The 118,960-nt window shown below is 38.7% G+C and overlaps 2 protein-coding genes and 1 long non-coding RNA gene across 5 annotated transcripts in view; 2 read left to right on the top strand and 1 right to left on the bottom strand.

The window, feature by feature from the left end:
• The first annotated feature begins 13,191 nt into the window (after positions 1-13,191).
• ADCY7 (adenylate cyclase 7) lies at positions 13,192-74,381 on the top strand. Of its 2 annotated transcripts, XM_064459414.1 has the most exons (28): positions 22,999-23,524; positions 25,420-25,585; positions 40,176-40,706; positions 41,948-42,145; positions 44,175-44,339; positions 45,141-45,290; positions 47,577-47,725; positions 48,043-48,154; positions 50,738-50,865; positions 51,084-51,242; positions 54,789-54,921; positions 56,222-56,407; positions 57,331-57,374; positions 58,203-58,283; positions 59,311-59,383; positions 60,185-60,282; positions 61,008-61,092; positions 62,704-62,841; positions 64,027-64,089; positions 64,689-64,727; positions 66,137-66,300; positions 67,535-67,616; positions 68,154-68,309; positions 69,028-69,174; positions 69,620-69,727; positions 70,547-70,661; positions 71,278-71,402; positions 71,518-74,381. In XM_064459414.1, exons 3-28 carry the CDS (start codon positions 40,536-40,538, stop codon positions 71,662-71,664), a joined length of 3,216 nt encoding a protein of 1,071 aa, XP_064315484.1. In that variant the 5' UTR covers positions 22,999-23,524; positions 25,420-25,585; positions 40,176-40,535; the 3' UTR covers positions 71,665-74,381. The 2 variants fall into 2 exon arrangements, with proteins under 2 accessions (XP_064315485.1, XP_064315484.1); XM_064459415.1 differs by lacking the exons at positions 22,999-23,524; positions 25,420-25,585 and adding an exon at positions 13,192-13,230.
• Positions 74,382-75,931: 1,550 nt separating this feature from the next.
• BRD7 (bromodomain containing 7) lies at positions 75,932-93,559 on the bottom strand. Of its 2 annotated transcripts, XM_064459417.1 has the most exons (17): positions 93,399-93,559; positions 92,785-92,993; positions 91,885-92,014; positions 91,444-91,501; positions 89,672-89,816; positions 85,828-85,938; positions 85,296-85,480; positions 84,297-84,420; positions 83,577-83,652; positions 82,565-82,672; positions 81,876-82,008; positions 80,864-80,975; positions 79,618-79,674; positions 78,640-78,751; positions 78,353-78,496; positions 77,104-77,247; positions 75,932-76,131 (listed from the first exon to the last, which is right to left on the bottom strand). In XM_064459417.1, exons 1-17 carry the CDS (start codon positions 93,445-93,447, stop codon positions 76,067-76,069), a joined length of 1,962 nt encoding a protein of 653 aa, XP_064315487.1. In that variant the 5' UTR covers positions 93,448-93,559; the 3' UTR covers positions 75,932-76,066. The 2 variants fall into 2 exon arrangements, with proteins under 2 accessions (XP_064315487.1, XP_064315488.1); XM_064459418.1 differs by lacking the exon at positions 79,618-79,674.
• Positions 93,560-113,622: 20,063 nt separating this feature from the next.
• LOC135314584 (uncharacterized) overlaps positions 113,623-118,960 on the top strand; it is a 97,746-nt gene continuing 92,408 nt past the window's right edge. The window contains exon 1 of the long non-coding RNA XR_010374094.1: positions 113,623-113,766. This is a non-coding gene — a long non-coding RNA (uncharacterized LOC135314584). The remainder of the gene's footprint in view (positions 113,767-118,960) is intronic.

Genomic DNA, 118,960 nt, shown 5'->3' with positions numbered 1-118,960 from the left:
TACATTTAGATTACATTTAGATTAATCTACATTTAGATTACATTTTAGATTTAGATGTAGATTAATTTTGAACAGCTTTTATTTTAACTCTTAGTGTATTTAGTGATTTCCCCATCATGACCATTTTATTGATCTGTGGACTGCAAAAACTTCTAACAGAAGTGTGGTGCCTTTGTTGGACCCCTTGACTGTAGACTTGCTTGGGGTACAGTTCAATAGGCGTCTCTCTTGGCAGCAGCTAGCTTAAAAATGGTCTGTTCCCATTTGCTCCTTTCTATAGCAGTGCAACCAGTGGTGAACTTGGGTATTTATGAAGCTTGGAAAAAACAAAGGAACATGAATCTTTAGTTTGCTGTAAATTAACTGAAAATCACTTATGTACACTAATAATTAAGGGAAGACAAAGAAGAGATCGTGGAGATCCTCCACATAAATGCCCTTTGGAGGAGTGCCATCTTTCTGCCTTCCAAACTGCATGAGCAATGAGGTGCTGTGAGTCCTCTGGTGAGTCACTTTGCTCAGACACTACTGTTTGTCAGATACTGAATGACCTGAGCAGTGAATCTGCTCACCATCGAAGTATGTTGAAGGTTTCTATATTCTGCATCAGGTTTAAATAGCTGTAAAGGTGTTTATTGGCACTTCAGCTGATACTGGTATGTCCTGGTTCTGCTCTCTCCTGCTAGGAGACCTTCAAAAGATGTCTTTTTAATCCTGGATGGCTTTTGATATTTTAAACTTGCTGAATTGAGTCTCCTAATCCCTTTCTAACCCTGAGTCCGCCATTTATTTTTTGTAGCCCAGAGATTTAGTGGTGAATATGGCATTTATCAAATCCTGTCCAACAGGCTATAGTGAAGCAGGAAGGGGATGGAGATTGATAGTGCTTTAAAAAGAGTATTTCCTGCTGCTACAGCTGCTTTTTAAAGAAAAACTAAAAAGCCACAAACTTCATTAACTGAGCAGGCTGAAGTAGGAATGTGTCCCCTAGCCTTCATACACCCATATTTGAAGCTGTTTTCTGTGCAAATCACTCAACAGTCTAATGTTTTGATGCTAGGCTGATTTGATTTTTTTTTTTTCTTCCATATAATGAAGTCCTAATTTCCTATAGTACAAACACCTGAGGAAGAAACGACTTGGCTGTATGCAAGAGCTGGCTTGTAAAGAATGCATTTGTGTGGTGCTGAAAGAAGTCTGAGGAACCATGCGTACAGATTTGGTGAGTATTTTGCGTGTTTAAAGTAAAAAAAATGCTCTTGTACAGGTATAGAAAACTGCGTTTGATTATGTATGAAGCAGTGTTTGACTCTTGAGCTGAAAGATCCTTAAGGAATCGAATGCTTCTGAATAGGTATTAGAGAAAGTAATCTGTGCTCTCAGCTGCATTTTGCCAGGTCTGAAGTTCATATACTGTACCAGATTGGTGACAGTGAAATCTGAAAATAACCCTGGTTCAAATTTCTTGTTTGTGCTGCCTGGCAACGTAATGCAATGATATCTTTCCAGAACTTAAAGCTCCTATAGTTAAAAAAAAACACAAACCAAACAAACCAAACCACCATACAACTCCACCTTGCTGGTCTGTATGCAATAGATGGTTGCACCAGGAGTATGAATAAATATTTTTTTTACAACAGTAACATTATGTGGTTTAGGTGAAATGTGCATTAATGGTTGCTGTTTGCATTTCCCTCCTTCTGTGGCCTATTTCCAAACAAGACTATTGCTTGTTCTTATAGTAAGTAGGGGACTGATTAAGGCTGGATTGGGGTTTTTTGCCTCTTCACTAAAGTGGATTTTGAATCAAACTAATTCATGGTTGCCTGGTAATCACTAACTATGAAAAGACCATTCTCGGTTAGAAAAACCAATGGCTAGCCCAACAGCAGGTAGAAATCTTTCATATTGTCTTCCTTTAATGCTGGCTTGTTTGTTTTTTCTTTTCAAAATTTTTGACAGTGCAAGGGAGGAATAATTTATAAAAGAATGTAATCTTTTCTGTAAGATTTCTATTCATCCCAAAGCATGTCTTATATACCTATGTTATGATTTCAGCTTTCATCCATCAAGAAAACACAACAAAGCAATCTAATTGCTGAAAACATCAAGTATCTCTGAGCTGGAGTGTGTGCCACCTAGTGAATCAATTCCATGCAGTGTCTAAGCAAAATACTCTGATGACAAAAGGTAGTTTGAAGGATTCTGTTTTATAACATTGTTTCTATGCAGGCACCCGCACCTTCAGGTAGTAGTAACTTACCTGGTGTTGCTGAGCTGCTGCCTGCACTTGTGCATCCTCAGTCCCACAGAATTCCACTACTCTAAGGGTATAGCTGACAAAACTGAATTTTATTGCCTAAAAAAAAAATTTTGAACAATGCTAGTAGGGTCAAAAGCCAATTAAGAGTGGTACCTGCTACTAGAAAGAGGAGCCGATGCAGTGGTTTGCCCTGTCACCTCTGGCTGTGCAGACAGGCAGCCTTTGCCTCTCCCAGCAAAATGGGCCAGAGACCGCCATGGCCAGTTCTTGCTGCCCCGGACCCGCTTTGCTACATAAAGTGCTTTATATAAGTACATTTAACAGCTAAGTACATCTAAATTCTTCAGAACAAAGTCACATGATGGTCTATCAAAACCAGAACAGACTTCTCGGAGAGTATAGGCAAATACAGAAGCTGGTAATCTGGAAGCTGAAGCATTAACATAAAAGGGAAGGAATTCAACCTTTGCAGTTACAGAGAGCACACTGGTCTGGTAACTTCACCACTCATGGATAGTGTGATTTTAAAAAAAAAACAAACAAACCAAAACAACCCCTAAATCTTCAAATGGCATTACTGCACTTTATTTCTATTGAATGAAGTAATATTTTAGACTACAGTGGTGATTTTAGAGGAGTATTTTTGAAGTAAAAGCAATAGAAAACAATAACAAGTCATGAAATAATGGTAGTTCTATAGTTTCTGTATTATGTACTTTTTTTTCAATTTATCACCACTTAGATGTAAAATCTGTCCACAAAAACAGGAGTTGTAAACTGTAGTTACTGTGTTTTTATGTTTGGGAGGGTCTGAATGTTCTGTTGCTGCTTAGTAAGGCAAAACTACAATTAACAGTTGTGACGAGCTGGTACGGTACTAAACGGACATAAATTAGAACTGACATTTACTTTTCTGATGTCATTATTAGAAAGTTACTTATTTTCATGTCTCGTTTCATGTTCTCATCAATGGCTCAATTTTTGTATGCTTACCTTTGTGCCTCATCTGGCCTGCACAGGACATCACAGCTGTATTCTAGGTGGCTGCTGGCATCCATTAATACTTAATTTTACAATCTGGATGGATCACTGTTCAAGAACATCAAGTATCCATTTTTGATACAACCGTGTTAGAAGCTAGCTACACTTCTCCCATGTTCAGTAGGCTATCCACATGGAAAAATTTTATCATAACAATACCAGTACAACCTGCTACCATGTGAACTTCCTGAAGCACTAGATAATCGTTATGCTGAAATGAATCACCTCCCAGCTGATTTTGGTTAATAGTGCATTGTACTGGAATAGCGAAGACACGGTATGAACACAGTTTTAATATTACTATATCAATAAAAATGTTTAGATTTTGTTGCAAAGGAGGGAAGCCTTTGCTGTTGCAAATTTGAGGTAATTGATTTGCCTTACTCTAAGAATCTCCACTAAGAGCCTGGTTCTGTTGAATTCAAGGGAAGTTTTCCTACTGATTTCAGTGAGATCAGTTTTATCCTGTGTTTTTTCTCTGATTTTTTTCAATCTCTTGATTTCAGAGCTTCAAAGACTTGTAACATTTTTTAGGCAGATGCAAACATACAGACATCAGTATGCATACATCTCGCTCAGTTCTAGACCACCTTTAACACTTAGTGACTTGTCTTCAGTTAAAGCTTGTTTAGAAGACAACAGCGAAATGCCAGAATCTGTGTAACTGTGCACAGGTTGTGTCCTTCTAGAGGGGGATGGGTGAAGGAGAAGGTGGCAAGAAGCTTCTGGCAAGAAGCCCTTCCTCCAGCTCCCGGTGAAGGACCTCCAGTACCATAGAGTCCACCAGGGATGGGGTCCTAGGGCCGAGCCCACACTTGCCTTCACAAGCTAGATCCACCAGTTGCCCGCTGTTTGATCTGCTGAGGTGAGAGAGACTCTTAAAACCTCGTTGCCCCATGTTTAAGACCATCATGATGGCTGGTGGTACGAGAATGGTTTTTGATGTTGGTCTTGTGTGCAAAAATGACACCATCCATCACAGCTGCAGCAGAACTCTGTGATTTCAGGACAGTAAGAAACCAAAGCATTTCCCATCTTAGCCCCTCTCAGCTTTGGGGTAGTTATTATATTGGTTTGTTTGAAAATTCCAACTACTTGGAGGAAAACACCATCCATTCTCAGCATAAAGGGAGGGGTATATACTTGCTCTGTATTGTCTCTTGCCATCTAAATAATCTAATCTTCAAGAAGTCAGCTTCTCCCTTAAGTAAGTTAATATAAAAGACTAGATCCTTGGATAATATAATTTTTATCCCAATAGCTTCACCATAATAGGGCTGTGTTGATTTAGCCAGATGAAGTTTGTCCACACATTTTTAAAATTGTCTTGTAACAGACCTTTTTTTTTTTTTTTTTTAGTAAAGCCATGTTTCCTAGTGGATTCTGTAGGAACCTCCTTCTGTTCTAGAATTGGATTCCAATTTACATAAAAGGGCTTTTCCCAAATATACGTGGTCCATTTGTTCCTTACTGATTTTTTACAAAGTATTATTTTCTTTCCAATATGTCCTCCTAGCTACTAACGCAAAGATATCAGAAGTGCAAATTTAAAACAGTTAGCTGAATAGTTTCATCATTCACTGTGAAAATAAAACAATCTTTACTGTGTTCTTTAAATCAGTAATATCTCCATTTTGTTATAAACTCCACCAGCAGCATTATGGTATCTAACAGAGAAATGGCCTTCCTGCCATTTATTTTCTTCCCTTGTGTAACTTACCAATTAACAAAAGGAAAGAGTGACTCCTCAATAACACCATCTAACAGTTTTCTAGGAAGTCACGGACCAGATCTTCTGTCATTCAACATTGTTGAGAGTAATGCAATTTTTAGAAGAAAATGTTCTATTTTAACACAGGTCAACTTGAGTATACAGAAAGATTTTAAAGCAAGTCTGATCTCTAGCCCTTAGTGCAGTCCAAATCACACCCACAAGTACAGGTAATTAGCCAGGCACTGATTTTTCAAGGCACAATACATGTTCTTGCTCTGGAGAAAGAACTGTAAGCATGAGCAGGAGAGGAGATGTTTTGCCGATTCTTGATCCAAGAAGTCAAACAAAACCTCCTACCCCAGTCTCCGGAGCTGTAGGCAGTGGGACTTGAATTCCTAAGTCCTTCAGTTCCTCTAGAAAACAGCATATTAACTCCTCAGTCCCATACTTTTTTTGACTGTTGGTACTTTTCCTAATTTATTCTATCATTTCACAGTGCTGTGAGTTTGCATTGAGCTTGAAGTTTTCTTGGGAGCAATTACTGTTGTAAATTAAGTCCCACTGACCTCCACGGAATGTGGAATGCTAGAAAATATGATCATCATTCCAAGTCAGTTAGACTCTTGGACAACTTTAAAAGAAATAGGACAAGAGACCTGAACATATTTTCATTTCTCTAAATAAACATGTGTGGCATTTATTGGTTTATCTACAGAAAAGCAGCAAATTATTCCCAAAAGTTTGTTCAGTTGATCCAAGGGCCTTAGAAATGCAAACTATGTAACAGCAGTGAAACTCTACCTTCCCTTTAGCCTGGCTGATGCAGTAAGATACTTATGCATTTAATAGCGTAAACTTAATGGTCTTCAGCAGTTGATTCTAATATTCCCTGTAAATGAGGGTGATTGCAATGTAGCAGCTCAAAATAATTTCTCATTACATCCTTCCTAATCATGTACTGCCTAGCATTTTGGGGTTGCTCTATTATTAAAGATATTCAAGCTCATAAGTTTACAGGAAATAGGAAATAATTTACTCAAGTTATTTGTCTCATTCTCTAAATCGATCAGTGGCCATAGAGAGTATTGTGTGCAAATGCACACTGGTAAATAGATGCTAAATCTCATCCAAACCAAACAAAATTGTTCTAATAAATATTCCTACTGTAGCGTTCATTAAAGACAACATTTTACTCCTGACTTTCTGAATCAGAATCAGGAAACTAGTAAAGAAAAGCAGATGTTAAGGTTGTCTTGGTCGCTGTTCCTGGATATTTGAGGAACTGCAAAAAGGCAGCATGATAAAGTGTGCTTTCCTAAATGCTAGCTGCTGTGGTACTGCAGTATGTCAAAAGAATATTTAAAAGAAATGAATATATTTAAAAGTCTACCTGCTAATTTTAAAAGTACTACTTAACATGTTGTGCTACTTCAGATTATACGACATCTAACCCACAAAATAGTCTACTGTACATTAATTTTCAAATTATTTCTACAGTTTTAAAATAACATCTTCTGAGGCTATAACTACATTTCTGATTTGCTTTTGTCACATACTTATTTGGCAAGCAACCATCCTCTGAGCCCTAGCTAACTCATTTATGGGAAACCCTGAAAACCTGAATGTTGAAACATTATGCCAGTGAAATGATTTAGAAGTAACTTGCTGGGACCAAATGCTGTCACCTCCTTTACTACTGTGCACAGTAAAAGCATGTATATACTGAAGGCAGATTCAACCCACAATGACTTACCAAGAGGAAAATGTAACCCTCATGAGTTATACTTGAAGATTACTATGTTTTTCTATTTCTTCTTCTTTTGACAGAATTTTTCTTTCCCTATTTCATAATGCTTCATGGCACTGGGTACTATGGCAATTGACATTGAAGCACACATCTGAATTGTACAAAACAGACTTCTGTAGTGCTCTATAACTCGGTTTGGAAATGGCACTGCAAGTAGGTTTGGTATGAACACCTTATCTCCAAATAATTTAAATAATAAAATTCAACATATTTTTCAATTTTCTGTATTAGATTTTATCAGCTGATGTGTTGCATTTTATTTTAACTAAAAGTCTAAAATTATTTATTATAGATTATGGTTATCCAGTTTGATCTTTGGAAAGATTAGATTTGTGTGTTCAATACTCTGATTTTATACATTCAGTATGTATGCATCATTGTAGAGTTGCTGGACTTTTTCCTAAGCAAGAGCTTGAAAATCATCTTGCTTAACACTCTGAGAAGCAAGTAAAACCCTAGGGATTGCTTTATTCTAATTCAGACCACATAATTTTCAGATGGATCTTCAATTAAGGGCTACATTTTCACAATATCAAACATTTGCAGTTATCACATACACATCAGAAAATTATTTTAGATCAATCTGTAGGTGCAAAAAGATAAACCATTAAAATGACAGGTTTGATGTCATCATTTTTTCTCACGCAGGACAGACCCTTACGCTTAGGGAGTGGCATTGAGAGGGTTCCCAGCAATGTCAGGTGCTTTCCAGGAAGGGGTGGTGATAGCATCTGTGTTGTGAAAAATTAGCCCTGACAGTACTTCAGCTCCACAGCACTCGAGAGAAAAATTAGCAGCAGAAAAAGGGGAAACCTATACGTAGCATGTACAGCAGCTAATTAACTGGGTATTAATTTCCATATGTTACTCTTTTCCTTTTACATCCATTTTGCTAGAAATGTGTTATAGTAATTAGTGATAGCTTAAGAATAATCTGCACAACAGTGTACATACAACATGTATTTAGAGTGTTTTGGAACTGCTGCCATTAAAAAAAAGTTACGATATCAGTCACATTGAATCATGCAGGAATTTTAGATCTTACTCTCGGGTAGCAAACATGTGTGGGTATAAAGAAATGATGTTAAGCAATCTGTGTACTCAGAAGGTCCACAAAATTTTGATGAAGTGGTAAATGGAGTCCATCTGTTCTGAAACAATTCCATTTATGATCTCAGCACAACAATGTATTTTCCATTTCCTGCAGTTTTTAAATCTTATCTAATCCAACTTTCAGTGAAGACAAGGACTTATTTTTAACAATTGTTTTACTGGAAGATCGTTCTTCTCTCCCCTAAGAAATGGTCTGAATACCATATGCACTGCTTCCATCTGAATGTTCCAGTAACTTCCTAGTGCTTTTCAAACACATGATGTCCAAAACAGGAATGGGAAGACCTAGGTAAGATTAAGTAACTTGCTCAAGACAGCACATAGAAGTGCCACAGGGCAGGGAAGAGCAGCAGAATCCATCCCACTTGCTGCCCAGTCCTGTGCCTCAGGTATGTAACTGCTTCTTCTCCAGCTGTATTCCTCATATACTTGTCTCAAATTGCTAAAACTGGATTTAAATTCCTTTGCAAGATTCCCCGTCCTAACAGCCCAGGAGCAACCTAACGGCGGGGCAGTCTCAGCAAATGTGTTTCCTGTTTGCCCTCCAACATGTTAACAGGAGCTTAGAGAGTCAAATGAAGTTGTCATGCTTGTGGTGTGTGCAATGAAGTGCTGCTCCCTCTGAGGTGGTCAGTTCAAGCACAGAGCTCGTGCTTACAGAGTGTAGAAAATACCAGCTGGCTAGCAGTACACAAATATAAATTGTTGTATTTAGTTACTAACATATTATCGCAGTAAAGGTTTGACCATGGATGACTAACACGTGGTTGTAGCTGTAGGTAGCCAGGCATGTCTGCCTGTCATGGGCTACATGCAGTCACCTGTGACTAACACCTCCCCAGATAAACTTAATCCAAAAATCCATGGAAATCAGTATTTCTTTCTATTGCCTGCAATGAGCTTTGGATCAGACTTCTGTGCGGTGGACCCAGGCTTGGTAAGAATTAGTAGCCAGATGTTCAAGTCTTGATACGCTGAGGAATCATTGCCAGCCCTGTGAAACTCGCCCAAAACACACCAAGAGGACTAAAGCAGCAAGTAAATGGAGGAATGGGAAACTGGTGCTGCGGGATGGCCCGAGCGATGTCCCGTGAGGGACAGGTCCCTCGTCCCTGGGTGCAGCATGGCTGCCGGGACGTTTGGAGTCCTGCCAAAAGCATCCCAACAGCGGCCAGATTTTAAAAAGCTGGCTGTAAACATTTTTTTTACGGTCCTGGGCAGAAGTTTGTTTGCACACCTCTGTGGCGTGGATGCTAATGGATGTTCTCTCTCCCTGTGTGAATCGGGTTGCGGGGACACGGGCACACCCCAAACCCTCGTGAGCTCTGAGGGACGGGATGCTGCAGAGCCTGCCCGGACCCCTCCGGCCTCAGGGGCAGGACAGCCGCGGAGCTCCCCTTTATGCCGGGGATGTTAAAGGCCAGTTGCCGAGGCTGAGTCGATCCCGCCCGGCAGCGGCGACCGCGAGGTGCGTGGGGCAATCCCCCATCCCTCACAGCCGCCTCTGAGGGGGCGGCGGCCGCCCCGCCACCCGCCAGGGGGCAGGCGGGGCGCTGCTACCGCCACCTCCGCGTCCCGCCCTCACCGCGCCGGGGAGGTTCCGCGGGCCCCAGAGACACCTTAGGCGGAGGCGGAGGCGGAGGCGGAGCGCCCGGTCCAGACCAGCCCGCCGCTGCCGGCTCTTCTTGCGCCGGCTGCAGGTGAGAGACGGCGGCGGGAGGGGAGCTACCCCAGGAGGGCGAGGGACGGGGGTCGCAGCCCGCTGGGGCGGGGTGGGGCCGCGGGGGCCCAGTCGGCGGAGCGCGAAACTAAACGCGTCGAAGTTTCCTAGCTAATGGCCATTTGCTACCCGGTATTACACCCCTCGATACACATGGGAACAGCGGACTAATTTTCAGGCACGTAAACTTTTTTCCAAGTTTATTTTGCTTAGAAAAGGCAGATTTGGTGAGCTGCGAGGCCTGATAATTTATTTATGTGTGTTCCCACGCACTGGATGAATGGAGAAGTTATTTGTTGGGTTTGTCTTTTGTGTAGTAATGTCCTCGAAAGCCAAAAGCCAACTCTTCTGTTACAGAGCGTTTTAGGTCCTTTTTTGCTTGTACTTTTTTTAGCATAATAGGAGTTTAAATTGCTGAAAGAGGTACTTTAATATCCAGGGAAAACTTGAAATATCTGCAGAAGTTTGGTTTGTACCTTTATTTACTGCTGAATAGGGAAGTCGCTTCTAATCGTGGTAGGCCGTGTTATGGCGTTTCTAGAGTGCCCTGTGTTAATAAAGGGATTAAAATATTTTAATACATATAGTACAACATTTGATATTGCTAGGCTTCTCTCTCTGAGGGTGGCAAAGTGTATCATTTAGCAGGGGCATATCATCATTGACTGCCCAGGACGATACTAAAGTCTGTTGAACCTGAGACTTCTTTTATGGATGTGGTCAGCAGAAGTGCTGAAGACTGGCAAAGACACTTGGAAAGCGTTTTTGGACACGCAAAGTAAATACATGGTGTAATATTTTAATTAGGTTCAGCATAGAAGTCTGCTTTTCCCGTGTCAGATGTGTTAGGTTTTATTTGCATTGCTGTGTGCCTGAAACACTTGGTCGTAGACCAAGACCATGCTGTGCTAACTGTTGTGCAAATATAAGGTGGGGAAAATCCATGCAAGTGCATGTGAAAACTGTGGGTTTGATTCTGAGGTGGTTGTGATTTATTATAGGAAATAAAGTACCCTGTGCTGGATGCTGCAATATGAAGATATCTTAATAGTGGGAAGTAGGATGTAACTGTACCTGCATTAGTGACCTTACTGCTTTGTGCTAAGATGCATGACGTGGGGGTCTCTTTCAAAAAAAAAAAAAAAGCTAGGAATTTTGAAAGGAACTCTTCAAAAAAACAACAGCAAAAAAACCCACCCAAAACTTGTTTACTTTATGTCTAAAAAGGAAAAGTACTAGAAAGAAATTCTAAAGCTATTACATATTTTCAGGATAAATAAGAGTCATGTGGTAGGGTAATTTTTTTTTTTAAATATCCTTTTTAAGCAACCAGGATTCCTGGAGAGAAAGACAAATTTTCTAGGAGAGTTTAATGATTGTGTTTAGGTCAGAAATAAATAAACAAACAGTGTGGTTGTGTGTGTGTTGGGGCGGTTTGTTTAGGTATCCTGACCTTTCAAATGTTGAAGTCCTGATCTGGAAGTTTTTTTATGATCCCCTATAGGTGGAAGATGAATGTGTTGCAGGCCTATGTCAAGGCCTGGGATACAGTGTACTCACGGTATGTCTCTGTGTATAGTGGACTAAGGACTTTTGGAAAAAAAAAATCCTCATTGCAATGGCTGACATTAAAACCACTATTTGCCAAAGACACATTGACAGTTTCCCCTCTCCAGAAACGTAGAATGGAAAATGAGGAGTATGTGGAATACAGCTCTGAGAACAGTAAGCCAATACTGGTTTGTAATGGCCATTATAGCATGTTATTTATGCTTCCAGCAGCCATTACTAACAGCAATTAGAGTCATTGGGGGTTCTTGTAAAGCAGCCATTAAACTTCTTAATATTTTTCTTAATGAAGCTAATGTCAGCACCATTAAGAGTAAGCAAGGAAGAGACTTCATTCCCTAATATATGTGAATATTTATGTTCTCATGGTTTGTGCTAAGTGAAAGAGCAGGTGCTGGTTGAGAACTAATTAGTTTAGGTGTTAGTCTGGAGACAGATGATCATTGTCTTCTGTTAATGTGGGTGTTTGGTCAATTGCCAGTGCTCTTAGACTAAAAAAAGAAAAAGACAATATCCCCCATGGAATTACAAAAGAAATATATCTCTCTAAATTGTATTCTTAGATTTATTCTTAGGTTACAGCTTTGACTTGGGTTTAACATTAAAGAATTTATCAACGTGACTCATTCTGATTTTAATTTATTATGAAGGCTGTAAAACATAGGCTGAAGTACTTCACCCAGCAGTTCCTCCCTTAGTCTCATGGTTTGTGTTGAAGCTACATTTTATCTTTCTGGGAAAAGATCCAGTTTACCTAGACTTGTCTGGTGGTTTGGATTAACAAAATGTGAGAGTCAAACTGCACTAAGCACCTGCAGGGCTTCTGTATTGAAAGTGTCATTTGGGACTTTTTCCTATATAGATATATATTTTTTTTTGTGTAAATCAAAGATTGTTTTCTTAAGAAATCAACCTGGGAATTGAGGTGTGTAAGAGCAGATGGCCAATGGAATTGGTGGTGTTCTTGATGTTACACAGAGTTGTCTGCTTCAGGGCTGCTTTGACTTACCAAGGTGTGAAGATCTGTATTCACCAGCAGCAAGGGCGGGTTGGCTGCTGTCTGTGCTGCTCGCTTGTTTCCGCTGCTCTTTTGTGCTGCATTTGATGCTCTGTGTGAGAAGCATGAATGTTCACAAATGGTTCCAAAGATTCAGGCATATGGTTAAAGTGGAGTCTCAGACCTTACTTAAACCAAAAAAAATTTTCAGACGAAGACTGGGACCTGGCTGAGCCAGGGATCACTCTTTTCTTCTCACATTAAAGCCCAGTCAGTATTCAAATTTTTACATGCAGTCTCTGTAAAGCACCGTTTGAGGTGGCGGTTCTTTCAAAGACCCAATACTGCATAAATAGGAAGATAATCTATTAAACTAGCATCTGCAAAGTTTCAAGATGATTATTTGCCAAGCTGACAGGATGTTACAATGTGAAATAGTTGGTAACCACTGTGCAGTTAGATCATCTTGTATTGAAATAAGGAAGTGCAACTTCTGCCTTAAGTATTTATGGTATACTTCACAAATAGTCAATGTCTTGTGTTTGCTGGAAAACATATTTTATATTTACATTTTGAAAACAGTAAAGACTGGTTTTTAAAATAAGAATATGAGGAAATCTGGGATTTTCACCTGGAAAAAATGCTGTCTTTAAAAAAAAGGAGTTTTATAACACTTTTGTCTTGTAATTAATATCACTGTCATTGCTATTCCAGAGACTTGCAAATCGTTTCAGATTTGCTGTTGCTTGCCTTTTGCCTCTTATACCATCCTATCTTCCTGAGTTGCTTTGGGTACAATCCAGGCTCTGTCTTGCGGCGCCAAGCAGCAGGGTAGTCCATATATGCAGGCAGAGGAGCTAGCAATGTATTTGATCTTTCCTTTGGAAGTGTTTTTCTTTGCTTAATAAGCATAATGTACAATAATGTAAATATGCTGTAATAATATTTCCTGTACGTCTTTTGTAGGTTCCTACTCCTGACTGTTATGTCTTCAGAGTTAGTAAAGGTAAGGTGTAAAATGTGAAATAATTTTGTCCAGGGGCTGCTGTTCCTTTTCTAATCAAGGCATTGCTTTACCTCCATAGCTTGGAGATAAGACATGAGTTTGTGTCAAAATGTATGCTTCAAACGTACTCGCTTTGTGTAGCCTGTTTCCAGTAGCATTTTTATAAAAATCAAATAAACCTTCTCCTCTGTGGCAACCAGGCTGCTCTTGTGATTTTTACAGCACAGGCCCTGCAGTTTGGAGGCTTCAGGTCTGTTGGTGCTTTAAAGATGAAACAAAGTCAAAGCTGGCTCTCATATGACATGGGGCTGCATATACTACTTTCCCTAAGAGCTTCCTTCACAGCTAATGGCCAAAATGTTCCTCTCTTTAATGGCTGTTCTGCAATCCTGATTTCAGCATTAAAAGTAGCTTCTGGTCTGTAATTAGAGAGAAGGAACAAACAGGGTGTGTTTGACCTCTGTTTCTGGGCATAAAACGAAGTGAATAATGCATTCTAGTTAAAAAACAGAAATAACAAAGATTGCTAAGGCTATAACTAATGGTGTAAGTCAGAGAAAGGTGACAAGTTTCGTTGAATAGGGCTGGCTGTTTCTGGCAACTTCTCTCTGAAGTGCCCCAGTGCTATGCATATGTCTGTGTTTGCTGTAGTTTGCTCTGCTCAGGTAGCTTGCCAGGCCTTCTGAGGTAATTTTCAGTCTCATTCTCTTCGATCCTGCATTGCAGGTTGCTTACGAGTAGCGGTAGGGCTTTCTACCATCTTCTGTTCTTTGTGATGCAGAAACAAGTACTGTTTGACATGCAAGTTGTCATTCAGCCCACAACAAAAGGAATGTGTTTTTCTGAGATGCTCAGCAAGTATAGCAATAAATTCTTTTATCTGCCTTGTAAATGGATGGTTGTAAAGCCGCAAGCATACTCTTGCAATATAATCAATGTGAAAATGTTTTAAAAGAACTTTAAGTTGTAAGGTCTAAGGAGCGCATGCTCTATATTTCAAGGAAGGAAACAATATAGGAAGCATTTTATAGGTAGACAAATGTAGAAATAGTTTACATATGATTGTATAACTTTGTTTTTTATTTGTTACTTGTCTCTATGAAGTCTTGTTATGATTAATAATGGTGAGTGAGCATTTCAATGAGTTGAATGAAATATTTCAGTAAGATGCTCTCAATTTGTAATACAGCCTGGGTTTTAGTCATTATTTACTTTACATCCAGTCTGCAACATTAAGTTTTCTGCTTAATTTTATATAAAATTATAATATTTTTATGCTAGGGGCTTCTTTTAAAGAACTAGTTGATGATCAAACTACCTAGCAGTGACTAATTCTTGCTCAGATACTGTTTTCCATCCAAGTAACCAAAATGGTGAGGAAACAGGAACGCCAATAGAGTGACAAAGCACATGGAAGGGCTGGGCATGAGAGCAGCAGGGAAGGAGCTGTCAAAGGTGGATTCAAGCAGGCTGAGCTCACTGACATTTATTCAAAGTCAGCTGAAATTAATGGAAATGAGCAATAAAACTGATCGTTTAAATACCAGATATTCTTAGCACCTGGCTCATGTCAGCCTGAGTCCATCTGTTATGATATTTCAGGCAGGGCCTGCTTGCTGAAGCAAACTCAGACTTAGGCTGAAGGGAAGAAACAGGCTGGGTCAAGTTGAGAGGATGAAATTTGTACTGGGGCTTTTCTGTCTGTCTGTATCTTTGTTGTTGGTACTGACTTTATGTGGGACTAAATAAAAAATAAATTTCCAATAGCAAAACAGAATTTCAGTTTCAATTTCCTCATTTGAAAGGAAGCTGGGGTACGGCTATCAAAACTTTTGCACTTCCTGACACTTTCTGCCTGATCTGTGCCTCCTTTGCTGGTGACTTCAGCCTGCTGCCATGTAGGTGGCTGTTTCAACACCAGGGAAACAAACATTTATATATTTGTGAGATACACATTTATTGGAATAAACTAAAATAAATGACAGAAGACATGAGAAACATATGTAGTCATTGCTAGTATGTTGTAATCAGGAACTGGATTTTGAGGTGAAAGTGCTTTAAAAATTCTTATCATGGGTAAAGCCAATGAATCAATTCTGATACTTCGTTTGTGCAAGTTCTTACTGTCCTGCTTACTCTATGTGTAGTACATATACTAGTGTGTGCAGGCCATGTGTGGTTTATTAGAAGACAGGAGAAAAATAGAAGCAAAGAATACTTCTGTGGATTTATAACTTGTAGGTCATTGGCCTGATTTATTTCAGTCTGCCATCAGAAGGGAGGGTAGGTATTGCGGGTGTGTGAGCCATTTCTTTCAAGTTGGGTCAGATGAGCATCTGTATTCTGCTCGCGAGGGGGAAAAACAAGCTATAGCTGTGATCCTGAGCTGTGTAGCTATATCTGCCCTTGGCAGTGATCAGCAGCAAGCAGGTGGGGAGGAGCGTGCCCCTGTGGTTTGACTGACCAGACAGCCCTACAGCTGAGGCTCTGATGGAGCCTGGCTGGGAGTGAGAGGAGCCTGGAAGGTCTCTCTCCCATATGAGCCTTCCAGCCGTGGACTTTTAACCTCAAAAAATCTTTTTTCTTCCTCTAGAATTGCCATAATCTGGCAGTTACTTCACAGTCTTCTGAGCAGGTTAAGGTTTGGGTTTTTGGGGTCCAATTTTGCTCTGCTATGAAGTATTTATGTAGTTCATTAACTTAATGATTCCCGCCCCCCCCCCCCCCCCCCCCCCCAGCAGAGGCTTGGGTATTATGTACAGGAGGGCACAGCTGCTTTCAGGAATGACCTGGGAACTTCAAATTCCTTTCTGCTCACTAGTTATGTAAAAATGACTAATGATGGCTGTCTATAATACTGGTTTTTTTCTAGAAATAATCTTATATGACTTTGAATATAAATGCAGGAGTAAATGCAATGAAGGGTGTGATTTTTATGGTGTAGCTAAGCTGGCTCAACAAGCAGCTGTCATTAAAAGCGGGCAGCGCTGCTTGCTTCCTGCCCCTGTGCTCCCACTCTCGAAGTCAGCACTGGAGCTCATCTGACCTGCTGGTGAGCTGATTCATGAAATTAAATGGGCAAAAGCTGTTTTTTTAACAGGATAAGCATTTTTATACTCTGATTTCCCCACCCCCACCCCCACTCTGTAGGAACAGAACACCCAGGCTAGAGGAAGTGGCAAGAATGTACCGTTGAACTTCTGGAGAGGCAGGCGCGGAAGGTTCCCTCCTTTGGCGGTGGCTGTACTGTAAAACTGTGCTCCTAATCATCTAAGTAGAAAGTTATGCTTCTGCAGACATGCTGGAAAAGTGACCTGAGCTGTGTTTGAATTTGAGGTATTGCCAAATGAATTGTTAGTCCAATTTCAGTACTTATTAAGAGCTCTGCTCCTCTGCTTTACTTGTGCAGCAGGAAATGAATTTGAAAAATATTTCGCTGTAGTACTTTTTAAAAATCACCTGTAGTTTTTTGTAAGTTCATTAGGAGTATCCTGTTTTGTATTTAGTAGTTTTTACTTTTTTGTCTGCTAATTGTAATACAGTAACTGTTACAAAGCCCTGACTCCCTTTTTCCTCAGGATGCTGCACTTTTAAAATATGGCAGAGGATACGTTGCAGTGCTATAGTGACAGTTGTGTTGGCATATATTGTGATTTGCTTAAAGTGCAGTGTTGTTGCTCGTAACATAATACAATGTTCATAGCTGTTGGAAGGTAGTCAAAGCTAGGAGTTGCTATGAGAAAGTAAAAATTTAATTTGATAACAGTATAAACACCATGTTTAGCTTTCAACACTGTGTTTAGCTTTTGAAGAAATAGGAAAAAGCCCAGTATAGTTACTGTAATAAAAACATTTGATGCAGTTCTTACAGTGCCACAATAGGCAAAATTCCCCACAGGCAGTTTTATTTTCCCTGGCAAGCTGACATGTTGATTACTTGCATGTTCAGAACTCACTTGCAGAGTTGTGGAATATGATCTAGTGACACAGGTTGTCAGTGTGAGCAGAGCTGTGTGTGGGTGTTAATTGCTTCTGGTCAGGTGCAGACCAATAAATTAACAATGTTGCTAGATAAAGGAGATTAATTTAGAATTTAGGAATAATTTATTGAAAGAATGAAGGGGAAAGTTTTGTTTTTCAAGATTCTGGACAGATTTAGGCAGGAATTAAGAGTTGTTCTTTTTCTGTGTTGGTTGTGTGTTCCATAACTGTTTATCAAGCATGTACTTGTAGCTAACCTGGTTTACCAGAGAAGCATTAATCACTTGTTTTGCATGTTGAATTAATTTTTGTCCTACATATTTGTGCAGGCTGTTGTATTTAGAAATGTGTTCTGCTGCACTTGTTTTGAACTGCATTGAAATACGGATCCTTAATCAGTGATGGTTAGGCTTTTCTTGGAGTTGTCTCTGCTGCCAATGAAATACGTATATATAAGATACATATACGTGTATATGTATAAATAAAACTAAGGTGTCATTTCTGGAGGCTATGGAATCCAAGAGATACTTGTGCTTGTTTCTTTTTATCTTTCTGGATGGCTTCTCATCACATTCTGTGTATCAGTATCCCAGGCGTCATTCTTTGGGCTTGTCCATTTACAAATGGATAACCAATATTTTAAGAGGCACTTGCCAAAAAGAAGAAAAAACCAAACAAAACTTATTACTTGCTGGTACGTCTGAGGAGTGCTGGCTGTAGGAAGCGTGGGAAAGCTGGGGATCAGCTAAGTTGCTTTTTTATTTAAATGAAAGCAGGGAGTGAGGCGGCACATCTCCAGTGCAGTGTATTCAGTGTGCTGAAAGCTGTGCTGAGTAACGTAGTGTTTAGTTGGAAAGAAGGTGAGGTGTTGCAGTTCTTTCGTGCTATAAAAATGTTTCCACTAGAAATAGAGGGGCTTTCGTGAGGGGGGGGAAAGCAGGGTCGGGGGGGTGGACAAAGGTTTTCTTTAACTGTGGCACTGCACTTATAGAAATGAGATAACTGTAGGTTGCAGGCAGCGCAGACCTAATTATATCATATAATGATACTATAGTGGACCTTGGAAAAAGTTGCCCAATCCAGAGTCAGGCTAGGTTAGGGATAACATTGAGATGGGGACTCTGGACATACCAAAAGGGAGAAGGCAGCATACGTCTTCTGGAAACCGGGTGTGTTTTAAAAGCACTTTTGCATGCAGCTACCTAATGTGTTGGAGATCAAATTGTCCACAAATATTTTTATGAGTTGCTGCGACATGAGCTCTGCTCTCAGAGCCATGGCCTAGCAGTGGGCAGGGGGAGCATGTCCACTCCAAGTGGGGAACAACTCCTTCCCTCTTTTCAGTGTCATGGTTGAATTTTAATAAGTTATCTTCCTGTATGTTAGCTTGTGGTGTCACCATGATTTGTTCCTTCTCTAAAAGACACCAGCTAGCTGTGTTTGTGTCCACCCTGTATGTGACTGCTTTAAGCACCTTGGGGTTCTGGTCTCTGGGCTTGCTCACTGAGCCTGGACCTTGGGAACAGCTGCCCAACAGTTGTGGGGAGAATTTTTAAAGCAGTTTTCCAGGTGATGCTGGTGATTGCTGGTCAGTGCAAAATAAACCATACTGCATGCTATTCCCTGGATCTCCCTTCTTTGGAGTGTTCTTTGGCTCTCCAGGGTTCCCATATCCACGTTCCTGTCCTTGATGCCCCCAGCGCAGGCTTTTCTTTGCTCTGTGAGAAGGATCCAAGCAGACTTTGATTCTGTTGCCATTTCTTCTGCTGCTTTGTGACCCTGTGTTCAGTCACAAGCCCTTGGGTGGTCTGTTGCGTTGTTACTGCACAGTTTGAGTTCAGACCTGAAAAACTGTTTTTTACAGGCGCTAACCACCTGTTCTGCTAGAGAATGGCCCAGGTAATTGCAGATGGTCTTTAATGATGTCTTGATCAGCAACGGAAACTGAGTGCTGCTCCTCCCTCTGTGCAATGCCATACAATCAGTCCACCCCAACTGTGTTTCCCTTCTTGAACAAAAAGCTTTAGTAATGTCCAGCTGAACTTCAGATTATGTATGTAGGTTCTTGTGATGGTCATAAGGAATTTGTGATTATGGAGCAGAGCTGCTTATGATAGCATTGTTTCCTCACCCTCTCCAGAATTCTATGCAGTCAGGCTGTGTGTCTATCTTCTAACATAAACATATATTCTTACATCAGGGGAGCAACTTGGTAATTATGGCCATGCTAGTTTTTAGACAATAATTGAGCAGGTAACAGGTTTGCAGTTCTAACCTGAGAGGATCACTGCACAAAATGTTGCCAGGGAACAAGCTAAAATGCCTTAGTTATTACCTGTGTTTGATGTTATCCTACAGAAGGTGAATGTGAGACAGGTTATTCTACCTTCCCTTACAGAAGGCTGTGAGTTTGTACATTGGCAGTTACTATGGGAGATTTAAAGTGCTATTAATCCTCATGTTTTAATCGATCTACTAATAATTATTTTGTGTAACTAGGTACCTTTACCATGGTAGCCTTTTAAAAAAAAAATCTTTAAAATCTGGATAATTTGATAATTTGGATAGAACATAAACTGCATTGTACCTGTGTCAGAATGATCCCAAGATGTAGTTGTATGTAGTTCTAAGCTGCTTGGGATGTTTGCATGTATTCCCATGAACTGTCCATTACTGTTAATTCCTTTCTATGTTGATATATAGCTATCAGGATAGAATGGTAGGCAACAGGGATTTTTGCCCACCTGCCCTTTCTCTGTTTATAAAAAGCCCAGGCTTTTTTTACAAGGTAGTAACGTGGCAGGGGAGCCCCCTCCTTGCAATAGTGCCAAACATAGCTTTTGGTTATGTGTCATTCAAAAAAGAAAACAAACAACCCAAAAACCCATGCCCAACAAAAAACCAAAAGGCATTTCAAAACTGTAAGGCTCATCTTTCACTTGCCTTAAGAATTTTGATCTATTTTTGGCCTAAGTTGAGTTTTTCTGTGGTCTAGTGCTAAAAGCTTTGTTTAAACACAGTTTTGTGACTTAGCAGACATTTTTAGTGGATACTATCATTAATACTCTGATAAAGGACTAACCTTGTGAGCCAGCAGGCTAAATCACTCTTATAGCTTCCTTTCTGTCCTAATGGAGAAGTCAGCAAACTTTTAAGCACTTTACTTGGGCCTGTGACTTGCATTTTTACATCTATTCCCCTATAATACTAATTTTAGATTTCAAACATGCTAAATGAAGGAATATATGGCTAAGATTATATTATATGCTTCCGGAATATGCCATATGGTTTCGTATTGATGCAGCTACCTTGGTTTTGTATTTCACTATAGCTTGTTTGTGCAAGAGACTAATTTCTGTGAACAACAACTAGAGGTACAGCCTTCTCAGAGTAGGAGTACTGACACAAACATATACTTGTATTGATGAGCTTCCTGGCTTTTCTTTTGTTTGACTTCTGCCCGAGTGAAAATCTACTGTTACTTATGTGGAAGTTCTTGACTTGGATTTACCATGCACTCTGAGTTCCTTGATGCATCATTCACTGGATAGTCCCTATTCCTTAGACTGACCTCCTGCTAATCGTTTCTGTAGGGTCATGAAAGAAGGGCAAACTGGGAAAGTCACTCAAGTGCTTGGAGGTGAGCAGTCATCAGGCCAAGTGCTGCTCCCTGTCTGTAAAGGGGGAGGATCAGAACTCTGGTCCTGTCTGTATCTGCTCTGGGGAGGTCACACATGGCAGTGATCGCAGTTCCTCGGGAGTGGGGAGGGCTCCACACTGGTGCTGCAGTATGCCTTCACAGTATAAACTGCAGGAAGAAACATGAGATATGTAGCGGTACTTAATTCAACATTTTTTTCTCACATTTATGACTTTTATGTATTGCTTTTTGTTTAAATGATAGGCTTCTAAACACATTTTTGTGCCAGCTTCCTGGCTTCATCTCAGCCAAGGGAGGATACTTTAGAGATATTTTATAATCAAACAATACCTGAAAGAATTGATGTATTCCTTATTGCATTTGCTATCATTAACATAATTTTCTGGAAGTCTTTAATATTTGTTTGTTGTGGGTTACTTAAGTCCTTGGTTTATGTTCACAGGACAAGTTTCTTTTCAGCTGTGGCATTGACAAAGCAGACATCTAGTATTCTAGTACATGTAAAATATTCCTTGTACTTGGGATGCTTGATTACAGCTTTGATTTTACTTTGTGCATCATCCTAAGAATTCAGGATTTCATAAATCAGTGTTTTGGGCGGAGAGTTCAGTGAATGTTAGTTTCTCTGTTCATTGTCCCTAGCTATTGTCCTAATATAAAGAGCTTTTCTTAATGCTATCTGAATTTGTGCTTGATACTTGCTACTGACTGTACAATTTGTTTCTCAGTGGGACACTTTTTTCTTTACCCTATTGATTTTTTTTTTTTTTTTGGAACATCACTTGACCCTTTAGTACCTTTCTTGCAACTCTGCTGTGTCTCCCACACACACTTAATTTAAACTCCATCTAAAGCTGAGAGTTTGTGTAAAAGACAGTCTTTTTCTGTGCTTGTCACTGAGCATATTCAAGCAGTTGGGTCTTTTTGTAAAAACACTGTGGAGCAACTATAATGTTGTGAAACTTATGTTTTGACTGTTTGCTTGTATTTAATTGCAACTTATTTTCTCATCTGGTTTTTGTGCTTGAATATGCTTGTATGTGTACTTAACAAAGAGATGGTAATGAAAATATTGGTCTAGTCCAACATATATGTGCCTGAATACATGTATCATCAGATGGTAACTACTTAGTTATTTTAAGGAGTTGATTAGATTTTTTTAAACAAAAATACATACATTCTCATTTATATTTTGTCCTTTCCCTTCCTCATTTCTGACTTGCTGTGGTGTCTGTATGCCTAGACTTAACCTGGTGATAAAGTAGTAAAAGTCTAGGTGTAAACCAGTGTTTTATGATTTAAATAAGTGTTACGGCATTTTTATGTCTGTGTGTAATATGTAGAGTAGCTAAAAATGTAGACATGCCTGTTCTGCGCATGGTTTAGGTCACAGAAGGGTTACATAAGGCTTATGTTTTTCCTCACCCTGAAACATTTGGCTGTTAGCTCTTGGACGAAGTGGGCTGACTCAGTGCTAGATACAAATACAGGATTTGTCATATTGTATGTTATATTGTATTTCAGTGGTTTCTGTTAATTTGTTAAATTTTTGCCATTGAGATACTTTCAAGCATCATGGTATTTCATAGTGAAACTTTGTGAAAATCAATTAAATGGCAATTTAAAACCGACAGAAATGTCTGAGGGAAGTGTTCTTGGATTTGTAAGTATTTGGGGATTGTGTTATTTCAGAAATATTCTACACATAAATGTTTGGCTTTTTTTTTCTTTCTCATTGGGAGCTCATATGTCTTTCTAGACTGGTAATGAAATGCAAAAATACTTGGTTTTGAGATATGCCTAGGGAAGGTGTGTAAGATACATAAAATGTGTATTACAAGCTGCAAAATGGTCACAGAATATTATTTCAGTTTGTGTGCTTAACTCTTTTGACTAAAAGCGTGAACTAAGCCTTTTAAATAGTTCTTTTTATCTTGAAACTACTTCGATTAATACTAACCCCTTTCCTGCACTTGTCTACAGATACTTTTGGTGTACATCTTGCCATCCAACTGTTTTAAGTTGGAAGTAAAGAGCGCTTTTTTTTTTCTCCCCACATGAAATTACCGTGTTTTTAGGCAGCAAACTTGAAGAGTGATTTAGTGGTGGAAGCATAACCCTGGCCGTCAAAAGATGTGAATATTGTTTTTAGGGTGATTTTAGCAAGTCAGACTTTTCTTCTGGCTTTGTCTTTCTGCAAAATATTGATAGAAGTAAGAGTATGTGATGTTTTATTTACTTATCTTGGAGGCCCCCAGACAGAAGTGGAAAACGTTCTGGACATTAACAGTAATTTGGCTGCTGGAAGTTGCCCAAAGTACTGGCAGTATGTTCTTGCTCTTACTGAAAAATAAAGTAGCAGTTCTCTCTTTTTTTTTTCTTTTTTTTTTTTTTTCTTTAAAATACGTGTAAGTCAGCTTGTATCCTGCTCGGCAATCTGTTGTGAAAATCATCACTTCTAATAGCACAGTGCCCCAGGGACCACTGCAGGGCATTGACTGGCTCGGTTCTGACTCAGAGCCTAAATCACTGACACTGCTCATCTAGAAAAATGTTGCAATTATGACTCTCCTCCCTAGTCTGGGAAAGCATCTTGGATCTCCTTGTTCACAGCTCCAGTTTTCAGAGATGGCGTGAGGCAGCCTGACTGGGGTGAGTCTTCCCTGCTTGTGTGTGATTTGTTGGTCCCTGTTCTTTAAATTCTTGAATATTTCCTGGAAATTATGGACTGGGTATAATGAAACTGTTAATGGCTTTTGTCAGACATTAAAATAGAGAATTACAGACCACCCTGACTACTTGTTTAGCAAAGGCATTGAGGTGTCTGTTTTGCCCCGAGAAGTTGACCTTTTCTGTTGCTGGCTCTTGCCTAGCATCAATCTGGGCTGTCCCTCATCTTGGGGCACACACGGGAGCCCAGTTTCTTCCCGTGATGGCTGCAGGAGCATTTGTGTGTTAAGGAGCTCCTTCCTGCCCTCACCTCTGTGTCCTGCCTCTGCTCTGCAGCTGCCCACCCTCAGCTGCGCTGCCCACCCTCACTGATCCCTCTGCATTGTAGGCAAAAAGAAGCAAAACCTAGGAGACACAAGTGGTTATTTTTGAGCTGATCTGGCTGCATGTGGGCCTGGAAACCGCAACCTGCAACAAAGTAATGGCATGGTGTGATAACAAGATAGGAATGAGTGGTGGAGAGGGGAAGAGGAGAAACTCGTTGAGTGAATATTACTGGAGAAGCCCCTGTTGCAGATCCATAGCCAAGACCTGTGGGTTTTGTTGTTTAAAATGAGCAGCAGAAGTTTCCTCTCTAGATTTCTGTTCATTAAACTAATTTAAAATGTGTGTAGGGAGGGTGGTAATTTATTGATCTACTACAGCATTTGCTGTAGTAGATATGTGTTTGAACACATTCCTGGTAGCGATACCTCTCACTTCACTCATAGGACCTTCCCCCGTTATATTAGATTTGTCTGCTTGAGTAATGAGTTGTACTTCAGAAATAAGGAAGTAGGGGTAATGCTGCATGTGTTAGCTTAAAGCATACATAAAAAGGTAGTGGTTGTGTTACAATCATATGAAAGGAATGAAAAAGGCACTTCATTATTTCATCCACTGCTCTGTCTTGCTATTGCTCAGAGATACTGATTTCATTTGCTACTGAAAAAACTGGCATTATTTCTCAGATCGTCAAAACATAAATTAAAGAATCCCCCCTTCCGTAACCAAATCTACAGCGCTGATTCACAGTGGTGTCTTTGTAACCACAATGTCTGTCAGTAGGAGCTGAAGGACTGATGTTCTGCTGTCCTTAACATCATGCATTCTTATTTAATTATATATTTATTTAATATAATAATATTACACAATAACTTAATTATTATTTTGTGCTATTTAAAGCCCAGCATTGTGCTTCCTGCCACAGCTGAACAGACATTCTCCTCCAGGGATTTTATCAGTTTCTGGAAGTATGAGAAGAAAGTTCAAAAAAAGATTTAAGTGCCAATGAAGATGCTTACTGTAATATGTTGTTATAGTCCAAAATTATTTGTTTTATAAGCTTGGGACTACTGTATTCCTAAAATGTCTTGTGAGTATTCATGATTTTGCTGGCACTTTTTGTGGCTGGATGATGGTATTAGGTCAGCTCCTTTGCGAGAGAAAAAGGGATACCACACACACAGAGCCAGCCAGCTGGAAATCCTGTGGGAGAGGTGAAGTTAGAAAATGGGTTTTGAGTTCTTTGCTTTAACCACAGTGGTCATCCTTCTCATACAAGGGCTAAGGGCTTCAAGAAGGTCTTGAGAATTTGTATGCACACAGGATGGAAAGACAGGATTACAGGCGAGAAAAATACATCTGGGAGTTTATTATGCTTTAACCAGAGGATGTGGCTGTTGAAATACATTTTTGGGGTTTTGGCAATATTTGGATTTCAGGCCTGCTCTTAAACTGAACCGGACAACTTCAGTGAAAGTTAAAAGTAATCAGAATTTTGAAATGCAGGGAAATGGCTGTGACGCTAGGTAAATGAGTGATTTGTGCTTCCACAGGAGCTCCCTGATCTACCAGATAAGATTTGACCAGTGACCTACCAAGCCTCAGTTCTCTTCCCAGATCTGCATTTGAGGTGCTTCATGCCATGAGTTTTGGTTGAGCACTTTCCCTATGTGTACATGTGTTTCTGTGTAGAATGTGAAGTCTTTGAATAACCAGCAGGTAAGATCTTAGGGCTGTAGCTTAAGTCCATTATTATTTTGAATTTTGTTGGTGTGTAGTGTTCACAAAAACTGTTTCCTCCCCCAACCTTAAAAGACAAACTCAGGGACTTTATGGAATTTAGTTGTATAGTTTAATTACATTTTCATTAAAGTATATTGCTTTTTCTCAATTTTGAATGGTTACTTCCCAGACTGTAGTTTCTGAAATTTTGTCACCTTTACTTTTTTATCTCATTATGCCATTTGATCTGCTTATAAGGTGAATAGCTGAAGTCCACTGCTGCATGATGGGTTTGCAACATTTCCTGTCTCCTTTGGTTGATCCTATAGGGTTTCAACTCTATAGTGCTTTTCACTTAGGCTAGTTTTGGATTCAATCCCTGTCACCACCAGCCGTGCCAACGTACACTTGTAAACCAGACGGTAGTATGAACGTGCTGAGAGAAAGCGAGCTTCAGACAGACTAGCGCTGAGTTTTGCCAATAGCTTCCACTGAACTGGAGAGCTGCAGCTGCAAGAGTGGAAGCCATGTATTCTTTGAAAAAGTCTTGTAGAAATGATATTTCTGTTGTTGCGTTTGCTTATTAAATAAGCTGCAATTTGAGATGTGAAATAGTTTAAATATGAACTAGTGTTTCCTAAGTTCTTAACTAACTTATTGTACTGGCTACAAAAACCCTAATCACTGATGTTGAAGACCACTCCAGCAGTGCTACATAACCTCTCAACCTGTCAGAGCAAGAAAGATTGAACCAGAAACACTTGGAGACCATCTTACCAGTACTTTTAAGATTGGCTCTGCATGTGTGTGTCCTTACTTCCCATATTCAGGAAGCAGTTCATGCATTCAGGAAGCAGTTCATGCATGAATTAAATATTACTCTCAAGAGACCAGAAATCAATCTTTGTGTGGAAATCCAGTTTTCTAAGGGTAACTAATTTCATGTGAGTTTATAAGACAGTGGTAGCCAAGTTCAAATGCAACAAGAGGTAAAATGAAGAAGGGAACTGAAGACTGTTCAGTGAGTTGTAACACGTACAGTCAGCATACTCCTTCATAGTGTAGTTTTAAAATTCTTAAATCAGTTTCTGGGAGAAACTGGTACGCTTTTTTCAATGTAATTTTTAAGGTGGTCTTGGAGAGGAAGCAGTGCCAGTTCTATCTAATATTGTTGTTTTGTTTTAACTTTCTTTTTGTTCCTGAGCTTGTGTATTGTTTCTAAAATAAATTGTGCTGGACGTTTCTGAATAAAGTAAACTTTAAGCTAAGCAGCAGTTCAATTTCTATTTCATTATACTATCATTTGGAAGTGATTTTTAGATCTGTTTTAGCCAGGCAGTAAAGTAGAAAGAAACATCATAGTATTTGTAATAATTTTAGTTTGATTTGTAAGTTATTGTTTATTTAAAAAAAAAAAGACAATATGAAAGATATATTTTAAACATTTCTGAAAAAATAGAGGTCTTAAATATGGACTATCTGTAGCTGAGGGGGAAATAACTTCAGCATATAACACCTCAGTGTTATAGAAGGGTGTCTGAAGGATCTGCCTGTTAAGATATCGTTGAAGTATAGCATGGTATTTTAATAATACAAATTAAATTTTTGTTTTAAAATACTTCAGTTAAAATTATTGTAATGATATGTATTTTTTACCGATTTGATGTAAAATACTTCCAAACCTGTACCAGCTACACATGGTGCTACTATATTTTGGCCAAAAAGACTTCAAATCAGCATTAGTATTTCAGTTCAGAATATTTCTTAGTAAAGTCATTAAAAAATGATACAAGAGATTTCCTGTAAAATATTTCACTTCTCAGTGTAAATGTGATTAATTTGAACTGAATTAAGATATTTCTGCAATTGTGGATATTCAGGATAGGCATTCAAATTAGAGCTTCAGCAGTATTGGTGTTGCTGTTATGCCTACTAGCAGGGTAAACTCTTGAGACTCATGGTAACTTTATACTTTTAATATTTCAGTTAATAAATAAACAAAACAGATAACCAGAAGCCCTTGGTACACTGCAGCGTTTCTCCACAGAGGTTTGTGGAGGTGTCCACTGAACCAGTCAGAAAGTCTGAGTAAGGGTAGTGTGAACACTTCTGAAAATAGTAGTCAAAGCTGTTGTTATAAATAATTTCGACTAATGTATAAAAAAATGAAGCTGCTGGTCAGAATGCAAAGTAAATCTCATAACTGGATCAAAAGAAAAAAAGTGAAGGGGGCTGCTTTTTTTGAAAAAGAAAAAGGAGTCAAACAAAATTGATGTTTTGTTAACTTCTTTATTATTTCCATAACCACAGTGAAATCTGGATTTCCACCGTTCATTTAATATGCTGGTGAATGATCTGGTGAACAACTGCATAAAATAAAACTGGAAAGAATCGAAACAGTTTTGGAAGTCTTTGCTCTAAACAAGTGTTACATTTGGCAAAGTATGATAAATCTGGGATTTCATAATACAAAATCTATCCTTCTGTTCTGGAGTTTCTGTTATATGAAATTCGTTTTATCTTGAAGTTAATGAAGTTTCCCTAAAATTAATCAAGAACTATTGTCATGTCCTCTTCTTCTTTATGCTCTAATAGTCCAAACCTAAAACAAAGGAAAAGTCTTGAAAATAGTAATAGACAGATGTGTTACTAAGGGAAAAAAAAGGAAGATGTTTTTTTAATACTGTAGGGGTTTTTTCCTACCTTTTAACACTTTTAGCTTGATTAAGTTTTTAGATACTTTCTAAAAAAACCACAATAAAGCAGACCTCTGCTGCAGGTGTGGCATTGATCCACCAGCTCAATACTACACAAATAACAATTTGGTAGGCGTGAAAAGCAACTGCTGTTATAACAGCAAGGTGCAGTGCTCATAATGTCACTGGTTAAATGTTCTTCAGTCAAAATGAAAATGGCCTGCAAGCTGTTGCTAGGGTAATAGGCGCCTGTGGTTAGTGTTGAATGCAGAGAGGTTTGTCTTGCAGACAAAAAATGGCTTAAAGTACTTAGTCTATGTATCACTTTACTTCCGGAAACTTGCTGGTTAGCAGCAGACTGGTGTGTCTGCCTCTGAGGAGCTTCAGTTACAAATATAGAAAGGATCGTTTTTTTCCTCTCTCCCCTTCCCCCCCTCCCCCCCCCATTTTGGTATACAGTATTTCTCTCACTGTTATCTTTGTTTATAATGCCTGTGTTTGATAGGAAGTACACTGTCCTCAGGACCTGATCCTGAGAACACTTCTGGGGGAGCAGCAGCTTGATCCCTCTGCAACTACAGTGAATCTTGCATATAACTGCATATATCAGGGGCTCTGACAAAAGTTATGTTTTCAGACAGATCTTTATAAAATAAAAAAATTTAAAAGAATCAGTGAAACTTTGTGAATTTGGCAAAGTCCTTCATTTAATCCTCTAAAAGTTAACTAGCTACAGTGCACATACGAATTAATACAAATATGGCCTTTCATAAACATTGAGAGCAACAATTCTAGGTCCTTTAGCTCCTCTTCTAAAAGCTCTGAAAAATGTTGTTTCTGGGATGCTGTTTAAAAACTGTCAAGTATATTTTTCTAAAAGGCGTTATGAAATTTTGGGACACCCTAACTATTTGGGCATCCTCCTCACTTTCCCAACTGAATACCAGCAACTTGCTGCCCCGTATTGCTCTCCAGACAGCACCGGACTGTTTCAAAGGAACATGAGGCATGCTCTGCTGATTACCAGGGACTCGTCCTTAATACTAGATACCTAGAAATGTGAAAGTAAAGGCACATCTTATTTGGGCATTCCATATTGAACATGCAACAGAGGTTAAAACGGGTTTTTTGTTTGTTTTTGGTTGGTGGGGTTTTTTTTGGCTTTTACACAGGCACAAACACAGCAGATTTGTATCTGCCTTTTCAGATAAATTCTGCAAGATGTCTTACTGTTTTTTCCTTTCTCTTATCTATCTCTTAGTCTGCCAGGGGCTTTGTCAGGAACTTATCTTTTTCTTAAGAACCATCTCCAGTTTCCACCTAACTTTTATAAATACTGATGCCTGTTGGCCTTGGCTAGGTGGAGCTAACTCCTGGCCCAAAAGTAATGGGATTTGAACACAAGTGTCCCAGGGCTTAGGTACAAACTGGACATTTAACCCACAGTGACAGAATGGAGTGCCTATTTGGAGTAATGATTAAAGTAGTTTGTATTTCTGAGCAAAAATTTTTAACTGAAAGTTACTATAGTTTATGATAATTCTTTTTGCAATAAAATACTTTTAATCCACTCTGATTTTGTGCCAGATTATTTGGCAGTTTCACTTGCCTTTCTGTTTCCAAAGTGGGTCTCTAGTGACGGAGCTTTGGGGTGAACAACAAAGTAGGTGTTGATATGTTCCCTTCCCAGCAGAGCTATTTAACTTGTATCAAGTTTCCCACTGACATCTAATTTCCAATTTCCTGGTCTGGGCCTCTTCTTCTCTGGGCCATCGTTTCAACACTGCTGTATAACCATTTGCTCTCTTTGGTTCCTGTCCCTGGTGAGCGTGTGCTGGATTCCAACAACAAATAGTGAGCAACCATGCTTCCTACTGGTGCCTGGCACATTGCTTGAGGTATTGAACTTCTCTGGCATCTTGTCACATCTAAACAGTTGTTCCCATAATACATGTGAAGATGTTTTCCTTTCCTCCTACTTCAAAGGCAAGAGCTGTTATGTGTGATATGGATTCCCCTACTAGATGGCTGGTGCACTAAGTTCAACCTGACCATGTTTGCTCATAGTCTGCGTACCTGGAGATACCCATTCATGACATCCTAGGAATGTGCCTTTCTGCCCTTTTCGTGCTCTAAGACAAGGAAACCTAGTGAGCAGAATCTCTTCATTTCCACACTAGCAGTAGATAAGCCTTTATCCAAAGCTGCAAGGTGCAGGGTGGTAATGCTTGGTTTTGGATTTTTCTGGGGGACTTTTGTGTTTGTTTTTTTTTGTTTGTTTAGCTGGTTTTCCTGCCATATTGTCATATTTGCTGATCTGTGATCCAAAACCTCAAACAATATTTTATGCTGATTTGAATTATACGTTGTTCAAATTTTTCTTCTTGGGGTGTTTTTTTTAATTGCTGTTATTTGATCTTGTGTGTAATAAAACATACAGAAAAACTTAGGGCTTTCTTTATCAAGAATGCTGTAAAAGTTAGTAAAACATTCTTTTGTTTTTAGCAGAGTATCCTTTGCTGTCACACAGACCTTGCCTGAAAAGCATTGGGATCAGTTAGCATAAAGATGATACCTCTCACCAGTCTTCAACCTTCTCAGACATTTCCATCTATCATTATTTCAATCAAGTTACATTCATGCTGCAACTTGCCACAGTATAGTTAAGTAATTTTTCTTCTGTTGATTGTGTAGGTAAAACATTCATAATATGTGGAGATGGAGACTGAGTAGTTTTTTCTCCCTTAAACTATGAGGGGAAGAAATAGAAGCATGATTAATGCTTACAGTGGTCCTTGGAGTAAAGTTTCCCTGTCTTGTTGCAGGTTGGTGTGTGTGATACGTCAAAAGAGGTAGTGTCAAGGATCATACTTGAGTGGGCTGCACTCATTCTACTGCAGAAATTTCAAAATGATCGAACAGACCGTAGCAGAGTGGAGAAATACAACTTTTGATGGTGAATCTATGGCCTGTAACAGTAAGCAAACAACAAGCATGTGGTTTTTGTCAGTAATCTCAGTAAGATTTAGGACCATAAAACCCCAGAGTAATCTGTTACGCACAGTTCAGCATTACAGCCCAGGGAAAATGTGCTTTCTCAATGGCTGCACACAGCCCTGGGGATTGCTTAGGTACTGATCAGCAATAACCTTCACTGGGGTAGTGGCTGCATAGTTCGATATTTTGGAAAGTTCTTCTGTGGACTTCATGTTGCTCTGAGGCAGTAGCTGCATAGCTTTTTAGAAAAGTGACTTCTGTCATATTCTGATGTTTTGCTGCAACTATCATATTATTTCAAGTTTTTGGTGTTAACTAGTTCTGTTTTAATACTAGTTAACTGGACTTAGTATCAGCGATCCAAAGGATAAAGCTGCTTAAGGAGAATCTAATTTAAAAGTCTCCACTTCATTTTGGCTGTTGCCAGGTGAGATACAAATGTTTCCCATGGCGAGTAGATGCTTTACATGGTGCAGGTTTCCAGTAGCCTCTTGCTGTTGGGAACAGTAGGGCTGGCTGTCAAGCAAAGCTCTGAAAATGGTAAGGTGAAAGATAAGATGAAACGAGAATAATTATAGTGATTAGATCTATGTTCAGACATTCCATTATCTTAATAGACAATCAAAATTTAGCATGGAGAAAAAAGTCCCATGGGACACGTGAAAAGCTCTCACTGCTTCTTTATAGTTCATCCTGTGATCCAAGAGAGCTTACCAAGGCACTCATGAATGCTTAGCTCATGTGGCATGTCATCTGGGTTAGTGAAAAATATGTATACAGCTCTGAACAATTTTGAAGGGTACACTACTCTCAAGTGGAACTTAAAATACAAGATTTCAGAGGTTTGCATCCCATTATCATTGTTTTATTTCAGAATGAGTCAGCAAAGGACCTTTCCTAAACCTAATGTTACATTTTGGAAACTTTAAAAAAAAAATTGTGTGTGTTTGACTGCTGTTGTGTCCTGAGGTAGGGTATGACTGCAGAAACAACGCTTCTCTTGGAAGTGTAGGTATGTCTCCTTGGTGGTGTTTTTAATACTTAACCTCCAAGGGAGGGAACTTCCTTATTGCAAGTGTTAGTTTTAGTTTTAGTTTTTTTGGCTGTGAAGTGGTAGCGTAACAAATGTTGCATGTTTGACATGTGAAGAAGTTTGGGGAACGTTAAATTTCCCTGTAATAAATAGTATATAGAAATAAGATTTTTAAGACATGTGGTTGATAGGATTTACTCTTGAAGTATTAGTTGTTAAGCTAAGTGGGGATTGGATTTAATCTGTCTCTTTCCCTCCCCCCTTGCTTCATAACTAGTATGAAGGCTTTGCTTTCTTAAAGAGCATTTTATACCTTAACAAAAATATTTGTACTGTAATATCAGCCTGTTATACACTGCTCCAGGTACTGATGCGCAATTGTGTTCTTTGCATTGTCCAGCTCTTGGCCTTGGGCTGAGGTTTATTCCCAAAGTGAAATTATCAGTGGGTCTGATTGCTTCAGGAGGAATACTAATCTGAAGAATGACACAGATGATACTCTTGAATAAGCAGAAATTCAGATAGAGACAATCATTTGGCCTTTGGCAGCAGACACAAGTGACGGTGTTCTCATATATGGTTTACTCTTGCATTTTTGTTATGAAGTTTGGCAAAATTGCTTTAGAAATACTTGATTCTGTGATAGAACTCTGTACTGATAACAGAGTACAGGAGGAATATAGTGCTGATTTATGCTTTGAGCTGCCTTAAAGGTCCATTACTTGCTATTCAGTGACACATTTTCATTCTACATGTCAATGTTAGTTCATCTGAAAAATTAGAGACTGGGAGGGGGGAAAAAGCCAAAGAAACTGAAGTTGTTGATGTCAGTGCATTAGCTGAATTTCAGCTGCCCATATGTATTTCTACTCCCTGCAGTAGTATGAAAGTACTGTAGATATGAGAGTGGTTTTTATCTTTGAGCCTCCTTCTCTGTTTTACTGGTTTTAATTGGACTGAACCTAAGCAAATGATTTCTTATCTTGCTCAGGACAGGTTTATCTTCTTCCTGCCCCTGGTGTGGCCCTTATCCCTTGCCATATTATGATTGCACCTGTTCTGTGCAAATATACTATTTACCCTAGAGGTGGGAAAGTTGCATTTCTATGTTGTGCTGTAACACACCTCCTAAATAACTGAGACGGGAAAAACAAGAGTAATGTGTGATGCCCATTACGCTTCTGTTCAGTGATTATTTTTTCTTTTTGAACATCTGTTGGCATATCTAGCCATAGTTACAAGGGTCAAGTTGCATCCCTATACTCTGGCTCTGTCACATCAGCAGTCTAAGCTTCTTGATTGCTCTCGTGAGATAGAAAAGTTGAGGCATATTTAAAATATTGGTATACAAACGAGAGGGATTTCTTTCTAGATGTAATTAAGTAATTGAGCTTAGTAAATTTGTCAGTCTGAGAACTTTCGTTTGCCATATGCTTATAACTCTGCATCCTAAATTATAATGTCTGAAAAAAACCTCTTGACAGTTTAAACATACCTTTCTTGAAGTTATTTTTTTTTTACTTATCGCTAATTTCAATATAGCCTGAGTATTACCTAGCATAATACATATTTTTTTTTTGTTAAAAAAATCTTAGGAAAATATCAGGGATTTTAATTTCTTTAAAAATCGGGTGTTCTAGTAGAAATTATTGAGGCTTACGTGTACTCCATCCCTATTCATATCTCAGTTGAAAAGTCTGTTTATCCCCATAGTGTTCAAGTTAAATATTCTGTGTTTCAGGGTTTTCTTTTCTGTAGTTTCTATGGCTTAATATTGCAGGGTTTTTTTTGCAATAAATAACTGTACAAGCATTCTGCTTTTGAAATAATTAAACCAAAATTACACAATGAAAGCTGTCCTGACTTCTGAGGCTGTTGTGTTCAAAGACATGAATTTTAAATAGGTCACTGAAAATTTAGTGTAAGTGGAATATTTACTTTTATAGTGGTAAGTTCAATTTTAAACTGGCTAAAGTCAGGAAATCTATCTGTAAGATGTGACAGGGAGTCTGGGAATCATGAAATAATCACACACCTTGGACTTTGAAAGATGCAAAGCAGAGCTTAATTTTGTTCTGGTATGATATATCTTTTTACACCCTGGAGTTCGCTGATTATGAAAACCAGTATTACGAAAGGACTTTTTTTCCCCCCTTCTGAGCCAAACCCAGCAGTTAGTTATGAGGCTTAATGATTTGTTGTTTGAACCATCATGTGTTTGCACAACAAACTGCCTTAGAACAGTAGCAAACCCTCCCATGTAACTCAGTTGCACTAATCTGGTTATATGGATTCTTCTTTCTTTTTTACTAACTTAGCTTGTGAGATAGTCTTAAATTATAAATCTTCAGTTTCCTGAGCTGCTTTCTGTCACCATTTCTCTGTCCTACCTGGATCAGTAGCATAGAGGTTTCTTTATGACTGTAATCTCTTTCCCCAAAGCACATCCTGTAGTAATAGTGGTATTTCAAAATGAGCAACAAACCCCCCCCAACCCTAGAAGTGAGATCTTGGTATTCTTTTCCTTTAGGCTATGGACCTGTGAGAAGTGATGAGTTAGTTTAATGACTCACTGCTACCCTTGCTTTCCTACTTTTGGTTTGCCTTTCCTTTCCAAACACTGGACCAGCTCCAGAGCTCACCTATACTTCTGCCGGCTGTTGCACTCCACCACCCTGACAGAGAACTTACCTGCCAAAAATAGCTTTCTGTTGTTGTATTTGGTGAATGGGCTCCAAACAGAGCCCTGTGGGTGCAGGAGCTTGGTGCCGGGCAGGCAGGCCATGCAGCCGGCACAGGATGCAGTGTCTGAGAGGGTGCAACTTCCTCTTTTGGGTGGTCTGAGCTGGCTATTGGGCTCTGGTGGTTGTGAAAGCACAGCCTCTCTTATTTCACATCTTCTATTTCTGCTAGTGACTGAAAAACTGCTTTCAAATTACACACCTTGTTATTCCTATATTAAAGGCTATTGTGGAACAAATGTCACAAGAAGCAGCAATCTACTGAAATAAGAATATGAGTAAAAAAAGTTCAGTTTCAACACTTTCTTTACAGTATATTTATTACTATCATTGCCATGGCTTTCAATGTTGAAGGGCACAGCCTAGGTGATGTAGTGTCATAATTTGCCCTGATTGTTCTGACGTGGTGGGATTTCTTCTGCCTCCTGTTTTTTTTTTTCCAAATGACAGACTGGTTTTTTGTATTGATTTGGCTTTTTAATGTAAATATAGTTTTGAGTGATGATGTGTTGGAAGTGGGTATGCTCACTTCTTGTAAGAAAATAGAAGGTAAACATAAGTAAGATTTTTCTGTATAGCAGAAATTACGTGTCATTAAGGAAGGCGAAATGTCACATGTTTACCACTGCTAGCAGATAGATCATTAAAAATGCATATGTTCATCATTTAATATTTTTGTACAAGTAGAAGAAGCTAAGGCAACTGCAGACTAGCATTTGAAAGCAAATTCTAAAAGGAAGAAGTGTTGTCTTTAATATGAGTGGTATTTCCTATGGTGACTGCTATGAAATACATTTGGATTGCTGACATTCATTTCCTAGAAGCTGTGGAATCCACCAGACAGGAGATTATTTTTGCCTGAGACTCATAATTTATCTACTGTTCTCCTTCAGTTATTCAGTTATGCTAAAGTTATTTCAGAAACAGTTGTCATTTGTGTGAAATGAAAGGTGGAATGGAAATCAAAACTATACCCTCTGTCTTTGGTACTGTAGTAGCTAAAGAAGGAAAAACTGGTTCTGCTTGCTTTTGTGCAGCAGTTGAGAGGAATAAGGCAACGTGTATCACTTCACTTGGTTCTTGCTGTTAGGGTTTGTATTAATATTTCATGGGTGAGACTGCTTTTTAGTAAACAGACAGCATTAGGTGAGCAAGACTTGAGTCCTTGGCAAATGAGCAGCTAAGTGAAAAAATAGTTTAAAAATTGTCCAGGTGGTTACTGTGGTTGTGTTTGTGACTACATCAGTACTTTTGAAATGAAGAACAGAACTGCAGCATACTTGGATCCCATTCAGAAATGCATTAAATTGGTCAGTAGCTGCTGTGAATAATTCTCCCAAGAGAGGGGAGAAAGGATGTGATTGCTGCCCGTCTGCGCATCCTGTTGCATGACTGAGCGGGCAGGAGGGTGCAGGTTTACCAGAACCACTCCCCAGCCTGCAACTGAGCTAGCACCTGAAAACTATGCTCTGCAAATACAGAGAATAAAGGAGGGCTATCCCAAGAACTGCTTTGTTTTGTCAGTCTGATTTTTGTGTCAGGTAGGACATCATTCTTTCCATTGTTCCACCTTGCCTTGCCAGGGGGGAGAATGCTCTTTGTGCAACAGTTCAAGAGAGAAGACACTGTGACGAGTGGCTTTCTGCTTTGCTCTCTCAATGCCTTCAATGTTTTCCCATTTCTCCGTCTTCTGCCTGCCCGTGCATCGCTCCTTGCAGACAATTGCTGGGGAGGAAGGTGCTGAAGGTACCCCATGCATCAATACCCTTGGGCTGATGTATGACCTGCAGTGCTTTAAAGAGGGGAGAAAAAAAAAAAAAGCCCAACGCAGTGTGCATGAAACAAATGCACCTGCATGATGTGGGGAAAAATTGATGGGCCTCTGCTACGTACGTGAGCTCTAGGTGGAAAGTAGGTGACGAAGCCATAATTGGGATGGATGCGCATAGAAAAGCGACTCCTACCTTTGGCTCCAAGCAGGCAGTGGGAACTAGGGTCTTTCTGGAGGCAAGGCAGTTGTCCAGGCAGCAGGAAAGGTTGCTGAAACTGAAACGAAGAGCTGCTGGATAGTGTTCACTAACTACTGCTGGTCGAAGGAGCTGGGGCGTAGGGGTAAGACCTTGTAGTTATTACCAGGACAAAGACTCAAGCCAAACTTCTAATCTCAATATACTTTGAGAGGCATCTTGAGAAGCCTGGAGCTTCACAGCATTTGCCCGTTCAGTATTGTTTCAGAGGAATAAAACCTTTGCAGCCAGAAGATTCAAGGGGCTTACAAAATGCAAAAATTTGGTGTGATTCTATTTCCAGTTGATAGAAAAATCAACTTGATTTTTCTTGGCTATTCAGTTCTTGCTTCATCTATGCTGGTTGGAGTATGCACAAGTAGGGCCAAACAAGTTGCTGGGAGGCAAAAATCACCTCCATCTTGCAAAGATTTACATTATTTTACAGATGGTCACCTGACCAGAGAATGAAATTTGAGGTGCTAACAAAATTATTTGGGTGACTGTTGGCTATTAGAATGGAAAATACAGTGCTGATGCGCCTTGGAAAGTAGTAGTAGCCTATTTAGAAAATAAGATGGGAGGCAGAATGCTCTGTTTAGAAATTAGTCATAGTATGAAAATAAATTATGAAAATGTGCCTGCAGTGCGTGGGGGGAAGGCTGTTACCTAGTGATACACTGCATGTTCTTTATGACAAGGCTGGAGATGGGAAATGAGGGAAGTCCTTGCTACTTTAGAGGCACAAGGACTTGTGTTCTCACCCCATCAGCTGATTTGCTTCGTCTGCCCTGAACTTTCTGCTTCGCCTCAGTAAAGGGTTGGTTTGTGTGATGCATGTCCCCAGACCAGTTTTTCTTGTGAAGAGACTTGCTTTTGCAGTTAGTTATCTTGAGCAATGTGCAAAAGAAAGAGGCTTCTCTGACTGATGTAATATAACTTGTTAGTGTAGCCCATGCTATCATGTTTCAGTTAGTTTTCTTTAAAACATTTGGTCTCTATAGGCTCTGTAGTATGGTCATGTCTGTTCTGCAGCTGTTGAGTCCAGGCCAAATCTTAAGAAAATGTTCTGTATTGACACAAAGCACTGTGGACAGTTTTAACTAGCCCGGGAGAACAAAAAGGCTTCAGTGCAAGTTTAGTAGCCTAATGAAATGTTTGCTTTCATATTTTTGTAACAAAATCCTATGGCTTTGTCAGTAGGAGACTGGAGAGTTTAGCAATGCTTGAGAAATCCTATCTATGGGTAGGAAAGCATAGAGCAGTCAGAAATACCCAGATTTGTGGAAGATAGAAATGTTGTGTGTTTTGCTTGCAAGTGAAAGGTGGCTATGCATGTGCCCAGTACTTGCCTAGATAAGTTTCTATTGCTGAATCTGAACACAACCTTGTTCCCAGTAGCTTGAAACAGAGTAGATTTGGTTGGCTGTAGCTGTTCCCATTCATGTTCTGGAAGGAATCCTATTGTCCAATTTTTTATGCCTATCACATGTCCAGTGTTCTTAGATAGTCATTGGGCAAATTTCTTTATCTGATCAAACGCTTTTCATGTTAATTGGCACACAGATGGCAGTGGAGCTCACCCAGATCTGACTAAATTGTATTAGTTTGTTTGATAGACGCTCCTGTAGGTTTTCAGTGCAGTTTCTAACCCATACTGCTGGGGTTGTTTCTTAGGTATACTAATCTTGTTTACAATTTGTTCCTTCTAATTCTTTGAACACAGTGAAGGCTTCTAAAGAAATGAGGCCTTTTCTTGATAAACTGATGATCAGAGCTCCATGGTTTTATAGCAGCAGCCCAGACACTGTCCCCATTTAGCTTTGTGTATTTGCTACTGGTGGTTCTGGGAGTGCTCTTTGGTTTTTGTGGCCTGTTTCTGGTTGAGGGTTACACCTCTCCTGTGGTGTCAGAACAGCAAATCTCCAAGAAACAATGACCAAAAAAAGTAAAAGTAATGCTGTGGTGCACAGTGCTCATGTGTTCCTTAAATATATAAACAGGAGTGTGTTAAATTGATGATTTTACTAGTGTGATGCCACCCAGAAGACAGAATCTCTTTCTCTCTTTCAAGTCTGTCTTCTACATTTTCAGAAGGTTGCTGAAAAAAATTCAGAGAAAGGGGAAGGGCACAAAAATGGTGAATTTCAGCTATGTCTATTGAAGTTTCTTAAAAAATCATTGTCTTTTATGTTAATGGAAAGAGGTAATGCCAGTAATGTTAAAAAAGGGGGAAAAAAAAGGGGTGGGTGGGTTCTGGGTTCTTTCTCCCCAGAGCAATAGCCTGGGTACCATGGTGACAGCAGTCAAGTGGTAAAGAAGCTGTTGTCCTGGTATCAAGTTTTAATAAGACTTCTTCTGAAATCCTGTTTTTCATGCTTCCCTCTAGCCCATCCCCCTGCTTTTTTGTTTTATGTCTCTTGGCATTGAGTGAATTATATTAATGGATCTATTTGAAAAACATTGGTCACTAGTAATTAACAATACAGTTCATTCCTTAATGTTCATTGTTAACAAAACACACCCATTGCCTTGGAAACACTATTAATTAGAGTTGAATTAAATATATAGAACTAAATGTTAAGTATTTTTAAAAAAATGAATTTTGGCTTTGGCAGCTGTATCCTTTTCTCAATTTCTGTGCCTTTTAATTAGTGTGAAAGGAATAAAAAAAATTATTAATTTTTAAGATCCATTGTTTGAAAAAGAATACAAAGTGTATTGTGATTAGGGATTTTATATATATATACACACACAGGCATGCATATCACTTCAAAAGAGTTGTTAGTAGTCAATTATACAACATGCTCATAGAAACTGTCATTTGCTCAAAAGGAAACAAAATTAATTTAGTACATTTTTCGTATGAAAATGTTTCAGTTGCTAGAGAAAGGTGTTGTGGCTTGTGCAGAGCAGCAATTGGCGAGCGCTGCCTGAGCCCTGCCTCTGTGGCTGCTGGGGCTCTTGGGCTTCCACCCCGACAGCAAGAAATAGCTTTTGCTCCCTGGTTAGACCATGCAGCTGGGAAGTTTAAGGAATGTATTTTTTCCCCCTTGGGGAACACTGTGTGCACCTAAGTGAATACATGAATTTAATAATACTGTCTCTCTACAGAGTTCATCCCAGGAAGTGAGAGTCAAGCTTATGAAAAGGAGTTAGAGACTTGCAAACAAATAAATAAAGAAACAAGCCAAGAACTCCTATCTGCACAAACACAAGTTGATCTAGAGATTAATGCATAAAACTGATGATGAATTGCCTGTGGTTTTGGGGAGGCTAACTCTTGCTTTTGATTGCATTGGAAATTTGAAGTTAATGCTCGTGAGAAGTAAAATCAGAGAACGTGGGTTACTTGGTGTGCCTAAAGATCACAGAGGCAGCAGTGAAAAGAAAAACCTTCTCTTCGAAGCAGTAGCTTCAGCTGTGTCTGTGTACACCGGGAACTAAGAGAAATAGCAGCCAACCTGGGAGAAAATGCCAGCTAAAGGTAAATACTTCTTCAACGAAAATGACGACTGCAGGATATCAGACCCGCTCTATGAGAAGTACTGCTATACAAGCCAGCAGCACCCACTTCTGCTATTGTTGCTCTTCATTGCAATAATCTTCTGGACTACTCTAATTATAATCTCTTTTGTCGCTGATGTAAGTATACTTTTTTCCTTTGTGTTCTGTGTTCTCAAAGATGATGAGGAATCACTATAACAGCACACAAAACATTTCTGGCTAAATTATTCTTTGAGCTACATGGTGTCAAAGTTGCAGTGCTGAAAGAAATCAAGTAATTGTGTATGTAATGCTGTGTATGTTTTTGAAGGGACAGGGAAAAGAGGAGACACTGTTGTCAGACACATAATGATTGTTCTTTCCTTCCTATATGCTATGAACAAATCATAATCTAGGCTAAATGGTGGCTATGATAATAAGTAAGCAATAAAGGGGCCAAGGAAGGGACAAGAATGTAAGTTAAAATGCCCTGCATTTCTTATATTTTCTTTTTAGGGTCGTTGAAGAAATGTAAAATAATAGGTTCATTGGTTATGAATTCCTGAAGGTGATTTTTTTAGGGATTTGTAAATATTAATTCCTTTTTTTTCCGCTAAGAAAAAACACAACAGCAGTCTCCCAGTACAACGGGTGATCTGTTGAATCAATAGTTAGTTAGCAAAGAGCAGGGATTCTATAGGCATAGGAAAGATGCAGCTTAAAGAATTTTTTGTTGTGTAGTGTAATATGATTTTCTGTAAAGAGATTAGGTGTTCTTCAAGCCAGCCCAGTTGACAGCTTGTAAAATGGGGAGTTGATTTGAAGATAATGTTGTAAAAATGTAATAAAGAGCTGTTATAATTCTTCATTGCCTTATAACACTGCTTTCCAAATATTGTGTTTCGTGATGAAGTGTCTTTTAGTCTTTTCAGCAATAAATCTAATCTTACCAATTGCACTTATGTCCCTTTTAGCTTTTATTTCTTAAAAAAGAAAAGAAGTAGCAACAGTATTTGCATGTTACAAGTCATCTCCTGTAAAACTTAGGAAAAGAGTTGTTACGCTCCCTTTTCGCAAAGCTTGAACTCCTTAAATGCATTTCTTTGGGTACATCTGCATTGTACAATATAGCGTAGTTAAACCTCCGTTTAAAAGACAAAACCAAACCCACTAATTTCGGAAATAATGGTGGAGCTGGGGTAGACTGGGTATCTATAACAGTATTTATATTACCTCTGTATGTGTGAATGTCAGGAAGTGTTCATGCTGCCACAGGTAGGAACTCAGGTTAGCATATTTTAAAGCTAGCTAATCTGTTTCCAGGACAGTATAGGTGCATTTTCCACTTTTTCTAATGGGGATATTTAAACCCAATATAACACACTGTTTTTCTTTTGCAGGAACCACATTATCATCTTGCCTTCATTATTGCAGTATGTGCTGCTTTTGTCATATTTGCAGTCATGTACTTACTTTTATGTATTGGATCCCTATTTCGGAGGTGGCTAACATTATTTGGAGTTACGATTTGGATTTGCTTCTTAATTGTAGGATATGTGTCTCTTTTTGAAAAAAAAAATTATCAACTGTGGGAACAGGTATGTATATCTTGTTCATGCCAGTACTCTCACGGAACTGGTAATCAGTATATATGAATGTGTGTATGCGCTTTATTTTTTCTGACTCTTATAACTGCATACTAACTTTTCCTTGAGATTTAGGTTCACTTTCCTAAATTGGTTTTATTGGTTTCTTATAGTCAATTTTAGTTTGTATTCGTTATTATAGTGAAAATACAGCTCAGCTGACAATGTTGGATAACCGCTTAAATCTATGCGGGAATTGCATCTTTAAGTTGTCATTTAATTGTATTTTTAAGATTTTTACTAAAGCTTAATTACTATGAATAGTTCTGTAAGATAATTTCTTGTAAATAATACTTGCTTTGTTAATTTATGTGCGTCGAAATGGTGTTTAAGAAATGTATAAAGGACTTTAGAGCTGGGTGTGCCCTAGGGAGCATGTTTTCAAATTAATGGGAGAGGTGAAGTGAACAATAAGAATTAGTGATAACATCCTGGCATAGCTGGGTGTGGCTAAGGTTCATTGCTGAGTATCTCTGATCGGAAGACTGGCGATTTCATGATGCCAAAAATATCATAATCTGTAGGAAACTCCTCCTAAGCTCTCATAATGTAAACAGTAAGAGTTTTTAATTACATAAAAATGACTTTTTATCTTGTTTTACTAACTGTTCCCCTTCCCCTCTTTATTTCAAATGAAGAAAGGTATAAATTATCAGTTAAACAACCAAATCTGATTTTTATTATGGCCTGGATCCAGCATCATGTATTTACAGTTGCTATTAGTATTTTTTAACTTAAGGAAGAAGCTATTACCTTAGGAAAAAACAAAATTTACTGTTCTTAAGTACAAACATGTAACGAAGCAGGATTTGGTTTTGCTGCTTTCAGTGCTGCAAGCCAATGTCTTGTGTCATTGTCATGTGGTAATAATTCATTAATATTGATTTGAAGTCTAAAATATAAGGAGACCCTAGATTAGAAAGCCAAAGTGAATAAATTCATTTCAGACTTTATCTCCAGTTATGAATTTACCACTAATTAAAGCTACTATTTCAGTGCAGGTATGACCTTTGGTTGTCCATGCTTATAAAATTATTACACAATGTTAAGAACATGGTCTGATAAGGGTTGTATGCATGGCAGAAAATTTTTTTTTTTTTTTTTTTAGTCCAGCTAAAATAGTAAAGATGAACACGAAAAGATTACTTTTGTTGAATGAAGATTTTCATTTGCATGTTTGTTGTTTTATTGTTGTCCCAACCAAGCTATCTATTCTGGCAAAACATTTAAGTTCAGTCTGGGCCTTGAGTTCCTTGAAGGAAGCTCACATCTGGCATGGCACAAGTTGAGTTGTGGTGATGAGATGGAGCTGAGCCAGAAACACTGCAATATTTTCCTCTGATCAGGGTTGTTAGTTTCCATACATATGAGTTAAACACTATAACAAATCTATAAATACAGATTTAAGTTTTATAGACCCTACTTCTGATCCCTAGCAGTTTAGTGGTCCATTGTGCATTTTGTAAAATCTGTGCAGCTAAAGATGTAGTTACCAGCATTGATGATTATTCTCGTGTGTCAACACCAGGAAGTATTGGTTGGAGTTTTGTTTTTTATCAAATATGGAGTAAACATATCACATGCGATGTTAAAGTTAGAATAATAACTTGGAGGTGAGAAATCTGATGCTATGTAATATTGCTATCCTTGCTACATACTGTTCCTGATATGTGATGTACAAAGTGTATCTTCAGGTGTAATGGATAAATTAAGGATGAAGGGCAAGGACAACTGAAGAACTTAAAGCTGATAAGACAGTTTCAAATAACATATCTATGAGCCTATAGCTGCTAATTCCCTCAAAGGTTTAGGACTACCATGGTTCTTATGTTTTTAATAGTGCTTTTGAAACATTGATATTTAATTGTTCAGCCTGAAAATGAGTAAGAATCTTGCTGCTTTATTCTGTAGTGATTTTTGGCAGGCACCTAATAATGTGTATTTGTTTTTTTTGTCTGTCATTCTCCCTTTCTTTCCAAAGGTGCCATTCTTTCTATTTATAATCTTCACAGTTTATACCATGCTCCCCTTTGGAATGAGAGGTGCTGTCACAGTTAGTGTTCTTTCTGCTCTCTCCCATATTATTGTTTTAAGCATTGTGGTAAGCCTTACTTCTCAGGAAAATAAGGAATCAATTCTGTTTCAGGTAAGGAAATACTATGTGGTTAAGTAATTAAGTACCCTAGTCATATTACCATTTGATATTGGCATAACTATCCTGTTTAGATAAGTTCCAGACTTCCACATGGATGTTCCAAATTCATGGAATTGGATCCAATGTGTTTTGCATGCTTTTCAAAAAATTGCAGTTATTTTAATCTGTAACGCATTTTGGTTTTCTGACCTAAGTGGAAGATGCAGAATTATTATTTTAATTTTTTAACTAAGTTAATCAAAATACGACCAACTTTGTCACAATCATTCTTCCTAATCTGTGCTGTTTCAGATGGGTCTGTCTAACTTCACCTGGCACTGCCTGCAGGGTGGATCAAAAGGGCTGTTGCTGCTCTGGGGAGTCAGCAGGGCCTGGGAGTGCTACTGGGTGCTTTCTGGGTTCCCAACACGTATTAATAGGGTGTGTTCAAAGGAGCACCTCAGCTCTTTTGATGCAGGTGTGTGTCAGACTTCACACAGCATGCTGATGCATGAGTTTGTAGACTGGTTTCTCCCTAAGTCAATCGCTGGTGCCTGCACATAAATGATATAGCAGAATTTTCTGTTTCATTATACTACTGGACATTCATACAGGAATGCCCGTGACTGTGAAGGTTCATTTGTATTTCCCGGCTACACTCTGGCTAATTGCAACACTGTGTGTTAGTGTGTGACAGGGTAAAATAAAAATTGAATGTGGCCTGAGATTGATTGTCTTTAAGGGACTAGTATGTGAATTAGTGAAGTATCAATGACTGTTCTGCAGTAGGTAAATATTTTTCTTCTTCTGCAGCTACTTGCCAATGCTGTCATTTTTCTTTGTGGTAACTTGATGGGTGCATTCCACAAACGCCAAATGCAGATTGCTTCATGGGATTTGTATAGATACACGTTAAAGTGCATTCAGGTCCGAATGAAATTAAAGATTGAAAAGAGACAACAAGTGAGTGAACTACTTCAGGTTATAAATTGCTTGTTCATTTCTGAAGTCTGTATAATTTTATAAGGTTAGTGACTAATGCATGTTGAAAGTCTTGGTCCAATCTTTGTGATACCCACCTAATGTCAAAAATAAATGTTGTGCCATTTGTAACAAAAGAAGGAAGTTAAAGGGAGGAAGCTGTTCTTTGTGGCTTGTCTATGTGAAAATCACAGTATTTGTAACAGGAGTGTAATTGCCAGTTATTTTAGTTACTTTTTCCCCAGTATAAAATGTTACTGGGACTGGCCCAAGGTAACTTAGAAGAACATATCTTTAATGCCCTGAAAAATACCTGTAAGGTAATTTCAGCTGTTTGTTTCATGCTTCCTTTGGTTGCTTTTTTTTGTTTTGAATTCTAAAGTATTATTTGTTCTTGTATTTTTTTGTCTCAAACTATTTTTCGTTTGCTAGAAGGAGAAAATTGGAGGCTAAGGGAGAAAAAAAGTTGTATAATAGATTACAGTATTTGAGTATGACATCGTTATTTCCATAAACTGCATATATAAAGAATGTATGTATATGCATATATAAAGAATAAGCAAAGAACATAAATTTCTTACTGAGGAAGGATTGTAAAGAAGTATCAAAGCTTGAAACTAGGGTGCCTTTCCTCTTTTATCCTGGTATAAGTAGGGTGAAGAACAGCGGCTCTAGAAGGCTAATGTGTACCGAGTTCTCTGCCTACCAGTTATTAGATAAAAGGAAGGGGCTGAAAATATTCAAATTGAAAAGAAGAAAATACCACAATGATAGTGTGATCTGTCCTCTGATGCTAATCTTGTGAGATGAGATGACAAATGTGCATGAAAGCCCTGGCAGAATTTTCCCATGTAGCAGCCAGGGAAGCATCTGATCAGCATACACAGGCAGTGTGCGCTCATTCATTGGGCAATGTGGTAATTGGCATGGCTGTTTTTTTATGGTTGGTTGGTTGAAGTGTAGATGTGCTTAAGTCTTATGGACAGCTTTCTTTTCATCTGTGTCTAATTTGTCACACAATTTTGAGTCTCTTTTTTTGCCACCCACTTTTTCTCTGTGAAAACGATGTGAGAAATGCAGTTCGGGGTTCATCATCACTTCCTTAAACTGTGTAATGTGTCAGCCTCAATTGGCCCCGTTACCTTCACTGGGGCTCTGCTGTCAGTTTAAATTGTTCCCCAAGGTTGAGTCTCCTAGTATTAAAATGCTAGAGGATGGGAAAGGGAGGTATTCCTATTTCTGGGGGCAGTCTCAAACTAAGCTGCTGTCTACACCTAGTGTGGGCCAGTCCTTGATGCTCAAGGACTCCCTCTTCCCACTGTGATCCCAAGGCATTTCTTTTTGGTGGCAGGCACTGGTTAAGTAACCCTGGCAGCTTACTGCCATCTTTGTACTGCTGCATTGAGTGTTCAGGAAAAGGGGGCAAAGATTTGGTCCGAAGGGACAGCATTTTACTCAGTTGTACAATATGATGACCTTGCTGTCAATGTAATCTGAAAAAGTTCCCGCTTGTAGCTGCTCCACAGAACATTTCCTCCTCTGTGGTGACTCTGTCTCTGGGGCAATAGAGCCCTTCCTGGGTTAAAAGTACTCTTTTTTTTTTTGCCTTCCTCTTCTGCCCAAGAGCTTAGCAGGGTCATCTTTGAAGAACAGGCTTTTAAGTCAAAGCCAGTGTAAAACACTGCACTGAATAGTCAAACAATGTAAGTGGTTTTTGAAGAGTCTGTATTCTCACTCCGTTCAAAAGACTTTATTTCAGTGGCATCAGTTCCTGGCTCATTTAAGCTATAGCAGCATGTTGTTGACACTCTTGTATCTGTTGCTGCTTTTCCAGCATTTGAGAATTCACAAAAGGTTTTTAATACTGAACAGATACTTTGTTATAGAATATAAGCTTTTACCAGAAGCCTTATCAGATGATGCTAACATAACACTGAGGTTGGTGGACAAAATAAATTTTCATTTATCCAGAAATTGTAGTACCGAATACTGAGTTTTTGTGCGTTTCATGGTTACAGAGGGGTGTCACATCTAGGTCACAAGAAACAGAAGAAAAAAATATGCAACACCTTCACTTAACTGTAAAATTGGTGATTTTGAGAACAGAAATGTAAAAGTCTTTTCTGGAAAACCTAACATTCATTACTCAAAAGCTATTAGAATAAAGGTGTTTTATTTAATTCCTTCTTGCAGAGACTAAAATCCTACAGTTTCAATTTTATTTGCTGTGTGAAGAATTTTGCATCATTAATTTTTCTCCCTCTTTAGGAAAACTTGCTTTTATCCATACTGCCAGCTCATATCTCTATGGAAATGAAGCTAGCAATCATAGAGCGACTAAAGGAAACTAATGATAACAGGCAAATGCATGACAACAACTTCCACAGCCTATATGTAAAAAGGCACCAAAATGTTAGGTAAGTGGAAACTCTAGAAGTAATTGTATTAATATAAGCTGCTGATTCTTAACAGTCTATGTGGTCCAGAGAAATTAAAATATGGAGGTAGACTTTCAGGCTGAAGTGAGCTGCTTTCCTGTTGTGGGAAGATAATGTGTCTTGAACTAATGGGCTGTCTTCTAAATCAGATGAGATACTTTAACCCTTTTTTTCTGGAGTTGTTTTCCAAAGAGACGGATGCTTTCTGTTAAGTGCATTTTAATATTAAGCTGACTGTGGAATAGACATATCTTAATATTTCAATTATGTTGTTTTTTCCTTTTGTTCTTGTCTAGCATTCTTTATGCAGATATTGTAGGATTTACTCAACTTGCCAGTGACTGCTCTCCTAAGGAACTAGTAGTGATGCTGAATGAACTTTTTGGAAAGTTTGATCAGATTGCAAAGGTAGGTGCTGCAGTTTGTTGTGCAGTAGGGATAAAGGCCACCATTGGAAAAAGAAGCCTTTTCCACAAGACAGAAGGCAATTGGTGTCAGTGCTTCTGAAGTCAACAAGGGAAGACTGCCCTGTCTTTAAAACTAAACAGCAAAATAACATTGAAACAAAAAATGGAAATTTAGCAAGTTGTTACTGTAATTCCAATTCAAGTCCGGAGGCTTAGCTATTGTCTGATGGGAATAAATGATTAAATAGGGCTGTAAGAGGTACTGTATACAAGCTCTATTGAGGAGCTTTGCTGTGTTTGCTTAGGATTGTTTGTTGGATCTACAAATGCAGAACTCTCAGGCACACTTAAATGAATATATTCAGTCATATTGCATCAGACCAAAGAGTTGTTTAGCTCAGGAGTAATAATTAGTAATGGATGCTTACAGAAAACTGTAAGAATGGGAAGTAGATTAAAATGGTCCCTATTAAGACATACCCTCACCACTGGCCCTTCAGGCTGGCAGTTGTTCTTACAACTTCCAAGTGCTGCCCTGAGGTTAATTTCTTTGCAACTGTAATCGCAAACTCAGTTTTTGAGGTCTCAGATTACAGGGACTGTATCATACACGTTTGAATGATTGACTCTGTGTGATGATTTCTGTTATCTTCTAAAACACTGCATTTTGTTACATTCTATGTGACATCAAAAAACAAATACTGACCCAAACTCTGGTTCTAGGAATTAAGCATTGGTAAAGCATGAGTCAAGTCTAGTGACTACCTATCAAAACTTCCCATGGTTTAAAGATGTTGGTTTGATTTCATAATTGACTATATTTGGATATACGGAATGAAAATTAGAAAATTAATGGAATTGGAAAATCTTGTTTTTGTGAAATTCTAAAAATTCTTCAGAAAAAGTGGGGAAATTCTAAAATATAGCAGAGGAGTGAAATTGCTTTAATTAAACCTTTGTGGATGTCATTGGATACATTTTTAAATATATCACTGATTAAAACCTGGCTAAAATCCTCGTTAACATTTTTGACTAAATTACTTTGCTAATCTTTGTATTTATATGAATTCAGTTTCTCTTAAAACTTTAAGTACTGGCAAATAAGGGAGTCATACTAACTGTATTGTAACTTTGTTGCAAAGCAGCTATTAAGAACACACAGAGTAAGTCATGTCATCTTACTTGCCATGAGCTTTAAGTGCCAAAGTAGAAGCTGAGGTTAAAGACGTCATCATTTTTTGCAACTGTTCCTCAGATACAAAAATAGAAAAGATTCCAGATTTTAAGTGATATATTTTAATTTCTCGCCCCTGTCTGCAAATTGCACTGTTTAAAGAATGTCTGGATTTAGTGAGTCAAGGTCTCTTACAACTCTGTGGTTGAGCCATAAGAAGAGATTTCTACTTTTTGTGTTGTTTTTGTTCTCCCGGGGAGTATTCTTAGTCATCTTTTCCATAATGTAAAAATGTTGTAGACTCCAATTTACCTAATAAAAGTCGATGGCTAACCTGGACACTGAAGTCTGACAGCTCTAATCTAGGACTAGGTTCCCCTGCTGATCTCTGAAACTGAAGCACCGGGCTATCTAAGCTTGTCGTTGCTCCAATGCTGACAACCTGCTGGATGGCTTAAGATGGTGGAGGATGATGAATGTTCTCTTAAGGCTTTGACTGATGAGGAAGAACAGCTTAGTTTGGTAAATTGCTGATTTTGGAGTTGATTGAAGAATTGCTGGGCTGTTCCCACAGCAGGGAGGATTGGGCAGCTGAAGGTGTCAGCTGGCCCAAATGAAGCCACCTCTACTCATCAAACACTCTACACCCTTGCAGAAATAGGCCTGGCTTGCTTGCAACCTTTGTAGTTAAAATTCTTGAGTAATGTTTAAAGAAAACACAGTACGGAGAGCTCTTTGCTCTTCCTCTTTCCTATCTCCAGGCAGTCATGGGCAGCAGTATCCTCTGTTGCACAGTTAGGCAAAAGTTTTCTGCTGCCAGATAGTATTGCCTATTTTTTTATTAGCAATAGCAAACTGTAGTGTGTGCCAACTTCTTCAGTCATATTTGAAACAAAAAACCCCATTTTGCTTCTGCAAAGCTACCAGGTTGGGCATCCTAATTCCTAATTTCTCCCTAAATTCTGTGCAGGTTTTGTAACACTGCACAGTGTTACTTATGGGGCTGCCATGCAAAAATTGAGGAAAAGGTGAACAAGCTGCCTATAATTCAGGTGCCTATAATAAAGACCAAGATTAAAAGGATAGATAAGTAGATTTCATCCTTTAGATGGTAATTTTTGTGATAGTTTTATTTTTATTTATAGTTTCTTAATTGCACACAGTTCCAAGAATAAAGTCAGAAATTAGTAAGATGATTTGATTTCAGAAATGCTTGAAGTGGTAATTTCTGTTACCCTCCAGTGAGCAACATCCAGGCATTTGGATGTGGGAAAAGAGAAGTAAGCTTTGCTTGAACAATGAATGAAGCCTGACTTTCTCAGAATGATATAGACAAGTCCTAGTTTTGGTGTCATTAGCCTACTTTCAGTTCAGTTTTTCCTCTTACATATGTTTACTGTAATTTCACAGGAGAATGAATGCATGAGAATAAAAATCCTGGGAGACTGTTACTACTGTGTCTCAGGCTTACCTGTGTCCTTACCGGTTCACGCCAGGAACTGTGTTAAAATGGGACTCGACATGTGTGAAGCAATAAAGTAAGTATGGCACAGAAGACTTTTTAATGTATCAAAGTAATTCTTAGGTTTTTTTGACAACATTAAATGTGTATTTATTAGCTGTAGTTGGATAGTTATGCATAAGGTTGTAAATTTGTCTTTGCACTAAGTGTATAATGAGACTAAACATTAACAGATCTTCAGAAGGAGGAGAGAAAAATCAAAAGTGTAAATCTAATACCCTCCTCCTTCCATAGGCAGGTGAGAGAAGCCACAGGAGTGGACATCAACATGAGGGTTGGTATTCATTCTGGGAACGTGCTGTGTGGTGTGATTGGCCTCCGGAAGTGGCAGTATGACGTCTGGTCTCATGATGTGTCCTTAGCGAACCGCATGGAGTCCGCGGGCATACCTGGGTGAGGATTTTTCCTGTCAGTGCTGGTTCACTCTGTCATCATGGTTATCGTAATCCTGGTTTATGAGTCTGGAATTTCTAACTGTGCTGTGACACAAATCCTCATAATGGGATGATAGAAATAGGACAAATGTGTCCTTACCAGAACTGTAAAATGTTAATATTTTCTGATTCTGTTTTCAATAAACTATAAAATTCTATTCTTAGGTAAGCAATGCTTCTTGACCTTCCCTTCATTGGAGAAACCCGTGCATCTTCAGCAGTGCATTATGTTGACTTAACTCATGGTGTCTACAGGAATAATACTATATTTCTAATTTTAGCTAAAGAATAGATATGCTACTTATGTTGACACGGCAAAGCTGCATATTTACCTAGTGTTTCTGCTCATATATTGATCAGTCCCACTTGATTTTTATTAGCTTTATTTTCACTACCACCCCCCGCCCCAAAATACACAACACAAAATGCAGCTTGACAAGGAGCACCCAAGCAATGAGTTTGGAGCCGTTGGTTGTCGCATATTCTCTCTGTATAGCATTTGTCATGGGCAGAACGGGAAGGAAAGTCCTGAGTGGAAGTGCTGAGGCAAAACAGTAATGTAACTTGCCACGTGCTGCTCAGCAGTGCAGAAGTTTGGGTCTGAGATTGATACTCAGGCTGCCTTTTTAAAGATGCTCATTGAAAAGGACAAACATAGAAATTTTTTAAAAATCAGCATTTTGTATTTTCCTCATTTAGGAAAGTATACTTCCCCCCCCAAGTTAAACTTGGGGATTAGAATTTAGCTAAGAAACTGGGGTTTTTTGGTTGTCTGTACCAAAAAAGACCATATTAAGAGTTTCTTTTTTTCCATTTCCAAATGAGATCTTCATTTTGTAGGTTCTTGGTAGTCTGTGCCAGTACTTATTAATTAAATGGTATTCATATGGGTATATGTTTAAGCATTAAAGTATTGCTTTCTCTGGGAAAGTGATCCTAACGAGTGACACTATAGGGTTTCTTTTTATTTCTATGCCTCAGACAGCTTTTAGGTATATGCTTGTAACTTAAAAATTAATTTCTGAAAGTGATAAGGGGATATGAATATAAAATTATTTTCTTGCATTGGTGACCGAAACAGAAAGAAAACTAATTGGAGCCTGGTTAACAGTTGCAATATTGTCCAGGCTTAAGTGTTTTAGTGTGTTGACTCAGCATGATTAAACAAGAGTACATAGTTGTCAAGTTTCTTTTGTTGGTAAAGCAAACAACAGGACTCTGAATATGCCACAAAAACATACTTTACTGAGTCACTTTTAGGACCATTGCCTAATCTTGAAAACTTCAATTATTCCATTACATTCTTTGTGCTTGTGTTTGATAATCTGTTAAAGAATAAAGCTGGTTTAGGTTGGCATGTTGATTCTGAAACACTACACTTAATACTTCCTATATCTATAAATATCTGGCACTTGCTTACCATGTGTTTCAAAATTAGCCACAGGAAACCTTCCACTTGTGGAAGACTGAGCCTCACAGGGAGGAAGGGTTTCCATTCATTATGCAAATGTTATATTTGGTTCCTGCTTTGTGGAAAAATGATGTGTCTGAGATTCCCCATTCCAATGTTGTTAGCTAGTCCTGCTCCTTTGGAAGCAGAAGTTTTGTCACAGTTTGAGGTTTTTATTTAAAACAGGGAGTATATATATTTTGGGTTTCTGTAAAAGAAGGAATTCTAAAGACTCATTATAGGATGCAGGAAACTTCTAGATTTATGCATATTTTATTTCCATTGCCAGAGTATCCTTGTTAATATTTTTTCTGATTTTAAAAATTATTTGCGTTCATAACAATGTAATATGCTAGTAAAGCAGAAAGGACTAGCATAAAATCAAAATTAAAAATGCATTTATGACTAATTTTCTCTAATAAGTATATGCCCGAAAGATCAGAATATGTTATTCTCAGGCCAGTTAGCATAGGAAAATGAGTGCAATATGTTAGGTATTCTATACTAGCATGGTGAGTGCAATAGTGCATGTTACAGCTTGCCTTTGAGAGGCAGCTTTAGCGGTAGCAGCTTTTGCTTATGTGCTGATTCTAGAATCCAGTAAGCATTAGTAACTGCTGAGACATCATTGGCATAGTAATTTCAGTGGAAAGGAGTTTGCAGTAAGGTCTGAAATATATTACGGCAGTGTGTGGTTTGGGGAATGGGAGGGAGGAAGACTAGACTGGTAAAATGGAAAATGGTGGATAGTGAACTGCCTTTTGCGATTAAGTGGAAAACCACAGAAAACTTGCTGCAGTAAATGACTGTGTTTTAAGGCTCAGTTAATACAGACATTACACAGCATGCCTCAGTCTCTATGGGAGAAAATGATGTTTTAAAGCAAGCTTTAAAATTTCAGATCTGAAGTTTCACCTCAATTGCAAAACTGTGTAGTCAAGGTAACAATTAAAAAAAACTGGTTTTTTTTAGACTGTTAGCAGTAAACAAATAAAAACATGCATCCTCTATATTCCAAAACTCTTACCTTTTGCCTCCAAAAGTATTGAGGATTTTTTTTTTCTTTGTGGGAAGCCACAGCCAGTGGTTTCTGTTTTGGCTAAATTATCTTCAGGCAAACCTACATGGAGCATAAGGAAGTAGAGGCAGATAGGACAGTGATCCCCTTGCTCTCTGTAGTTGAGGAGTACTGCACACTGTCAGCTTCCATTCTGGAAATGGTCTATTCCCAGCTCTGTGCTGACAGGGTTGTAGAACTGACAGCAGAGTGTTTAACCCTTCTGTGCCAAAGAAAAGTGAGAAATGCTGTGGGAAGATGAACAGTGAGAAAGTAGAATATAAGAAAAGAAATACTATTTTATGAACTCACTCAAGTCTCTTGTTGAGAAGTTCTGTGGAAAGGCATGGGTTATAATTTATATGGAACTATGTGACTGGGGATACTGACCTAAGTAATGCTTAAGGGAGCGTGTGAATGGGTACAGAAAAATACTAGTTGTTCCCCTTAGAAGTGTGTTGCTGTTGTTGCTGTATTATGCTCTCCTCTGACTGTTTCAGTCAGAAAAGACAGACTTTCAGAATTATCCTTCTAGGTGACAAAAAGCCTTTTTCAGCTTTTTTCGTCCAGACTTTGTAACCACCTCCTCCCCTTGTGGATTTCTAGCATGAGAGAGTCCTCATTTGTGTTTTGTTTGTGAGCTTTTCTTGTAGCTCTTGCCATCTGAAACAACCTGCTGTGAGTCTGTCTGTCTTGTCATCAGATCTCCTTTGATCACATTTCTTCTTGTTTCTTATATGTATCTGCTTATTTCAATTTAATTTTATACTGTGTCATTCTGGGAAGTGTTTTTTAGCATACTTGCTATGAAAGATGTGTGATGAAGAACTGGAGTAAAGGATTGCAGATATGGTTTTAAGTACTGGCAGGATTTTGCAGTTGGCTGCCAAAGCACTAGATGGCTGAAAAGCAGAAATGTCAGCAGTGGCCATTGAAATGTAAATGAAATGCTTAATGTGACCTGTGTTTGGGTCTCTTGTTCTTTCTCCCCTTCTCAGCCGTGTACACATCACTGAAGCAACATTAAATCACCTAGGCAAAGCTTATGAAGTAGAAGAAGGGAACGGACACCTGAGGGATCCTTACCTTGAATCCATGAATATCAAAACCTACTTAGTGGTTGATCCAAGGGTATGTGTATGTTTTTAAACATGGATATTTATTGAAATATATACATACACTTTAAGTGTGTAGGTGTCTGTGGTGTGTACACCTTTTTTATTCAGGGAGAGAATTAAAGCATGGTATGAGTCTTCTGAGTAGGTTGGATGTGGGACTTCAGATCTGAAAGCACGTCCTGCTGTTTTATGATACGTCTATTAGCTTGAAGGTAATAAGTGTTATGCTGAAGCCTCTTATGTGGTCCACTTAAAATAAAAATACATATTTGACTACCTGTTTGCAAGAAGTGTGTGTGTCTCAAATCCAGGCCCAAAGGTGGGATGAAGTAATGAAAGAATACCTGTACTGTGAGGGCGCTTTCAGATAAATATTCCCTGTAAAATCGCTTCTGACATCTTCTTCCTCACTATCTTAGATGTGAGATTCACTTTCTTCTCTAGGTGTCAAGTTAGCAACTGTTGGTTGCCCCTTTAGAGCCTGGTAACTGGAATATTGTGATTTTGAATTGGCTTGTAGCTGATGAGTAAAATATTTCAAAAGGAAAAAGTACGAAAATGACAAACGTGTTTCCTTCAGGACCTTTACAGGAAGGAACAGTATAGAGCCACTTTTAACTAGCAAGAACTCAATCTTATCTTTCTTGCACATTTTACGTAGTCAACACTGCAACCCCCCTAGATGTACACAGCATATATTCTCAGAATAAAGATCTAAGTCTGTTAAAATGGTCCCTGTTCACTTGAAGATACCTGTGAGATGTTAGAGAATAACCAGTCATTGATGTATTGGTTTATTCTGCAGTTTCAGCTTCCTTGTAGACCCACAAAAGCATTTCCTTATACCCTGTCTCTACTGCCTAACACTTCACCTGTGGTGTAGGGGTATAATCTAATGTCGAGTCTGTAATTTGTGGGATCTTCTCCTAACCACTGTTTTGATACGCCCTAGCTCAGGAATTGGGAATCTTTTTCCCCTGCTGTTGTGCTGACTGCGAGGAAATTGTATCTATATGTAAGATCCTGCCATCTCTTGCATCATTGTAATAAGCCAGGAAGTTTGAATGTTGCTGTGGTACAAGCGAAGACTTGTAAAGGCAGCTGAAGCAAATTCATTAAGTCATGATTTGCTGGAGCTCACATTAATTAAATGAGGTAAAGGAATTGTGGTTGGCTGACATGTTGCTGATATGTGTTCGAGTCCTACTAAATAGCTAGACTGTATAGTCCTAAACTACTCAAGTACACAGACCTTCATTTCTTTGTAATTTGTATAATTTTTTGTTTTGTAAATGAGTGTTTTTTTCTGTTAGTCCAAACAATGCACATCAAATAATCATCTCCCTAAAACAAGAGTTAATGATGGGCTGAAGATGCGAGCATCTGTTCGGATGACACGTTATTTAGAGTCTTGGGGAGCAGCCAGGCCCTTTGCCCACCTGAACCACAGAGAAAGTGTGAGCAGCGACTCTTCAAGTTCACAAGGAAGGCGAAGAAAGGTGAGGTTTGAAGTAGTGACTGTCATCCTACAATTGCAAATTACTGCTTGTGTCTATGGTGTGAAACTCTAAACCTGACATGTTTTTTGTGGCTGAATATCTGCTGTTACTCTTGTTGTTAAGTGTGTACACAGAACTAGGAAAGTATCTGTGCAACAGCTATTGCTGTCGGAACTTAACAGTATTCAAACTCTGCCAGTCTCTGGCATACTATACCATAGTAAACCTTCAAAGTAAAACCTTGAAAACTATCTTTTTTTTTCCTGATGTTTTTCCATCTTGTGGTCCTGCTTGCTACATGTGGTTTTGGAAAAAAGATAATTTATCCCAGACTCCAGATGCACTCAATGTTTACTTAAAACATATAGAAAATAAACAGTCCCTTCGCATGCTCTGCCTGCAACAGGATTTTATCAGTAAAGAATTTTTAATATTAAGAATTCTTAAGATTTTTCAGATGTTAAAATTTAAGAAAAGTAATTTTTCCTTCCATCTGCCCTTCCTGAAAGCTGGAAGGAGGACATGTACAGATGTGCTTTTAGGTGTGCTCCTGGAGGCGAAGCAAGGCTGGTACCATTCTCTGTGGACACATAGCTGCAGTAAATTTTAGGTTAAGTATCTATCCATCCAGGTTTGTGGAAGTGGTGTCCAGTCTACTTTCCTCTGCTGATTTTAGTTATTTCAGTAAGTGGAGGATAATAAGAGGGAAGATCTGTTGAATTATTTTCTAACAATTTTTTGGGGGTCAGAAAGTCCCTACTTGTTAAAGCAGGAAAAGTTGCTTGGAAAGGGTAGGTCGTGTGTGGTTTTTTTTTTAATTTGTGAATAAAAATGTTTTTGGCCACTTCCTGAAGTTCATTTTCAATAGTTGTTTGTCATTTTACTGAGAGTGTAACTTATCCTTAATTCCTTATTTGATTTAGGAAATACCTTTGTGTTCCGCTGGGCGCCAGAGAACTTCAGAAAGGTTTGTCCAGTACTCTTTTCCACCCCCGCCCCCCCTTTTTTTTTTAAATACTTGATCCTCTGCTCCTCTTGCAGTTCAGTGTACTGTAAGCATGTGATCTTTTGATTGATCGATCACTGCGTGTATGATATCCCTGCATTAGAAAGGTTAAGCTAAATCTTTGGCCTTTAAAAAGCTTCTCAATTCATGTTTGTTTTTGTTAGCAGACTCTAAAAGGAGTTTCCCCCCTTTCATCTTACTGGCTGCTCAGTCATTCAGGTTGCATTTTGCTTCATGGGCTGTAGCAGGATTGAAGGGAGTAGGGAAGTAAGAGATCTACAGAGCAGCAGAAAACAAATCAAAACACTTCATATACTGTATATATGTATACATTGTAACCACTTGTGCTACCCTCAGCTTTTACTTTTCTTACTCATAGATCCTAGATTTGTCTGTAACTACTATAGTACAAAATAAGGAAATGTATTTTACAAGATATTTCTTTGGTTAGTAGTATTAATGTATAACACTGTAGTATAATAAAAATCGGCACTGTATGTAGGAATGCTTACAATGGTACCTGTACCACTGAGTTAACTAAGTAGATGATTTTCACTTGTGAAACATTCTCTTAGTTTGTAAAAATATTGTCTTGAAAAATGCATTATTTAAGCATCTAGAGAAATGCTTAGTAAAGTCGTATGGATGTGTAAGTTTATCAGTTTGGAGCATTCTTGTTTAACTTTTCTCTGGTAGCTTAACTACTTGTGTAATGATAAAGTATGGTCTTTTGTAGCTGTTAATTGTTTCTGAATAGCATTTGTGACACGGACTTCATTTTGTTCTCAGAAATTCATCTCAAAAGGGAAGGATAGAGGAAGATATTTATGATGAAATGATGTCAACCATTGAGGGCCTCAGTTCAACTAAGTATGCAGTATTTTACTTTTTTCTTCATCTTTTCTTTAAGAATAATCTGCATTCTCAATTTTAAGTCTAGATATAAAATTTACTTTGCAAAAATTAAGTTACGAGGATTTTTTAATTGCCTTTTTTGGTCTTTGTGTTTTACTTATTTTAGTTCCTTTTTAGTATTAGTTTGAACATAATGGGAGTATTATTATACCAAGAAGCCAATGGTTAGTCCCGCTGTTCGGTGTGGCATAGTACTACAAAATAGCAGAATTACTGCTTTGTTTCTTATGACTGTCCAAAGTAATGAGCTGAACTGCAGTGTAGGATGGGATAGGCAGTTAATGTTTGTGTTCTGCTTATTAAAATAAGCAGTGTCAGGAAATGTGGTGCAGTCCTGAACAAAACCTATGTATAGAGTCAAAACACAGTTTTAGGGGTAATAATAAAATTGCTTTAGTGTCTGGTTCACTGAAGGTAAATGATCTATCAAGAGCAGGTGGTGCATTTAGCACTGTGTTTGAATTTAAGAGCAGACAAGCAGAGGCAATGTTGTTTGATTTTCTTTTTAAATTTAAAATACAATATTTAAATTCCTAGCAAATATAAAACAGTGAATTTGAGAAGAAAAACTCTTTATTTTATCTAAATTATAACAAGACTGTTATCACAGTACCTTAGGTGTTCCTAACAGGGGCCTGATATTATTTAGGGGAAGTTTTTGGAAGCTGTGAGCCATCTTTAACATCTACTATTATACTTTCCTATTTGTAAACCTGAGGGAAGGTCTGGGGTTACATTTTGCATGTAACTGGCAGATGCTGCTGTCTGTGAGTGTGTTCTGGATCTGCCTGTCAGCTACATCAACACATAACTGCCCATATGTTATGCTATGAAATATAAAGACCTTGCAGAGCTGTCAAATGTGTGTAAAACAGTGGCACTCTCACCCTGTATACTATGCAGTCTCAGCTGTAACGATGCTTTTGCATACTCTCCTTGGCCTGTTGTGTACATTTTGTAATGTGTGTCTCTCTGAATGCAGTCCGTGGTGTGGCAAATCAGATGACTTCTGTGGATTTTCACTGATTTTTGCAGAACCCGGCCTTGAAAAAGAGGTTGGTAAGAGCAAAATAATCCATTTTGGTCTTTGATTTGCACTTCTGAGCAGCATAAGAAAATATTTGAAACTGTCTGTTTTCATTCTGAAACTGGATTCTGGAGGTGACTGCACATCCAGAGAGGTTTTTGGCAACTAATGGAAAGCAGATCTCATGATTCCTTTGAGTTGGTCATTCTTCCTTGAGAATGCTAAGTCTGTAGATTGAAGGAGGTTGTCTCTAATCAGTGGTTAGATTCTTGCTGTAAGGCAGTTAGTAGGGGTTTGGCAACTTTACTTTTGAGAGAAGTTCTTCACATACTAATAAGATTTAAGAAAAAAAAAAGTTTTTCTGCATCCATAATGAAAGTACTTTGCTTTCTGTGTTTTTTTCATTGCAAGTCTAATGCTGCTGTTTGTTAGGTACAGACTTCCTCTGTTTGAATAATTGTTCTTTACCTTACTATGCTGTGGTGTACTGTATGTCATTACTGGTGGGTGTGTGTATATATACACTTTAGATTTACTTCTGTGTATATCCTTCTTTTATAAGGATTTTGACTATGTGCATCTGTGAAGAGCTGATTTACATATTCAGTGGATTTCCTCTAGGTTTGAAATTATCCTTTGGACTGGGCTGCTTATTTTTCTTGACAGATGTTCAAGTGAATTTTATTTGGTTTTCTTTCGTTCTTTTTTAGTTCTGTGTATATCTTTAATAGTACAGTATAAACTTACACATACATGTCATTACAAAAATGTAACAGAATTTAAAACCCCCTGGAATTACACTGAAGATTTGTTATAATCTTCATTTCAGTATCGCACCATTCCTATCCTAAAACTGAAGAGTTACTTCGCATGTGCCAGTTTTGTGTTCCTCTGTATATTTCTGATACAGATGTTTATAATGCCAAAGTAAGTGTCAGTATTATAATAATTTATAACTCAAAGTAACCAATAGATGAAGTGAAATTCATGTGCATGAAACTTTTTAAAGTCTTTTGGAATTCCTAAGGGTTTACGTTTAAGAAACATACACCTCTTAGGACTGATTTACTGCTTAATAAAGGAGTGCATTCTTGTTGTTGGCATAAGAGCAGATATATCAGTATGAAAATAAAATAGAAATATTTCTTTAATATTGTGTTTGCTTAGTACACAGACGGAGATGATCAGTTAAGTGAGGAATACTATTTTCTAAGAATACTTGGCTGTAAGCACATTGAGTGAGCAAACGAAAAATGTGATTAGCTGGTTACAATGTGCTCAGTGATCCTTTTGTCTGTAGAGATACAAAGAGGGAACTTTGAGCTTCTTCTCATACCCCCAAGAAAGCGGATACTTGATAATTCTGAAGTTTATGGCATATTACTTTTTCATAGCTGTTGCAGTGCAATTTCCATGTGGTTCATACACGGGATAGTGGTTCAGGCTGTCAGTGAGGGGTAGAATATCTTAAAGTAGTATTTGTGCAACAGAGTAACAATAATCTGTGCAATGTTATGGTCATCCAGTGGTAGCAGGACAAAAATTCTATTTAAATTTAGAGAAACACTGTTAGCAAACATTAGCCTGAATTGTGGTTTGAAAATTTTTTTCATTTAACACTGGTTTGTTTAATTGCTTTCTCTTCTGTTTAGAACTGCAAAACTAGGAATTTCCTTTGGAATTGTTGCAGTCATCATTGTAATTATTTTGTTTGTGTGCTTTGCTGAGAAATGTATGGTAAGTTTATTTAAAAAAAAAAAAAGTCCTGTTTTCAAAAGTGGATGGATGTAATTCGGCAACTTGGTCTATCTTTTAGCATGATGAATTAAGCTGTTAATTTCAATAGGAGTTACAGGAGCCTGAACCTCAGGTTACCAGGAGATTTCATTGCCTGAAACAGATATTCATGTCTGAAAATTCTCACTGTAATTCAGAATTATTTGGGTGCCAGAATAGATGGGTAGGTGGGAGGAGGATGATATTAACACTTGCTAAGTGGGATTGGGTTTTTAAAATATATTTTTATTTTAATGTTTGTCCTTAATAGTAATTTCAGTTGTAAATACTGATATTTTCTATCTTGGAAAAATATTAAAGGTAAAATAAGTTTGAATGCAAGATTAGTTTTCATAATCATTTATAAAGCACCATGAAAATTACAAATATCTGAATAATTTATTGGCAACAGTTCCATAGCTGTTAGAATTCCAAATTCACCGTTACATCAATTAGGACACTTTGCATTTGTAGTTCCTTTTTCTTTGCATTATTATTAACTGTATGCAATTACTGTTTAAAAATTTATAACGACATAGAGTTCAACAATACAAAATAAAAAAAAAAAGTCTGCTCCAGTCCAAGAACTCTGAAGGCAGGGGTGGGATAGAAAAGGGACTTCAGAGAGTTCCTTACACTCATTGAATCTATGTTGAGAGGGAATGCTGAAGTCGTGTTGAGAACATGCCACCATCATCCTATTTCAGATGGGTGATGGTGGTCTCCCAGGAAAACTGCCACGGAAAGAAACGGTCTCTTACAGAGTCCAGATCAAGTTGTGTAAAAGGGAAAGAAAAAGAAATAAAATTGCATTCTGTACATGGGATAGTTTTATGATTAATTTAAAAGTACAGTTAGATAGCATGTATGGAGTTTATGCATGTGTGGTTTTTTTTAATATATACGTATGAGTGGATGTGTGTGTATCTATATATGTCTATGGAGAGAGAGAGGTGTGAGTATGTGTATGTGAATATGGTTTCTACATATGTAAAAACACATGGAGAAAAGAAAGAAAATTCCAAGATTGCAAATGCGTCAGACTAGAGTTTTACACTGGGAGTGTTTTGGTATAGCATCCTTGAATAATGCCTGTGATCGTTAAAAGTGTATGCTTTACTAAGAGGTTTTTCTCTATAGCAACAAATGGAGGATATAAGGATGGCAAGACAGGGGACTGTGATTGGTTTCAATTTAGTCATCTGAAAATATAGTTCTGAATACAACATTATAGCTCTGTAACTAAAAAATACAACATAAGTTTTCACTATATTTTTAGTAACATTTCTCTAGAACTTTCAACCGGATCATAACTTTGTATTTTTAAAGCAGATATTCAGAAAATTTTAGCACCCAGCCTCTTTGAAATAAGGAAGCATTATCTCTGTTTTAAGTTGTGGAAAGGCATTAGGCATTTAATCTGAATGACTAGATTCAGGGTTCTAAATTAGGATTCCAGTGAAGACTCTTGACACTCTCCTGCTGAGAAAAAGTATTTTATATTGAGAAATATTTCTTCCCATGTATCAAAGTGTTATCCATGTTACTGAAACAAACTAATTTTGTTTACAGAAGTGCTGCTCAGAACAGTGTCCCTTCGTGCACCATCTTTGTGCTATCTCAGAAAAGGTAGAAACAATGCCTTTACTCAGGCTTCCTTTAGCAGTCATCACTATAGGTGCCTTGCTGATTATAGCCATTTTTAATTTGGTAAGGAATAACATTATCTTTGTTCTGTGAACTTACTGTAACATCCACAGTTTAAGCAACTTCCTGTATTCTTTTTGTCAAGTACCATGCTTTATGCTGCTTTTTCTAATGTGTGATTTGCAACCTGAGTTAATTTACACAAGGATAATGCACAACATCATGTAAAAGCATTAAAAGTAAAAACTCCCATTTTGTAGAACTAAAAGTGCATGTGACAGACTTGAGCTCTAGTCTATGCCACCTTTTCTTGCTTTCAAGATGGCATTTATAATTAATGTTGGTTGTAACCCTCATCACTAAGATGATTATTGAGCAATTCATTGAGCTACTTGCAGTAGCTAGTAATAATGCAGTTGGGGGAGGGAAGAATATAGCTTGGCTCTCTTTTAAACCTGAAGACATTCTGGGTAGCTACTGTTAGACTAAGATGCAAATGGTGCCCGTCTTTTAACTTAGAGTATTGTATTGCACCTCGGGTACATAAGTTTGAAAAACAACCCTTTGGAGTAACCTCGTATTCAAGATCCCTTTGATGTGTGGAATTTGGGTGGGTTTTTTTTTTATTTGGTGGTTTGTTTTTTTTTTTAAAAAAAAAGCTTTATGTGACATATCATGTTAACAAGTAAACCTATCTGATAGCTAGCTATTAAAAGTGATGTCCTTCTGATCCCACGTGCTTGGTCTGCCATTCTTCTGGTTCCATGGGGAGTTTATTCTGAAAGCTATACTGCAGAAAATACTTAATTGTCTTTTCTGCTGACTTTGGTCCTAGAATTAACTCACAGTGGTGTCATGTGAACACCACCAAAGGCAGCCTAAAAGAAGAAAGGAACAGCAGCTGTGAAACTAGGGGGTGAGACAGAACCACATGTTTGTGCCAGGTAGCTGTTAGATTAGCATAGCCATAATGTGAAACTTCACCCTAAATTAAAAAATAAGTAAATACTTGTTAATTTTAACCTTCTTGCACCTTGTGTGTGCATACCTGTTTAATACAACTATATGGGACATCATCGTATTTCAACATTTATATTCCAGTAGCACTGAAAGGGCAACCAGGTCAGGACTCATCATGTAAGAACAAACTTAAAATTAGTGACTACCTGCTAACAAGTTTATATGCTGGCTTTGTTATTGTGTGGTTTGGTGTTTTTTTGTTTTGTTTTTTTTCTCCAATAATTCAAGACTACTGAAAAGAACAAACCTGAAAACATTACTGGATCAAATGACCTGTGTGCTGCCGCCTCTGTGAGTAGAGTACTGTCTTCATTTCTAAGATTAAAATGAAATGAGTCTTGGATGGTGTGTATAACATAGATGGATGGTAGCATTTTGATATCTTTTCATCTTTTTATAAAGACAGATTTTTAAATCATTGAACTGAAGGACTTACTTGTGCCACAAGACTGCTCTAGGGATATTTTCTATCATTAGCTATGGCTTTACTGTGCATCTTATAGGATTTTTCAAAAGTCTGGAGTACTCGGCGATAAAGCTGGAGTTTTGGCTTATTTTGGTTACTCAGCATCTTTGAAAGGTGTCCTCTAGCATTTCTATAAGGATAGATTCAGTACTTACTAATGACACAAAAGGATTATTTCTGAGGGTTTAATTTTTTATCTCTCTAATTCCAAAGTAGCATTCTATTTTGAGATCATCCAAATGTTTGAGATGCTCCTTTGTCACCTGGTCACCCCTTTAGATGATGGACATGCTTTTGAACAATGTGCAGCATGTTGTGGGAGGCCTCTTTCATTCAAGTCCTTATCATTCATCATAAGTCACACATATATAAAGCACATTGTACTCATCTGGTAATTTTCTGTTCTTACATGTCTGTAAACCAGCCTTTTGGAAACACAGCTCAATTCTGTGTTGAAGAAATGGTAAGTAGTGAATGCATGTTACTTTAAAACCCAGATCTTTGAATATTGTATATGTTACTGACAGCTGGGAGGTTCTGTTGCTGTATAAAACAGCTTTTTTAGGTATATGACAGCAGAAAAGTTCTTCATGAAATCAAGATGTTTCAGCTGCTGTTGCTGTGCTAAATAAAGTATGGCTTTGCATTTTTTTTTTTTTTTTGAAAGTTCAGGCTTAAAAGTAGATCTAAAACTTTGAGGAAAAAGCAGTAGAACAGAATGATGATTATGTTAGTGTCTGAGAGAGGAGAGCTGTACTTGCGAGTGTCCCTGTTAAGGTATCTTGATAGAGTGAATGGCCAACAGACCTGTGCTAGTGTTCTCTACTTAGTGACTTCTTTTTCAGAGATTTGGCACTTCAGGGTTATAACTGTGAGTGTTCGTTACCTTTTGGAGGTTAGACTCAGTGCCTTTAGGATGATGGAGTTGGTATAATACATGACTATATGGGCTCTGATCTTCAGTTGCCCCAATAATTCTTTTGGTTTCATTCACTTCAATAGAAATGTTAACTGATTAGCTAAGAATCTCCCAGTTCCGTGGTAGGTCTGTCCTATTATGGGTGAAAAACTGTGCTTTGTACATAAGAGAAATAAACTCTTGAGGAGCAGAAGCTGACGTAATTTTTTAATTGTAGACTAAAGTATGCTAGCTCGGCATCTTATACCTGTGCCTGCGGTTGCAGGGAGCACTTGTCTGCACAACACACTTTGTACCACCTGATGGTTTTCATGCTCCCAACTGCATGCTGACCTTGGACACCACCCCTGGACTGTCATCCCCCTGGGAGATTTTTCAGTAGTTCCATTGTATAATGGCCCTAGCTTGATAATGCTTATTAGCATCAAAGCTCTTATGAAGAAGGCTCTCTAAGGTTGGAGAACACGTCATGGTCTTCACCTGTTACAGGTGGGGGAGATGGGAATGTGGTGTCTGCTTAAGGTTACAAAGGGGGAGCACTGTCAAAAATAGGACCAGAATGCTGGAGTTCCTGGTTCAGAGCCTGTTCACTGGACTATGAACCTATTTCACGTTAGTTGTGAACTTTAAATAAATAATTGCTTAAATTAATGGACTTCAGAAGATAAATTCTCAGCACTTGTCATTTTTTATCTGACACTGCTTATGTTGGTGTGATGCTTTTTGTTTAAATCTTTTTGTTTGTCTTTAACAAGGAAGTAAACAAAAACTAGTGTTCAGTTCAGCCTTGTAGTGCAATTAAAAACAAAGCTTTAGGTGTATTTAGCAAGTGATTGTAATTTCTTCTATTTAAATTAAAATGTCCATGAACTTATAACACTTGCTATGGTTTGAAAGTCTCTTATGACTAAAGTCTGAAAAATGCAACTGCTCTTTAAATTCTTCTTTTACAGTATTATGCTTACTGCTGCATTCTGGGGTTCATTGCTTGTTCGGTATTTCTTCAAATGAGCTTCGAACTCAAAGTTCTCCTCCTGTCCATTGCTGTGACTGTATACCTCATCATTTTTAATACCCTTCAGCACAGAAACTTGAGCTTCTATGGCAACAGTACCAGGTGCAGTGTAAAGTTTCTTATAATTGACAATAATGTTTCATTGATGCAGGTTTTAGATTTCTGTACACTTACTGAAATATTGAAATTTCAAAATCATGTAAGTCAGACATTACAAACCCTTCTGTAAAGTTAATGACATGGAAATAATGTTAGATGATATCACCTCTGTTTTTTTATAGAAGGTTTGTTTTCTGAAGAATTGAGTCATGCTTTCTGAGATCTCTGGAAGCTTATCTTATATTAGAGACTAGGGGGTAGAATATTAATCTCATAATAAGGTTGATCTTCTGTTAAGCTATGAAGAAAAGCCTTGCTAAAAGTGTGATGCTGTGCTTGCAAGACCTTGCTAGTCAATAGGATAGTGAATTCTTAATTTACTTATCTCACTAACTGCACATATTTTGAAAAATAACAGCAATTTATGTGATTGAATTGAAGAAACTATGAAAATACGTAAGAGAAATCATATGTAGAAGGGTTTTACTGTTTATTTGTAAGTCTGTTTCTCAGATTCCCAATATAGTCTCATAGCTGAAGATTAGGATAAATTTATTTTGCAGAGGCTGTGAGCTGTCAGCACAGCTTAAAAAAGCCTAAATGAGCTCTTAATCTAGTTTCTTCATCCCAGGCTATTCATATAATGAGAATTTGGTTTGATACATTTGTGAAAATTAGTAGATGTGGTAAGACAGGCTGATCTTACCATGAAATATGAGTGGTGTCTCAGATTTGTATGCAACTACGTACAGGTGTGACTTAATGGCTGTTTTCGTTTTAGCAATTCAGGGTTTCATTTGTTATCCTCTTCACTTCTACAAATAAGATTCTCCTCCTACTTCAAGTTTTTGTTGGCTCTGTTTTTGTGGGGCAGTGTGGGGAGAAAAGCTGCAACCCAGTGCAAAGGAAATTAAGATGGCTCCATTATGATAAAACCATGTTTGCTTGAACATCTCACTACAATAGCTACTTAACAAGGTTTCAGCACCCATTTTGTCATTACATGACATGCGGTTCATCTACTGAGCTGAATGACAAACCTTTATCATTATTAGGGTAGGAACTGTAACCGGACAGCCACTGGCACGAATGAATGATGGCCTTGGTGGTGTATGTCTGAACAAAGACACCCTCTTCTTCTATGCTCTTCTTTCCTCACCCTTCCCCCCACCAGCCCTTAATCATGTGGATTTTCTTAAAAGATACATATGACTCTGTATTGCTCTCTTTTTTTCAGGCTTTTCATCAAAAAGCCAAGGATGATGACTAATTTATATCTGGTTCTGTTTTACATAACCCTAATTTTACTTGCAAAGCGGGTATGTATTAAAAAAGCAATAGGTTAGTTCTTTTTACTTGCAGCAAGTTGATTTAAATAAAATGCAAAAGTACTGTTCATTGAAATTTTGCACTAAATTAGTATATATTTTAATTTTTTTATATGCTTGTACGTAGTTATAGATAATGCAAGAATTTCTACTGTGAAAGGGTGGAAACATTTTTGTATTTTTGATAGTGTTTGCATTACAGAAGTCAAAACTTTAAAATTCTTCCAATTTGGATCTATCTGTATTTATATGTCAATATTAATCCTAATTCAAGGCAGTAATTCAAGATAAAAATAATCACCATATTATTAAAATGTCATTTTGGTAAATACACCTGATCGTTCCCAAATGACATTTATTCATACTGGCTTCTTCCTATTTTTATGACCTTCATTCTCAAAGCACATTTTTCATAACTCTATAGGCTTGAAGAAACTTTATTGCTACTACACTTTTTGAATAAATTGACTAATATTTTTTAGAAAGATATTATATGGATTTAATTTACCATGCTTGGTTCCTTTGCAGATTGACTATTACTGTCGACTGGACTGTCTGTGGAAGAATAAGTTTAAAAAAGAACATGAACAGTTTGAAACGATGGAGAATGTTAACAGGCTTTTGCTGGAAAACGTACTTCCAGCACATGTTGCTGCCTATTTCATTGGTGAAAAACGAAATGAGGTGTGCTTAATCTGTACTATGTGAAGGACAGTGAATTGGGCTTCTGTGATGTAGAACATCATGCTAACAAACACACAGAAGGCTATATGGTTCTGTACTCTTTGCTTCTTGTTTGTATCCCAAGACATTTGTGAACCCAGGAATCTGCTATCCAGGTGGCCTCAAAAAAATGCAAACTTTTAATGTCAGTCTCTGATATCGGTTTTCAGAATTGGTAGTTCAGCTTCAGGTCACGTTTTGAGTTTGGCAAATATTTAAAAAGGATTTACTGCTGTCCAAAGGTGGTATTTTACCAGAGAAGATAGGCCTTCTTTTTAAAGAAGTTACTTGAGGAACAGGTAGTATTTCCTTGGTAACAACCCCAGTGAGAAGTTCATCGATAATGATTTTTTTTTTTTTTTAAATCATCCATCTTACTCTGCCAGCATGTCATCAGAATAAATATTGCTGATTTCACAGCCATGGTAAGTGTTATAAGACTGGCGCTGTCCAGAATAGATGAGAATATTGAAGATACGTAGGTATCTCAGCTTTTCCTTAGGCAAATCAACTTCATTAATGTTTCTAATAAAATAAGAGATGCCCACTGTAAAGTATTGTAGCTCACTTCATAGGAAAACCATAATTTGATTACTGGTTACAAACAATAGTCATAGTTTTGAATACCTGTGGTGGAAGGTGACTGCTGACAATGTGTGGCTATATTGTTTTCCTGTAGGACTGGTACCATCAATCTTACGATTGTGTGTGTGTCATGTTTGCATCAGTACCTGATTTTAAGGTGTTTTATACTGAATGTGATGTCAATAAAGAAGGCCTGGAATGCTTGCGGCTGTTAAATGAAATCATTGCTGATTTTGATGAGGTAATTAAGCTTCTGGCAAAAACGGACCAGATTATTTATTCACTGCCAAATAAAATGTTTCACTAGATCTGTGAGCATTAGAGGGGGGAAAAAGACTGTCATGCTGAACTAATATTCTGAGTTCAGCCCTGCAATCTGGAAAGATATATTCCCATCTGATGGGGTTTTTCAGTTATACAATCTAATGCATTAATAATATGGTTCGAAAGTCCTGAATTTCAGGACTTTGTTTCAGTAATTCAGTGATTAATTTCTTTTATAAGCAGGTAGAGCAAAACTGTGAAACTAATCTCCAGTACTTTCTTTTCTGACCTACATGTGATTGATAGTATCCCTAGAGATGTTTAATGCTTATTGTAGAAAGTATAAGATAAATGCGTTCAGTGTTAAATCCCACACTGAAATATGGTACTAAAGTCTCAAGTTTCTGTGTTCTTTCAAACAGCTCTTGTTAAAACCTAAATTTAGTGGTGTTGAAAAAATAAAAACCATTGGAAGCACTTACATGGCAGCAGCTGGTCTCAGTGTTATGCCAGGCCAAGAGAACAACCAGGTACGTTGTCTCTGAAACCTGCCTTCTGTATTCTGTGTGTACATAGGTGCGTTTCAAAGTAACAAAATGTAATGTGAAATAAGAGAAAGTAAATCACCAAGAGTGACTTTCCGAAATGTGGAAAAAGATTATAAAAGTGTATTGTCTCCTGTTGAATTCACTATTGATCTCCTAGTTCCATTTTTTTTCCTAAGCAGGTATTAAGTCTGTAATCCCAGCATACTTTTTACATCTTTAATCTTTGATTCTAGTATCTTAACATTTCTAGATGCATAACCAAATAGCTCTAATAATAGGGGAGTCAAAGAGTGGCTGCCAAAGAAAAGGCCATCTCAGAACTGCACAGTAAGCTTTTTGTAATACCTGAGAACTGGCACAAAAAGAGAATCCTTAAGTGCCACACTAGATCTGAATCTGAAACTGTTTGCCACCCAGAAGAATTAAAACCAACTTCTATACTCATGCTCACTTTCACTACAGCAGGTCCCTGTATGACATTAGGATGCACGTGTGAAATATATAGAAAACATGTAAAATTAGATCTGGAATACCTAAAGGACAGACATAAATTCATTATAAAATTTAATCATATCATATGCTTGTTGCCTCCTAGCCATTCCAATTTAATTTAATGTGGTTTTTTTTAAATCCATTTTGAATGTATGTTAGAACTGTGTACTTCTGCACAGTTACAAGAATGAGTGGTCTACTCCTTATAAATATATACTTTATTCAATAATAGTACTGGGTTGGAATAGTAGCCTGACACAACCTTCTCTCTTGTAATTTGATCATTAATATGTGTTATGAATTGCATAGGAAAAGGAAAGACAGCATGCTCACATTGGGATTATGGTGGAATATGGAATTGCCTTGATGAGCAAGCTGGATGGCATCAACCGACATTCCTTTAACAATTTCCGCTTACGTATTGGTAAGTTCAGTTTGTGAAGAACATGAACTCTGCAGTTCTGTAAAAATTACAAATGAGGTAGGATAACTTAGGTAAATTGCTGTGGAGCCCTTCTTAACACTGAACACAGCATCTGGATGATTCTGCAATGCTGAACAGCCGAAGGTAGCATTGTCCAGTCTAGCTTGTACGTGTGCCAAGCTCTGCCATGATGGGCCTTTCCAGTCACTGGAGGGAGCGATACGGAAACTGCAGCTGGATGAGTCTGGAGAAGATGACAGGTGCAGATGAGGAGGGAATTACCCTGTTATTAACTGTTGACTACAGACAGTATTGTCATTACACAAATGTTTATTTATGTATATTAAAAGGAGAAAAGGAAGAATTTTGTTTTGGCATGAACTTTGCCATAGCTCTTTCTCAGACCTCACTTTTTACAATTAATGAGTCACTTCACATCTCCTGAGCCTCAGTACTAATATTTATAGAATAGTGGTAATACTGACTGCTTAGAAATGTGTTGCAGGGTTAAGTTTTGGGATTCTTTTCTCTCAAGCACGTGACTTATGGCTAATAATGAAGTTAGATATCATGTAACTTTCTACTTCAGTAATGGCACTTTTTTTTGTCTATACAGGGATAAATCATGGCCCTGTGATTGCTGGTGTGATCGGTGCCCGGAAACCTCAGTATGATATCTGGGGCAACACTGTTAATGTTGCTAGCCGAATGGAGAGTACGGGGGAACTTGGGAAAATCCAGGTAAGCATACAAGCCTTGGAATGTCTAGGAAATTATTTCTAATTGGTTACGGATTTTTTAAAATGTGAATAATCAGAAGAATCTCACAAGAGTTTCTAATTCTTTTCACACAAAGGTCACGGAAGAAACGAGTAAAATCCTACAGGAGTTGGGATATTCATGTGAATGTAGGGGACTCATTAATGTCAAAGGCAAGGGAGAACTGAGGACTTACTTTGTTTGCACTGAAACTGCCAAATTCCAGGGTATTGGACTGAACTGAGGCTACGATGAAGTTAATCAAATAGACTTAGAACTGCCTCCCTTCTGTGAAGACTTAGAATTTCCCTCCTTATGTGAAGGACTTTATTCTAAAAACATATCTATACTATTCCTATTTCTTCTACACCTCAAGATAAGAGAATGATTATTTTTTTGAAAGAAGTTCTGAAAAGCTCCTAGAAGACATGCCAACAGCAGTCTGAAAAAGACTGCCTTTTCCTGAAATAATTTGAGGATTTACCTGGAATTGCCATGAAGCATTTTCAGTTAGCTTCTTTCCTTACCTGCACCGTGGGAGTCTTAACAGTTCTAGTAACAACATACGTGGATGCACTGTAAAACTCATTACCACGTTAAAACATTCCACTGCTTCATTCTTTGACACAGACCTGCTTACAGTACTGCTTTCGTCACAGATGTGTGAGACGATCCTCTGGGCACTGCATATCCTGCTTCTAATGCTAAACAGACTTTACGGCAGAAGACAGCTGAATAATGGAAAAAGGAATGCAAGTGAACTCAAATGTATCCTATAACAACTGTGCTGAGCTCCTTTTGGGGAAAAAAAAATTAATTGAACAGTGTCAGATCACTTATCTTCACCTCTTCCACAGCAGTACCTTGTATTACGCAGTTGTTTTCATGACCAACAGCTGCTCAGAAATAATTACGATCCAGTTAAGAGTGTTCATACTATATTACATATTCTCCTTTGTATTTCTGTGCCTCTGTATTTAGTATCTGTATGCACATTTTATACAGTCGCTAAGAGAATATCTTTAAAATTCTGGCTTTCAATTTTAAAAAATACACCCAACCTTGAGGAGCACTGAGCATCTGCAGTGTATCCTGTATGCTGCATTAGACAGGCTCTGATAGCAGTGTCTGTCGCTGACACCCGGCAGGAATGCTGCATGCTGACTGCATTCTTGAGGGCACTTATGGAAGAAAAAATAATCTGGTTTGAATGTTTGGAAACTGAAGAACAGAATGAATAAGATAGTATTACAAACAGTAGCAGATACCATTTAAACAGAACTGCATCTGAGGTGGGTTTTGGGGGATTTTTCTATTCTTGTTGCTTTAATTTGACTGGCCACTGGCTGGTTTATGGCAATGCAGTTTTTAAAGGCAATGCAGTTTCTGATACAAACTGGTTTTGAAGGTTAGAAAACGATGCATGGAGAAAACATAATGGATGTGTTTTAGCAGAGCCTCAATACTGGAAGTATGCACAGAGCAATAGTGAGGAGATCACAGAAATGGGCTTGCTGTAAATTAGCTTAGTTTGTAAAGTTTTAAAGCTGTTAATGGCTTTTGCTAATTTCTAAATTAGCATTTTTCGACTTAAAGCAATCTGTTTTCTGTTGGTGGAGATGATAGTGTTTTGTAAGGCTAACGTCCTGTGCCCAATCCCATGCATGAGTTAAGGATGGATCCCCCCGATATGCCACCTGTAGTATGACTGACCAGCACAGTGATTAATGAGTTCAACATCTGTTTTGTTAAGCCTTACCCTTCTGCAAACAAAGCAGTATTTACTAGTATTTCTGGGTTTAGTACTAAACCGTACTGGAGAAGTGTTTAACAAGCAGTCCTATGCATCACTGCTGCTTTCTAATTACAGTGTAATTTTTAGAAGATGAAGCGAGTATGTTTCAGGACAGGAACAAATCTAAATGTTGTCCAACTGTGGATTAAAAATTGTGCTTATAGCCTTTGTCAATTTGGTAGGTCAAAACTGTGTGTGTAGTACATCTCCAACAAAAGAGCATGTTAGAAACTCTTAGTTTGAGGCTGTCTGGTTCATGTGTGGACTCTGCTGAAGAGGAAGTTTCATACTCAGTGACTTGTCAGTTGTAAGGTCAGTGTTGTAGTTCAAACAGCTTTTGCTACCCTTGTATGTTGTATATTTGTAGTAGCAGATGCTCAGCAAGCATTTCTTTTGAGATATGTTTATTGTTTTATAAAGACCATGCATGTGTCAAAGGCTCATTTCAGCAGTCTTTGATGTCATATGTAAGATAAAGTGACTATTCAAAATATATTCATGAGACAAAAAGTGCATTATGCCTATATATAGAGCTGGCTCTGAAGTGTTTCTGTTCACAGACCTAGTGGAGTGTAGATGCAAGTTATCTATGAAAGAAAACTTGCTGTCTGCAACAGAATTTTGAAATGCTTTTGTTTACATTATATTGCCTGTCAGGCTAGTAACTTGTTTGGGTGTTAACTCCAACGTAACCATAATACAGAAGTGGTATGAAGAGCTGTAGCTTTCAGACTGGAAGATGTTGGGGTTTGTTGCAGTTTCAGAAGAATTGTGTGCGCTTACAGCGCTTGCTTAATGTTCGTGTACTGTGCCAGGCGTACCTGGAGAAGATATCAACCATGTGTAATGAAAAAGGGGTTGCACCTGAGGATGACCACCTCATTTCTCATCAGAACTGGAACTGTGTATCATGAGCTATATTAACCACAGAAGTAGTACAATTTGAGATTCAACTGTATTTAATTGTTTTCAGCCATCCTTTAGAGAGTGAACGGTGAAATTTAAGATAAATAACCTTGTTAGAAAAATCTTCCTTACAGCATTGTTTTCTAAACTGAAAAAATGGCACTGTATCTAATTTGAAGAGCTAATAACATCTTGAATTAGCATTCTAGTATAAAGAAAAACTTTTGTTTTAACATTAAATAAAAAACTCCTGGAACTTATTTGGTTTTGCTATTATTTTGATCAAGATTACCATGAAAAAGACATGTATTTCTTACACCCCTATAGACTTAATGATATTGTTTTTACTCATAAACTCGATATTAAAAAATGTGTAAGTGGAAAATCTGTGGAGTGAGAGACTTTAGGTTCAACAGCTAAAGCGTAATTTCCATACTCAGTTTTCTGTCATCTGTGGCCTTCCACTGTACTCTGTGAAAGGTAAGCGACATGCTGTATCGTGAGCCAGTAATGATTTGGCTGGCAGGGTGGTTGTGCACCTTGTCTTCTCCAGTAGCAAAAAAATGACTTCACATATTAATGGAAAAATTCATTCCCTGGAGTACTATTTCACATTCAATTACCTAGAACTGCAAAAAAAATTCTAGCGGTGCCTTTATTAAGAACTGTTATGGGACAACTACTGGACAAAAATCCAGGCTGACGGTTCAGCCTTTTTGGAGCAAATTTTAAGAATTAGGAAAGTTCAAAACAATGAAATAAACACTTCTGCAGCCAGGAAGGGAGGTGGTGGCCATAAGGCTGGGCATAGAGGGATGGAATTCATCATTTTGCTTTGCCTTTAAGTTACCTCTTAGTTTGATCCCTAGCCATTGCTAACCAGCCAGAACTGAACCACTGCATGTCATTCCTCTTCAAGTTCAGGATTGTACTGGAACTACGGGGTAAAAAGGAGGAACATTTAAAAATACTTCTGATGCCTGTGGTGGAACCTGTGTATGGCACTGCCTGGTTGGGTGGTAAATAACGTGCACAGTGAAAAGTCCCTTGTCCAATGGTCACTGGCTCCATATCTAACACTGCAAATATGCTTGAATTCTCCTCTGTGCCTGAATGGTGTGTTGTCGCTCAGCTTTGTCTGCACTCTTGGTGAATAGGGAATGGACTTCTAATGCTAGGAGTTTTCTAAATACGCTCTCCTTTCTGATAAGCCTAAACCAATTATCATGGTAGTGTTTAGCAATACCTCCAAGTAGTAAGTCTATGTGAGTGTCTCAGAGTTGACTGTACTATTTAATGTGGTATTTTTACTTACTGGCAGCAAGCTGGTTTTAAGTCTCAACTTATCGTCACAATACATTTCCAAGCCTGCCCTCAAGTTTTTGAATGCTGTGAGCAGATGGTGTTTCTTCTCTAGGAGGAGATTCATCTCTATTCAAAGTCTCACAAAGCTGATCTCTTGTTGATTCACCAGTCTACAGCAGTTTTCTTTAAAAAAGTTTATTTCTCTTCCTCATGATTGTAAGAGTTGCACAGTAATTTTAAAAAGGGAAACTTGCATGTTCAGACACTAGTGATTTCTGCCCCAACCAGATTCAGAAACAGAGGAGTCTATACCTTGCTTTTAGAAACTGTTAGTTCCGTCCCTGCACCACATATAGGCACATTTTCACTTACGCATTGACTTTTCCAGACACTTCACAATCTAGTAAAACTTAAATGCTGCAGAGGTGCTTTAAAATAATAAGAAATGCAGAAAGAATAAGTACATTTAAATAGCAGAAGTATCTCTAATAACAAACACTTCAAATGTCATCAGTTCCAAAATTTAATAAACAAAAGTAGTTTAACACACAATATACACATGCTCAGTGAATGCACTTGAAGGAAGTTCGTCTGGTTCTTAAATAGAATCAAAGAAACGGTTGTAAACTTAACCAAAGCTTCAGACTGTAACTGGACCACACTCATTTTCAGGGATGGTGACAGTCTTTTTTGGTTCCTGAAAGTCTGAAAGTTTACAAAAGATAACAGGTCAACTACCATGTGTAAGTTTTAAGCAAAAGAAATGCATCTACTATAGGGTCCTCCTAAAGCAATTTGCCATTTGTGAAGATAGTATTTTCCTGACAATTACAGAACACAGTCTTGAGTTCACTCTATGTTTCAGTTGGTTCTGTTAGACAGCGCTGTACCAAAGGGGCTAGGAAAAAGAAATTGCTCAACAATTTTGAAAGTGAGATTTCTTGAGTAGCTTCCTTGAAAAGATAAGTTCCTGAAGTAATCCTGCTCTTTTCATTAAATAACATCTTAACTGAAACTTTTTATAAACCACTGATTGACTAAATTTGTTGTGTAAATTACATTTCTTGAAAGGAAATTCCTACCTGCCTTAAAAATTGGGGATGAACACAAACTCTGGGTATGCTTTTACTGTCTGTGTGCCAAAAGGGGAAGATCTGGTTCTGGCACTTAATTTTCCACTGACCTGACGCCTTAATCCAGCAAAAACAGTAGTTACTTTTGGCTGGATGAGTTGAGCTGACCTGATGCTGTCACCTTCCAAAGCACCACAGCTGGCCAAATTAAGCAAAAGGAGTGCACAGCCAAAAGCTTGGAGAAGAAGGACACCTGACATCCTTGTTTTAGCAAGTGAGGGATAACTCTTCTCTTGTAACTTCATGCTAAATGGAAAAGATAAAACTGAATGGATTCCCAAGCTTTAAAGTTTGGCAATGCTCTAAGATGAATGGTAAAATCAGCTACATAAAGGAGTTAACTAAAGTTCCACACATCCAGAAGATTAATTTTGGACTGAGACCAAACACAAACTTTCCATTAGAATCAGAATTTTAAAAAAGGAAGAAGAACTGAAAGTTGGAACTAAATTACTGCAAGTTCTACCAGTAGCCAGTCTAATGACTTGCAGGTGTGGCTTTATTCTAGTCGAGCAGATACTACAATACATGTTTGTGTACTCACCCTCTGTCAAATCTACCCAGCTGTCTTCTGTATCAGGTAAAGGAACTGAAATTCCCATGGCTTTCCGGATTCCATACATACTAACGATATCACCTGGTGTCACTTGTTGTGCAAGCTCTTTCAGGTTATTGGTTACTCTCTCCGCTAGAAAAGATAAGGGTGTATTTGTATGCTATAGAGACACAAAATAGCTGATACGAGCTCTTCACCCTGTAAACTGTTTAATTATTGAAGTACAAATGGAACTATGTTCAGTAATGTTTCTGCAACAGAAGAGTCTCCTTGTACTGTGTGGAGTCATGCAAGACATACTGGGAACTATAAAAGAGATGGCCACAAAGAATAGGAGGAATGAAATAGCTGCTGACCCAGGCCTGATGCCATCAAGAAACACCCAAAGTTGAGAAGTAAGCCAGTCATGCTTGGGTCACATGGACAGAGCAGCTGGGAGAGATCTGGTGGCACCACCCAGCAGCTGCTTTCAGGATTCAGCAGTTAGTTTGGTATAGAAACTAGAGACTGTTCTTGTTGCTACAAATGTGGTTTTCCTTCAAGAAGAAAGCTGTAAGTACTAAAAACTTTATAAGAAAGGTGGTATTTGATCTGGTTTAGATTTGGTATCATATCAACTTGGTAATATTTCTCCAATGGTGGGGAATTCATCATATTGCAGTGATGTGGTTACTTCAGGCTGCAGATGCTGTCGTTGACATTGCACAAGTTAGTTTTACTTGCAGAATGAACACCCTCTGCACATAGTCCTATCTTAGTTACGCAGCCTGTGCTACTGGCCACCTACTAACTGACCTGTGAGACAAGGCGCTGCGCTTTGCTCAAATAATAGGATGAATGATGGGTATTAATTGGTATAATAAAATGGACTGATAACTAGATCAAACCTGTAATGAAGCTAGCTTTACACTAAGAACTTGGTAACACTTAAGCAACTCCTGTTCAAAGCCACTGTAAAAAAAAAAATAATCATAGAGGTGTTTGGCTATCGCCCGCCCCATGGCATGGAAAAAGCTCCCAATCAGTTCTAGGGAAATTAATGAAGAGGAAATACCTGTAAGTACTCTTCAAAACTTACAACTGGCTTTACATGGAGAAAAAGTTAAATTAATCTTCTAGGCCTAACAGGGCATGTATTCTGCACTCTAAGTGATAAACCTTGATCTGTCTTGGAGTTGGATTGAGCAAGTTGGGACTTGATCAATTCTGTAAGAATGACTAGAAAAAGTCTATTTACCCAAGTGCATCTCTCTGTAAGATGGACCCAGAAGACAGATCATATTAGGGGGTGGTTTTGTACTTAGTCGTTCATTTTGAGCATCCTGGAGTTCTCTCAGCAGCTTTGTTGTTTCATCAAGTTTCCTCTGGAAGATTTCAGCCTCTGTTTAACGAAGAAAGTCCTAATAGTAAGAGTATATTTACTCACATCATGATATAAAATAGGGTAAGGCTGACTATGGGAAGGGATTGAGCAATTGTAACAGTTACAGTACTTGCTCTTCTGATATGTCTAAGAAAACTCACCCTCAGAGTCAAACTCTTCTACAGGCATGCCGAAGTTCGTAACTGCTTTTAGTGCTGTAAGTCTGTCGTTATTTGCAGACTCCAACCTGGCGGCAATATCAATCTCCATAAGCTAAAAAAAAGCAGCAAGTAATAACTTAGATAATATTTAAACCAGCCTTGACACAGAATTGTTTGGGGAAAATCAGAACACAAAGTTAGTTAAAAATCAGTCTGCTCTACCAAAGAAGTGAATATACAGAGGGGAAAGTGGAAAAGCCACCCTGTGACGCTTTCAGTGTTTCTACAGTCACCAGGTTACTGTTCTATTCCAATGGCATCTGCCAAAAACACTGGGCGCATGCACAAATGCTGTAGTAGTAACTAAAGACCAGCATCCCAATTTTTAAAAAAAAAAAAAAAACAGGAAAAAAACACTTGGGGCTCACCTACAGCAAAGGCCAAACTTCAAAACCAACCCAGGAACTGGCTGCAGATGAAGGCTTCTGGCAGCCCTTTCCCTAGAACTACGACTGTGCTTTTTCTAATTTAACAAAGCTTGTGTGGAATCATTTGAGAGATATATTGTATGCCTAGAGGGGCACAACGTATTTGAGAAAACTTCTAGAAGACAGCTACATATCATGTGATGTTTTACAAGTTCACATTAAGCCAAATCAGATTAAATACGAATAGAACAACTATAGCTGCCAACCAAAAATCTAACACATGGTTAAACAATCACAAATAAAAATATAGAAGCATTTTCTTTCAGTTTCTTGACATATAGTCTCATTTAAGACTTAACTTTTTGGAGATTCTTACTCTCCAAATGCCTACAAACCAGCATGCCCTTGTCACGATGCACAGCGTATGGATTTACAGCTTGTCCAAGTCGCAGTGTGGCTGCACAGGCCTTAGCTTTGTAGGCAGTTTGATAACTAACTGTGGGATCAGGCAGGTTGGTTAGAGTGGTTAGCTGATATAGAAAGATTTTACCTTTAAATCTTTCATCATATCACTTCTTTCATGTGGGCCTTCCACTTCTTCCAATGGCTGAATAGAGGAAGGATTTTTTTAAATAAGGCGTTAATCTTTTCTTTACGTTCAGAGCCAAGCCTTACACAATGCAGTAATTTTCAAGTGAGGTAAATATACAATGTCATAATGAGCTTTCTCTGTAAACCAAGTTACAAAGTAGCTATTTTTTAGAGGCTTTCATCAGATAGTAACGTTTACTAAAATAAATTTTTTCAGCACACATTTTATTGCTCTTTGCCAAGTCCACATGCTTCTTCTCAGTGATGTCATATCAGAGATTATTTATTGGGGGGCAGGAAGAAAAGGAAGGAGGATCATTAGAGGCCAGAATGTATTTTGGTTTCTATATGTAAATATATTTCTCTTAATACTTGCAACAGCAGTGGTTGAACCCTGTCAGTCAGTGTCACTATTGGGTACTAGAAAAGAGCTAAACTAATAATGCTGAGCGAAGGTCTGAACTGGAGCTAAAGGCTGATCTTTGATCCATGACCTATTTCTAGTATTAATTTATCTAATATCTGACCCATTATTAAAAGGCTAAATGCTTATTTCAATAGTTCACGTTAATCTGAAAGTCAAATTGAGACTTTCAGTTAATAGGAATTGTCTTGTGGAGGTTCTCAACTAATTCTTGGGTTGTCAATTAAGTTAATATAGTTAAATCAGCCCCTTTGATTCCTGTCATGTTTGGCATATACAGGTACTGAAATCTCCTAAGAAGTTGAAGGGTAGCTGTTTAGTGTTTTTTACATAGCACGTATTTGAGTTTAAAAGCACTGCACCAGATAAAGGGAGTAACTAGTTACCAGTTCTCCTGAACCAAATAAACAGTGGCCGCTAGGAACAGGATGCACTTCCATGGAAACAAAAACCCCCTCTAAAATCACCTCATTTCTAAACTGCTTATTGATATTTTCTTACTAAATGGAACAGGAGCTAGTGCTAATGGGAGTGGAAGAGTAGACAGAGAAAGAACATGTGACTATCTACAATATTTTGTTAATTTTCCCGTTTCACTAGTTAACAAGCCAGATTAATCCCTTTCCAGAAAATCCACCTTCTGAAGACAAAGATCAGTCTTCGCTTCCAAATTTTACCAATTAAAAGGGAGACCATCAATAGGATCAGAATCATCGTTTGCTAGCTTTATAGCTTCTGTGCTGAACAGAAAGACCAGACAAGTTCTCAAATCCACTCTTACCGTTTCTAGTTCTCTGAGAGCTCTAGAATGTCCTCCTTTAGTTAGAACATCAAGCAAACTATCAGCCATTAAGAAAGGATAATCTTGTGATTTCATCAAGAAATCATGAATACTAAAAGATCAAAAGATAGTTACAGTAACTACTTTCATACCAAACATTCAATGGGGAAAAAAGTCAAATGTAAAGTCAAACCAGTATGTACAGCATAGGACACACAAAAAGTAGGACAGAACTTGATCTAAATGGCTTGCCTTAGTTTAATTATCCACACCTTTTGTAGCGAAGGAACCCATTCAGATTCCTTAAAAAAAAACTGCCTGAGGCAGCATACTTCTCCTAGTTTTACAGCTTCAGCAAACTGAAAGCAAACTTGCACAGGCACTTAACTTTTGCACTGTACTTCAGTATTCCCGTATTTCACATGGATTTATACCACGTGATCTATTTTTGAGATTCTCATAAAACAAAAGGACTTTAACTCTGAAGTTATTATAATCAAGAAGAATACAAACAATGAGAATTAGTTATTTTTACCATAGTAAATAATATGAAGGTGAAGCAGTATACACACTGAGAATGGAATTGGGAATTGCTAGCTCTGGACTCAGCTCTTCCACTATGACCACAGTACCATGGTCAGTATTTGACATTAACACTCAAAGTAGTAATTAAGTTCATTAACATTAAAAAACCCAGTTTATCTAAACATTTGTGCCACTCAACATTCTTCTGGCTTTGAACGTTAAGTCCTTCAGAGTTAGTCATAAATATATTCAAGGTTTAGACTGTACATTCTCATGCCTCAGTAGCACCAAAACCCTTCCTTCTTGGCTAACTCCGCTTTGCAGGCACATTCTCTTATTGAAGTATTTCTTAAACAAAAAAACCTCAGTAGGCTATAAAGACAGCAGTAACCCCATTCAACGGCAAAGACCCAGCCCATACTGCAGTGCTACACATAACTACCTCTGTACATGACAGCTGTAATACGCACCCTAGTTGTCTGGTTACCTGAAAGATCCTTGATTAGAGTCTTCCCCGTATGCTGAATAGATCAAGTCAGAGTCTTCTTTGCTTATGTTGGCAAATGTAGAATCATATGTTGGAGCATAGGAACTATAGGGTCCGTAATTCAAGTACGTCACTAATGAATAACAACAGTGCTAATTATTACCTCTGAGATGCGTGTATCAGAAAATAATGAGAAGGGGGTATAAAACAATCCCCCAAAAGGAACTTTTAGGAACATATTTCTTATGGTGAAAACAAACTTTCACAGAATACCATCTCTTCACACTGTAACATCTTCCAGTAACAGCTACATCAAATGCATTTTTATTTACAGATGTTTTATTAACAGTACTGAATGCCTTAACACAATATGAAAATTCAGTCTGGTATTGGTAACAGGTTCTCAGGCTCCCTGCTCTGCTCTTTCAAAGCTGGCAAAAACCTTTACCTACCTGGTATAGTTCCTTTTCTCAATATAGATGAACATTTTATTCAGTACACCTCCCCTTCTATATGTGTAAATTAAGTTAGACTTTGTGATGTGCTGTTCAGTCATGTGAGAGCGACATGCAATGATGTGCTTTATCATGAAAAACAACTTAGTTCCAAACATCTGTATGCTAGTAATGAGATCAACATATTTTGTTCAAATAAGGAGGATTTATATTTTTAAGAAAATCAGCACTTGCCTGGAGTAACCTTGTTTCTTTTATCTTCTTTGAACCCTTGTAAAGTATTAACTCCCGACTGAAGTCTTCCTGCTGTCATACCCAGCTTTACAGGGCAGTAACCTGGTTCTACAATAGGATGTATCAAGATACAGAAATACTGAAGGCACAATTAAGTGACATGGGAAGATGTCCAAACTCATTGAATACTCACAGCCAGAAACTTCAGAATAAACAGGATAAAACTCTCAAACTGTGTTTTCTTCTCCAAACACTTCACACTAAAGGCTGTATGTAGTCTTAAACATGAATCCAGGCCAAGTAAGTGGTAATACTAGTTAAGTATAGAAGATTTAGCCTAAATGTTTTTACTATTAGTCTTCCCTCTTCCTGTTCCCCAACAGAGGCTGCATCATTAAAGAGGATCTGATTCTTAACGTGAAAGACCACACTTCATTCTTGCTGACGTTTTCTACTGCACAAATAGGGCAAGGGAGAAGCCAAGCTTTCAGCTTGGTTTCTGTCTATTCTAGACTTAATCAGTTCAGCTCTGTAATGAGCTGGCACTTAAATAGTCAAGCACCTGCACTCCTTTAGGTAGTGACACTCCATAGATAGCACTGACATGACAAAATGGCTTGGGAGTCAGACAGCTCCCAGTGGCCATCTGTGACCTTCTGTGTCAGCAGATACTGCACTCTGTATGTGGACCAGCCCAGGAATTAGATGAGCCCAAACATAGGGCAGGTAGCCTCTTTTCCAATGGCAAAAGCTTTCTCTTGCTGCTCCCACAATGAGCTGATGCTAAAAGGAGAAGCAACAGCCACTGAGGGCTCCCTCCAGCTGCTCCTAACAGCCCCCACAACTGGCCCCCATCTACATGCTCCCTCAGCTGCAGCTTTTTAAATCCAGATGTCTATCAGACTGTGAAGAAGCATTAGGTTCTTGGCCAGCATTTGCTGCTCTGCCCTAGCAAAGCAACAGCAGACCAGGTAGATTAAAGTGGCTTGTTACCCAAACCATGCCAACTTACCTCCTGCAGTAAGGTCTACAGGATTAAGAAGGCCCAAAGTTGTTGTACCATCTGGTCGTCGTCTTTCAAATTCACACTGAAATAAGATCGGACTATTTTAATTTATGTATTAGTTGAAATTCATGGTCCTAAAACTAAAACATTTAATGAAACTGTCCTATCCGTAGGAATCAGAAAGTGATTTGGAAAGGTCAGACTCAGAAGTGAATGCCACTCTAACTTTTTTATTTTTACTAGATAACTTCATTATTGCTAGAGGCACAAGGAATTAAGAAATTATGATAAATACTAACATTTCTGCAGAGGCTAAGAGATCAAATATGTAACTCATGTAGAAAACTAAATGGGCCCAGTATTACCACACTAGGTTCCTTCTCCTGTAGCATTAATAATCTTTAATCAGATACATGGCTGTTTGTTTCAGAACCACAGGGGTTTTTGCAGGTTAGATTTGAGATATTTTCTTGAGATTTCTACTAGTCATCCTTTCCTTCTACTTTAGCTAAAATTTCTGAAAATTTAAGCTGAACTTGCTCTGCTGATGAAATTCAGCATTCAACTCACATGCCTTTTTTAACCTTATGTTACACAGATGATCAGTCACGTACAAAATGGTGTAAACTGTAGTAAAAGCGTACCTTGAATTTCAGCTGGCCTCAGATGCTAAGTAAGCCTGGTTTACAAAAAAGTCAAATGTGCTACCAATACACAAAGATTTACCTGGCTGTTTGCAAGTCGTCTTGTTAACTTCCCTCCAGATTCTCTTACAATACGATCAATCTGCTCTTGTTCCCTTTCCAAACTATTGTTTCGTAATTTGTCTTCAAGTGGATCTTTATCCTTCCTGTGAATAAAGCCCACACGATGTAGTTACTAGCTTTAACAGATAGATTTAACAGACACCAATTGGCTACATATCACGAAAGGATACAGTGGAGGAATGTTTTTGCCAACTATGCAAACTGTTTCTGTGGACAAAACAACCAACAACAACAAAAAAGATTTATATCCACAAATGCTTTTTAATGTTAGTAACTGTAACGGTCTTTGTGTTTAGATTACTTCAGTCATACTGATATCCTAGTCTAGCATGTTGCCAGATTTTATGTCATCACTCCCATAAGACTAAGAAGGATATATTTGGTGAAATATTAGATATTCTGAATTTTAGTATCTATATTTTCAAATCTGTAATAGAGTCACTAGTATTTCAGAACATTGAAAGTGGTATTTCTAGACATTAAAAGATATTTCAGGAAGTGTATGTTCTGTAGCTATGCTATGTTTCAATGTTCAATGTTTTATGTAGCTATACATGTTTCAAACACAACTGCTTAGGCCAAAAAAAAAAAAAAAAAGGCGCTTGAAATTGACTATAGTTATTTGTACCAAAGGTCATGTTTGCAAGCTTTCTCCAAAACAGTACTACTCATGTGAAAGGCACTAAAATAGCAAATAATTGGAAGAATGGAGTTGATGAGCAGTACAGGGTTAGCGACATAAAAACAAAATGATGGTATCATAGAAGATTCTAAACTTATTTATTTTTGCTATATGAGGACACTTTGTAGAAATGTTGCTCCCTTGAGGTGAAGAAGTCTTACTGTATATGCACTACCAGAAAGAGGGAAACCCAGGTCCATCAGTCCCTAAAAGTTGTCTTGTTTCAGTAGCATTTAAAGGGTGTATCCTACAATGGTTATTGAGATAATACTTCACTTTTTGTGTTCTTTGCTAGGTGTTTTGAACACTTTGATGTCACCATCCACAGGTTCTCCTTTGTCTTTCCCAGGACCACTTTCATCTTCCCCAGCTTGCTGCAGTTCCATCTTGTCCTTCTGCTTCCTTGTCTTCTGCAGGTCAGCCATGAATTCTATACTTTGTTTCAGGCTCTGAATTCTCTCCTAAAAAACACCAGAATCCTTTTATCTGCTACTTCAACAAATCTTTTCCTAATCTACCCACAGAGGATAAAATTATTTCAGATATTTCTTTCTTATACTAGCAAGTATAAAGGCATTTTAGAAAATGAAACAGTAAATGCAACAAATATTTCTCCAGTAAGTGATCTGGTACAGTACTAAAGCATGAGCCTTAAATAATGTACTACTAAAATTTTACTGTGCAAGCATTTTACAAATGTTAAGCAAGTTTTTATTTATTTTCATGAGATCCCTGTCAAGTAGAATGAAAGAGGGGAGAAAAATGAAGGAGCACAGTTTTTAATATTTTGTTTTGTATTTTCTATTACCTGGCTAAGTATCTTCATCCCTGAGTGCAGCAGTTTTTTTGCAGCTTTGTAGTAAATGGTGTCTGGTTTGTTGTAAATCATTGCATTAGTACACATCAGTTTGAAGTTATCCTGTACAGACATTAATAATTTTGGAATGACAGTTAAAATTTAATCATATACCGTATTAAGATCTTTGTTGCACACAGTGTCTTGAGCTTTGGGGAAAAAATTCAAAGAATTTTTTTAATTAATGAATTTAAGAAATCTATTTAATTAAAAACTTACACAGAAGTAAGTATGTAAATTAGATTCAAGTCTCAAATTAGCACCCCAATAAACATCCTGAAAGTATTCTTAAGTGTTCAGTATTGTTCGTAGTCTTTAAAGTTTTAATGGAAGTCCTCTTATCTAAAATTACTCACTTCCCTGACCAATCAGCAGGCATTAAAAGAAAAACAGAGTGAAGCAATGTAAAAAAGAGAACAAAGGTAACTTAAAAAATAGGAGAGCTGCAACTCAAAGTTAAATCATTACAATGAATATGCCAAAGCTTCGGTTACAATGAAGAAAAATGTATGCTTGTTGGAAGTTCATTTCTTGAATGACTGAGCTAGAAACTTAACTTCTAAACTCACTGCAGAGCCTCTACAGGTTTTATCAGGTTCTCAGCTATTTACAAAGACAAAAGTTAAAATGAAAAACTAACCAGAAACAGCTGAAACAACAGGGAATATTCTTCTTAAGTTCTGGAGCTCTGAAGAAGAATGTGCAAGATAATACAACCACTACTATTAACTAGCATCTGCATAAGTTCAACTCATAATTACACACCAATTATACTTCTCAGGTCCTTGTCTAGCCAAGTAAAGAACTAGAGACTACTTCTGCTGAAAAAAGCAAAACAAAACAAGCCCCCCCACCTTTTAAAAGCTTTAGGGACCTTCAAAACAGGCCCTCAAACCCACTAGACACTACAACACAGGGTTAAGCAGCTGCTGCTAACAGGACTGAACTCATCTTTCCTTCACTAGTTGTGGATCACAGAATCACAGGTTGGAAGGGACCTCAGGGATCATCTAGTCCAACCTTTCTAGGAAGAGCACACTCTAGACAAGATGGCCCAGCACCCTGTCCAGACGACTCTTGAAGGTGTCCAATGTGGCCGAGTCAACCACTTCCCTGGGGAGATTATTCCAATGGTTGACTGTCCTCACTGTGAAACATTTCCTCTGGTGTCCAATCGGAATCTCCCCAAGAGCAATTTGTGTCCATTCCCCCTTGTCCTCTCCATGTGACTCCTTGTAAAAAGGGAGTCTCCATCTTCTTTGTAACTACCCCCCTTAAGTACTGGTAAATGGTGATGAGATCCCCTCTGAGCCTCCTTTTCTCAAGGCTGAACAAACCCAGTTCTCCCAGCCTATCCTCATCTGGCAGGCTTCCCAGTCCTTTGATCATCTTGGTGGCCCTTCTCTGGACCCCTTCCAGCCTGTCCACATCCTTTTTGTACAGCGGGGACCAGAACTGTACACAGTACTCCAGGTGTGGCCTGACCAGCGCTGAGTAGAGTGGGATGATGACTTCCTTCTCTCTGCTGGCGATGCCCTTTTTGATGCAACCCAGCATCCTGTTGGCCTTCCTGGCCGCAGCAGCACACTGTTCGCTCATGTTGAGCTTTCTGTAGGTCCCTTTCCACAGAGCTGCTCTCCAGCCAGGTGGATCCCAGTCTGTACTGACTCCTGGATTATGTTTTCCCAGGTGCATGACCTTATACTTGTCCTTGCTGAACTTCATAAGGTTCTTGCTGGCCCACTCTTCCAGCCTATCCAGATCTCCCTGCAGAGCAGCTCTCCCTTCTGGAGTGCCTGCTTCCCCACTCAACTTGGTGTCATCAGCAAACTTCTTCAGGCTACACTTGATGCCATTATCCAGATCACTTATAAAGATGTTGAATAACATTGGGCCCAATATCGATCCCTGGGGGACTCCACTTGTGACAGGTTGCCAGTTTGAGGAAGAGCTATTTACCACCACCCTTCGGGTGCGGCCTGTCAGCCAGTTCCCCACCCACTGCACAGACCACTTGTCTAGGCCATAACACATCAATTTCTCCAGGAGGAGACTATGGGGGACTGTGTCAAAGGCCTTGAAGAAGTCCAGGTAAACAATGTCCACCACCCGCCCCATGTCAACCAGGCCAGTCACTTTGTCATAGAAGGCCACCAGGTTTGTCAAGCACAATCTGCCTTTAGTGAAGCCGTGTTGGCTTTTCCCAATTGCTTGCTTCAATTGACTTGCGATGGCCCCCAGGAAGATTCGTTCCATAACTTTCCCAGGGATTGAAGTAAGGCTGATGGGCCTATAGTTACCCGGATCCTCCCTCGTGCCCTTCTTGTAGATAGGGGTAATATTCGCCTTCCTTCAGTCCTCTGGGACATCCCCCATTCTCCATGACTTCTCAAAGATTATGGAGAGCGGCCTTGCGATGATGTCAGCCAGCTCTCTCAACACCCTTGGGTGGATGGCGTCAGGGCCCATTGATTTGTGGGGGTCAAGCTCCTGTAGTAGTTCATATACTAACTCTTCCTTCACTGATGGTGGGTTGGTGTTTGGTTCAATTGGCAATTTTGTTCCCAAAGCCTGGGACCCAACAGTGCTGGTAAAGACAGAGGTGAAGAAGATGTTGAGGACCTCTGCCTTTTCTGCATCGTTGGTGATTGATTCTCCTTTTCTGTTTAACAGTGGGCCTACGTTTTCCTTCTTTTTCTGCTTATGGTTGACATGTCTGAAGAGCCCTTTCTTGTTATTTTTTATGTCTACAGCCAGTTTCAATTCAAATTGGGCTTTTGCTTTTCTGACTGCATCTCTGCACTCTCTGGCTATGCCCTTGTAGTTCTCAGCAGATAATCCTCCACTTCTCCATTTCTGGTGTGCTCCCCTTTTGGATTTGAATAGACCCAGGAGGTCACGGTTGAGCCATGGGTGCCTCTTGCTCCGCTTACTTCTCTTACCTTTGTAGGGGATAAATTGGCTTTGTGCTTCCAATAGAGACTTCTTGAAGAACTCCCAGCACTCACTAGCTCCTTTGTCTTCCACGGAAGCTTCCCATCGAATCCCTCTCAACTGAGCCCTGAGGGCACTGAAGTCTGCTCTTCTAAAATCAAGAATCCTTGTCTTAGAGCTGACCTTCAGCACACTCAGCAGGATCCCGAACGCCACAATATTGTGGTCACTGCAGCCAAGGCTATCAGTAACCGAGATATTACAAAGCAGGCTTTCTCAGTTTGTGAATAGCAATTCCAGCAGCACCTCATTCCTGGTTGGCACATCTAACATTTGTATCAGGAAACAGTCCTCTATACATTCCAGGAACTTGGTGGATGACATGCAAGCTGCTGTATTGTTCTTCCAGCAGATCTACATGACTAGATAATCCTGGTTAGCACAGAGGTGACAGGAGGCAAATGACGAAATAGCAATTGGCAAAGCCAGTAAATTCACAAGACTCGTTTTTTGAGAGGCAATACATTCAAAAGAAGAGAGCAGTCTGACAGAAATGCTAACATTTTCATTCTTAAGTAAAGATCTAAAACGACGTGCTGAAGGACAAACTGACAAGTTCTATTTAATCCTGCATAAAACCTGAAACTATCCACATCTTTTTGAGATGCATATTTACAAACAAGAGTGCTTTCTCTTTCATTTCCAGAACTTATTTGCTCACAGACATTCAACAAGAAACATTTCTTCAGGCAGAACTACTGGGTCTTTTGGCATCTTCATATTCTCATGAAATACCAGAGTTCGAGTCAACTGAGCATGTAATACATCTGTGTAGTCATCAAGATAAGATTTATAGAATTACCTTTAATTCTTCTATGGACTGGTACCCATTGTTCTTGATCTTCTCTTTCATGGTACTAAAATCCATTGGGTTTTTAATGATCATGGAGTAGCCAGGGGCAATAAAGTCAGTCACAGGAAATGAAAAGAAAGAACTTGGATCCTTTCTGTTAAATAAAATGACAGGGTTTTTTTGTGTTTGAACTTATAACAAAGAACATATTGAGCCTGAAATTAAACAGAAAAGAAAGGACTAAGCTGAAAAGGAATCAAAAACGTAAAGCTAGAAATGGCTTGTGTCAGCAAAAACTTTCACTTTTGAAGGTTGAAAAGATCCCACAGGCAAGCCCATATACCAAAGACGTCCTACGAACACATTTAAGAAGTTAGTTCTACACTTTGATAACTACCTGCATCCCAAGAAAATTAACAAAATAGAACAAGCCAGACCCTTTTTTTAAGGTTTTGGCTTTTCAAAAAGTGGTTTTATATTATAATTAAGTCATTGAAAAATAAAGGGAACATATGTCATACGAATCTATACTTGTCATTCATTGCTTACTCTGAAATTAACAGAAGGAAAAAGCTTGTTGCTAAAAACTGTGATAGAACGTACATATTTACAATTATGTTCATTTTCAGGTTATGTAATATTATAGTTTTTTACATTACAATTTCGTAAGACTTTCAGTGGTCTCTGACATACACTGATGTTCCTGGGTGCTCTAAATAGCATTAAAATCAAATACAGTTGGTTGGTTTTTTGTCCTTCTGATCAGGCTTAGCTGATAAGCTGGCAAGAATCTCTCCTCCAAAACCACTGTTTGTTGGTTTTTTTGATTGGTTGGGTTTTTTTGTTTAGTTTTTTTCCCTTTTTTGTTTTTCACTAAACTCTGTAGCATGAGACTGGCCTCCTATGCCAGGGTCGATACGACTCACACTGGTGAAACCCCTGGCATTTCAGGCCTTCTTCCTGAGGCTCACTTACAACTTATGGATTTCTATGCCAAGTTGTTGCAGAACAGTGCAAAGCATTTCTCTGTACATACTGCGGAAGCTCACAGCGCAGATATTCTGCAACACCCGTGGAACACTTGCACAACAGCTTCCAACTGAGACAGGACTTGACACAAAAAGTGGCGGCTGCTTTCTGTATGCATGGAAAGGTAGCGAAAACGCACACACTTTTTGATGGTTGGTAGTTTCTTGAAACTGACACCTAGGTCTTGATAATTTAAAGTTAAGAGAAAACTCACAAAGTTTCAAGCTTTATCTGGTGAAACAGGTAAAGGGAAAGATCTTTCAACCGCTCTTGTACAAGTCATGCAGATATTATTAAAGTCAAAAGAACATCTTAAAGCACAGATTACTTGAAAGAACTGCAAATCTGATTGTTTTAATCAAAAGACATCTGGTTAATAAGACATTAAGAAAACATAGTTTAAGTTTTCAAGTGCATACATCCTTTACAGTAAAATGGGAGAACTCAAGGTAAAAGAAGTTTTGGCAAGTTCATTCCAAACTCCTGTGCCTCTCTGAAAAAAGGTTCTTATAAAGAAAGCATCACATTACTGGAAAATGGTCCCATTTTTGAAAGTTTTTTAAAAGTACTCTAAACTTGAAACTGGAGGTGTTTACAAGAAGCCTAAACTGAGGAGAAATTGTAAAGTATGCATTTTTAAACTAGTGCTTAAATTCCTAAAATAGTCCTGTAAACTCATCTTTTTATATGCCTCTTCCCTTAACGTATGTTTTCATTTCATAGCTCTGAAAGCCTGCAGCACAGACATTTACCTCTGCAGCTGTCTCATGAGTTGATTCAGAGCTTCCTGAAGCGGTGTCTGCTCCACCTCTAGACCAAAAAGAAGCAGGGGGAGAAAGGGTGTGAGACAGAACTGACTGCAAGAGGTACTAAACTTCCAAGATACTAGAAATCAACTGAACAAAAATAATGCAACTTGAGAATTCATCATAATTGAAAAGAATACAGTGGCAAACCACACAATGCATATAGGGTATCTGCTTTTCTCACTGGCCTTCCTTAACATCCTGCTCACTCTGCCACAGGTACCATTCTGCAGTACACAGTAACATAATTCCAGAATTTTCTATGAGATGGGGAAAAACACTGAGACGGTAAAAAGCGTCAAGTCACTTGCAATAGACAGAAAGAACAATAAAATGTGAGACAAATAAAGAAAACTGGAATCAGCAAAAGAAATTCTTTTCCCCTACCTTCCTGTTTTGATAAAGTACTTGTCAATGGTTTCTCTGATGGCAATTCCAATCTGATAGGGGTCTGACATTTCATTTCCTGTTCTCCCTCACTGTCTGTGTGGTCTCGGTCTCGTTTCTTTTTATCTTCCTAGAAAGAAAAAAGACTGTTTTAGAAACTTAGAACCTGCAAACCCAGCACTATTACTGTACATAATGCTATCTGGGTTTTTCAAGACAACCTCACATAGTTTAAAAAAAGTTTGTAAGTCTTGAAAAACTTGGTATTCTTTATGTACTGTCTCCATCTGCTGGACAATAAGGTAATTCAGCTATCCAATGCAATCTATCACAGAATTATTTTCTTTAAAAATGTGACAGGCAGCCACTTATAGTGTGACAGGAATGACCCTGCACTATTCTCTGCACAGAGAATTGTCTCCAGTGGAGGTCCTATGATGATTTTTGAAGGTTTTAGAAAAACAACTAAGAAAGAGTCAGGAAATTTAAAATTAGAGGTACCCATCATGCTTCAAATAAAGGCATTATAATTACTTATCACGTTAAGAACCCTGAGAAATACATTTTTTATTTTTTAATTAAGAACTTGTAAAGTCTTCATTCTTTTTTATATAAATTGATTTAGACACAGAATTTCCCCCCCTTTCTAATTTTCTATGTTTAATTGGCTCTTATACTTGCCAATATTTTTTCAAAGATGAGAAATTTCAGATTACTTCACTAATCTTTTTCTAATAAAAGTACCTGGAGAAAAGGAATTGGCAAAACTACTCTACCGAGTTTGAATGTATTCCAAGTCAAGGATACAAGTTACAGTCATAACTGCTCAACTTTTGATGTGAAGACTACAGAAAGCTGGAGCATTTTTTGTTGCTAAAATGCACTCGCATCAATACGTACCTTAACTTTTCTCTTTCGTTTCTCTTTTTCTTCTCCAGGAACTTGTTTTTCTCCTTTCTTTCTCTTTTTCCTTTTTCTGTCCTTGTGTTTCTCATGTTCAGATTTGTCTTCGTATAAGGTCGAATCAAGTCCTGCGTTTCCAGTAGAGAGTTCGGCAACTTCACTTCCTCCAACTTTCAGCACCAGCTTCAGTGGCTTTTCCACGTATTCTTAAACCAGCAGAAAAATACGCCGTGTGAGTACCGCAGAACAAGCACCCTTACGGTCCGCACCAGCTCCCTGCCGCCTCAGAACCCCCCCAAATCCTGTCACTAAACAGGATCTCATTTTCCTTCCAGACCCTGCGACTGCTTCTGCCTCTGCTCCCGCAGCAGCGAAGCTGGGCCCGGGCTAGCCCGGACTGGCGCCAGCCCGCGCCCCGCGGCGGCGCCAAGGCCGCCCTCCCGCCCCCCGCTTCGCCCCGCCGCTCTCACGCCGCACCGGCGGGTGGGCCCAGCCCGGCCGGGCCACGCTACCCTGCCCTGCGCTGCGCCGCGGTGGGTCGGACGGCGGCGAGGGCCGAGGGCTTGCACCCACTCTGAGTCCCCCCTCCCCAGCAGACCCTTCCCACCCACCGTCGTAGGGGTGCTTGTCCGACTTGTGCTTCTTGTGCTTCTTCCCCATGGCGACGGTGGGGGCGGCTCGCCCGGACAGGCCGCGCTGCTGTGGCGGAGACCACCCCGCCGGCCGGCCGAATGACAACGCGGCGAGAACGGGGGACCACGCAGCGCCCCCTGGCGGGCTGGAGGTACGGCAAGCGGCGCCGCAGCCGGCGCAGGCGCAGAGGCGGCGGCAGTTGGATGGCGGGGCCGGGGCGGAGACGTCCTGTTGCCGCGAGCTGTGCTCGGGCTAGAGGCCGGGGACGGTAGGCGTTTTTCTGCTGTGGGCTGCGCTCGGCCGCGGTCAGCCCGGGGGAGGTGCTGGCTGGCCGGCCCAGCCCCGCTCCGCTCCTCGGGCAGCGCTGCCCCTCCAGAGCCCTCGCAGCCCCCCGCTCCCTCGCAGCCCGCCGCGGCCCCTCTCCCCTCGCACAGCCGCCAGTAAGCCCCCGCCTGCTCCCCTGGAGATGCTCCTTGCGCCCTACCTGAGATGATCTGTGCCTACTGCCCTGTCACTCTTGTCCCGCACCCTTGGGTCTCTGGGGCAGCACAGCAGTTCAGTGGCTGTGGCGGGATGCAGCCTAAATACTCCTGTATTTACACTAGCCTGTGCTGCAGAATCTCCCCGGCCGTCGCTGTCGGTGTCAGGGGTCAAGTGCGATACTAGCAAAAGGAGTGCTGGGGAAGCCTGCTTTCCCAAAAGTGTAGTTTATGTTGCACCTGACTAGACACAGAGGCCTGCAAGGGTTGCCTGCTTCCTGGCCGCGCTGCCTGTTGAGGCATGCCAGGTAGAGCTCCAGCTCGTGGCAGACCTTCAATCTGGGATAAAGGCCGCTAGGAGCGGCCCCCTAGTCCCAAATGTTTGAGAACCTGTGCCCAAATTTTTGCCGGTGGGAAGAGCAGAGGCTGTATATGCCTGAGGAAGGGTAGAAGCACGGGGATGCTGAGGTATGTACTGATGAAAGGGTAGCAATGATCGTTGTGCCTGTCCTGCGCAGGCTGGGCCAGGCTCAGCCCTACAGACTGAGTGCCTAAATTTGCCAGCTGGTCTTGAAAGAAAATGCTTTATAATCAGTTTACAGATTTAAGGAAAATACCTGTTTATTTTCCTTTACAGGTTAAAAATAACTTAAATAGAAATTAGGACCTGCTAGAAAGAGTGGAAGTTAACACATTTGCCTTGTCTGGTAGTAATTCCCAAAGCAGGCAAATGCTTTTCAAAATTACATATAACACTGATTATATATTCTTTCAAAGTTAATAGTGTATTTGGTGATATTGCTTAAACTGCAGTCACCGCTGTTTCAACAACAGTGTAGGTATTGTTTTCTGCTAACACCTATTCTGTAATAGGTCTTGAAATTTCACTTCTGTGAAGTTTGGAGTGCAAAAATAAACCGTGTCTATTCCAAAAGAGAGGCTTTAATTTTATTCCCACAATCCTGTATTCCACAAGCTTGTTGAATCACATGTGATATTTTATAGCCAAAGAAAATAATAGCTGTTAATTAGGAATTTATTATATGTGTAGCTGTACTTCTACACGAGGTTTATTTTGAAAGCTTGAGAAGTTAGAGAAGTCCATTGTCCATTCAGTCACTGGGAATTTAATCAGATGTGACAGATTCGTTTTGCATTTTACTGGTTATATTTACTGTCATTTAGTAACATACTCAGAGAATTGAGTGGGTGGTGCTCTGTAATAAACCACAACTTTCCTGCTTGATCTTACTCCAGTAGTTTGAAATTCAACTATAATAGACACAGTTGTTTTTCTAATTCACATCTGGATCCTTTAATACTCATTACATATGCAGTTAATGTTATTAAGCATATTTTAGTGAGAGGTAGAGGGCTTTTGCCTGGGATGTGGCCACACGTAGAAAACACAAGACTTGTAAATATTTAAAGGACATGTTTTATAGAATGAAAAAAAAGTTGCTATATCCTCTATTCCCACAAGAGGATTGGCAGACTTTCTGTTTTTTTCTTTTAAATGTTATATGGCAAGACCATTTGTTCAATTCTTATTCTTAAAATTTCCTGCTTAATCTTGTGCTGAATTTAATGACATTTGAGAGAATTATACACAAACAAGTAATGTGAGATATTACCAACATTGAAAGCTGCCCTTTTTAGGTGTCTCATTGAATAACATCCCCTGGATCAGAAAATGATGCTTTTTCTTAACTGTTAGCGCAGGCACATATATGTAGAATACATATAATTTTTGCCACCCTCATCTGTAGCTCTCCTTTGCAATTAAAAGATCAGTATTTCTTTCTCCTAAAAACACTTGTGCAGCCTTTCAAAGCACAGTTCAGCTTGGGCAAGCTTGGAAAGAGAAGATGCTGCATTTCTCAGCAATGTTCAAGAGCATTGCTGTTGGGTCTTGCCACTTCCTTGAGAAATGAGCCTGCGTTCCTTCATACTCAGCTGGCTCTGCTGTTACCTGTAGCACCAAAGGAAAGCTAAAGGAATCTTATCCCTGCCTCCTCTTCCAATACATTATGTCTTCTCAGCCCGGATTGGGGGCAGTCCTTCCAATTTCAGGGAAACTTAGGTGTGCAAAGAGGAAGAATGGAAGTCCTAATGCCCTACAAATCAACAGAGAGGCTGGATACGACTTGGGACAGCTGTCTTAAATATTTGAAAAAGAATTTGTGATATCATCATAAAAAGGAGGCCTTACTATGACCTCCTGTTTCCAAGCAATGGTTTTTTATATTTTCAAATATGTTATTTTTCAACAACAAATCACATTGTTTACAAATTATACTTTTGCCAGGTAAAAGTGAAAGCTGGTGGTTTTCAGAGCTGACTCAAGATTGCAAAAGCTTTGCTAGTACAATGCATGCGTGGTGCTGTAGCAGCTGAGCTGTCCGTGTAGGCAGCCTTAGAGCAGGACTAAGTGGATGAGAGGTCTTCTATTTCTTCTGAAGGTTACAGAAACTTTTATTTCATTTGAAGAACTTGGTTGTGGGAGTTGATTGTAAAGATTATCACTTCTTATATGTGACTTCTTGAAGTAAATTTATCCTTCCCCGCATGATCTGCTTTTTGAGCAAAATACACACTCTGGTTAAGGGAACACAAATAGAGAAACTTCTGTTAATCACAAAGAAAAAGACAATATTACTTTGGACCTCAAAATATGTTGTCACCTAGGAAAGTTAATAGCTTTTATTGTTACTTGGTCTACATGTAGCTTTGTAACAAGATCTCCATGTCAGCTGAGGCTGTACGATTTTTGCTAATGCAAGGAAATGGTAGAATGCTTATTGTGACTGCAAACTGAAGTGCGTACGTGTGTTTTGCTAGTACGAACAAAGATATTTTAGCTGTCAACTGAATGGATTCCAGAATTGCATCACAGAGTAAGAAGGAAGTTTGTTGCAGCTTACGTACGGAAAAAATGCGAGCCGGGCTAGGATAAGAACCTCTGTGTGAACAGTTGCTTCTGAACAGTTGTTTTGAAAGGTCTTACCTATGCTCTTTGAAATACTTTTTGTTAGCAATCAAATAGCTGGCAGTAACTATCAGCAGGTAAAAGCCTGCTTCTGGTCACATTGTTTCCATGTATGATATTATCCAGAAAAAGTCTGTTGGGACATCATTTCTAAAATGCCATTTATAAGCCTATGAAGAGTTTTATCACTGGCTGGTATTAGAAATGCAAGGTCTCATTCTTGTTGGTTGAATGTGTAGAATTAATAATTTCCTTTCACTGCATATATTCTGAGGATCATGTTCCTCATCTTAATCAGCGTCAAGTTTCTACAGCAACTATCATTTAAGAGTGAGAGACAATAATGTGCATTGCTATCACTGTTAGCCACTAAGTAACGGAGAAAATGTTTGAAAATAGTCGTTCAAGTATTTTCACATGTACCTTCTTCCACCTCTTAAAGAACTTGGATTGAGACCTATGGATAGCGTAAGATCATATTAATGTATATTCATTTCACTAGACATCAAATAATGTACTTATTTAAATTGGTCATAGGTTTTTTTTGAGATGTAGAGCAAAGAAGGATGCAATAAACACAGTCATTCCTAGGTTTGTCTTTGATCAGTGTGTATATAGCATAACCAATATAATTTAATATGTTAATGGAGGTATAAAGGACTTGGTGAAACTAGTGTAGTCCAGGAGGAAGAAGTAGATTCTGGTAGGAGCAGAAAGATGCAGAGACCACTGCAAAGCACAGGAGGCAAGCGTACTAAAATCTTTGGAAGGTTTCTGTGAATGTACAAGCATGTGGAAGCTTGGGATGCTAAAGTCACTGGGAGTTTTTCATGAGCAGGTTTAATTTGTAGCATATGACACACAGAAAAATTGGGATTAACAGTTTTTGCGACAGACATATATTTAAAACCAGTATTTTACATTAGCATACCTTTCTAAAACTATCCAAACACATATGGCTGAATTAAAGAATGTAGTCAGTATTTTATTGATTCATGTATTATTATCTATATGACTTTTAAATCAGATATTCATTAGCTGAAAGATTCAATATAACTTTTCTTGATTCTGTGAGTATTAAATGGACACTGTTATTTTCCACGTGCATATGGCCTGACAAAATCTAGTGTGGCAGATGAAAGTTTTTCCCTTAGTTTGACTAGACTGTCTCATCATTAGGATGCATTTTCTCTTTTTTACTTTGGCACTGAAGTGCTGCATATTGTGGAGTGTAAGTCCTATCTGGAAGCACATCATGAATTATTAGTGGTGAAGACATGACACTTTACTTTGCCTAAGAAAAGTAAACCTAATTCATTTACTCATGGAAATAGGCAGATATCTGTTTCTACCCCAAGATCCTTAAGACTATAAGAAACTTTATAACAAGATTGTAATTCAATCATAATTATGGATGATTACCTCATTGTCCATAGAGCAGCCATATTGATTATGCTGTTAGATGTGTGTGGGTATACTTGTGTAAGTCTGTGTTTTGCAAATAACTTTCCTGTGATCTTGTCCAAATCCTGTGGACACCTCTTTTAATAACTCTCTTTTGGAGTGAATTTATGCATCTGAAGAAATACCTGGTTGCACACCTCTCAACTAAAATAGCAAAAATTTTGCTAGATATGTGTGAAATTGCATGAAATCTAAACATTTATGACCTTGGTTCTTGGCTGCTATTGCTACACAGGTTGGGAAAATAAAACAGGATTCAGCTGGGTCCACATAGTTTCCCTCATGAGTGGAGACGGATGGACAAATGGGATTTATCCATCATCCCTGCTACTTCGTAGTCCAGTGGAGGATTTGGAGCAAACGAAGGGAGAAACCTGAATAGCGAACAAGGTGGAACTGAAGCCTGCCTTAGCAGTTGCAGCAAGTAATTTACAGAGCCTTAAGGAGCAGAGATGTCACTGGCAGAGGCTGTTTTTCAATGTAGAGCATTGTCTCCTATGGTGACTTGTTTCAGCCCTACCTGTTTTATCTTCATTCCCTTTCCCCCTTCTTTCCATTTAGCTAGTCCTTTCTGAACGCAAATCACACTTATATACCTGGGTGGGTATAGCCGAAATCTGCGTCCCATTGTGGTGTTTACTTTGCTTAGTAGTTATATCCCTCCAGTTCAAGCTTACTCTAAGCTCTTTAGGGCAGTACCTGTCATTGAGTGGTCTTCCTGGAACAAATAAGAAACAGAAGCTTCCCTCTGTATGCATGTGGCCACATAGCAGGGAAGTAGCTCTACTTCTGTGCATGTCTAGCTCAAATCTATGTGACTGCTGCATGCAACCTGGCTACTGTCTTTCTACAGTGCTTGAAACAGCAAGGTCCAAAGTTTTGCTTGGCATTTGCTATAATCGTATTGAAAGAAGTGTCTCCCTCAGGCTTGGAGGAGTATTTAACTTTTAATAAGATTCTCTCAGTAAGATAGTTTAAGGAATACATTAACATTAAAATTCTAGCTCAACATTGCCTAAATGGTGAGTTAATACTGTCTAAATAAGGAGCAGATTTCCAGATAAAGCCATGCCATGTTGTAGCAGTGTAAGATTGGCCATTGAAAATTAGGATGGAAAGTTTGAGCTCTAGTTTTCACTGATGTGTGCAGCCTAATATTTTTTGGAGTTGCAGCCAAATTATATTTACTATTGATTCTGAGTCTGATCCTGTTGCCCTCACTTGTGTGTGTAGTCCTGCTCCCTTAAAATACTTGCAAGCTTTGCTTGTTCAATTAAGATATTACAAGCCTGTTATGCATTTCCTTGACTCACTTGCTTGACCAGACTTTATTTGAACTCCTAAAACATTTTTTTTCCACAGTATGACATATTTTAAATTTAATGAGGTATCTGAAAGTACCTGTGTTCATAGCAGACGCATCAGAGTACACCATTAGACATGTGTATCACCCAAACAAAGGTGGAGATGAACCTTTTCCTACTAAGTTTTAAGTTGCTGTAAGAGGAGAAGCAGGTAATAATATTTACACCTATATTAAATTTGCACTGGTAAGCTATAATAGGAGAAAGATCAATACAAGTGTCTAGCTGAGTCTCTCAGATTATGCTCCAGTTAATTTTTTATTTTAGGTAGCAATTCAGCTTTGTAATTTTATTTTGTTTCTTGTAGTGTTATCTCTAGAGGAAACACAGTGAACAACAACAAAAAAAAGACCATTAGGCCACTTGGTGGTGTAATATGCAAAGGAAAACAAATCTGCCTGTTCAAGTGAAGGAAATGTAAGTAATAGACCATTTTCATGTGCTTATTATCTGATTAAACACAGTACAAGACACTACCATGAATAGTTAGTTTTTAAAGACCTTTAATTTCAAGCAGGTAGTCGAGTACATTTTGTAGGATAAATTCCAGTTTTAGCTCAGCTCTTACTGAAGGTGTTTGTGTTCAAGCTATTAACGGTCTGGTAGTTGGTTCAGAAATCCTGAACCAGTTCACAGTGGAAAACCTATAATTTAAAAATGTAGAGGGCCACATGGAATCTGCAGCCCCCACCCCCTATGTGTGACTTCAGTAACAGCTCTAGTTTTCATCTGCTAGAGACTGGCGTCCCTCACATTAATAACAGGTGCAGCAGCTTCTCATCAACTCTGTGTTTTATACATGACTGAGAAGCTTGGGAGAAGCTGTGGCATTGCGGTACTTTGGGAGATTCCTTGAACTGCACAAACTCTGGCAAGAAAGCAGGAGTAATGGGTGCCAACAGACCAGTGCATTCTCCTGCAAATGCATGCACCTGCTAAAGATACACGTGAGTTTGTGTGGTGGTACTGAAACACACTAACGCTTGTGCAGAAAATAGCAAAAGGGAGGGTAATGTGTGGAAGATCACATTGGTGGGGCCCATTTATTTCCCTCTGTGCAATAAGAAGAGTGAAAGGTCCAGCCTTCCATCACCTTTTAGTTCAAACTTCTTTTAGGCTGATACAAAATATTCGAGCTCAGCAGCATGCCACAGGGTCTGCAGAGCAGTGTGTGCAGAGACAAAAATTTATACTCTGTGCACTGGTGTTCATGTCAAGGGAGTAAAGTGAGGATAAAAGAATCATTATAATGCTGCTCTGTAGATTCTAGCAGAAGTAAACATTTTCTGTGGTAAGTGGGGCCCACTAAGGAATGTCAGTTTTAGTCAAACTATTATTCTGAAATGGTAATCAGAATTTTCTCTTCTGGGGGAAAGAAAAAATGAAGGAAAAAAAGGGGAAGTTTCCGCTTTGACAGAAACATCAAAGTAACAGTTAAATTTCATTTTCAGATTGAGGCAGGAAAAAATAAAGATGTTTTGACTAGCATTTAGCTTGAGTTTGGTTTGGGTTTTTAGCCTACATCCTACAAATGAAGTAAAATTTAAGAACAGCTTAAGCCTGATGTAATGTGGGTGGGGAACACATGATATGTAGTACATCTATAGCTCCTGTGGTATCCTCCACAATTTTGTTCTCTGAGTGAAATCTTGGAGGAGGGCAGCATAAAGAGAGCATACTGTAAGGTCACTTGACCCTTTAGATTGCTGATCGTATGTAACCAAAATAATACTATTTCAATATCTAAATATTAAGGACTTGTTACAAGCTATGAATGTCTTAGAAATTACTACTACATAGAAATTACTAAGAACTTTTGGTTTAAACTTCTGCTTTCTTTTTTATTTGGAACCCACTCAGTAGAATACCAGTTCTTTAGAAGAGGTTGGTTTGGAACAGAAAGTTGACAGTTGCAGAAAAGAGATGAAATTAAGTAAAAACTACAAGAGATTTGTCTGGCTAAGCTGATTTTAAGTCTTCCAAAGTCTGTGTGAATAACAAGCCTAATGTGGGATGAGAGGAGAGATGGATGCAATCTGTGGGGAGGAACAGGGCTCCACTGTACTCTTCTTATGCTTCTCTTTATTGTGCTGCTCTTCTGTTGAGAGGGTTTGGTGAAAAAAAGGTACTAAATGACAACTATATGATCAATTTTTTTATCACCTTTAAAGAAAAAAATAACTCATTTGCTCAAGGGAGTGGGGGAAGGAGTTTAAGGATTTAAGCCTGTAACTGTTCAGATGGAGTTTTTTTGGTTAGACCTACATTCCTTATGTCATTGCTCATTAATGTTGTTGTACCAAGTGTTTATGCATGAGTGTCTGAGAAGAAGTGGATGTGATCAATTCAAAATGGCCCTGTCAGACTGCATGAAGAATTCACTCCGAGGTATATATGGAAATGCATGCTTTATGATTTATTGTGACAGAGTATTCACATTGCTGCTTTAAGTATTTCTCCAAATCTTTTCACAGTAGATGATCAGTTAGTGCTTTACTTATTCTTTCTATTAATTTAAAACATGAGAACAACAATATGGCCACTTCTCATAGGATTTGTATGTATCCTATGAACTGAAATCAATCAGATCAGTGATGTGTCTGGTTCTGTCACCAACACGTTCTTAGGAGATCTGCCTCTTGTTGCAGTGATTTCCTTGTTTCCCTCTCTAGTAGAAAGTTAAGTGAATTACAGCACTCTGTAGGCCTTGGGGCAAGAAGCAGATTTGGATCTTGGCATTGGAATGGACTTTTTGTGTAGGTTTTTGTAAACCCTTCTTTCCTTTCTGCAGTCTTGCTGTCTCCTAAGGAGACTACTGATTCTAAAAATGGCTTAACAGGTTATAAAAGTTTACACAGCGTTGCATTTGGCAACTTAAATGTGTGGTGGCATGGTTCTGTCCTGGTGTTACATCCTGACATTGAACATTTTCTCTGAAGGACTTTGTCTTGCATGCTGAGGATGGAATGATCCAATACTGTTTGGAGTTTTAAGCTCATGTTTTGGTTTTCACCCTGTCTTATGGCAGTCGGGGTGCCAGGAGCAGCTGTGCCTCAGTACCAACTACTTCTGAAGCAGCTCGGACCCCTTCATATGCTGCCAATATCTCTTTTTCTGTTGGAGTATAGTGGGCTTCGGACCCTCTGTATCCCCGACTCCAAAACCCTAGGGGTCAACCTCGGGTCTCCCCTGGTGCTTTCTGCCAGAGGCTCCAGGCAGGACCATTCTCCCTGGCTGCGGTGTAGAGCACGTTTTTTACATCTTGTCCTGCCCAGACTGGCCCAAGGCCTACTGCATGAACTATCTCCTGTTTAATCTGTTCAAAGGCTTGTCGTTGCTCAGGGCCCCATTTGAAATCCTTCTTTTTCCAGGTCACTTGATAGAGAGGGCTTACGATCAGACTGTAATTTGGAATATGCATTCTCCAAAAACCCACAACGCCCAAGAAAGCTTGTGTTTCCTTTTTGCTAGTTGGTGGAGACATGGCTGCTATTTTGTTGACCACATCCATTGGGATCTGATGACATCCATCTTGCCATTTGATTCCTAAGAACTGGATCTCTTGTGTGGGTCCCTTTACTTTACTTTGTTTTATGGCAAAGCCAGCCTTCAGAAGGATTTGGACTATTTTCTCTCCTTTCTCAAAAACTGCTGCTGCTGTGTTGCCCTACACGATGGTGTCATCAATGTATTGAAGGTGTTCTGGAGCTTCTCCCTGTTCCAGTACAGTCTGAATCAGTCCATGGCAAATGGTAGGACTGTGTTTCCACCCCTGGGGCAGTCAATTCCAGGTGTACTGGACACCCCCCCAAGTAAAAGCAAACTGTGGCCTGCACTCTGCTGCCAGAGGGACTGAGAAGAATGCATTAGCGATATCAGTTGTGGCATACCACTTGGCTGCCTTGGACTCCAGTTCGTATTGAAGTTCTAGCATGTCTGGCACAGCAGCACTCAATGGTGGAGTGACTTCATTCAGTCCATGATAGTCTACTGTTAGCCTCCACTCTCCATTAGACTTCCGGACTGGCCATATGGGACTGTTAAAGGGTGAGTGGGTCTTACTGATGACTCCTTGCCTCTTTAGTTGGTAAATGAGCTCATGGATGGGAATCAGAGAGTCTCAGTTGGTGCGGTATTGCCGCTGGTGCACTGTTGTGGTGTCAGTTGGCACCTGTTGTTCTTTGACCTTCAGCAACCCCACAACAGAAGGGTCCTTCGAGAGGCCAGGCAAGGTAGACAGCAGTTTAATTTCCTCTGTCTCCAAGGCAGCTACACCAAAAGCCCACCTGTACCCTTTTGGGTCCTTGAAACACCCTCTCCTGAGGTAGTCTATGCCCAGGATGCACGGAGCCCCTGGGCCAGTCACAATGGGGTGCTTTTGCCACTCATTCCTGGTTAGGCTCACTTCGGCCTCCAATACAGTTAGCTCTTGGGATCCCCCTGTCACTCCAGCAATGCTGATGGGTTCTGCCCCTATATAGTTTGATGGCATTAAGGTGCACTGTGCACCGGTGTCCACTAAAGCTTTATACTCCTCTGGGTCAGACGTGCCAGGCCATCGGATCCACACAGTCCAGTAAGCCCGGTTATCCCTTTCCACCATGTGGCGGGAGGCAGGGCCCCTCTAATCTTGATCATGGCAGTCACAACTCACTTCCTGTAAATGTGAATCAAGAGTCCCTCTATTACGCTTAGAAATAAAATCAGCACTTCTACTCCTCTGTCTGGGGACTTGCTCACTGGAAACTGGAGCAGCAGCTTTCCTGGAAGAGCCTCCCTGAGTGACTGTTCTTCCTTGCAGTTCATGCACTCGTGCCTGTAGGGTCGAGGTAGGCTTGCCATCCTACCTCATCATGTCCTCTCCGTGGTCACGCAGGTAGAACCATAGGGTGGCCCATGGTGTGTATCCCCTCCTTTGAGCCAAAGGACGCTTATTCCTAACAGCTGAGACACTACTCTGTAGAGGTGGGGAGCAGGACATACCTTCTTTGAGTTGCTGGACCTCTTGGGATAGTTTCTCCACAGCAGAGCCTAGCAAGGAAGAGATATTTGTTTTGTAATCCCAGAGTCTATCAATCACCTCCGCCACCGTTGGTGTCTCGTCATCTTTCCAGGACATCACTGCCAATGAGTTTGCATGCGAAGATGGTGCGCTCTGTACAAACTTCCGCCACATGGGTCGTGTGCACTCAGCTTCATCTGGATCTTTGGATGACCGTTGATCGTCCAGGTCACCATAAATCACCTCAAGCACAGCTAATTCCCTTAGACGCTGGATGCCTTTCTCTATGGTTGTCCATTTTCCTGGGCGATATGTAACATCATCTTTAAAGGGATACCTTTCCTTCACTCCAGACAGGAGTCGCCTCCAGAGGCTGAGGGCTTGTGGTTTTTTTTCCAATTGCTTTGTCAACGCCCCCTTCCCCAGAAAGGGGTCCCAGTTGTCTGGCTTCTTTTCCCTCTAGTTCCAGGCTACTGGCCCCATTATCTCAGCATCGGAGCAGCCAGGTGACAATGTGCTCACCTGAATGACGGCTGAAATCTTTTCGCATATCTTGCAACTCACCCAAGGACAGGGATCAGGTGGTCTCTATTTCATTTATTACTTCTTCCTCCTCTCCTCGTGATGGCCCTGCTTTTTCATCATCCCATTCTAAACGAGTTGACGTCCGCTTCCAATAGTTCATCTTGTGTATGGGGCAACTGATACTGGTACAGGTTGATTCTCTGAGCCAGCTCCAGTACTTGTCGTGAGGGTTTGAGAGGCCGCAGTGCCAGTCACTTTGCCTTTCAATCCAGAGACCTTCTCTTCCCCTTGGGAGCACTGAATACTGTTGAGCAGGGCTCAGTACGCATGGGCCAGGCCCCAGCACATTACAGTGATCTGTGTCTCTCTGGAGTTCCCAGCGTAACAACATACTTTCTCCAAATATTCTACTAGTTTTTCAGGATTCTGCACTTGTTCAGGGGTGAAACTCCAAAACACTGGGGTGCCCACTGCCCTAGGTATTTGCCCATGCTATCCCACATGCCCTGCCACTCGTAACTATCAAGCCTTGGGGATATTTCTGGGTGATATTCTTAAGTTGCTTAGTCAAAACCAAAACAACATGCCCAAAAACTAACAACAAGTGCACCTTAACCACCCAAGGATGCTCAAGATACAAAAAGGTTGTTGTAATAGAGGCAGAGACATCATAGAAGAAAGTTGCAAAGATACCATTCTGTATTTCCTCCATATAAAGTCTCTCAGAGGAGGAGGTATAATTGTTAATTGCCTCAACGAGGTGGTATCCAAAGTACAGTAACTGTTTCAGCAAAAACCCCAAATACCAGATAAAGCTGAAAACGAGTGTTTGTATAACAAATCTCGTAGGCAAAACGTTACTAATCACAGCAGAACACAGCAGACTAAACAAACCAACACTAGACCCGCAGCTGTTATTATCTCCAACCCTTGAGCCCCACGTTGGGCACCAAAAAAGACTGTTGTGGTTTAGCCGGCAGCTCAGCCCCACACAGTCGCTCACTCACTCCCCCACCGGTGGGACAGGGGAAAGAATCAGAAGGGTAATGCTCATGGGTTGGGATAAGAACAGTTTAATAATTAAACTTAAAAGAAACAACAACAGAAATGCAACGTAAAGGAGAACAATGAGAGGCGCAAAACCTCCGGGGGGGGGTGTGGGGTGGTGGAATTACTGCCAAAACAAAACCACACACAAGACAGCTGCTCACCACCCACCAACTTGATGCCACACCACTCCTGAGCTGCAGACTGCCCCCCCTTAATATACTGTTCATGGTGTCACGTGGTATGGAATGAACCTGCCATTGGCCAGTCGGGGTCAGCTGCCCCCACCATGGCCCTGCCCGTCCCAGCTCCCCCCCCCCCGCCACAGGGCAGAGTGCGGGAGGCTGGAAAGGTAGCTGACCCCCCACAGTGAGGAGAATTAACCCCTTCTCAGCCAAAACCAGCACACATGTAAAAACTGATTTTTGTTAGACACTGAAATTTTAGCAGTTCCAACATTGATTCATTTTGTGCTGAACTACTTTTCATTCATAATATGTAGTTACATATTTTTAAGAATACTAAATGATATATATAAATGATGATAGTTTTATGCATGTGCATTTAGCAAGTCTAATTCTGCTCTCAGAGCATGTTCACGTCAGGTAAACACTGTCATTCACTGTTTTGATTTGATCCATTATTATTCTGACATAACTAATTATGTATAACATGGGAAGAGATAATGCTAGTATAGCAATAAGTGGTACACTGAGCGCTGAAACTACATTTTCCAGAGTTGTATTGCTAAGCCAACCTCATAGCCAAAAAGGAACAGAAATTAGTAACTTTGCACTTGGTGTGAGTACACATACATGACAAAAGTTGAACGTATCTATACGTACCTATACGTATCTATAAATACCTCTCCCAAAATGTGTTCTGTATTGGTATATCTAAGGCAGCAATGAAGACAGAAATGATGTGGACACTATGAACCTGTGTCTGTGCAGAGTTTTTTGTTGATCTGTGTTGCAGTCACATCTTTATTTTGCTGTATCACCATAGTGACAGTAGGAGCCACTCTACCTAAGATTTACAACAGCTTCTATTTTAACAGCTTCCTACCTCATCCCCTGATGGTCAGCTACAACTGGCATGCTGCTTTGGGGATAAACGGTGAAGGAGCGCAGACAAAACTAATAATATTTAATTTAGGTCCTCTACCCCCAGCTCAAGATAGCACTTAAGCATAACTTTAAGAGTCAGGGTTCCGAATTAAGAAGTAGAATTGTACATGCAACGTTGGCTATGGTGTCGCTGTTATTTTCTTGGGGCAGGAGGAGAAATGAGGGTGTGCAATTTTGCTGTGCAATTTTGGAGATTTCGTACATGGAATTCTTAACGGTTTCCATGTGCTGGATTATTTAATGATGTTTCCTACAGAAAAAAAAAATGCTTTTTAGGTATTTTGATTCATGTTTTTGTATGCAATACAATAAAATGAAGTTCGTGTTTATGCAGTAATCCATTAAGGTGCTATGTATTTAATCAACTTTGTCAAGGAGTGGTGGGATGAGGACTTACAGTCAAGAGCTAAGGGACAGAGGCCCAGCATGGATAGGGAGCCTGGGTGGACTACAGCATCTCTAATTACAGAGATTGGTTGGCTTAAGCACACATTATATAGTGGGGCCACAGGTCTGTCCAGAAAAGACAGTTCAAGGAGAGGTATAGTCTGACCCCGAATCTCACATAAACCTTTAGTTACACTGATTTTTTTCTCCCTCTAATCTCATGAACTCTTTATTTTAGAACTAGTACTACACCATGTTTCCTCTTCACTATTTTTGTTTTCTGTCATCTCTTGCTGCATATATTAATTTATTTTAGATTGTTGCTCAGTACACAGTCTTGAAAGATTTCTAACACTAAATCTAAATAAAAAGTAACAGCCTGTTCTGTGAAATGCTAAAAACTGAAGGATGTGAAGTAGAATAGCTTTATTCTAGTTGTTTTTAAATCATTTTCTGCTTTTACTACCACTTCCCACTTATACAAATAACATGTTCAGGAGAGCTACAGAAAAAAAATGCTAGATACATAAATGCCAATTTCTTGGTTTATCCTGTTCTTTGGATGTGTAAAGATTACATATAGTTCTGGTCTTTATAACTAACATGCAGGTGTTCTACAGCTGCTTGTTGATGCCTCACTCAACAGTGCCTGAACACCTTCCCACCTGCCTGGAGGTGTCATGATGTATTCCACTGAAGTGATTAAAATAAGTTTTATTTTGTGAAAAAAAGGTGTAACACATGAAGTGAGTCTGAGCATTTATTAAGGATGAAGATAACATGAAGCAAACAGCTTTCTCAAAAGGGAGACAATATTTATTTACCTTACGCTCTCATGGTCCTGTCAATATCCCTGTAGTGTTAAAGCATGTCACAAAAATACAGCACTTCTTTAGCACAATGACATATTTAGCAGTCTCCCCAGGCTATTTCAGACTTTCATTAGAACTATATCATTCTGTGAAGGGCGCTTATTTATACACCTTAACAAACTGATTTAAAAAAACATTGGTTGTTTTTCTAGGGTAAATTTGGGATTGAAATCCAGATGACAGTGCCGATATTTTCACCTGGTTTACACAGGTGAATAGTTGACTTGAATGTCATTCAAGTACATTTCATTTTATAATGAAGGACTTGCATGGGGTATTCTTGACTACAGGCAACACTTTTTGCTTTAATTCTTTGGCAGTTATTCACTGACAAAGTTCTGCATGTTTTGCTGTATGACCCAGCTAGATATCTGGAGCCTTTACATTTATAACCAAAGGAAAAAAGCATATATGGCTTAACCAGGCTAGGGTGTGCTCCTGTCTAATTCAGCTAAATAGGGGAGTAAAGGTGTAAATGTGATGACTTCTCTTAGCCAACAGGCAGCTAATTAAATAATAAACTTTTCAGTTAAATGCTTGCTTTTTCACACCTTGAAATAAGGTTAGACTTCTAATGGGCTCTGTTAATAGGTTTCAAGCCACTTCGTGTTAGAAACAGATTGTAACATGCGTTGACTGTAGCCTTTATGTTATTTTCCTTAAACCAAGAAAGCTTCTTCTGTGAATGTAAGGTTCAAGGCACTTGGCAGCCAGGATGAGCTTCTGTTTTTGTAATACTACCATCTTGGCTACCATGTAGGAGAACTGAGAGCAGGTTTTACAAAGGTTAAAAATACTAAATTTTGATGTCAGGCTTGGTGGGGATTTCGTAGACCACACTGACATGTTCGAGAGATCAGAGGTTGATAGTAATATTGGCTGACCAGGAAGAGAGAAGACCAAAATAGGCAGGACTACTGTTTCTTTCCAGGAAAGCTATAGTTCATAAACAGCAAAATGCTGCCTTCTTCGAAGAGTTTAGCTTAGCCCACGAGTGGAAAAAGACTGCTTTACAGTTATTTGTTAGGGCAACTCCTGGAGTATTTTAGCCAAAATCCATTCAAAACTCAATTTTGTTCTAGAAATCAAGTTACTTTAGGATCACTTCAGTGCAGACAACAGACAAATTTGAGCTCCCTGTTTGCTTTCATTATAAATAGTTCTGAGTTCTGTTCCATAGTCTCCGTTTGCTACTGACTGATGCAGAGCTTCAGCTACTGAATGGTCAGAAGACATAAGATGAACATGTATTTTGTATCAGCTGTGAAAAAATGATGTTGAGTGACCGACCCCTTTGCAATCAGTAAGTCAACAGAGCAGAATCAATCTGTTTATTTCCGAGGAAGGCCAAAACTGAAGTGCTCCAGCCACAATTCTGAATGATTTGTACTATTCACTACCACATCCATCTGCATAAATAGACTGCCTTGCAGAATTTAGATGAATAGAAATGCCTCCTCCTTGGCTATATTAATGTCATTTATTTTTAATAGAGGGGAAAATTGAAATAAGTTCTTTATGGGAAGTCTGTTGAGGCAAGGAATCTGGGGAAAAAAACTTAAAAGTTAATTTTTTTTAATCTTGAAATCTTGTGCTTAGTAAGTGTTTAAAAATTTCTGGCAGCCCTGTTAGTAAAAATAATTATTCACAGCCTTCTGGGTGTTGTGGATCTTTTCATTTTATATGTTCAAAAGAAAGGGGGATTCTTCCAAATCTTCAAATGTACAAAAGTACATTAATTTCATTTTTGTCATATTTCTTCATTGCATTAGATTTGCATGGGTTTTTAACCCAGAGATTTAGCAGTAGTGTGGCAAGGCAAGCTTTTTTTTTTTTCCCCAGGAGGGCATTTTGGGTCATTTTAGATGAAAGAAACTACAGCTCATGCTATTATGTTGGTTTCCTGGTTACAGTTCAGTTTTGATTCATTTTCTAGAGGACATATGAAAGGGAAAAATGTTGGCAACTATATCGGACCTCTGGGTTGTTGTGTTCCTTTTTAATTTTAGCACAGATTCTAGTTAATACTTTTGAATAACATCAGCCTTCCTTCTCAGATTAGTCCCATTGATAATCTTTTGGGTGGAAGGATGTTTATTAATGGGGACTGCATCTGTAGAACTCTGCAAGTGATGGATCTTTTTTATTTGACCAGGGGAATATGATTCCCTAAGAATACAGAAGACTCACATAGTTAAAAAAAAAAAGAAAGATAACACTTCCATTTACAAGAACATTTCCAGACACTCCAAGCACTGCATGATGCAGAGGCTATAAGGATGTCCACCAAAATCGAATTTTTCTGACAAAGCCATTGTTTAGGGCTCAATGTAATGTAAAGGCAGAGGAGGGAAGGCTGGGCAGTGTTTGCGTGGAAGGGGGAGTTCTGCATAGTTCTACTGCTAGTGACTAGTCCCTTAAATATCTGAATTATGAGAGTGAGCATATCATATCTTTTGGATAAAAGAATTTTCCTGAAGGAAAATGCTAAAGTGACCTCTCAGTGTGAATTCTGTGTTACATCTACTGCAGGTGCAATGATGAATCACATTGCCTTTTTAAAAAATAAATTATCTAAATATATTAGAACATGTAGATTGTTGGCCATTTACTTGGGTGCTTAGGAAAAACATCTTCCAAAGCAGAGTTGTAGGAGTTTCTGGTGTCCGTAGCAAATTTGGTTGTGTACTTTCTTCCCTATTTATTTTTAGTCAAATGTAGATTTATGTTTCACTGTCCTTTACTAATCATGCAACCACTTGCTGATCACTTTATGATGGGGTCCGTTTCTCTGGGAGTGACTGGTACACTGAGTATTCTTGATGACAACTGGTACTTCATAAATGCAGGATATAAATAGCAGAACAACTTTATTACTTGTTCAAAATTTTACAGGTTGTTTCTGTTAAGAGAGAAATTTTTATGTGGAAAGACACATAGAAGCAGTTCCTTATTCACAGACAGTACTGTTTATCTAAACATAGTTGGGGTCAAATGGCAGCAAATAATTTCTTATAATTGTTTATAGTTCCTAGTCCTTTGTTTTAGAAAGTGCACTTGCTCCCTTTCTTTCTCTCTCAAGCTTTCTTGCAGGGATGTATTACCATGCTTTTCTTCCTGTGTCCTTGACTACTTTTTTTTTTTTTTTTTTTTTTTTTTGCCTCTGGCTGCCTCAAGTTGGCTTTATATAGCTGTGCGTGACTCTGCGAGAAATCTTCAGGTGGATTTTAGCATTCAAATATGAAGGAAAGCCTCAGTCCACCTGGCTCAACTTGTAGAACTTTAGGGTTGCAGAAACTGTGTTGGGAATCGTAGCTGCCTTGTTCAGCTCTTACTGTGAAAAAACGGCCATTAAGCTGCTCTCATAATAGCACGTAGCTACTGTACCTGCTAGCCTGAAGTCAATTTACAAGACTACCAGTAGTCTTCTAGACTACTTTTTAATGGGGTAGAAAACCCCATTCCTAGGGAGCCGCCTGATCTTCATTATAACATTTTAGCTATTAAGCCATTGAAAAGCTTGAATGCGTGCCTATTTCATGCACCAAAAGACCTCGGGAAGACAACTAGAAGGCTTTTGTGTACGGCTTACACCACTTGGAATGCCAATGTTGTGCTACCTCCTTTTTGACTCATTTTATTTGAGCATATTATTCAGCATTTCAGTCAGCATTGGTTTTCCAGCAATACTGCATAGAATTGAGATGTGGATATAAATGCAAGGATATCTGACATGATTGCAGATTTGATAGTACAGGAATTCCTGCTTCTATATGGATCTGAAGTTCCATATTTCATTGTCTTAGTTCCACAATCAGATATACATTTGCTTAACAGTAGGGAGAATCTGCTTTGTGGATCTATATCAATATTGATCGCACAGAGAAAATATTGCCACCATCATCTATAACAGAAATTTTCTTATACACTGTGATTATCAAACTGATACTAGCAGCCTGTTGGATTTCATGTTCATGTGACAACTGCTACTTCTTTTTTTATGGAATTTGATAGCCTTAGACCTACATTTTTGTTTTGATTAACATTAGAATATAACACATTAAAAGGTTGTCTGTTTATATGTACTCTGGTGGCTGCTTTGTTGCTATAGAGGTCAAGGCTTCATTGTGCTAGGTACCTATAGAAACATGGTCCTTATGCAAAATACCTTGCCATCTAAATGCGAACCAGAATGGAGCTGCAATTTTTTGTTTTTTGGTGATGTTATGGCTCAGAATATTTTTCTATACCTTTAGCTAATCATATTTTGAGTGGCTCAAAATGTGATTTACATCAGCTCCCATTAGAAACTGAAAGCGTTTAAAACTAAGGAAGAATTTCCATTTCACAGTTTCATTTGTTTATAGATTTGTACTTGTGTAATCTATATGTGCCTGGATTAAAAATAAATGAAACAGAAAGACTAAACAGAACCTGTAGTACTGCATGGGGTTGCTGTTGTGTTTCTGTGCAGTAGGACAGGTGCTTTCAGGGACTACTGATTCACTGGGACTGTCGCTGTACTCAACACATGTAGTTGAGAAGCATTGAATGCGCTCATTTTTTGTTTATACTACTTAAAGAGTTCAGGGTAATGGGACAGAATATTGTTGAAGGAAATAGTATCTGGGAATAGAGAAAAAAACATACTGCTAGGATTGAGCTGTAAATCTGATGTTGTTACAGTGTTAACCACCCAATGACTAAGTGCCTCCTTTCTTAGATGACTTAGATGATTGGGGGAGGGAGGGGAGAGAAATTGTGTCAGTGTTTTATTTACATTGTTTCTGTTCTTTTGGAATGACATATGTCAGCCTTTCTTTAAATGTGATTCTTCTAATGTAACTTGAACATTTATTTTAATTAATTAATTATTTGGGGCTTTTTACTCAAGTTTATTCTCTCTCCCCAGTGATAATTAATTATTCTTTTATCCTAGGTATTATACAGTGCCCAGTGAAGCACTCATTGAAAGGCTATTTGATGTACTGAAGGAGAGATGAAGGTCTAGTGAGATATAAGTATATAACGGTGCGACAGTGTTGCAGTTCAGATGAACATAATGGGTGATTTAACTTATACGAGAGGTATGTATTATGCTATAGAAAGTTCTTATTTATATGTTTACTATCATATAAGCTAGTATAAAATGCTCTTTTTTAAAAGAGAGTAATTTTGACTAATATAAGCGGAAACTATGTGCATAGTCAGTAATTGGTATTCTCATCATAGCATCAAAGTAAAAATATGTAACATTACTTTGGGGATGTTATTTTGGATGAAAGAATGCTGTGTTTCAAGGCTAGTGGAAAGTATGATTAATGCTTTAGAAATGAATGATTTTGGATGTTTTTATGTGTGGCAATACTGCCATACCACTATGAAGACTTAGTTCTGGGTTGAAAATGAGCTTGAGCCCTACAGTTCCTTGTATGACATGTTTAAAGGTCATGACCCTTTTAGGAGTTTTATTTCTAAAAGTAACGGAGCAGAAATAGCTTCCTATTTGAAATCTTTCTAGCAGAGGCAAATGTTGAATGCAAATTCAGTTGGGTTCCTTAGTAGTTCCTTCACAGTGTCTGTCCCATCTAGTTTCTTGTTTACAGTTGCTATCCCAGCTGCTTACAAGCAGATGGCTGTTTATACCTGATATGCGAAGAAATGACAAATGACGTTGCAGTTTGAAACTGGTCTTTCATTAAGTGATCTGCTAGTTTCTGTGTTTCTTCTCTGTGGTCCTGTGATAGTGAAAAATAGTTTGACCTACATTGATTATATAGATTGTATTTCTGGGAGAATGGTGATGGAATCATTGAATGACATGAACCTTCTATCCAAAAGGAAGAGTCACTCTTTGAGCTAGTTTGTACCGGAACGCTTATGGTGCAGCAAGGATCTGACGAAGTCAGAATGAGGTGATGCAGAGATATAAGACTTGCAGCCCAAAAGCACAAGATAGAAAAAGAAAAATCACGATACTGTCATTATCAGAAATTGAATGAAAAAAGTGGTTAAAATGGAGGGTTTTATGAGAGGAAGCAAGAACAGAAATGAGGTCAGGAATGGAAGACCAGCAGAGCATGACTTTGGAATGGAAGCAAGACCATACTTCTTAACTACCTTGGATGAAGTGGGGCTGGAAGTAGACTTGTTCCTTCCTTGTTCTTAGTAATTTTTTCTCTGAAAAGTTGTGAATAATACATAAATTTGTCAACTACATAATTTGTTTGAAGAGATTGCAGTGATCTTTCACAGCGATATCTTCCCATTTTATAAATTTTTAAAAATCACATTTAATTCATATGCTGAAAATTATGTGGGTAGCAATTGGAAAGAAATATTTCTTGAAAGATGCCAGTCATTTGGGATACCAGATGAGAACAGTGGCATATAGAAATATTTTTTTTTCATGTGAAAGATGTTGGAAATCTTCACCCCAGTGAAGTACTTCAAAGTCACAGTTTATAAAGCTATTGTTTGCAATGCAAATATGGAAATGAACCTTGTAATTTTGCATTCATGCTCTGCTCCACAGCCTAGAATCCAGGAGAGCTTTGGAAACCCATAGCTGACATTGTAATGGTGTATGGCTTTACTACAGTGTGAATTCCTTTTAATGTCAGTTTCTCTATGGGGGATTAGCCTCCACAGATGTCACAAATCCTGGGAATATCTTCCATGATAAAAAAAGGAAAGCTGGCATCTCAACTGTCATTTAATAATCTACAGACTCGTTAATTTATGTGTTTTATGATATTTGATACCCACAGACACAACAAACCTGTTCTTCAAATGCTTGCTGGTTTGATTGAAAATGTGTATTAATTTATGTTCTTGTAGAACAGTTAGATTATAAAATTCCGTGTTGTCTTTGCTTTGAATCTTTTAACATACCAGTGGATAAATCAGCAGTGCTGATGTTCCCATTATATATGTCTTAAATCAAGCCTCTTTAAATAATAACTTCATCCCTCCTTTTCTCTCTCTCTCCTCCCTCTGTAATGTTAGTCTAAAATGCTGATTAAGGTCAAAACAAGTTTATGCCAGTTAAAAACAGACATATGGAAAGTTCCAGCACTGAGCCCCATAAGCTATGAGGGAGGAATTTATAGCCTCGCAATGCTCCCAGTGCTTCTCTTTAATTAACTACTCTAAGCATCCTAAAATTCTCAACAACAATCTGCCTGACAACAGGGAACCCTCTAGATCTGCATATAGTAGTAATCATCCTGCCCAACAGTATTCTATATAGATGAATATATCAGGTGGTCTGTGACCTCCAGCAAACTATTAGATTTCTTGGTCTGCACTGAAGATGTGAAAAATAAGTTGGATCAGTTGTTTTGCTCTTATTTAAAGAAATTGTATCTTAACTTCCACTTACTAATTTTACTTGTAAAAGCATGTTTGTTTCTTTGTTTTTAAGAAATAGCCAAAAAGACAGAATTCCACAATGCTTTTTAGCATGTAATCACATGTATTTCTCTTGTAAGTGCTGTTGTTCTTTTATATGGAAATTTTCATTTGCTTGCTTCAAAATAAGGACACTTAGCTGTCCTCTGGAGGAATAAAAAGAGACAAGTGTGTCAGTATTTAATCCTTTTGAAAAGGAGGTCCTCAAGATCTGTATTCCAGTAGTGATCTAAAAAAAAAATGAGCCTACCCCTTGCTTATGCACCTGAAGAGCTATCTCAGTAGCTCTTGTAGCCACAGCATGACACAGGGAGCCCGTGCTTACTAGGTTATCTGCTACCTGTTATGACTCTAAGGTTCTTTTCAGGGTTACTGCTTCCCAGAATACTTCATCCATGTTCACAGATATATGATCTCAAATTTGGCTTTCTTTTATATGTTCTTTAATTGGATATAAATGACCTAATCTTACTATGATTCAGGTCTCCATCAATTGTTACCTGCAAACTTTATCAATATTTATATATTTTCTTTTTTGTTGCTGTTGGAATGATGAAATACCACTGACCACAGATTCATCTTGTCCTAATAATGATTCAATTTTTAAATAATTTATGTTTGCCTGTTTTTTTTTTCTCACTAATTATTAATTGAAATTAAGACAGTTATTCATCAAAGATCTTCAGCAGTGGAAGTGCATTGTGTCTGTACCTCCCACCTTCATCAACCAAACTTGTTATTTCATAAAAGAAAGAGTTTAAGTAAAACTGATGTAACCTTTATGATTTCTTCCAAACTACCTTGTGATTAGGAGATATGTATGACTTGTAAACATCTAGAAATTTTTCTGCTTTGGTTTTTAGAATTCAGCTAAACGCCCTCTTGTAATAACTACAAAAAATATGATAAGGCACAAAGTAGTGTTATACAGTTGTAATTGTTTTTTATAATGACTAATGACTTTGGTGTGGTGTCGATATGAACAAATTGGCTGGCCTGGGGCATTAATTCAGTCACAAAACTTAGGGAAGCTCTAGCACCTGCTGAGGTTCAGGGTAAATATTTTCGTTGTTAACTTGTACTGTGCTTTGTACTGGTAGATTTTCTGCTTTCAATCTAACCAGTTTAAAGCAATGTTGGTTATGTTTGCAGAGTTGCTATTAAAGGTGTGTCTGTAGGGTGTAAGGTTTTGGGGACAGGTTACAAAAAGGTACAGAAAATTTAAGCTCCTTGATTATTGAAATCCTGATGTGTGGTTGCTACAGTGGTACTAAAACCAAATAATGACACATTTCCTTTCATGAAATAATGTTACTGTCTTTGGTTCCAAGTTTCAGCTTCTCACTGTCAGGGGAAAGTATTGATCAATTCACAACTGTGAAAAAAATGCCTGGAAAAAATATGGCCTTTGGGAGATATGTTGCCTTTCCATTTCATTGGGTGAGACAGTGCTTTTGTTTAAAGAAAAGGGTACAGAGCAGTGAATGAGTTCTTTCCACGTTACTTTAAAATATTTGTCATGTTAGCTGATATTTGTTTCCTTTTGAAGACAAATTCTGAGTCATCCCCTCATTTCTTTTCTTACCTGTGTCCATGACCCTGTTGTTACACCATTGAACCTCCTCATGTATCTGTTATCTTTTTTGGATACTGGCCAGAATGGGTCACTGTCTCAGATGAGGATGTTTCATTGTTTTGTAAAATACCATATGTATGAGCAAATTTCTGAAGCTACACAGGGCAGTTAGAAGTATTCAGTATTAACTGAATTCATTTAATTCATTTTTAACTGAATACTTCACTCCCTTTCTACCTTTGAAAATCTTGCTCTGAAAATTTCCCTCTAGAGTTGTCTGAATGAGGAGGATACCAGATGTCTGTGTATCGTGATTTCTTACCCACTACATTGCTGTGTAAATCTAGTAAGTGAGGATCAAGATACTTTGTGATATGCTCTACCATGTCAAAACAGTGGCTAAATCTTTTCACTGAAGTGGTGATTAGGAAATTTGTATTTAATCCAAATAGTCTCCAAGTGCCACTACAAAGAAGTAAGACTTAATTGCATTGTTGTTTGTGACATATATTGTATACAGTACTAGTTAGGATAACATGCATCGTATAAAGATTTTCAGTGTCAGCTTTATTATTGAGGGAGAGAATTTGAAAATTCTGGTGTATTAACATACTGAATACATTTCTGCTTTCTGAAGTTCCATATATTTTGACTTAAAAGTGACTCTACCAAGGGTGACATCAACAGAGGAAATATTTATCTGTTTTTCAAACTTCTATGTATTTACAACCACTGCTTCTGCTTACTTTAACAAATAAGTAGGACAGGTTCCAGTAAAACAGCATGTAACACCTAAGGAAACTGGAAAATGTGGACTGGTTGTATGAACAAAAATTCTGTAAACTGCCCACATGTCCCAGTCCCAGTGACTCTCAATGAAACATTTATGCTTGTGAGTGCTCATATTGCTTGAGAAAGTGAGATTTACCCCACATCAGCACATCAAAATTGTGGTGCCTTTGTAGCCCCAATATGTATACTCAAGTTAGCTTTAAGCTTCAGTAACAACAGCAGCAAAGATGTCATGTATAGGGCTCCAGCATGGAGAAGCAGCCAAAGTAAGTGTCCATTAAATGGATTATATCTTATTTTGTAGTCCACAATATAGTTAGTGCCAGGTGACTTTAGTAATGTCTCCCTAAATTATGTTTGCTTTCTCATAAATGTGAGAAAACACTACCCAGGGATAACTTTTCTTTGTGCCAAAATGCACCTCTTATCCTGTCCATTTAAATAGGCTCATTTTCTGAAGAAGATTAACCAAGTTACACAGCTATACCACAGACCCAGAA

This window comes from Phalacrocorax carbo, chromosome 8 (genome assembly GCF_963921805.1).
Source record: "Phalacrocorax carbo chromosome 8, bPhaCar2.1, whole genome shotgun sequence".
In the NCBI taxonomy this organism is placed as follows: domain Eukaryota; kingdom Metazoa; phylum Chordata; class Aves; order Suliformes; family Phalacrocoracidae; genus Phalacrocorax; species Phalacrocorax carbo.
The sequence above is the reverse complement of the archived record's forward strand: the minus strand, read 5'-3'. Positions and strand labels throughout refer to the sequence as shown.

What these genes read in the sequence shown, in the direction of transcription:
- BRD7 (XM_064459417.1), bottom strand. Translation starts at nt 93,447, where the DNA reads ATGGGGAAGAAGCACAAGAAGCACAAGTCGGACAAGCACCCCTACGAC. An exon ending in CTCATGAGACAGCTGCAGAG is followed by an intron (nt 89,817 to 91,443) that starts GTAAATGTCTGT and finishes TTTATTTAACAG; the next exon opens with AAAGGATCCAAGTTCTTTCT. An exon ending in GACGACTTGCAAACAGCCAG is followed by an intron (nt 83,653 to 84,296) that starts GTAAATCTTTGT and finishes ATCTTATTTCAG; the next exon opens with TGTGAATTTGAAAGACGACG.
- ADCY7 (XM_064459415.1), top strand. Translation starts at nt 40,536, where the DNA reads ATGCCAGCTAAAGGTAAATACTTCTTCAACGAAAATGACGACTGCAGG. An exon ending in TAATCTCTTTTGTCGCTGAT is followed by an intron (nt 40,707 to 41,947) that starts GTAAGTATACTT and finishes TTTCTTTTGCAG; the next exon opens with GAACCACATTATCATCTTGC. An exon ending in GACATGTGTGAAGCAATAAA is followed by an intron (nt 50,866 to 51,083) that starts GTAAGTATGGCA and finishes CTCCTTCCATAG; the next exon opens with GCAGGTGAGAGAAGCCACAG.